This window comes from Ailuropoda melanoleuca, chromosome 2, assembly GCF_002007445.2.
Source record: "Ailuropoda melanoleuca isolate Jingjing chromosome 2, ASM200744v2, whole genome shotgun sequence".
Classification (NCBI taxonomy): Eukaryota; Metazoa; Chordata; class Mammalia; order Carnivora; family Ursidae; genus Ailuropoda; species Ailuropoda melanoleuca.
In genome coordinates, this window is record NC_048219.1 from 99,476,816 (window position 1) to 99,613,200 (window position 136,385).

At 42.4% G+C, this 136,385-nt stretch overlaps 2 protein-coding genes and 2 pseudogenes across 4 annotated transcripts; 2 read left to right on the top strand and 2 right to left on the bottom strand.

Annotated features, from left to right (window-relative positions):
• The first annotated feature begins 21,137 nt into the window (after positions 1 to 21,137).
• On the top strand, positions 21,138 to 23,988 carry TMEM185B (transmembrane protein 185B). Its single transcript, XM_002917571.4, has one exon. It carries the CDS (start codon positions 21,334 to 21,336, stop codon positions 22,384 to 22,386), a length of 1,053 nt encoding a protein of 350 aa, XP_002917617.1. The 5' UTR covers positions 21,138 to 21,333; the 3' UTR covers positions 22,387 to 23,988.
• A 14,048-nt stretch (positions 23,989 to 38,036) lies between these two features.
• Positions 38,037 to 41,763, bottom strand: LOC117795908 (annotated as a pseudogene).
• Positions 41,328 to 107,024, bottom strand: EPB41L5 (erythrocyte membrane protein band 4.1 like 5). Of its 3 annotated transcripts, XM_034654401.1 has the most exons (11): positions 106,283 to 107,024; positions 105,635 to 105,737; positions 78,614 to 78,777; positions 74,659 to 74,756; positions 67,627 to 67,755; positions 64,558 to 64,622; positions 62,176 to 62,266; positions 59,918 to 59,992; positions 54,980 to 55,021; positions 54,493 to 54,623; positions 41,328 to 49,416 (listed from the first exon to the last, which is right to left on the bottom strand). In XM_034654401.1, exons 4-11 carry the CDS (start codon positions 74,716 to 74,718, stop codon positions 49,350 to 49,352), a joined length of 660 nt encoding a protein of 219 aa, XP_034510292.1. In that variant the 5' UTR covers positions 74,719 to 74,756; positions 78,614 to 78,777; positions 105,635 to 105,737; positions 106,283 to 107,024; the 3' UTR covers positions 41,328 to 49,349. The 3 variants fall into 3 exon arrangements, with proteins under 3 accessions (XP_034510292.1, XP_034510294.1, XP_034510293.1); XM_034654403.1 differs by lacking the exon at positions 105,635 to 105,737; XM_034654402.1 differs by lacking the exon at positions 106,283 to 107,024 and having other exon boundaries at positions 105,635 to 106,254.
• LOC105236889 lies at positions 98,893 to 105,767 on the top strand (annotated as a pseudogene).
• Positions 107,025 to 136,385: the final 29,361 nt, after the last annotated feature.

Genomic DNA, 136,385 nt, shown 5'->3' on the forward strand with positions numbered 1-136,385 from the left:
TGTTATAGAAAGAATCTACTGTAAATAGCAAAATTGGGGGGGGGGTATCTGGGTGGCTCAGTTGGTTAAGTGTCCAACTCTTGATTTCAGCTCAGATCATAATCTCAAGGTCAAGGGATTGAGCCCCACGTAGGGCTCCATGCTCAGTGGGGAGGCTGCTTGAGATATTCCCTCTCTCTCTCTCTCTCATAAATAAATCAATAAATCTTTTTAAAAAGTAGCAAAACTTGATGGAGTTCCCCTTCAGCAGTTGGGTCATCTTTCTAGTCTGTCTCTCCACCCCTCCGTGCCCGTGTGTTCTCGCCCCACTTCCTGTGATCTCACCCTGTTCTCAGGAGTGGGTCTTGCAGCCGCATTCACACTCAGGACTAAATGACTAATGACAGCTCAGTAGTGCTTACTTCTTCCTAGATGTTTGGATCACCCAGTCGATCAAGACCTAAGGTCCTAGGCCAAGGGAAGTCTTTAGGGGAGGACTAGAGATCTTGAATTCACAACAACTAGAATGGAATAATTTACCCTTCCCCAGGAAAAGGGTCGGACTCCCAAGTCCACACCCAAGGCGCCAGATAAGGGTAACACATGATTCGAATCTTCTCCAAAGGCTGGGTACCATCCCAAGCCTTCTTTCCTTGCAGCTGTGTGCTGGGAGCTACCAAGGAAATCCCCTGGCATTTACTTATTCCCAAACACGTTCTAACTCTTGACTTTGATGCTTGATCTAGGCATTGCCATGATAAAAGACTTACTAGGGGGGTTTAAAAACCACTTTTTGCTATGTGTCTTACTGAGGGCCTCTTTTCCTCATTACCGTCCTTCTCTGTGGTCGCTGCAGCCCCAGCCAGCCAGCAGGAGCTAACCAGATGTTTCTGGAAATGGCTCTGCTGGAAAGGCAGAGGCCCACATAATTAGGTAGAGGATGAGCTTCCACCGTCCAAAAGAAATTCACCTACTTGGGAAACACGCTGGGAAAAAAAAAAAAATGACTCGTTTTATTCTAAATTATTGAATTAGCTAGATTTATCTTTCTGCCATCGTTGCTTACAAAGAACGATCTCCCAGAAAGGTAGTGAAATCTGTCTTGTCATTAAATACTCAGTCTTCGTCATTAGGACTAATCCTCACTCCCTGGCAGCTCATGTTCTCCCCTCCTCCCCGCCCCCCGTCCATCTTCAGGGAGACTCGCGCTCCCTGCTTCCGGAAGTCTGCGTGGCGATCAACCACCATAGATCTGGTACTGACCTCCAGGTAACCAGATGAAAGCCCCTGCAAGGGGAGGGGTACGCACTAAGCCCCCTTGCACAACCTGTGCAGGTGACAATCCCAGTCTTGGCACTCAGGGCCATAAATTGCAGAAAGCGATTTACTCTCCAGGTAATAGCGGAGACCCAGACACAGCAGCTGGATGGGAAGGGCCGGCTGGCCAGAGGTCAGAATTCTGTTCTCTGGCCCTCTGGTCCCACTCCTGCCTGCCCTCACCTCCCACAGGGAGGAGGAGAGGCCCAGAGCTCAGAAGGGACATGTTTGGGGCAGGTGAGGCTGTGGGGAGCCTCTCAACTAGAGACGAAGGTCCACCCTCCCCCAAGGAGTTCAGGCTCCTTTATGGCCACACAGTCAAAGGGGGAGCTGTGAACTCCTATCTACAGATAGGTCAGTGAGGTTGATAGGCAGATGAGGCCTCACACCAGCTGTGCCTGCAACAAAATCCATACTCTTTAGCACGGTCTCTACCGCCTTCCCACCGACAGTTGCAAGCTGTGTGACCTCAGACAAGATACCTCCCCTCCCTGCCCTCAGTCTTCTTGGACATCGGTCTCAAGTCTACACGGAGCACCTGCCACGGGCAGGAGCTGTGCCCAGCACCAGCTATCTGGGGCCTCTAGGTCTGTGCCCTAACACCTCCTAAGTGGGCACCTGGATAAGGTAGAGGCCACACCTTGGCAGAATCAGCTTAGCTCCTGACTGTTGAGGTCCCAGTGGACTCCTGGTCCCTCAGTGTTCCTACCCCCCTTTTCCTCACAGCCTGAAGCCATCTCCAGGAACTTCCCTGGAGGAGTGGCTGGTATGTAAAGGGCAAGGCTAAAAATCACCTGATGCTTAAACGTAGGAGATCAGGACCTACACTTAACCAAAATGATAGCTGACGGTTATTGTCAGCCACTCACATTTTAAACTTCTTTTAATCCCTCCTAGCAGCCGAGGAGTTCTACATCAAAGTGCCTGCTACAGTGGCCCATAGTAAGCCTCAACAAATACATGCTATGGATGGCTGCGTGGGTGAGTGGATGGATGGATGGATGGATGGATGGTTGGATGGATGGATGGATGGATGGTTGGATGGATGGATGGGTGGATGGGTGGATGGATGGATGGTTGGATGGATGGATGGGTGGATGGGTGGATGGGTGGATGGGTGGATGGGTGGGTGGATGGGTGGATGGGTGGATGGATGGATGGATGGATGAGAGAACAGCTGGAGAAAGTTTGATTGGGAGGCTCAAAGACAAGGGCATGCTTTTTATGACCTGGGGTGCCCTGGTAAGGTAGGTATGGAATGGTAGACATAGGAAAGGGCACTTGGCAGCTGGAGGGCTGTCTGAGGATCTGGGCCATACAGGCAGGAGATGGGAAAGGCACATCCAGAGAACAGCATGCCCAATCTGGAACACAGACCCCAACGTGTTGACCGTGCTAGTCTCCCACTGCAGGCTCTGCCCGGCACACAGAGCAGTGTCAGGTGTCAGGAGCACCACAGGTGTTACTCACACCTGCCACTTAGGGCCCCTGCTGTCTGCCTGGTCAGCTCACACTGGGTAGAGGCCCGACTGAGGCTTCCTCGTACATCTCAACAGAGCTGTGACAGACCAGGGCTGGTACTCAATGCCCAACATCTGTGGCAGGCCCGGCTCTCCCTGAGGCCAAGAGGTCCCTGACCTGGGACACCCAGAGTGTCCATTCAGCTGCCACAAAGCTCCAACACTAGGCATTGTCACATCAAGTATAGATGCAAGAAGGGGGACAGACCTTACACTACAAATTATTCATTGTTGACCTGAAATTCAAATTTAACTGGGCATCCTGTATTTTCATTTACAAAATCTGACAACCCTACCCAAGCCCAGGGATCTCTGGGTAGGCAAATCTCAGTGGCTCCCATCCATCAACATTGTCAAAGCCCCCAGCTGCAGTGCTTGCTGGGAGGAGAGGCAGGAGAGAAGGACTTCCCCCACAGGGCATATAACATCTCCCCAGTGAGGACAGCTGGGGGACTCAAATGAAATGGTGTGTGGCAGTGCTAAGCCTCAGGGAGGAGGATGGGGTGAGGGGTGCCCCTCCAGGCCCAGCTCCTTCCCCATCATTTCCTGCAGGCTTCCTCCTAAGGAAGGCTGCCCTGCAACCTGCTCCCATTCATTCCCTCAGTGTATAATGACCGAGCACCTCTTAGGGGCCAGAGTGACAGTGGCAGATCAGCCATGACCTCCAGCCTTATCCATCTTACCGCATCCTCTACGGAGCCTCCTTGATGACTCGGGCATGTCTGATCTGTCTGTACGTTTTCACAGCAATTACTCCGCTCCTCTGTTCTGCTGTCTGATGGGTGTGAGGGCAGAAATCCTAAGACCCCAGCACCCAGAGCGCCCAGTGCTACAGCATGACACAGAGAGATGGTTTAAATGCTGGCCTGCTACCTCCCAGCTGGGGGGCTGGGGCAAGACGTCATGCCTGTAAGCCTCAGTTTCCTTGTCTGCGAGGAGAGAGCTGCGGCTCGGAGGTGGGTGGGGGGATTAGGAATACAACGGTAAGCGCTTGGTGCCAATCTGGCCCGGAGGAGCCCCTTGGGTTCCTGTATCTCATTTTGCTTTGAGTTAGCTTTTTATTATTATTTTTAATTGTGGCCAAATGCACAGAATTTACAAGTCACCATCCTGACCGTTTTTCCGCGTACAGGTCGGTGGCATGAAGCACACGCACATTGTCGCGCAGCCCCCGTGAGTCCCCGGAGCTCTTGTCATCCTACAAGACTGAAACCTGCCCTCATGAAACGCAGACTCCCCCCCTCCTCTCCCCCAGCTTCTGGCAACCACCGTTCTCCTTTCCGTCTCCGTGACTTCAACCACTCTAAGTACCTCCTGTCCGCGCAAGCAGACAGTATTTTCGTTGTTGGTGCAACTGGCTTATTTCATGTAGCATAATGTCCCCAAGGTTCACCCATGTTGTGGCATGTGTCAGAATTTCCTTCCTTTTTAAGGATGAATAATACACCATTGTGTGTATACACCACATTTTGCTTATCCACTCATCTGTCGGTGGACGCTGGGGCTGCTTCCAACTTTTGGCTCCTGTGAATAACACTGCTGTGAACATGGGGGCGCAAACGTCTCTTCGGGCCCCTGCTTCCCATGCTTTTGGATACACAGCAGAAGTGGGAGTGCTGGATCACGTGGTAGTTCTATTTTTAATTTTTTGAGGAGCCGCCATACCATTTTATGTTCCCACCGATGGGGCACAAGGGTTTCCATTTCTCCACATCCTCTCCAACACTTACTTTCTGTTCTCTGATAGGAGCCTCCCCCCACATCGGGGGTGAAGAGGCCATTTTCTCTATCTGGGGACCCTGCTCTCAGCAGGCACCCCATGGATGTTCGTCCTGTGAACTGGATCCTGTCCCCAGCTTTCTCCACTGGCCCTTTGGTTCCCGGGGAGGCCAGCAGGGGCTGTTTCTCTACCTGTGGGGGCCTCAGGCCCTGTGGCTCTTGGGGATTAAATAAACCAGAGCCACATCTGTCCTCTCTCTGGGGCAGGCTCGGGGAATGGAGAGGGAAGGCAGGGCGCGGTGCAGGGTCCTCGCCCCGGGGTAAGCAGGGCCCTGTGGCTCTGTCTGCTGGTGCAGCACGGCAACGACATGCTCGGTCAGCTCTGACGGGGCCCAGGACAAACACAGCCCTGTGACTGATGGAGCCTATGACCTGTGACTGCTGATTCCTTTCCAGCTTTCGGTACTGACTTTGCTCCTCTTCCCGGTTCCCAGTAGACAGGCCTTCCTTCCTCCCCTGGAGCCCCCGGCTCTCACCGCTCTACCCAAAGGCAGAGTGGGTAGCCTGAAATCCCACCAGGAGGGTCCACCAACACTCACATGGGGGAAGCTCACTGACTCAGCAGTACTCACAGGAGAAGGCACCCCAAGGAGGCTGGGATGTAAAGACGGTAAGCTCCGATCTCTGGAATGATCTAGAACAAGACTGGGGATGGCAGACCTGTGGATAGTCTGCTGTTCCTCCCTTCGAGGGGGATGCTTTAACATGGCTTTGGAGCCAGAGACCTGGCTCCGTTCAAATCACAGCTCTGTCAATATATGCTGTGTGACCTCACACAAGCTCTTAACCTCTCTGAGTACTTCTAGGCACATGAGGACACAACACCTGAATCCCAGGGTTGTCCTGTGGCTCTTCAGAGCAATCCGGGTCCTCCTCACTGCACCCGGGGGGAATCACACCCACCTGACTGCCGCTAATTAATGCAGAAACTCCGCTCTGTCCATCCCCGCCCCCAGCTGCTACAATCCCACACCGACTGAGACCATCAGTCAGAACAACACGTGAAATCCAAGGATAACAGCCTTCCTTTTTCTGACATGATCTGGCTTGTTTTTAAAGGAAAAAACAGCCCCTCTGTGGCACCAGCTCCACACCACCCTTTGTGTTTGGGCTTCTAGGGAAACGGCAGTCCGCTGGTGGTTTCCTTCCAGGACCCCCCCCCCTCCAGAAATTCCCCAACGGCGGCCAAGCCCACTGATAAGAAAAGTGAGCAATTTCCAGAAAGAGGCCAGCACATTTCAGAGATGTGGAACAGAGGCAACACCTCTCCGGGACCCCCCACTCCCACCCCACCCCACTCCCCGAATACACAGTCATGGGTCACCTGGCCACACTCCCAACAGCACAGGACCTCCTGGAATGCACCAAAGACATGGGACAGGTCAACCCTGATGAGGGCTGAGGTGATCTTCTCCTTCACTGCTTGTTGCTCCTGCCCCTGCCCCCAAATCCTGGACATTCAGACTTGGGGGGCGATGTATTGGACACCCACAACACACCCGGAACTTGGAGGGACAGAGATTCCAGCATTCGACACACATCCATTTAGCCATTATTCACTGACCGCTGGCCAGCTGCCAGGCACTGTCCTGGGTATTAGAGCACACAAGTGAGCAAAACAGACCCTCTGGGCCCAGGGACAGGGGTCTCCCCGCCCTCACCCCCATGTCGCTGGTGTTCAAAGTCTCTGCACACTCCGCTTGCTGGAAACCTCGTCCACTGAGAGAGCAGAGAAGACAGTGGGAACCGCCACAGAAGAGCAAAGTCCGGGAAGGAGAAACCGCCCAGCCAAAGACAAACGAGGAGTTCAGTGCACAATGTGATTACAGCCATGAATGCAAGGAAGTGGGGACGCACAGAGAAATGAAAGCTGGGGATCCTCAGGAAGGACCCATCCATCTTCCTCACCCAGGTCAAGTTCAAGACAACTCTGAAAAGCAAATCTAAATTTTCCGCTTTTTATTTGAGAAAGGGCGATGTGAGGCTGCCCGGCCGGGCCCAGGGTCTCTGACTCAGCCTGAGTCAGGGCCGCCCGTATGCAGCCTCCCCTGGGGTCGGCAGCCTCCCTCCACCTCCTGCCCTCCCTCTCCCACACCTGCTCCCCCCCCCCCAGCACAGCCAGGATGGGCGCGGCCCCTCAACACCTTCAGTGACGTCCCTGCCTCCACCTCCTATAAGTCCAGGCTCTCAGCGGCAAAGCCAGGCTGCCACAGGCTCCTTCCTTCCTGCTGCTCCCCAGATGGTGCCCCGCAATCGTTCACACCCTCTCCAGCGGCTCTGCTTCTTCTCCCAACTCAACCACCCCACCCCTCTCTGGAGAAGTAAGGTGCCCCTCCGCGGGCCTTCCGTCCCCCTCCCCAGGAGGCTGGGGACTTCGTCTTCTGTCTGTCTCCTGGTGCCTGGCACAGAGCAGGAAAAGACAGAAGCATTTATTGAGTACCTACAGTATGTTGGCCCCTTCCACGAAGGCCGGCCCAAATACCGTTCGCAACAAATCTCCATGGTATCGTCCCAGTTGACGGAGAAGGAAACTGGGACCTCAGAAGAAGAGAGGGCTTCAGAGCAGAGCCATCACAGGAGAGCGAAGTAGGCAGCCAGCTGTGTCCAGAGGGAGGCAGAGCTGGAATTGGGCTTAGCAAATGAAGAGGATTCTGGCAAACCCAAAGGAGGGAGGGAGAGAAGACGCACTCAGGGCAGGCGGCCACTGAGAGAAACAAAGGCCCAGAGGTGGGGAAGCCTGAGAAGTGATTGGCAAGGCTCCATAGGACTGTTTCACAGAGGAATCAGGGATGTAGTCAGAGGAATCAATCAGGCACCAAAAGCCTGGAATGACAAGAAGAGCCACCGCCTGCCCCGGAACCGGCGAAGCTTCTGAGTAAGGGCCGATGGGCCAGCAGTGTTTTGGAGAAGAGGATCCCTGGTTGGCAACCTCCGGGTACAAAGCCCTTCCCAGGAGGTTCAGAGACCCTCAAATTTCCGTCTGCAGAAATGGCTCTGGGAGGCAAACCCACCATCCCAGTCCCCGCCTTCCATGACTCACCTCTCCTCCTCCCAGGGGCCCTCCCATGCTGGGCACTCTTCAGCTCAACTTCCCTCAGCCCTTGCTCTGGTTGCCTGGTTGCCGTGTGACTGCGGTCAGCGTTCCTTAGGGAAGTGAGTGAGTGTGTGTGTGTGTGTGTGTGTTGTATGGGTGTGGGTATACTTACGTACACATGCTCATGTCCCAGCAAACCAAAGGTGGGGCCTGTCTGCCTCTTTCTCTGAGACCCACCCAACATCTGCACACAGCTCTGGCTCCCAGCTAGCTCGGCTCCCTGACTGGCTGCAGCCAAAGCACCTGGAGCTCCACCAGCCGGCGTGGGGGAGTGCACGCCCCTGCTGGGTCTGGGGAACCACACAGAAGTCATTGGGGAAACCAGGACCCTTAGCCCAGGGACTGAGGAGGGTACCTGTCTCACACAGGCTGCCAACCCCACTCAAAGGAAAAAGTCCTAACAGAATGGAAGGTCCCAGATGGTTACAGTTTGGGGGGAACCCCCAACTCATGCTCCCTGCATTTGTTCCAGAATGATCAGAGTAGAAATGTGGTTGGTGCTCTAGCCTTCCTGGTCCCAAATCAGCCCTAGGGATCCTGTGTGCACCAGACCCTTCGTCTGTAGGGCGGCCAGGCAGAAAGCCCACTACTGACTGCCCCTGTCCCCCCCCCCCATGCCGAGGCTCTTCCAGGTGCTTGGCTCTGACCCTGACCGACACCTCCGCCCTCGAACAGACCATGAGATAAAGCATCCTCGGAACTGCCTGTGGGCTGAATGGGGGCTGTTGCTTGGCGTGCAAGGAAAGTGGGTCTGGAGGAACTCATGGAGACACAGCAGGCTGAAGAGCCCCTCACCCTGGATACTCCCCCACTGCACTCAGGAGGGACGACATGGCTAAGTGGGACAAGAAGCATCACAGGGGGTCCTGTCCTACTTGGCGGCAGCCAGCCCTGAACCATAGTCACGGCGCACCACCTGACTGGCTCTTCTGTCTTCAGCAATCAAAGATTTGGCCAAACCACCGGTCAGACAGATTTCCTCCCAAGCTCCGCATTCATTGGTTTTTGGATTCTAGCAGCCATGCTGCTGAGCAAGAGCTCCAGGGTGTCCCACGGGGGCTTCGATGTGGAGGCCATGACCCCGCAGCCAAAGCTGGCAGACACCTGGGCTCTGCCTGCCTGTACAGCGAGCCCAGGGAAAGCAGCTCTGGGGGGTGGGCCCAAGAGGGACCCCCAGGCTCGTGGGCTTCCAAGTTCAGGGAGGCCCCATGGGACAGGCGCTGGGCCGACCACCCTGGTGGCCTCTAATGCGTGGGTGTGTTCTGGGCTGTCTGTGCTGGGCTGTCTCCCTGGGGGTGGCTGCACCTGGGCGGGGAGAGCCCAAAGCTGCCTGCCTTGCCCCGTCTGCCCTTCTCCTGGGATGAGCCAGCTCAGCCTGGCCTCATCAGCAACCTGGCCTTTGGGCTCCAGCCCAGCAGAAACCAGCCGAGGCAGGCAAAGCTGCTGCTGCCCCTTCTCCCTCTCTCCCTCTCTAACATTCCCCAGGGGGGAGGAGGTGATCAGAGATCTTAGTTATTCCTACATCCTGCTTGGAACATAGTAGGTGCTCAATAAATACTACTTTCTCCTCCATGGGTGGTGAGGGGCCACGCACAGATGGTTCAGAGCTGGGCTCTGGAGTCAGACCACCTGCGCACTCTGGTTCTGCCACTTTTAGCTACCTGAGCTCGAACAAGTCACGACCCACTGCGAGCATCGGGGGGCTTCATGCGCTAACATGCGCACGGGAACAGTATGTACCGCGTGGACTTCAATGGTATGTGTACCACACGGTATGTGCCATATAAGCATTTGCTATTATTTATCTTTTTTTTTTAAGATTTTATTTACTTATCTGAGAGAGAGAGAGCACAAGAAGGGAGAGGGGGGAGGAGCAGAGGAGCCCAGTGCAGGGCTCTGTCCCAGGACCCCAGGATCACGACCTGAGCTTAACCGACTGAGACACCCAGGTGCCCCTGATATTATTTATCGTTAGAGAAGAATCCAGCTGTGTCCAAATGAGGGACTGAAACAAAAGAAATGCTCGAATCCAGTCTTAGGGGGTAACCCCTGGGACCCTACCTTGACCAGTGCCTCTGTTCTCTCATAAGCCATCTAGAGATGGGATCCAGGCTCTGAGAAGGCATAGACAATCATGTGTTAGCCCCACCACCACCTCCCTTGAGGACCATGCAGGAAATGCCTCTGTTGCGCAGTGGGGGCTGGCTTCAAGCACAGACCAAGTAGAAAGTAAATTTCCCACCAAAGAAACAATACAACCACACTCCCTTCTCCAAAGCCACACAGAGAACACTGATCTTGACGGAGGTCAGAACACAGCTTCTGGGGGCGCCTGGGTGGCTCAGTCATTAAGTGTCTGCCTTCGGCTCAGGGCGTGATCCCGGGGTTCTGGGATCGAGCCCCACATCAGGCTCCTCCGCTGGGAGCCTGCTTCTTCCTCCCACTCCCCCTGCTTGTGTTCCCTCTCTCGCTGGCTGTCTCTCTGTCAAATAAATAAATAAAATCTTAAAAAAAAAAAAAAGAATGCGGCTTCTGGAAGAGCTCCTTCTCATCCGAGAGAGAGAGGGATCAAGTTAGTGAGGAAGAATGGCAGCTGGACGGCAGCATTCCCCAGAATCTGTAGAAGGGACTCAGTGGCTAAAGATTGAAGATGACAAGACTCCTATAAAAATAACCACCTTTCTCAATAGGACAGCGGCTGACAGGCACGGGGCTGGGGCTTGCCAAGCCTGCACTCGGCCAATCCCGCGGCAGCCCCCAGGGTGGGCTCGAGCCACAGCCCCCTTTACAGGAGGGGAAGGATGGGTGCAACGACGAAGCTGTTTGCCCCAGATCTTGCAGCAGGCAAGCAGCACGGGTGGCACCCAGGCCAGGGCTGCCCTCCCTAAAGCCCAGGAGCTAAATCACAGCTCTGTGCGGCAACCAGACGTGAGAATCTACACACAAGGGCACGAAGCCAGTGGACGGAAGGCAGGACAGGAAAACCGGGGCCACACAACGGTGTACCAGGGCGCTGGAAGAATGGCCTAGCCAGCTCTGCGGGGCTGTTTGCTTCTAGGGAGGAGGAAGTGAAGCCAGAGGCCACCACTTGCCATGTGTGCTTAGAGGCCAGACCTGAGAGGTGCCCACAGGGAGGCAGAACCACCCTGGTCTAATGCCCCGTCCTCTCCCCGACATCCCCTTCGGTCCCCATGTTCCCGTGGGGGGATGAAGGAAAGAAACAAACTGATGGTTCCATCCAGATTTCCATGCTGACAGACTGGGACGAGTCAGCAGTGATCATGGCCCTTTGCTCATGAGAAGAACCCAGAATCTGCTGGTTGGATTTGAGCTCTCCGTGACAGAAATGTGGATTTCAATGCTCTGACCAAGGTCACAAAAAGGGAGAAAAACCAGCTGCTCAGGAGTGTGTCACCTCCTCACCTCCCTGTTACCAGGCACTGGCCTTACCCATCTTGCTGCCCCGGGGTGGCTGTGACCTATGATGGGCCAGCAAGGCCTCCCCGAGACCCCCAGGCTCTGGGCGTGAGACTAAGTCCTTGCCCGGCACCTGTGCAAAATCCTGGGCACTACCTAAATTATGACCTCAGAAAACGGGTTCTTACCCACCCACCCTTCTGTTCACCCAACATCAACACACACACACACTTCTGAATGGTTAGAAACCGGGTATTTACAAAATAATTCTTTAAAAACAACTTCGAACCAGCTGTTTGACAGACATCTTTCCAGTGTTTTCCTAGGTGAATGGCCAACCTGAGCAGTAGCGTGGACGTCATTCCACTCATTCCTGGCCCCGCCGTGGAGACGAGGTGGTAGAGAACAGGGCCCTGGGTTCAAATCTTGGCTGTGTGCTCGGTCTCCATTGGCTTGTGCCTCCTCCCGGCAGTGTGGGCAGCCTGCCCTCCCCGTACAAATTTGCCACACGAACCATAGCTCTTCTCTCTTATCACGCCCTTGTCATCATTATTCTATGCAACAGTGAAAATAGTTCTCTTGCCTCCTCCTTTCGAAGCCCCTTTTTGCCAGAAAGGGGAAATTGGACCCTCTATTTATTTTGAAATGTGTTCTTGGTTTTTTGGCAATTAAAAATAAAAAATCCTAGATGTTCTTTGTACCTCTGCCCCCCACATGACCCAACCGCCCCCCATATAATTTATGACATTCCCTTTTGCTGATAGACCTGCCACTGTGGTACTAATGGTCATAAACCATTTTTACCGAGTTTTTTTAATCACTCGCTTAGAAACTGTAAAGTAAAACTTCTTTCTTCAACCCCCCTGCTCCGTGGAAGCTCTTGGAGTTCAGCAAATTACCTGTCTTCGTGAGGGGAGTTCTGGTAAGGCTGGATTTGCGATAGGAGTTCATTACGTGAACAGTGATTCACCACCGCAAAGGCTCCCTGGGTAAAGGTGGGAAGTTTACAGCCGCTTCGGGCAACTTGGAAAGATCCTCAGTGATGGTAAATAATGTTTATGTTCTTAAAGGAGAAAAATCTAAGGCCAGCAGGAACCGTGCAGAATTTCATTTTCCTTCTTGGGAGCTGCTGCTCCGCGAGAAGGGTTGCTTGGTCTAGGGTTTTGTTTTTTTTTTTTAGGATTTTATGTATTTATTTGACAGAGAGTGAGAAAACAAGCAGTGGGAGTGGCAGGCAGACGGAGAGGGAGAAGCAGACTCCCCGCCGAGCAGGGAGCCGGATGTGGGACTCGATCCCAGGATCCTCAGGTCTCATGACCTGAGACGAAGGGAGTCACTTAACCAACTGAGCCACCCAGGCGCCCACTTGGTCTGGGTTTTAACCAGCCTCTCGAAGATGTATTTCCAGTTTATATTCAGCTGATCAGTGGTGAGAAAGCGTCCCAGGTCTCCTTCCCTCGCTGACGACGTCCAGAGCAGGGTACCGGACAGGGCTCAAGATTTATTTCTACACTTAGTGGCCTCAACTGTGGTTCCGTGGCAGGAGCGGCACCAGGGGAACCTCCCCGTCTCTGATGAAAGCAGATGAGCTGATGGCTCTGAGACCTGGCTGCACACTGGGATCATCTGGGGAAGCTTGAAAGAAATTAGGATTCTGGGCCCGCCCTCCAGGCATCTGATTTGGTGCGTCTGGGTGGAGGCCTGGGGATCTGCACTTGGACCTGCACTTGGAGACCCGAGATCCACCCAGTCCCCTTAATCTATAAAGCCAAACTGGGCTCAGGGAGAAGTGAATCAGGTGACGGTCACCTGGGTTATTTACTTAAGTTATACAAGTTCACCTTTATTTTTTATTTATTTTTAAATTTTTTTCTAAGTAATCTCTACACTCAACTTGGAGCTCGAACTCATGACCTCAAGATCAAGAACACGCTCCTCTAAGCCAGCCAGGCGCCCCAGTTCACCTTTAGTTACAGGCCCCCCGACTCTGACAGGGATCTGAGAGTGGCCCCATGCCCCTGCCAGGCATTCTGCTCTCCAGCGGCAGCGTGGGGGTGGGGGTGGGGGGGGAACAGAGGGCAGGGGATTGTGCTTGGACACTGATCATCTCCTAAACGTGCCAGGCCCTGTGTCTCTACTACCTCCCCTCTGTCCCGTGAAGCAGGTGTTAAATCCCCACTTTACAGATGAGAAAACCTAGCCTCAGAGAGGCTGAGTCACTGGGTTGAAGACACACAGCTGGGGTTTGAATCCTGGTGGTCCTTCTCCTTGGCTCATGCTGAAACACAGCATGGGCCCCCCTCCGCAGTGGTCTCGTGTAGAATTCTGTTACAGCCAATAGTACAGCCTTCTCCCCCTTATCACCCAGCTGTCCCCCACCTTTCACCATCCAGCTTATATCCGATGCTTCTTTCTTCTAGTTTCTAGTCGACTTTCCATTGCTTTCAGCCCAGGGACCTCAGGTTCACTCTCTGGCTCTTTCAGGATGGCTCAGTGTTTCGTGTTTGTACCCTCTGACTGCAGAGAAGAGTAATGAGTCCTTGGCGACAGGGGTGACAGGGCCTCGCCCATGCCAGGGCCTCGCAGACGGCCTGCCCACAGCCACCGAGTGACGAGCGGGTGGCTTGAAGCACGTGTGTAGGCCCAGGCTAAGTCACGTCTTGCCATGAAGGCGCCTGCCCAGCACACAAATCCATGACTGCCCCCAAAGGTAGCAATGGTCTGCGGGCTTGAGAAATAGAAAGAAGCTGGTGCAGCCGCAGGATCCCAGCAAGTGGTGAGATGAGATCAGAGGGGTAAGTCGAGGCCGGTCAACCAGAGCCTTGAAGGGCATGGTAAGGCATGTGGATTCTTCCTGAGAAACGAAAAGCCACTGAAGGTTTCGGGCAGGGAGTGCATACTGTTGTGCTGTCTGTCTGTCCCCTGCACGGCGGGACTGACAGCCCCCTCAAAGTGAGAGCCCCAAACTGTGCACAGGGCAACTCCGGGGCCTGGCTCTGAATGACCCGCAGAGGCGTGTGTTTGTCGGTGACCGTGAGGTACTTAGCACCAGTCACTGAAAGAGTGAAAGACAACGCATAGTGAAATTGGGATTACGATGTTACAGTGTCTGTTCCTGCCCCAGAAAACACATCGTCCATCCAGAACACACTGCCTATGAATTCACAGCAATTCCAGGTGAGAGCAGGACTGAGGATCACCTTTGGAAAACAAAGAGATCTTTTGCTGAGTAAATTAATCGTGCAAACCACAGAGAAGAAAGCTGACATCACACAGGCAAACTGCTTATAATAGTTAAGTGGCCCCGATGTAAATGCAAACAATTGCTAACTGAACTTCCTACAGTATTCCATAATTCAGAAGTTTCCCATCCATACCCACACGTACACAAAATCAGTTGGAATTAGTGGTACTTAACTCTATTTGAATGTCTCAAATTATCCCAGTGCTCAGCTTATCGATCGGTAACATTTGGTGGTTACCATGATTGAACCCAAAGAGACCACTGACCCCGCATGAGCGCACTCCCATGATAAAAACCAGTTTTTAGTTGGCTTTTAATTTTATGCAGCCGTACACCCGAGTAAGCTTCTAATTTCAGCCTCTTGACCTCGTTTAACGTTAATTCTTCACCCTTACAGAGTTTTCCAGACCAAAAGCATGGGGCCAGCCACTGTCGGCAGAAGCAGCCTTACACACCCAACTTGTGAAGGCACCGACCCCGTGCCTGCAAAGGCAACACAGAAAAAAGAAAAAAATCCGCCTCTAAAAACACTAGGCTCTATGTATCAGCATATTCATTCCTTCAGCCCGGCCATTTGATTTCTGGGAATTACCCTAAAGAAATCCTCTGGATGAGAAAGCAGCTGTGTGTAGTGGGAAAGACCACGCAGCTCCTTATCTCTGAGAACGGAAATAACCCCAATACGCAGCAAAGGAATGGCGAGGGGAATACTGAACAACACTGCGATGTAATATTGCAGAACCGTTCAAAAGAGGCTCACAGGGGCGCCTGGGGGGCTCAGTCGGTTAAGCATCTGCCTTCGGCTCAGGTCATGATCCCAGGGTCCTGGGATCGAGCCCCATGTCGGGCTCTCTGCTTGGTGGGGAGCCTGCTTCTCCCTCTCCCCCCTGCTCATGCTCGCTCTCGCTCTCAAATAAATAAAATCTTTTTTAAAAAAAAGAGATGCTCAAAATGCATTAATGGATGTTTCTAGTGATGGTATATCATCCCATTTAAGATACTATTGATGATAAGACACGATTTCATGCATCAGGAAAGAAGAAAAAATACCCAGGATGGGTTATCTAACAAGAAGCATCTAAGTATCTAGGACCCCAAAGAGCTATTCCCTAAATGCAAGGAGGATGAAAAACTGCCTTTTCGAGCAGAAAGTATGTCTCATCCTTGCCCCGAGTGCAGGGAGGGAACAAAATCGCCCTGGAGAATGTGAAGGAGCCTGTACTCACACAGGTTGGAGTCTGAATTTGCACTACAGACATGGTCTCAAAACACCTCCAGCAAACGCTGAAACTGAATGTAAACGTAACGTAAAGTCTTCTCAAGCTGGCAGTGTCCCCAGGTGACTGTCAGAAGCAATACGAGCCCACTTTGGAAGAGGTAAATTTCAAGGGGCTAATTTCAGTTGTGCGTTACAAGATCCAGAGATGTGGGAATGTGAAAATAAGCCAGCCTCAGAATTAATGTTAAACAAAAAAGCAGAATAAAATGGCAATGGCATATGGGCAATGATATCTCTTTGCAGAGATGACCGACCAACTGGAAGGAAATACACTAAAATGTTAACAGTGATTTTCTATAGTTGTAAGACTAGAACTTTTTTTTCTTTAAATGACTACATTTTCCTGATTTTCCAAAAGAAACCATGTGTTTAATGACATATAGGAAACAGAGGAGAAATAAATCAGGGTGATAGAAGTAGGGAGGGAGTGACTTTAGGTGGGGTGGTCAGGGAAGGCACCTTGGAGGAGGTGACACCTGAACTGAGAAGGGCTCAGCATGGGAGAAGCTCTAGGAACTTCTCACCACTGCCTCCCATGTCAGGATGGGGCTTGGATCACAGGGCAGATGCCCGAAACATATCTGTCAAATGAATACAGGAATTAAGGAATAGTTGCTAAGTCTCAAGGGGTCCCAACCAGTTTGCGGTCTCTTCAGCGGGGCCATTCTCACCAGGCTGAGCCAGTGAACAGGGGTAGGATACCAGCTGGACCAAGGGCAGGGCTCAGCAGAGAACTGTAGTCAGAGTACTGGGCCTCAGTTTCCCCTCCTGCGAAATGAGGTGAGTGCCTTTGCCAACACAGCCCCTCAAAGTCAGCTTCAGATGACACCGTGCTTTGAAAGACTGAGCCCAGTGCAAGCACGAGGGGCTGGCGTGCTCCAGGAGGGTCCTCGTGAGAGCCCAGCAACACCTCCCTGCAAACCCGAGACCCAGTGACTTTAGACAAGCTGCTTTGCCGCGCAGAGCTGACCTTGCTCCGAGCTCAGCCGGGGGGAAAGATGCCACATCAGCTCCAACCTTCCTGCCTGCCTGTGCTTTCCCCGATACATGTACTCTGTACAGGCCTGCACTGGATGCGGCAGATCCAGAGATGAGAGATGGGGCCCTGCCCTTGGGAGAGGCACGGTGCACCTGGGGCAGCCGGACGAGCGGCAGATCATAATGCCCCGGTGTGTGGCCGACCACGCAGCCGGGAAACAGGCCAACGGAGGCTCACTGTATCTGCTACCCAGGCCGAAACAAGAGCCGCCAGGCGGGTGTGGGAATTGAGCATATTCTGGGTTTTCGTACATTGTCCTGACCAAGTTGTGAGGTTATTACCATTTCACAGACAGAGACCAGAGGCTCCATGAGTGATCAAGGTCACAGCTTGGAGACAGTCATGCGAGAACACCTGCGTTGACCCTAGGGATTCTGGAGTCTGTGCCCCTAGCCCACTAGCACACTGCCGAGTGTGTGTGCATGCATGCGTGTGTGTGTGTTGGCAGTGGGGGAGGCAGAAGGAGGGGCAGGAGGCTACCGCAGGCAGAGGTGAGGGCCTGCTGCATGCGGGGACTGAGGGCCAAGGGGTGATGGCGGGCGCTGAGGCAGACGCAAAGAGCCAGGTGCGCCGTGGCTTTCTCGTGAAAGAGCTGATGTGAGCAAACTCACAAATAGGGCTGAAAGTGAAATGTCCCCGGGCTTTCTGTACAGGTCATCCCCTATGCTGCCCACTCAGAGGACATTCAGCAAGGGGCCAGGGGACCACGGCTGAATCCTGAATCCTACCTGGGTTCCAGCTGCTCAGGGGAACGGGCCCAGTGGGACAGGAGGCGCACCCAGGTGTCGCCAAGGGCACCCCAGGAACCCAGCGTTGTCACCCTGGTCTGTGTGTGGAGGGCACTCGGGCAAAGGCTCCCTGTGGCTCTCCCAGAGCAGCGGCCCCTCATGGAGCTTGGAGGAGGAAGAGCCACACTGGGCCCGAATGGAATTCCAAAGATGCCCCTGGCTGGCGCTCTCGGTAGAGCATGCGACTCTTCATCTCAGGGTTGTGAGTTCAAGCCCCACATGGGGCTCGGAGCTTTTTAAAAACTAAAGATGCCCCAGCGTTCCCATGGGTCCTCTGCTCATGCAAACACTAAGAGAGGTGCTGCTGTGAAGGGGCTTGGCCCGGGGAATCAAGTTTACTAATAGGTTGACCTTAAAATAGAGAGATTATCCCAGATTATCTGGCGGCGCCCAATGTAATCCCATGAGCCCTTAAAAACAGAAAAGGACAGCAGAAGAGAGACGCAGCCGAAGGGGCAGTCGGAGAGACGGAAAAGCATGAGAACTCCATTCACCATCAGTGGCTTTGAAGGAGGCCACACGCTGGGAAATGCGGGTGGCCGACAATGTCCCCGCTGACAGCTAGCGAAGACAGGGGAGCCTCAGTCCCACAACTCCACGGGAACAAATTCTGCCAACAAGCCTAATGAGCTCGGAAGCAGATTCACCACTGGAGCTTCCAGAAGGGAATGCCGCCCTGGCGACGCCGATTTGGGCCTCGTGAGACTCCAGCAGAGAACCAGCTGAGCCGTGCTACGCCCCGACTTCTGACTTACAGAAACTGAGAGATGATAAATAGGCATTTTTCAAGCTGCTAAGTTTGCGGCAATTTCTTACAACAGCATTGGAAACGAATGACTAATAAATACATGAGCTATCTGAGGACAGACCACACCCAGGCCCAGGAGTGGACGGCACAGGGCCCGGGGTGCTGACAGTGACAGGGCAGGCCCCGGGTGTCGGCTCCACACTGCTCCGAGGAGAGGGGGGAAGGGAACCCCCGGATCTGGGGCAGGAGTGTCACGGTCACCAGCAGGGCCAAATGATTCAGTCACTCAACCAGCATTTCTCGAGCCCGTGCTATGACCTAAGCATTGGCCAGGTGTCTGGACCTCAAATCTCAAGAGGGAAAGGATGGCCAACAAACCCAAGCCAGTGAAATGAGTCCTGTGACAGAACAAAGTCCCTGATACTGCGCGAGGTCAGAGGAGGGTCACCAGCCCCCCAGGGGTCGACAAATTTTCCCAAGGCCTGAAGCTGTCTTGGCTCTTGGTGATCAGGAAGGAAAGAGGTTGGGTAGGGGTGGGCCACCCTGAGAAGAGAACAGCAAGGCTACGGAATGCAGGGATCATGTGCGGCACATTCCAGAAGGACAGGGGGTGTGGTAGACCACAGGAAAGGGACTTGGCCAGGTGGGCCAGGGCAAGCTCAGGAGGGCCCTGAGGTCAAAAAGGGAAGTTGGACTGAGGATGCTAAGCAGGGGGGAGCCCGTGGGGGGGGGGGAGACACATCTCAGGACTCCATTCACCCTGACTCAGGGGATAGGCAGGACTGAGCTGGACTAGAGCACCCGGGCACTCTCTGTAAATGAAAGAACGTACCCTTCACTTTGTGCACCGGCCTCACAGGTGCCTAGGTCAGCAGTACCTGGCACAGAACAAACAATCCAGGTTAGCTTTCAAGGTTAACATAAAGACAAGGGCAAGCCCCTGAGAGACTGACCACATCAGGGAAAATAGCAGGGGTGTCCTGAGCGCCCAGGAAAGCCAGCTGAGGGGACAGCAGGCGGCAGCCCTCCACCTGCGGCTTTGGCACAGAGCTGGAAGCAGGCCCCGAGGACCAGCAGGAATGGGGTGGCAGCAGCGACACATCGCCCCGTGACTGGCCTCCTCAGAACTCCCTTCCTGGACGTGAACCAGGCACTTGTCCTAAAGGAGGAGCTCTAGAGATGGAAAAACTCACTCCAAACTCCTGTCTTCGCCACAGAGCTGGCTGCAGATGCCCTGAGGTCATCTAGCTACAGGGAGGAGGACGGGGAGGCTTTCTGACTGCTCTAACAGGGTCCAGGGGACGTGGCTCGGCAAGCCCTCCTCTTCTCAGGCTTTATACTCCCCGGTGTGGTCATATTAATAGCTCACATTTCTTTAAATGCAACGTGCTTTCCATGTATTGATTCATCTGATCATGTTTTTCTTAGCCCATTTCAGAGGTGGACGGGTGGGTACAAAGGTTTTGAATTTTAAATTGTTTTAACCAGCAAATCCCTTCTTGAAAGGAAATAGTAAAAGAAGCACCAACATGAAAAACAGAGTAGAGCAACTCTGGATGGGACAGAGGCTAGAGCCCCATTAGCTAACATCCCCCCACATGACTCTGGAGGGGTTCTTTAGAAACCAGGGGCCTTGAAGACACATCGAGGTGGCCTGGCACGGCTCACCTGGTTGGGAGTCCCGTCCCCAGGACCACCGAATTGCCCCTAGCTGAGGTGGGGGCTGGTGAAGTCGTAGGGAGATCTCTGAGGGCTACGACTGTCCACATCACACCATGTTTCATGAGCATCCCGTTAATGCTGACCTGGAAAGGCCAGCTCCTGCATCTGGACCGTGGCCCCTACGTCTCTCTGGAAGCCCTTCCTTGTTACCCCGCAGAGACCCTGACTGACGCTAAGCACGTTCCTCTGATGGCCTTCCCCTCAGAGCCCAGTACTTGAGCGTTCGCATGTGGTGGGACTGCATGGGACAGGTGGGGATCTGAAAGACAGGAAGGACGAGCAACCCAGGCTCTGCTGGGCAGGGGATGAGTGGAGAAGAGAGGGAGGAGTACTCCAGGGTCTGTCAAGTGGGCAAGAGAGAGGGGAGTGCTCCAAATCACAGACCTGCTAGAACATGGCTGGCCCTTGGAAAACACTGAACAGCCCAGGAAACTGAGGCCGAGACAGACCAGGGTGAATCTGCTGAGGTCTCTCAGCTGGTGGGTGGCAGAGCCTAGCCTAGAACCCAAATTTCTTGACCTCCCTGGTCCAGGGCCCTTTTTCCAACATCGCTCTGTGAGAATCAGATTTAGGCTGCGCCAAACGAGTAAAACTGAGGATTCGGGACTACAAATCGAGAGCCCTGAATCTGAGTTTCATTCTGCTCCAAACCTACCAGGTGACCTGGGGCAGAAGCACCTGCTCCAGGGGACTTTGCCTGGGGACCCCAAAGGGGTCGAACACCCTCCCCAGCACCAGCCCTCCACCTCTGGGGTGAATGGGGCGGTATGAGGTCACCGCCGCCTAGGCACTGCGCCTCGACCATTCCACGGGCAGCCTGAGAACTGCCATTGCCCGTCCAGGCGGAGTCCAGCCCTGGAAGTCGTCCGTTCAGGGAAAGCCCCTCACCCCATCCCGCGCGGGCCTCCGCCGTCGTCCGTCGTCGGCGTCGGCTCAGGGTAAACCCACCGCCTCGGTACAGACACAGCAGGAGCACTCACGTCTCCACACAGGCACGCCCCGCCCTGCGCGCTCGCGGTTACCCGCACCCAGCCCCTCGCTCCCAAACTCCCACACCCGCCCGGCCACCCGCCTTCGCTCGTGCCCACGCCGTTGCCTCTTGGCGCTGCCGGCGCCGGACCTCACGACGGTGCCCCAGCCCCGGGGTCGGTTGCCGGCGAGGGGGAGGCCCCCCGGCGGACCCCGCCCCCGCCCCGCCCAGTCCCCCGGGCTACGTGACCGCGCGCGCACGTGTTCCGGCCCTTCGGCGCCGCGGGTCGGATCCTCCTCCCGGTCCGTCCCGGCCCCCGCCCTCTTAGACCTGCGGCAGGCCGGGCGGGGAGGCGGCGGGCCCGGGAAGCGGCGGAGACGCGGCGCCCGCCGAGTCGGGCGGAGCAGCGGCCCCGGTGGGCTGGCGGCGGCTTCGCCATGAACCCCAGGGGCCTGTTCCAGGACTTCAACCCGAGTAAGTTCCTCATCTACGCCTGCCTGCTGCTCTTCTCGGTGCTGCTGCCCCTCCGCCTGGACGGCATCATCCAGTGGAGCTACTGGGCCGTCTTCGCCCCCATATGGCTGTGGAAGCTGCTGGTCATCGCCGGCGCCTCCGTGGGCGCGGGCGTTTGGGCCCGCAACCCCCGATACCGCACCGAGGGGGAGGCCTGCGTGGAGTTCAAAGCCATGTTGATCGCCGTGGCCATCCACTTGCTGCTGCTCATGTTCGAAGTCCTGGTCTGCGACAGGGTGGAGAGGGGGACCCACTTCTGGCTGCTGGTCTTCATGCCACTTTTCTTCGTATCCCCAGTGTCCGTGGCCGCCTGCGTCTGGGGCTTCCGACACGATAGGTCGCTAGAGCTGGAGATCCTGTGCTCTGTCAACATCCTGCAGTTCATCTTCATCGCCCTGAGGCTGGACAGGATTATCCACTGGCCGTGGCTAGTGGTGTTCGTGCCCCTGTGGATTCTCATGTCGTTCCTCTGCCTAGTCGTCCTCTATAACATCGTCTGGTCCCTCCTGTTCCTGCGCTCCTTGGATGTGGTTGCGGAACAGCGGAGGACACACGTGACCATGGCCATCAGCTGGATAACGATTGTCGTGCCCTTGCTCACTTTTGAGGTTCTGCTAGTTCACAGATTAGATGGCCACAACACGTTCTCTTACATCGCCATATTTGTCCCCCTTTGGCTTTCGTTGATAACTTTAATGGCCACGACATTTAGGCGAAAAGGAGGCAATCATTGGTGGTTTGGTATTCGCAGAGATTTCTGTCAGTTTCTGCTTGAAATTTTCCCATTTTTAAGAGAATATGGGAACATTTCCTATGATCTACAGCACGAAGACAGTGAAGATGCTGAAGAAACATCAGTTCCGGATGCTCCGAAAATTGCTCCGATGTTTGGAAAGAAGGCCAGGGTAGTCATAACCCAGAGTCCTGGGAAATATGTTCCCCCGCCTCCCAAGTTAAATATTGATATGCCGGATTAAACCCCTGGAGAGCGCCTCTCTGTGGATCGGGAACCATATACACACGCAAAATCCACCTTACTTTTGCCTCTTTGCTCATCCATCCCAAACTTGGAACTGAAAATAGGCTCCAAACACCGTCATCTCATGCCTTGTTTGAGATTGATGCCTGTCGGTCGCTCATCAGTACGCACCATAGACGTAGGGGGTTATTTTAATCTATGGCTCTGCGTGTGCACGCATGCGTGTGGTGTGTGTGTGTGTGTGTGTGTGTGTGTGTGGTGTATACGTGGGACAACTTGCATTCCAGGCTGGTGCTTTAGAAGCTCGCTTGGGAGCAGTCAGTTGAATAGTAGGTCCTCAAATGAAATAAACAGCTGGGTCTTTTTTTTTTTTTTTTTAGTGGTACTATGCCTGTTGAAAGTATTGTTTAAAAGTATTTTTATACACTGCTAGTCTAAAGTTGTATTTCAGATTGTACCTGTTGTGACATAATAGCAAATGTAAAGAATTCTCTTTCCCACCACTTGTTTATAAGCCTTAGAGTTCTTATTTTTAGTGTTCCTACTGTTAAAATAGTTTTTCTTTGGGCTTTGCTGATACTGGTCTTTAATATCATAAAAGGTGAATTTTTCTAATGAAATGAATCCATGCATATATGATATTTATATGAATATTTTAGCAACGTATTATGTTGAATTCTAGTTCTGTGCATTACAATGTATTACGTTACAGTATTTTTTTAAGTTTATATATATGTGAAGATACACGTCTATTGCAGCTGTCCTTAAAGATTGCTTAAAACATTAGTATGTACCCAGTATAAGATTTTGTCAAAGTATCAGGCGTGAATATAGGGATCGTAAATCCCATGGCTCTTAATATTCAGGTGTTAGATGACTCAGTCTACACAGCTTTAAGGTCTCAGTAGAGGGAGGAACGACCATCCTCTGGGAATAGGTGACATGCTCCAGTGTGATACCAGGCCACAAAGTGACACTGTTAATTGAGCACCTGGAATTTTCCAACACAGGTAGTAACGGCTCTTCAGGAACAACCAATATGAGCAATAGGTGATTTGTTCATTGCGAAGAGCCTTAGAATATTTCTCGGCTATAATAAAAAATGTTACTTGTCATCAGAATGCTGGGAAGAGTAGCGTGAACCAAAACACGGCCAGTAAGAGCAGGCATTATTTCAAGGTCCAAACTTTTTGATCTGTCAGCAACAGGGAAAGAAGAGTTATTTGTAAAGTCAGTACAGGGTACTTCTTCAGGCACTGGTGGTACACCAGGGAATCAGGCAAAAATCAGATTCTGAGAGAATAATGTTCTTCTGACTGAGAACAAATAAATACTTTCAAAAGGAGGTTGAAATAGAAAAGTGTAGTGATATTATTGCTGGAGAAAAGGAAGGAGGGAATCCATGTTTATCATTAGCAACTTAGTAAAACTGATCTAACTTGCTAGTCAACTATTCCAAGTCAATAACTTGGTTTACCCAGCGAGGGTCATGCCCCCAACAAAAGCTAGTCCTGGGAGCCTGGCTTCCTGAAAGCCTGAGGACGTCCCAGCTCAGTTCAGTCGCCTAGGACTGTGCCAAGCTCGCGCACACGCACACACACACACACACACACACACTCACACTCTTAGTTCACACCAGCCCTCGGAATGTGGGAAGCAGCCCTGAGCAGCAGTAACATTTCGGCACCAAGAATTCATCCGTTTCTCAAATATTCATTGAGGACCAACTCTGAGGTCCCTCCCCGCACTCACGAAGTACACGATCAGAAGTGACCACGAGAAGATAGGGCGCGTCACAGCAGTCTGCCTGTGGGAAGGAACAAGCCAAGAGCCGGATGTGCAAAATGCCACCCAGAACTTCAGGCCCCTCTGTTTTCAGGAGCGTAGAGCCCCTGATCACCCCTCCACACCCAGATAATCTCTCAAACATGGACTTGCACTTAAGATCTGGGAGGGGAGGAGCGGGTTGCTGGAGGGATCCCGGGAAGGGCTTGGGGGATCCCAGCACCTCCTGGCTACGGTTTCAGGCTAGGGGCTTGTGGACACCTGGTACAGCCCCTCCTGACGGTGATGGGTCCTCCCCACACTCACCCAGACCCCCAGCGTTACAGAGCCGGGGTCTGCAAGTGATCAGCGTTCTCCCCCATGTGGGCCATCCCCTGTCCTGCTGGCCTCAAAAGCATTAGATATAGAGTGGGGGTGACGGTTTGTGGAGAGTCAGTCCATAAAAAACAATCTCTCAGCTGTGCCTGGGGACTTCTTAATTGCCGTGTAATGCGGACTATCACAGAATGTCGCATGTGTCAAATTCTGTGACTGCAGTTTCCCCCATAGGATGGTGTATTCGCAGGTGCTCAGAAGTCTCGGTGGCTTCCGAGTACACACTCCGGCTCCCGGGTCTGCAAGTCCGCTGCCGTGGGGACAGTGCAGGCGTGGGTCTGAGGCAGGTCAGCTCCACAGCGTGTCCCGGATTCCGCCCTGGGTCCCAGGCAAAGGAGTAGTGTCCCCTGGGGCGCGTTCTTCTTTCTCCTGGCAGAAGCACAAGAGGCCAGGCCAAGCCCCGCAAGCCCACGCGGCCACTGCCCACCTGTGGTGTCCGTCGGGGGTCCTCGTTCCGTGGCCGAAGCACCAAGCCAAGCCCGACCCGCGTGGGGTGGGCCAGCACACGCCCAGGGAACTGTGACAGGCCGCACTGCTGTCTCGAGACAGCCCTAAAACTGGAAAGGAGTCCCAGCATCTGTAGCAGCTCATGGATGACTCCCCCCCGCTGTTCTACAAGCACCCTGTAATTCTCCAAAGTTCATTGTTTCTAATAAAGATGAGGGAATCTGTTCGGAAGGGGGGCGACAAGGGATTTGAGGGGAGACGAGAAGACCCTGCGCTTAGACCCCCTCTGGAAACTGGGGCGGAGCCCTGGCCGCTCCACGCAGGACGGTTTTGCAAGCGCACCGGCCTTGGAGGGTGGCCCGGGGACTTCTGCCAGGTGCTTTGGACGGGCCAGAACCCGGGGACGGGGCACACAGAGTCTAGACAGGCCTCGGCCGCACACGAGATAGAAGAGGCAGGCCCTTCCGTCTGCCCCGCGCCTGGGTCCTGGGTGGCCAGCAGGGACAGGACGGCCTCCAGAAGGGGTTGCTGTCAGAGCACACAGTAGTTCCACACCGACCGGAGGCCCGGGTCCAGTCCGAGAGTGCATGAGGCCCAGGTTGTGCTGCCCCCCACCAGGGCCAGGGTGCACCGCGGGGCCCATTTGGTGGGGATGGCCCCGTGTGGGCCACCTGACACTGCCACCAACATAGTACGTGCCACAGGCCCTCCGCCGCCCTCCCCACTGCCACAAGTAATCTCGGGGGTCTGCCAGGAGCTCAAGATTAACATGCCAGGAGGGAGGTGATCGCTAGCGCTCAGGCCGGCTGGCTTTCCTCCCCTGCAGAGACTCTCTGGCCCTTTCAGCCTCAGGAGGACGGAGGCCTCTGCCCGAACTCACTTGGTAGGCTATTCGCCCAGAAAGGAAGGGTGCTCAGACGCTGGGTCACCAACGATGAGGACCAAAGTGCAGCAGCCCCTCGGCTGTCTGACATACACCCTCCCCTGTGCTTACACTTCAAAACTACCGGCCCCATCCAGCCTGCGCCGCCTGGGCCTGGGCAAGGCAGCGGCTCCCCCCTTCCCCGAAGGAGAAGAGAGCCTGTCCCCCGATCCCCAGCTTTGCGCATCACTCCATCCAACTCGCAATCTAGGATACTTGGAGGTGTCTCACCCTCCTCTGGTTGGTCATGTTTCCATCTATTCTAGAAGGTGTGGGTTGAAGTGAACGACCACGACATGGCCCCCTCTTTCCCAACTGCACCTCTGGGAGAAGCTGAGTCTGTTCCTGTCTTCCACCGAGCCGAGCGCAGGAGCAGACGCGGGAGAGCGGCCCCCTTCCTTCCGTGCAGCCAGGCAGGAAAGGTTTGCAAAATCAATATCACTCCCCTAACTCATCCACATTTTCTCTGTCTTGGAAAATATGGTTGTTTTTCACTAAAGGAAGTTAACATAATGGATTTATTGTTTTTACATAAATTAATAGTTTTAAAAGCTGTTGGCTATAATTTCTTCCATGGTAAACGTTGATATAATTCACTTAAACCAAAGTTCCTTGGGTTCCTCAACCATTTTTAAGAGTGTGGACGGGGTTCTGTGACCACAAATTTTGAGAACAGCTGCCCTATATTACAGTGAGGGGAAGAGGAAAGAAAATTGAAACTGGGTGAAATACATTAAAATTGGTATGACATAGCAGACATTGCAAAATAACAGACACTGTCCTTTTTTTATTTAAAATTTATTTATTTGAGAGAGAGAGCGAGCCCCGGGAGGTGCAGAGGGAGAGAGAGAGAGAATCTCAAGCAGACCCCGTGCTGAGCGCAGAGGCCGACTCAGGGCTTGATCCCACAACCCTGAGATCATGACCTGTGCCGAAACGGAGAGTCAGACACTCAACACACAGCCCCACCAGGGCCCCTAGATGCTGTCCTTTCTGCAACGGGTCACGGGATGGCTTCTCCCCTCTGCCACTCTCCACACTGCCTTTGCCCTCCGCAGGCCCCTGGTTTAGTTGGGTCACTGAACCCAGTGGGGTAACTCACGTTCGCCCCTGCAGGGCCTGAGCCCTTTGCTGGTCCTGCTGGTGCCTTTCATTTCACTAGAACTTAGAGGAGCCTAGGGGACCGCCAGGATTCTGGCCACAAGCCTCTCTCCATTTTGTGGCGGCACCCTATTTGCCCTCGATAAGTCCTTCCAAAGGGCGGTTGTGTTGTGGGGGGGGTTGATCCCGACCTCCAGGAGGAAATGGGGATGGACGGCCACCCCCCGGGGTTCACAGGCCACCTTCTGTCTGCGTTTGCAGGATGTCCTGTTTGTTAAACAGCTAGCGGAAGGGCAGGGCAGGGGAAGTGGGTTTTGAAGGCTTTCTCCACCGCAGCTCAGCTCCCCACTCCCCACAGCCCCTGCCTCCCCCTCCCTGTGTGTGTCCCACCTCTCACCCTGCACCAGGCCTCAGCCACAGCGACCCAGGGCCTGGAGCTCTCTCCTGGGACATGAGCGAGTCTGTGCAGAATCTTGGGCCCTGTGTCCATCCCGTCTCTTGCACCGCCCAAACCCCTACTCCTGCGCTCCTGGACAGGTGCCTCCCCCGTCCCACCCGCAAGTGACACCAGCCCTCCTACGTCTTTCCCACACCATGACCTTCCTACCCCTGGCCTCCCCTTGGCTGGAGCCACTCTCTGGAGCTGGAACACGACCAGCCACATGCGGCCAAAGTTCTACCCCTTGTGGCTGCCCTGTCATTTTGACCTTGACCTTCAGGCTTTAACCAGGGGCAGTGAGTAGGGTGGAAAGTACAAAGACTTGCCCACCAGCCTGAGATCTTTCCAGGAAGCCAGCCTCCATATTCCACCCCCCAACCCCATGCACACTGGGTAACCAGCCGCCAATGAGAGCAATGTCTGGGTCCCCCTACTCTTGGTGGCAGTTGGCCCAGGCCAGTGCCGATGTCCAGCCGGGGCTGCCCCTGACCTGCCCCTCAGGATGCCCTGCCACTCGCCCTCCACTCCCACTTCCACTGTGCCACATGTTTAATGACATGGCTGGGAGGGGGCCTTGCTGTCCTGATCATTTGAACATTGCTTAAGGCTCCTTTCTCCACTCAAGGCCTGGCTTGTCTTTCTCTCAGTCCACCTCCGTCTAGCCTCCCACTCTGTCCTTAGTCCCTGACAGATTCTTGTCCCTTTGCACAGGACACCTGAGCCTGGGCTCCTGGCTGACCTTGAGGACCAGGCCAGGCTCTGCCGCAGTCCGGGGGTGCTCGCTGTGACTCACAGGGACTCTAACAACATCAGGGACACTCCCAAAAGCTGGGAGATTAGGGTTGTGGCCACCTGGACCCAGGCCCAGTCCTCAGGAGTCCAAACAGGGCCAGAATGTCCCATCTGGGATTGTCGCTGATGGTCACTGTCCTCTCAAGAGGCTTCAGGCTGAAGTCATGAGATGAGTGGGGAGAAGGGGCCTTGCGTGGGATGTCCCTGGGGCCCTGTCTACCATATACCCCAGTGGAGGACCCTTAGTAGGGGGGAGAGGGCCATTGCAGAGCAGGCCACGGGGGCCATCCGGTGCTCCACTGGTGGCCTGGGCCAGCCCCACAGGTCCATGGGAGGGAGAGGCCCAGGAAAGAAGGTGGCGCAGTCTCCGCCCTGAGGAGGACAGCATGCTCCCACACCAGGAGGACAGCGTGCTCCCACACCAGAAGGTCAAGCAACAGTTGGCCATGGCCCAAAACACAGTCTTAGCTCAGGCCGCCATAACAAGACACCACAAACTGGGTGGCCTAACACAGATGTGTCTCTCGTAGTTCTGGAGGCTGCGAGTCCAAGCCCAGGGAGCCAGCATGATCGGATTCCGTGAGGACTCCCGTCACAGCTCGCAGATGGCTACCTTCTTGTCGTGTCCTCCAGTGGCGGAGAGAGATGAAGCAAGTCTCTCCTGTCTCTTCCTATACGGACACCACCCTCCCGTCCTCATCAGAGCCTGATGACCTAGGGAAGACCCCATCCCCAAATACTGTCACATTGGGAGGTAGGGCTTCAGTGTATGAATTTGGGGGCGGGGGGGGACACAATTCAGTCCATAGCTCATACTAGGCCTGAAAGGCCCAAAGGCAGGGGACCAAGCCTAGCATTCGCGCAGCTCACATCTCCTGAGTATGTACCAGGTGTGATGGGCTCACCTCACGAGACATGGCCACTGTCCTTGAGAAATTCCCAGTCACCCGAGGCCCAGAGTGTCCAGGTGAGTGACCCTGGTGCCCAGTGGGGCCTCGGGATGGCAGCCCCTGGAGAGGAGAGAGGGGGGTCTCATAGCACAGGCTGGCCCAGGACCGTGCAGGAAGGGGAAAGCTCAGTCAGGATGCCCTCACGATGATTACTAGTGACTTAAACAGTAAGGAACATCAAAGAAATCCAGAGGCAGAATGAGCAGGGACCCAGGGGACCTGCTCCGTGTTTCAGCACGGAAGGCTGGCCTTCCATCTTGCTGCTGTGCCATTCACACCCTCAAGTCCGGCGGATGTCTGCCCCCACGGTCACCAGGCACAGCTGCAGGTGTCACATCATGTGAAGTGATGGCCATCCGAGAGGAGCGCTAGCTCCCCTGGATGTCTCTTTTTATCATTGTGGAAGCTTCCCCCAGAGTCCCAAGACCCTTCCTTTGTTCCACTGGGTGGGGATCTGGACACAGACGGAAGCACTGGCAAGGACGACGTACCCTCCCGCAAGGGTGTAGACCCATCCTGGTCCCCATCCTGACAGGGGGTGGAGGCTCACCTCCTGAGCCATGGAGGTGAACCCCGGGACAGCCGAGTCCCCTATGGTGATGGTAGGCAGAGGGGCACTCAGGGGACCAGATGTCCGTGGTCCTCAGGGAGGGATCCAGGAGGTGAGGGAGGGAAGCAGGTGTGAGGTCACGACTAGTCTCAAGAGCCGAATGGTGAAGCTTAATACCCAGAAGATTATGGAAACTGCCAAAGGATTTAAGCAGATTTATGTTTTAAAAAATCATTCAGGGGCACCTGGGTGGCACAGCGGTTTAAGCGTCTGCCTTCGGCTCAGGGCGTGATCCCGGCGTTGTGGGATCGGGCCCCGCATCAGGCTCCTCCGCTGGGAGCCTGCTTCTTCCTCTCCCTCCCACTGCTTGTGTTCCCTCTCTTGCTGGCTTGTCTCTATCTCTGTCAAATAAATAAATAAAATATTTTTTAAAAAAATAAATAAATAAAAGATCATTCATTAGAGAAAAAAAAAAAACCTGGAGCGAACCTAAATGCCTAAGAATTAGGGATTAGTTAAATACTTCATGGATACAAAGGCTGGAATCTTTTTTTTCTTTTAAGATTTTATTTATTTATTTGTCAGAGAGAGAGAGAGAGAACAAGCAGGGAGAGCAGCAGGCAGAGGGAGAAGCAGGCTCCCTGCTGAGCAAGGAGCCCCATGTGGGACTTGATCCCAGGATCCCTTGGGATCATGACCTGAGCCAAAGACAGACGCTTAACCAACTGAGCCACCCAGGCATTCCCGAAGACTGCAATCTTAAGCAGTCTTTTAAATATATATTTTACATAGAAATTTCATAACATAAGTATTTTATAAAGAATTTTCAGAGACCAAGAAAATACAATTTTTTAAAAAGATTTTATTTATTTATTTGACAGAGATAGAGACAGCCAGCGAGAGAGGGAACACAAGCAGGGGCAGTGGGAGAGGGAGAAACAGGTTTCCCGCTGAGCAGGGAGCCCAATGTGGGGCTCCATCCCAGGCCCCTGGGATCATGACCTGAGCCGAAGGCAGACGCTTAACGGCTGAGCCACCCAGGCGCCCCAAGAAAATACAATATTATACTAAGGGGAGGGCAGGGAGGGAAACACAAGATAAAAACAACGTTAAAATACTCATAGAAAAAAAAAGGAATGGAAATAAACCCAAGTGACACAGGTGCTTTTTCCTTCTTTCTACTTTTCCCTATTTAATCATTTTCCTACAGCTGAACATGTTTAACTTTGATGTTCAGAAAGGGGAGTCATTTTGCATTTGAGGAAGTACAGTTGTTCTAGGGACCGTGAGTAAAGGGGAAGTGAAAGGTATGAGAGGCATTAGGAGAAAAATCTGCTACGGTGGGACGGACGGACGCAGGGCATGCCGAGTTTGGGATGTGACCCCAGTGGCGAGGCGAGAGGACGGTTCAGAAGCCCTTCCAAACTGGATGACCTGAAACATCTATTCCGTCACGGATCTGGAGGCTAGCAATCCAAAGTCAAGGTGTCCCTATGACCGTGCTTCCTCTGAGGTTCTAGGGCAGAGTCTTCCCTCGGTGCTCTCCTTACTCTTGGTGGCTTCAGCAGTCGTTGGCCTTCTTTGGCTTGTGGGCCCATCACCGCAATTTCTGCCTCCGTCATCATGTGACCTTCGTCCTGTGTGTCTGCCTTTCTGTGTCTCAATCTCCCTCTGCTTTCCTTTATAAGGACCCCTGTCCCTGGATTAGGGCCAACCCTACATCCAGTAGGACCTCACCTTAACATGATTACATCTGCAAAGACCCCATTTCCGAATAAGGTCCCGATCCCAGGTAGAGGGGGTTCAGACTTGAACAGATCTTTTGGGGGGACACAAGACAACCCTAACAAGAAAGGTCACGGTAGTAGGTGGCCTCACCTCTTTGGTAAGCAGCAAGATTTCTGCCATTCAGCTACAAGAGCCCCCCCATCCCTGTCTGGGGAGCCTCCTGCTGCCCTTTCAGGATTTCTCTTCTGGCATTGGGGTGGGGGCGAGGTGAGAGACGGGACTGCCCTGCCTGCCCTACGTGACCAGGGCCCTTCCACCAGCCAGGATCCCTGGGCAGCATCTGCTCCCAGCGCAGTGAGAGGGGCCGAGCGCCTGCCTGACCGAGCGGCCCACCGCTGCCCCTTCTCTTCGAGTTCACATCTCACCTGGGGGCCCCTGGGGGTGGGACACCTTCACCCGAGGAACACTTCTGTGAGGGGAACCTTCAGGCCCCCGGGTGCCCTCTGGCAGAACTAGTTTGAGTCAGGAGGTCTGTCTTCAAATCCTACCCTAATTACTGAGCTAGTGACTGGGCGAGGCAGCGCTCTGTGTGGCCAAGGTGGCCGGGGGGGTGGGGTCCAGCTCGTCTGCAGCTGGCGGTACAGCACCCGCACCCCGCTCAGTTGGCCAGGTTCTTCCTCCACCACGCGGTCATTCATGGTGATGCTAATTTTGCTAATTCTGGCCACTCCCAGAATCTGGCACCCTCTGCCTGGGGCCACGGAAGGGCTGCAGCTGACAGTAAAATTCCCTCTCTTCCTTTCTGTCTTAACTGGGCACCACCTCCTCCAGGAAGTTTTCCCGGACACCCTTGCCCACTGACTCTGCAGCATGAACATGGTCCCCATCAGTTCCTCCATCTGACTCCTTCCAGGGCAGGGATCTCCTCAGGGGCTGAACCATCGCTAGTCATCCCTCGATCTCTGAGGGGCCCCGCACAGTCAGTTTGAGAATAAACTGGACCTAGAAGGCGTTATGCTAAGTGAAATAAGTCAGACAGAGAAAGACAAACAGTGCATGATCTCGCTTGTTTGTGGAATGTAAAAACAAAAACAAAAACAAAAAACTGAAACCGAACTCATAGATACCAGAGAGCCTGGTAGTTGCCAGATGTTGGGGGGTGGGGTGTCGTTGAAATGGGTGAAGGGGATCAAAATGGACAAACTTCCAGTTCTAAAATAAATAAGGTACGGCCATGGGGATGTAACGCAAAACACAAAACCAAAGCACAAAACAATAAACAGATGAGTGAATGAGAGCATTTGTTCAGGGTTCCTGGATTGTCTGAAGGCGAAGAAGTGAGAAGGCGGACCAGAGAGAAGGGAGGTGGAGGGAGGGGAGGGGAAGTGGTAAGAAGCACCCCCAGACCGCAGCAGCCAGGGCAGGGCCACCTCTGGGAGTGACCACAGGAGGGCGAAGTGCCTGTCGGAGGCCACGGGGGAAGCAGGGCGAAGGCCAGCCCCCAGCCTGCAACAGGTGCTGGGCCAGGACCCCGGCCCCCACCCCCACCCCACCAGGTGCTCAGCCCTGAGGCCAGAGGGGGGTCTGGAGCCGCAGCAGGCATGGTCCTGGGCCCCCAGCGCCCACTGCCGCCACTGTGGAGAGGCCAGCCAGAGACTGCAAGCTCTGCTCCAGGGCCTGGCAGCCCAACAAACCCCCAGGCCCTCTCTGTGCATGCTGAACCTTCCAGGACCCTGGATTGAGCCGCTTTGGCCCCAGGGCCACAGAGCCTTTCAGCCAGAGGGAGCCGCAGTTGGGGCCCCTGACCACAGTGTGAGTCTGCTGGAGCCCGTAAGCCGATCTGGACCGCGGCAGCCCACTCCTCCCGAAGACCTGTCCACCCGTGGGCCATGGCTGAGACCCCATGGACAAGCCAGGTCCAGGGCTCCGCAGCGGCCTGCAGCGGGGGGTCCTGGCTGCCCTCCACCCCACAGCTAGGCCCCCACCCTCCTCCCTCCCCAGAGTGGACAGCGGCCGTCACCGAGGGTCACCCAGGCAGGCCCAGTGCCTTCACTGCTCAGCGGCCCCCTCCTCCAGCAGCACAGAGAGGCTGAGATTAACGGAGGGCTGCCCTTTGCCCAGCCTCCGTGCAGGGGTGCGGGAAGCCGGGCCAGCCCGGCAGTCCTCCCCACGCCCCCACGCTACCCTGAGGAGACCCACTGCACCTCTCGGGGCTCAGGCTCCCTCCTGCTGTGTCTCTGTGCGCCGGCTGGACTCAGGTCAGAGGCCCCGGAAGAGCGTGGGAAAGTGCTGGCCAGCACCTTGCAGGGGAAGGAGAGGCAGCCGCCGGACAAACAGGCCCAGGCAGGAAGTGCGGCAGGTCCACGCACAGCTCCCACGGCCCCTGTCACTTCCCGTCACTGCAAGTTCTGCGTGGGGACGCAGCCTGGCGCCCACCCTCCCAGCCCCAGCCGGGGGCCCAAGTCCCGTACCCGCCCATGACCCGGCCGTGCCAGGCAGAAGGTCCATAGCGCATCAATCCCCACAGTCGCCATCAGGGCCCAGAGGGAAGGCCCTTCCCCCTCCCCACCCCATGTGCCCCTGAGCTTCCCTGTGAAAGACTCCCCACGATGACCAGAAGCCCCTGTGGTTTCCCACTTCCCCACAGTCGCACGGGGGTGGGGAGGCGGGCAGGCGCTGCTGCGGGAAGACGGGCTCCGTGTGAAAATCCGTTTCCTTTTTCTCAGTGCATTCGCGAAGGACTTAAGTTTCTGCAAGAGCTGTTTCTGCCTCTCCCTTTCGAATGGTGATTTTCCCGACGGCAGAGCAGATTTCTCAGTTTGGAGATTTTTACTACGATCTTGAAGGGAATCCACTATTTTACCTTCTTCCTTTAATTTGGCGTGCGTTCCTTTTTTTTTTTCTTTTTTCAACAGTTTTCAAATAAAAATTGAAGCCAACCGCATCGACTCGTTTCTGGAAAACTGCTTTTGCTTCAGCTTCCTGGAGGTCTCCATAGTAACCGCCAGGGTCCCGCCCCCTCACCCTCCTGGGGCCCGAGTTTGCTCGTGTGCTCTCCATCCTGCGGCTCCTTCTGCTTCCCCAAGGGGAGGCTGCCGTCCAAAACATCTTGCGCTGTTCTCTACCGCTGTTCTTCGCGTCCGTGGACGGGGAGGGCCTGGTTGCAGCTCCTTGAAAGGTGATGTGCTGTCATCCGCCTTCTCAATCTTTCAGGTAGGGCTAAGCCATCGCTCCAGCTGTCTGAGTATCTCCGTCTCTCATCTTTCAGGACTTTGGGGAAATTCCCTATTTTTTTTTAAAGATTTTTTATTGGGGCGCCTGGGTGGCTCCGTCGGCGAAGTGTCTGCCTTCGGCTCAGGTCATGATCCCATGTTGTCGAGCCCCGTGTCCAGCTCTCTGCTCAGCGGGGAGTCTGCTTCTCCCTCTTCTTCTGCCTCGCCCACCTGCTCTTGCTCTCTTTCTGTCAAATAAATAAAATCTTTAAATAAAGATTTTATTTATTTATTTTGGGGGGGCAGGAAGAGCTGGAGGGAGAGAGAATCTCAAGCAGACTCTTCGCTAAGCACGGACCCTGACACAGGGCTTAATCCCACAACCCTGCGATCACACCGGAGCGGAAACCGAGAGTCGACGCTTAAGTGACTGCGCCGCACAGGCGCCCCAGGAAATTCCTTATTTTAAGGTCAAGTAACGGGTTGGCATTTTTTAGCTCTTTATTGTCTTGGATGTTGGTGTTTCCTTTTTCTAACAAGAAGAAAGTTATCCTACGTAACGAAGACTCCCAAGAGAGGACTGACCCCATAGCCCATTGGTTCAGTCGCTTAATGACATCATCCAGGACCTATGTCTTTCCATCGGTCACTGCTTTCCTGGTGGCTTCATCCTTCAGCCGAGTGAGCAGGACGGCCACCGCAGGTCTGGAGAAAGAAAGACAGCATCTTATCCGTTGGCTGTCCGCCAAACCTTCCCCAGAACGCCTCCAGCTGGTTTCTCCTTCCACGGCATTGGCCTCCATTGGGCGACATACCCATTCTTTTTGTTTTGTTTTGTTTTGTTTTAGATTTTATTTTTGGGAGAGAGAGAGAGAGAGAGAGAGCACGAGCGCGCAAGCGCACACGCGAGCATGAGCGGGGTGGGGGAGGGGCAGAGGGAGACACAGGCTCCCTGCTGAGCAGGGAGCCCTCTGTGGAACTTGATCCCAGGACCCTGGGATCCTGACCTGAGCCAAAGGCAGACGCTTAACCGACTGAGCCACCCAGGTGCCTTCTTTGTTTTTTAATTGTGGTAAAACACATAGAACAAAATTTGCCAGTTTTACCATTTTTAAGTATTCAATTCAGTGGCATTCATTATATTCACAGAGTTGTGCAACCATCCATTCTATCCATTTCCAAAACCTTTTCATTATCCCAAACACAAACTCTGCAGGCATCAAGCAACAACTCCCCATTCTCTTCTCTCCACTACTCTCCAGGAACCTTGATTCTACCTCCTGTCTCTATGAATTTACTAATTCTAAGTATTTCAGATAAGTGGAATCACAGAATATGTATCCTTTTGTGTCTGGCTTATTTCATGTAGCATGATTTCAAGGTTCATCCATGTTGTGGCTTCTATCAGAATTTCACTCCTTTTTTTGTGACTGAATAATAGTCCATCGTATGGATAAACCACATTTGTCTCTCCCTGTATGCTGATGGACATTTGGGCTGTGTCCACCTTTTAGCCATTGGGAATAATGCTGCAAGAAACAGCGACACGCAGGATCTTTTCAAGTCCTTGTTTTCAATTTTTTTTTTAGTATATACCCAGAAGGGAAATTGGTGGATCATATGATAATTCTCTTTAGCTTTTTGAGGCATTGCCAAGCTATTTCCCACAATATCTATGCCATTTTACATTCCCACAAGCAATGTATAGGCTTCCAATTTCTCCACATCCTTATCAACGTGTTTATTTTTTTAATGATAGCCATCCCAGTAGATGGTATCTTATTGTGGTTTTGATTGCTTCCCTAATGACAAGTATATTGAGCAACTCTTCCTATGCTTATTGGACATTTGTATATTTTCTTTGGAGAACTGTCTTTGCCCATTTTCTAATTGGGTTGCTCATCCTGCTATTGCTGAATTTTAGTTCTTCATCCATTCTGGATATTAATTCCTTATTAGATATGTAATTTGCAAACATTTTCTTCCGTTTTCTGGGCTGTCTTTCCACTCTGTTGATCTTTTGATCCAATATCCTTTGATGCACAGAAGTTCTTAATTTGGTGAGGTTTAATTTATCCATTTTGTTTGTTGCTTATGCTTTTGGAATCATATCTAAAACCCCATTGCAAAATCCAAGGTCATGAAAATATATACCTAAGTTTTCTTTTAGGAGTTGTATAGTTTAGTTTTTATATTTTATTTTTTTATATCCACTTGAGTTATATTTTTGTTATATTATATTTTATACTTTTATAAATATATAATATATATTATAAAATAATATATATAGCTTTTATAAAAGTTATATTATATTTTATATTTTTATATCCCCTTGAGTTAATTTTTGTGTACACTGTGAGGTAGCAATCCAACATCACTCTTTTGCAAGTGGAAATTCAGTTGTCCCAGCATCATTTAAGAGACTGCCCCTTCCCTACTGAATGGTCTTGGCATCCTTATCAAATATCAATTAGTCGGGGCACCTGGGTGGCTCAGTAGGTTAAGCATCTTCCTTCGGCTCAGGTCATGATCCCGGGGTCCTGGGATTGAGCCCCAAGTCAGGCTCCCTGCTCAGGGGGAAGTCTGCTTCTCCCTCTCCCTCTGTTGCTCCCCCTGCTTGTACTCTTTCTGTCAAAGAATAAATAAAATCTAAGAAAATAGATCAGTTGGTCATAGATACATGGGTTTGTTTCTGGACTTTCAGCTCTATTTGAATTTGGTCTACATGTCTAGCCCTAGGCCAGTAACACACTATTCTATTACTGCAGCTTTGTAGTAAGCTTGAAAATCAGGTAAGTGTGAATCCTATGACTTTGTCCTTCTTTTTCAAGACTGTTTTGGCTACCTAAGGTCCCTTGAAATGCCTTATGAATTTCAGGATAGGCTTTTCCATTTCCGAAGGACAGACTGCTGGGATTTTGTTAGGGATTGCATTGAATTTGTAGATTTTTGGGGGATGGTTTTGATTTGCTAACAATATTGTCTCCCTACCTGTGAACGTATCTTTCTGCTTATTTAGGTCTTCTTTATCATTCAAGAATTTTTGGTTGTTTTCAGTGTATAAATTTTTATTCTTCTTTGTTAAATTTATTCCTAGTTATTTTATTCTTTTAGGTGCTATTGTAAATAGAATTGTCTTGTTAAGGGGGCGCCTGGGTGGCACAGCGGTTAAGCGTCTGCCTTCGGCTCAGGGTGTGATCCCAGGGTTATGGGATCAAGCCCCACATCAGGCTCCTCCGCTATGAGCCTGCTTCTTCCTCTCCCACTCCCCCTGCTTGTGTTCCCTCTCTCGCTGGCTGTCTGTCGAAAAAATAAATAAAGTCTTTAAAAAAAAATTGTCTTGTTAATATCTTTTGGGGCGGTTGCTTTTGGAAATGTATAGAACCACAATACTTCTTTTCTGTTGAGCCTGTACCCTGCAACTTTGCTGAATTCACTTATGAGCTCTAATAGCTTTCTTGTGGACAGTTTTGGATTTTCTATAAATGGGATTACATCATCTGCAAATGGAGATTGCTTTACGTCTTCCAATTCAATTTGGATGCCTTTCATTTCTTTTTCTTATCTAATTTCCCTGGTAGGATTTTCAGTATGTGTTGGGTAGCAGTAGTGAAACGGGCATCCTTCTCTTGTTCCTGATCTCAGAAGGAAATCTTTCAATGTCTTACCATTCAGTACAGTGTTAGCTGTGGTTATTTCTAATAGGGCCTTTAACACGCTGGGGCAATTCCCTTGAACTTCTAGTTCTCTGAGTGTTTTTATTGTGAAAGGATGTTAGATTTTGTCAAATGCTTTTCTGTGTTGATGGAGATGATCGTGTTTTTTTCTCTCATTCTATTAATGTGTTGCATTACATTGATTTTTGGGGGGCTGAACCCTCTTGCACTCCTGGGATAAAACCTGGTCATGGTGTATAATCCTTTAATATGCTGTTGGATTCAGCTGATTAGTATTTTGATGAGGAGTTTTGCATCTATGTTCATAAAGGATATTGGTCTGTATTTGTCTTTTCTTGTGATATCTTTATCTGGGGAAGGGAGCTCCAAAACTCTGAGCAGGACCAAGAAGGGGGTTTCAGAATATCTGGGGGAGGGACTGTCAGCCTCATGGGGTCAGCATGGCCTCGGGAACCACGCATCGGTGGCGTGGAATCTCTGTGCAGACAGGACTGTTGGGGAGGATGCTCACTGCTGTGTCCTGAACACCTAATGGAGAGCCTGGCACATAGTAGATGCTCCCTTGATATCTGTGGAATGAACCGATGAACACGAAGTTGGAGAAGTTCAGAATATATCCAGTATGATTCTACTTAGGTGGGGTTCAAAAGCCAGCAAATCTAAACTCTGCCGTTCGGGGATGCATAGACTGTGTGTTACCTCTGGGCACGTGGAAGGGGCTGGGAAGGGACCTGGGGTACCAGCTCCGGCTGCCAAAGTTCTAGTTCTTGACTGCGGTGCTGCAGCGCCGCTCTGTGGTCACTGAGGACATCATGGCCCAGTGGTTGCGGCGATTTCCCTGGTTGGGGCAGCCAGCCCACAGGGGCCAGCCTGTCCTGACAGCCCTCTAAGCATCTGTGGGCTTCTGCTCTGCTCCGGGCAACAGCTGCTGTGACTGCTGAGAGGGGCTCTGTGCCGGTCAGTATACTCACCCCAACTTCCAGGCTCTGCAGTCAGATTCAGAGACTGGCGCGGCAGTGCTGAAAGGGGCTGACTTTGGAGCTCATGACCCAAGCCCATCCTCAGATACTTCTTAAGATCTGAAGCCCAGCATCCAGCCTTCAGGAGCAGGGCCGAGCTGGGCGGAAATGAGTGAGGTGCCTAAGATGTAAAACGTACGGAGGCACCTCCCTGTCAGTTTGTGCAAGGGCTGGGTGGGCACTTCCGTGATCCTAAGAGTAAGCACCTCTTCAAAGGTTGCTGTAGGCACCCCACGCACCTCACTCTAAACCCAGCCCTGCTCAGAAGAAGTCAGAGAATACTGCGAAACCACGTACTCTCACTTCTATGCTGAGCAGCAAATGGGTTAGCTTTGAGGGAGTTTCACAGAGGCAGGGCTTTCCACCCTGCCCCAGGGATGGAACCGGCGGGGAGGGCCAGTCAGACTGAGGCAGCTCTCGGACGACGGGAAGTGTCAAGGCAGGGGTGAGAGGGCTCAAGACATAAGCCCTCAGCACTGATTGACGAAGGAACAAGCAGATGGTTCCAAGGCTAGCTCAAATGAACCAGGTCTTCCTAAGGACCTGGGCCTGTGTTCTGGTTCTGCCTGAGAGAGGCCACGGCAGACCCGGGTTCATATCCTGTGACAAGTGTACCATCTATGGCCCAGACGCACTGCTTACCAACACCCCCAACACACACACACACACACACACACACACACACACACACACACACACACCCCTCCAAGGTTCATTAATAGGATACTCACTCACTGGGGAGGCTGTGAACCGAAGGAGGGAACCTATACATGGGTGAGAGCAGACGCTTCCAGACCAAGTTACTGGAGGGCAAGCACAGTGCTTCCCAGGGAGAGCTCAGAGGCAGGAAGACTAGATCACGTGTCTGGGGAAGCGCAGGTGGGACAGGGTATCACAAAGCAGGCCAAGCTCACCCTTGAGGCTCTGTGAGACAGCTTTATGTGATTTACAACAGATAGGCCACTTTTTCTTTTAATTGTGTGTATTTTACAACACGTTAGCGAAACTATAACCAGCCCGTCACAACTATGATTTACGTTTTAGGACAAGGCTGTGTAAAAGCGAGTTGATAACGATAATGTTAAAGTGAGTTCTAATTAACACACGGATGTGGCACCACTGCAGCCTGTGAATACAGTGGGTGACAAGTTGTCCTGAAGTTCCTGGGACTTTCCTGCTGTTAGCACTGAAGTCCCATGGCCCAGGAACCCTCTCAGTCCCAGACACACCAGGACAACTGGTGACCTGTGTGTGAATGCCTGAGGTCTGCGATATGCTGATTTCGGGCATTTGAGTCACACAGACCTGCTTCAGCTCCTGGTCCAACCCTCACTGGCAGCCAGACTTCCTGGTTCTCGTTAAGATCACAGAAGTTGTAGTGAGAAGTAAACGGGAAACCTAAATTAAGGACCTGGTGGGGTCCGTGGAACACAGTGGGTGATTAATCAGTTCAGCATTCATTCAACAAGTATTTTCTTACACTAAAAAATTTGACACTTTTATGCAGGAACCACCAAAGTGTTAGTGTTTAATAGTTAACAGCACAACTGACCAACGTCCAAGATGTGAAGTGACCATGTTCAAGACACTGGGCAGGGTGGGGGGGAGTCATTCTATAAACTAACTATATAATATGCGATACGAAGAATGCACGCTTTGTAATAGAAAACCTGTCTACATGTAGTAGTTGCTTCAAAAAGCCGGTCAGTCTTCTCTAGGCTTATAAAAACGGTGCTCCAGATTTCAGCGTAGATTAGCAAACTTCAACTCACTGGTGTGGCAGGTATCTTGTTTTTACCTTCCGGTTCTTCCACCCCAGCCTGTGGCGTGAGGTCTGCAATGCTTTTTCGCCGGGTGGTCAGTGGGACTACTCATGTCCCCGGTTCTTCCAATGATCTGGTCAGACATGGTCTGAACTTTATCTTGCATCTGTTGCAGGGTGTCTGCACCGCTGAGGTGAGATCCTGCATGGTTTTGGGGTCAGTCTCGGCCGTCTCCCCCGTTCCCTTCGTTCAACAAATATTTGAGCACCAACTGTACACCAGGAAGCATGCCAGGTGCCCCCAGTGCAGCAGGCGATGAGCTTATGTTATCAGGACAGCAGTTAACAAGTAACTCACAAAGGCGGTGACACAGAGAGGGGCCAATATTGGAGTGCACAGAGGGGCATCAGTAGGAAGTAGGATGCAACCTCAACCCTCAACAAGAAGCCTCAAGACACAGAGCCTGGGGCCACCAAGTTCCCAGCAGAAGGAGGGCAGGCCCAGTTGGGAGACCAAGTGTGGGTCACCCAAAGGAGTGGAAGCAGCGTGGCCGAAGACCATGCCACAGAGGCCACTGAAGGAGTTTGGATTGTGTTCCGGGCGATGGGGAGCCATTGCGGTTTCAATGCAGAGGAGCAGGACTTCACTTCTGGCTACAGTTGGAAGACAGATTCACCCGACAATGGCGACTGCCCGAGCTCAAGCCAGATGCTGACTTGATCAAGGGGTGTAGCCACAAAAATGAGGAGTCAGTTCCCAGAGAGACGCAGCAGGACTTAAGGACTGATCAGACATGGGAGGGGAGAGAGAGGAATCAAGGGCAAGGAAGCAAGTCACTGCGACCAGGATCCCTGAGCAGCAGCCGTTGGGGCCTGTGTGCGGGTGGGGGATTTGGCAGAACACTTCAAGTCCGCCTTGCGATATGCTGCCCCCAAGGTGCTTGTGTAATATCCATATGGAGCCAGGAGGGGTGCAGCAGAGATCTGGGTCGGAGATAGGGGCACAGGGGGCGTCCACACGCAGACGATTCTGGTATTAACTCATTGAACCTTCCCCACCTTCACCACACCACGAGGCAGGCAGGCACTAGTCTCACCCCCACGCACAAGCACGAGGCAGAAAGGCTGACGGACAGGGCTCCAGTAGGATATATTTTTGTACTTGTATTTATAATTCAACAGCTGGTAAGTCTTATGCTCTTGACTACTCCAGGTTGAGAACTTTGTACGCGTTCAGGCCTTGGCTGAGCAAGCATCTGTCGAGCTTGTACTGCGGGCCAGTGCTGCAGACAGCGGTGAGAGGAGCCAGCAGCTGCCCAGGAGAACTCCTCCTTCTCTCCACCCGCTCCACCTCCTCTGGCCAGATATTCCCATCATCAACCCAGGCTCCCAACCTGAGGATCCCTAAGGGATCAATGAGCATGTGGAATTGTATGCAAAACTACCCATGTGTCCAGATGTGTCAGAGAGTCCCTAACCTAAACTGATTAAGAACCAGTAGTATCGTTCATGAGAGCCAAGATATGGAAACCACCTACATGTTCACCAGTGGATGTGTGGCTAAAGAAAATCAGTCATATATACAGTGGAATATTAGTCAGCCATGAGAGAGAAGGAAATCCATTTGTGACAACATGGATGGAACTTGAGGGCATTATGCTAAGTGACGTAAGTCAGAGAAGGAAAGACACATCTTGAATCATATCACTTACATGTAGAATCTAAAAAAGGCAAACTCAGGAACAGAGGTAGAACGGTGGTTGCTAAGGGCTGACCAGAGCTCCATGCTGTGGTTTCTTTCCAAGGAGGCTCTGCTTAGAGCCACGGAGGCTGGAAATGGGTCAGCTTCTCCCATGGGAATTCTGGACCCAGGTAGGAAGGGCCTCAGAGGTGCCTCAGAAAAAGTGAGACTACGCTCTGTGGCAACCGTGACCTAGGGAGCCAAGACTAGCAGTGCTGAGGGAAGTAGACGAGAGGGGTGAATTCCTACCCCTGGCCCTATGATCTAGGGCCAGTTCCTTTCCCTTTCTGGACCTCTTTTCTAATCTAGGCACTGAGGAGCTGGGACCAGGTCATCTTGAAATTCTAGTTCCCACCCCCACAACCCAATTTCCTAGCTTGAGAGTGTGACCTAGCTCTATCTCTGCATGATGCACTTGGAGGTGTGAAGGGTGCACTGCGGAGGGCTACAAAGTGGCCACCAGGGCCCACGTGGGTATGGGCAACCCTGCTGCGGACAGAGGCTGCTCTGCGCCCCTCCTGGGTCTCTCCTTCAGGAATGAACCTTGTAGCCTAAGCACAGTGGGGCTCAATGTCTACTGGGACAAATCACCCTAAGCCTACCACACTGACCCCAAACCAACACTGAGCTAATTTTCTTGGACCCTACTGACCTGAGCTCCCTTTTTGACCCTGCTGCCTTTTCTTGGTGCTGACCACAAAAGCCATTTCTGGGTGGCATACTGGGTTCATTTTTTTTTTTAATATTTTAAGAACAGAAATAACATTAAAATAGATGTTTGTGGAGTATCAACATACCTTTTTTTAAGCGCAAGCCCTGTCTCTAACGCTTAGAGAGCTATTACCCAGCTGCAATCGACTTTCCTGAATTTTCTTAGTTCTTTTTCTTCAGATTTCAACTGTGATAAATAGTGTCTTCTCCCAAATCTGTGATTGTCTTGGTAGCCGATTCACCATTCCCCTCCTTTTGGGGATCCACAGCCTTTTCAGGTGTCCTGCCCTCTCCAACTCCAAATGCCAGTCGGTGTGAGCCGCAGGGAACAGCCAGACCATTCCTGCTGGTACCAGAGGAGGAGTCCACACTTCCGCCCATCCCCTTGGTTTAGAGAGCTCCTCATATCTTTCCCATGAGTCACTGTGCTCAAGTGAGAGTGCTTTGGTTGCTTCATGCTGGATCTCTTTGAGGAGAACTTCCAGCACTGGTGACAGAGCCCAGGTTCCTGCCTCGCCCTGCACATGCATTAGAGCCTAAGAAAAGCTTCTTGGTTGTCCAGGCCCATCGCTCTCTGTTCTTTGGGTGGAAGGGGAGGGAGGGGGGCAGGAAAGAGACTGTTCTCAGGGACCTTGCTGGCCTGTGGTGTGTACGACTCTGTCCAGCAGCAGCATCCGTCGCTGGGACGGCGTGACGGAGGACAGCTACTGCTCTCTACCGGATGCGGTACCGCGTACAATGCTCCACGCCGGCCCAGACAGAGGAACTGAGGCACGGGTTTGTGATGCAATGGTACTGAGTAGCAGAGCTGTGTTTCTACTGTACCACAACTGCTGTGCCTTCCAGGATACGCTGAGAGTGACCAGTGAGGTTTCTAACTTTGAAAATGCCTCTACTCCCAAACTTGTACCACACATACTAAAATGGACACTGACAACTGGTGCTGCTTCTGTTCACGGCTTCCATTTGGTCCCTCACGTTCCTATGAACAGCAGCTCGGATCTAACAATTGTGTGGAGGACAGAAAACAGGCAGCATGTAGGTATTACACTTCCCAGAAACTGAAAACAGCTCATAAGAACATAAATGTCTCACAAAAGCTTTATTTGTGGTCACATCTACGGCTCTCATGTCAGTATACAAACAACTCAGTTCAGTGCAGTGCTTCTAATACAAGTCATATAAAACTGTGGAACACAATGAAAAATAGTGCACTCGATACAAAAATAAATTACACTTTAAAAGCTACTGCAAAGCTTTACACATATAAAAAGTAAACAAAAAATAGTTAGTGAGGTCCTTTTAACTATCATATCCAGAAAAGAAAATTTACTTATGAAAACAAAAAGAGCAAGAGATCTGTGCTGAAATACCTCCTTGATAAAGAGAAATCCTGGGAAGTGACTGAATTATTGTCTCAAGCAAAGTGATGAAGAGACTCACGTACCCTATCTGAGAACTGGAAATCGTTACAGTTCTACCAATAGGCTAGCACAGCAGAGTTCGCTCGGGACAAATTTCTATAACCCAAACAAACTTCCTCATCCTGAAGGCTGATAGACAGGAAAAGCTTCCAACTTTCTTCTGATCATTGAAAAACCAGAGTGTTTACCTTTTTGAGAGGAAAAAAGGACAAATAACATAGAAATGTACATTCTTCAGTCTGCAGAAGATTCCAGGCCTCTCAGCAACTGAAAGGCTGAAGGCAAGATCGATTAGAAACTGGTGAGGCCTCACAAAGACTCTCAGAGCTAGGAGACGCATGACTGCACCCTGTCCGTGTGCAAATGAGGGTGCCAACGTCTAGAAATGTCAGGTGCCTCTGCGTGACAGCTGCTGCTGCAGAACCTGTGAGACTATCCGCCTGACTCCCAGGCAGCCACGCTGCCACGCCACCGAGCATGGAATCGGAGTCGGCGCCTGCTTTTGTAAGTGGAACTCGAGTGGAGCATAGCCAGCCCAGGCGCGTACTACTGTCTGTGCTGCTCCTGTGCTCTGGCGGCACGGCTACCTCTGCTCTTCACAGAAAAACTTCGCTCATCCCTGCTCTAAGTGAGAAGACAAGAACTTGGCTTCTCAAGACCCTTACTTATAGAAAAAGATGGAAGATCTTTCTCTATGTAAGTGACTGCCAAATAATTCTAACAAAGTCTCTGAAGTGACACCTGAGCTTTCATTCTGGGGCTTATGCAAGAGAAGATGGGGGTGCTAGTTTTAGCCAGAATTGGGAGGCATAGGAGAACAAGAAGTCAAGATGCGAGAACTACCCAGGGCTTTCATCCTCAACTGTCCACAGAGCATCTGTGATTGTGCAAAAGCAGATAAGGCGAAGATAAACAGTAGGCTGTAAGAAATATTTTTAAACAGAATTTTTCTTAAAACAATATAAACATTTTAGGAAAGCTGTTAAGGGTATGTCTAAATTTATCAAGACCAAAGGAACCCAGTCATTCCTTTGTTCACCAGTGTCTCTTGAAGGGCAGGCATGAAGAACAATGAGCCCTCCGGTGTATACATAGGTGCTACTACCAACAATCTTAAGAAATAGGAGCTCGTTTATCATTTTACAAGTTCAGAAGAAGAGTCGAGGGCAGAAAGCTGAAACCTACCATTCTTATTTTAAACCACCATGCCAACTCTCCCTTCCCCCACATGGGCTGTCCCACGGCCTGACTTGAGGTTCCTCACCTTTCCGCTCCCCCGAGGCCTGCAGTAGACGCCTCCTGCATGCACGGCACTATTCTAAAGTATTCTTGGGGTGGAGCGCACACTAAGCCATGAGACGGGGGCAGCAGCAACAACCCAGTCCTTGCAAGCCCCACAGACCCACGAGGCCTGGCAAGACAATAAAAGAAGCCCTGCCACTCTCTCAGCACCAGCCTCAAATCTGCTCCCAGGTACAAGTTCCACCATCACTAATCCTAATGAGTTACTACAGTCAAATCTGGTACTGGAAAATCTGGGAAGAAAGTAACCACAGAGGAGCTGAGCCTGTGGCTAAAAGCCTTCTGTTATCTGCTGCCGATCTGGGTCTGTTATCTCAGCTATAAATCACCTCCAAACTACCTTCAAACGGAAGAATGCTAACAGCTTTCTAGCTGGAGCCCTCAAATAAACTATTGTTCTTGCTCTCTTTTCAAACATGCTCTCATTACTTCTGACTTAATTAAATGTTGCCAATATTTCTTTTTAGCTACATTTACTAAAGTGCATGGGAACCTCATTCTAGAGAAAAACTTCCTGCCCAACCAGCTGTCATTTTGAACAGCCAGTAGGGCTATTCCATCTCATCTGAGGATCAGCCCTTTAGTTCATCGGATGATTCTTGGATGGGCAGGTGGGTTGTGATCTTTGCAGGAGAGGACCATGCCCTGAAGGTCAACAGCGGGTCATGCCACCGGCGCCGCCCCTCCTCCCACTTCAGTGTAACCGACCTGCCTTCTTATCCAGTATTATCTCGAATCTCGCTCGGCTCACATTCTTTACTGACTCACATATATCAGGTTTTCTCTCATCACAGAGACAGACTTCTCCCTTCCCTCTCGGACACGTTCACAGATATCCTGAGCCCTGCCATTCTCTGCCCTCCGCCCTCAGATGAGCAAGGACAAAAGCAGTGTTACAGCAACTCTGGGGAAGGCACCAGCACCAGTCATGACAGGGAAGTTATACTCGACAGGTATCTAAACTGCCAGTGCTAATTCATCCTTAAAATAGTAATTTCCATGTTCACCACTTCGTGTCAGGACAAAAGACAAAATCTCCTCCTTTTAGCCTGAGGTTTAAGTACATTTTAAGAAAGTCCTTTTCAATATGCTAACCAGTAAGAATATAGGAACCAAAAGACACACAGGTTATAGAATATTTTCAACAACTTATTCCTAAATTGTAAAAAGTTTAAAATAAGGATGGTGCTACCTCCTAAACTGGAAAGGAAGCTTAGGCCCTCCAACCTAGTAAGACCTTAGCTGCTCTGTGGTTAGATGCAGAACCTTGACCTTTCAGTACATCTGTCATTGTCAGCACATTGGAAATTTATGTCCACTCCAGCATGCTTCGGGTCAGGCCCCTAGTCAAGCCCTTGGTTCTAGGTGTCACTTACAGCTGCGAGAAAATTTGTTTTACAATTAAGAATTGGCAAGAGCTCCACCAATGAAATTCACAAGCTCAGCATAATGGCTAAGGGGACGCGGCCAGCAAGAAGTGCCAACTTTCTTTCCTTCAGCAAAGTTGTTCTGTGCAAAAGTGGTTTCCAAACTCTACAGCTCCCTGGGAAACAGCACAAGATTAAAATTCCTGAGCTTTCCAATCAGACACTAGTGTGTGTTTGCTTAGCACATGACTATGCTACAGGGAACCCGGGACAGTCCAAGTCATGGAGTTTTAAAAATCACAAAACCAGATGTTCTCTTGTGCTGAGCAACATAAATTAACACTCAATTATATACATAACACAGGGCAGAAAACTAAACATCAAATTCCAGGAGGTACAGTTTGACATCAATCCTTGATCACAGGGATTAACAACAATAATGCCAACATAGTTTCCACCTCATCCTCGTTTCCAGCAGCAACTGCGGTTTACCTCCTGCATTCTGAATTTTTAAAGCTAAAATAAGAGTGCTTTTCTGGAAGTCAGGATTGCAAGAGGCTATTTTTTACACTCTTCTCATTTTCTATATGCACATGTGCTACTTTAACATCCAGACATTTTTTTTTTTATATCAGAAGTGATTAGGAACTTCTAGAGACTTTCTAAAATTAACACAAAATTCCAAAGATACGAGTTCTTACAGTATGCTAGGTACAATTTCAGACATAGGTGTTTAAGGAACAAAACCCCCTCGACCCCCGATTCCCTATTTCTGTCCTGGTATTTTCGTTTTGTTTTGTTTTCTTTTAGTTTACAAGTTCTAAATTTATTCAGCTCATATTAAAAGGAAATGGAGCCTGTATCCAAATTGGTGCCAGTGTGGAGAAGTGACTGCTGTCCCTGTCCAGGCTGAAAAGTTAGAGAGTATGTGTGTGGTGCACGTGAGGGCTTCCTGTGGGGAAGCAGGGCTGAAAAAAAAAAGACGCAAAATATACACAACTGATTTCTCTGCATTCTTCTCAAGGTTTAGCTTACCTGGACGTATTAAGATAGCCAGTCCGATAAGAAGTCAAAAGTATGGGAGACACTTGAAAACCTTCTGTATTCTAAACTTTTCTTTAGTACTGTAATAATTGTAAACAATTAGGCCTCAAACTACCTACATGATATGCTCATTAATTTCCTAAATTCCTGACTTCCAGGTACTGCATGGATAAGGGCAACTTCTCTAACAGGTGTTGGGATAAGGACACTCACCCTAATACTAGAGAAAGAAATAACATTCAAAAGGCCATTACTGACTACCAGCGACGGCCTGGTTATGGAGGGGTTATGAACAATTATAACCACTAGATGGGGCCAAGAGTTTGAAGGAAACAACAGGGAAAAGAATTCCCTTGTCTGAGGAATATACAATTTCAATACAATTATAGAAAGTAAAAGACCAGATATCCTCATTTGGGCAAATATGTAGTGTAAACCCTTCCAGTTGGACGGAAAATGTTTTTTATTGAGTTGAAGTCAAATCTAGGTGAGCTTTTTTACTCACAAGAAAGAACAAGCTCCTGAATCTGAACATTCCAGCGGAAATGGATTCCAGGACGGACAGCTGCAGAGTGCTGGGCATTCCAGTTACAGGTGAGAAGGAGCCAATCCCTCAGAGCTCAGTTGTCAGTAAACACTTCTGCTTCAAGACAGTTTCTTCTGCCAACGTTGGAACAGAGCTGAAGGGAAGAAAGAAGGGGTTATTATTCAGTGAAACTACTGGGGTGGGAGCAACCTGCATTTCTTCACCAGTGCTACATGGAGCAGGTTGAGAGTAAATTACAGACCTAAATGACTATGCTGCAACACCTAATTTAGCAATGAGACATTTACAGAAGGGAATTTTCTAAATAAATGACGCTTATTTCATCTTGAAATGAAATCTGAAGTATACCAATTTTCCCTACTGTCTTGAATAAAACATACCAAACAATCATTTCCTAATGAGTCAGGGTTGTTATTATGAATGGCAAGAATAGTACTGTGCTGAGCATGACAGCAAACCTGTTCCAGAAGACCAAGGTAAGTGCGCACACTGTTCTGTGCTTTACATAGACACAGTCCCAGATGGCTGTGGCTGAGTTCCCACACCAGTTAATCTGCTTTGTCAGAGTTATGGGAAAAATAAAAGGATGTGGGCTTTGCATGAGTGCCGAAGAGTCTCTGCCATAACTGAAGAGCATGAACTCAGAAGCAAGGATGTAACGTCATCTCTCTTGGTTTCATTAAAACTTAACATCAAAATACACAGTGCAAAGGACAGAGTTTAACATGTCGAAACTACTAACAAGCTTGATAGTTGAAACAGCAGTCACATGTACCAGCCTTCTCCATTTCTACTACATAGAGACAAACACTTTCAACAGTTTTTTTTTTTCTGGCACTTTCCTTCACTTTTCTGTATCTGTTTCTCCAAGTATTCTAACAAATCCCGGGATTTGTTATAAATGCAAATTCTTAGGCACCACCCCAGACATACTGAATAGGAGGCTCTGAGGATGGGGCCCTGTAAGCTGTGTTTGTTTGTTTTAAAGATTGATTTATTTTAGAAAGAGAGCGAGCACGTGAGTGGGAGGGGCAGAGGGAGAGAGAATCTCAAACAGACTCTGCCCTGAGTGATGAGTATGGGGCCTGACGCTGGGCTCAGTCTCATAACCTTGAGATCACGACCTGAGCTGAAACCAAGAGTCAGATGCTCAACCAACTGCACCCCCCAGGCGCCCCCCTAAGCCATGTTTTAATGAGCCCTCCAGGCGACTGTGATACACAACTAGCAAAAGTCCAAGTGGCCTTTGGACTGTTTTCTACAATGACTTCCTGCCACGGATTACGAAGGCTTACCATTCTTAGAGCCCACTCACCAGCTACCCAATCCTTCCTTCTTACCTTTTCAACACAGTTAAATGAACAATTTTCAGCGTGTTAATATTCAGTGTTTGTCGTAATTATGTAAATATTTTCACAACTGATATAAGCATAGTGCATTTTTCTCTTATATAATTTGCTCTTCCTGGACTGAAGAACTGCTTCTTTGTTTCACTGTTTGCTCCATTTTCTGTACTTATTTCTAATTTGTCTTTAAGCTTGCAGCTAAAACCATGGATCTCTCCACAGTACATTCAGACATGCCATGTAATTTTTCAAAAACTGGGGGAAGCCATGTTTGTGTTTTTTTCTTGGCAATATCTTTCCTGGAACTCTATATCCCCCTCTTCAAATCTGTACAGAATTTTCCTAGACCAGTGGGGCAGCTGCTGCCTCAGAACTTTCCTCCACCTTTATCCTGGTCAGTTCCTGCACCTGTTTTCTGTGTCCCGTGTCTTCCTCCTTCTTGTATAATCACGTGGTTTTGATGGATTACATCCTCCAGTGAGTAAATGCCTGAATAAGACTGCATGGGAAAGTATACATTTTAGAGAAACTGCATATCTACTCATCTCATTCTAATCTCACACTTCATTGATATAGTCTGGATATAAACATCTAGGTGAAAAATAATTTTCCTCCAGAATTCTGAAGACATTGCTCCATTATCTTCTTGCTTTCAGTGAAGTGTGCTATCATTCTGATTACTAATCCTCTCATGTACTCTTTTTTACTTCCCTCTCTGCAGACTTATATCCTCTCTTAAGTCCGATATTCTGAAGTTTCATGATGGTCCCTGGTGTTGTCTATTTTCATTCTCTGTGCTGGGTACTCAGGCCTGTTTAATCTAAAAACTCAAGTACTTCTGGTTGCCTGGTTGGCTCAGTCTATTAAGTGTCTGCCTTGGCTCAGGTCATCATCTCAGGGTCCTGGGATCAGGCCCACATTGGACTCCCTGCTCAGTGAAAAGTCTGCTTCTCCCTCTCCTCCTCCCCCAGCTGATGCTCTGTCTCTCAAATAAATAAAATCTTAAAAACAAAACAAAACAAAAAAAACAACAGAAACACCTGAAGTACTTCTGAGAAATCTCAATTCCTTTGACAATTTTCTCTTATTTACTCTGTTCTTTCCGGATCTTCAATGATTTATATATTGGACTGCCTGGACCAATCCTCCAATTTTCTCTTCTGTCCCAGTTTTCATCTTTTTGCTCTCCTTTTTTGGATTTCCTCAATCTTATCTTCCACACATTTTTGGATTTTATTTTTAACGTGGTTAATAATTTCTAAGAATACTGCATTTTCTGCTTCCTTTCTTTTTCATTTCCTGTTAGTGTGGCATGGATGCAGCACCTCGTCTCTCATGAAACTATCTATCATTTGTGAAGTTTCTGATGCTCATGTTCCCTTCTTTTCTCCCTGTTTCTTTTCAGTTTACTGGTTCCAGTTTTTCCTTAAACATCTGGAAATCTTTGGCTCTCTTCACACTTACAAGGGAAGCACCTACTCATATTTAAAAGTGAAGCACTGGAATGCCATTTGGAAACTGTACATACGGGCAAAACTCACTAACTAATGGGCTTCTGGTAGTTGCAGAGGACCCAGCAAAGCTGTGTCCAGACTTCAGACCCACAGAAAATGAGATTACGATTACAGTGTTGTTTTAAGATGCTAAATATGTGGCAATTTGTTACACAACAAACTAATATACATAATTATGTTTACACGATTCATCTGTATTGCTCTTTATGTAGCTATTAATGGGCTTTTGGAAAGTTTTAGCTTGGGCTATTATGAATAGAGCTGCTGTAAACATTCTTGTGCATGTCCTCTCATAGACATTTATTTGTACTTCTACTGGGTATGTATGATAGAATCGCTGAGTCACTGGGTATGTTCAGCTTTAGTTGATACTGCCAAACCTATTTCCAACATGGTTATTCCAATTTAAAAAGCTCCAGTTGTCCCATATCTTCACCAACGATTGATACTATGTGTCTTTTTCACTTCAGCGATTCTGGTAGTGTACAGTGGTCTCTCCATGGTGGTTTGAGTTTGTTTTCCTCAATGACTAGTCAAGTTGCACACTGTCTTGTGTAATACTTATTGACCACCTGGATATCCTCTTGTGAACTGCCTTTTCAAGTCTTGCCAATTTTTCCATTTAGCTTTTTCTTATTGATTTACAAGAGCTCTTTATATATTCTAAAGATTCTTTCTTTTGTCAAAGACAGAGAGACAGAGATCAATGGGGAGAGGAGGGAGAAAGTGCAAGTATTTTCTCTCACTCTCTGGCTTCCCTTTTTGAGATCTTGAAATTATTTCTTTTGATGAACAGAAGTTCTTGATATAATCCAAGTTACCGATTTTTTCCTGTTATTAAAGCTTTTTGTGACCTGTTTAAAAAATCTTTCCTGATCTCTGGGATGTTTGCTTATATTTTCTTCTAAAAGCTTTATTATTTGATGTTTCACATTTAGATCTGCAATCCATCTAGGATGGATTTTTGTGTATGGTCTGAGGTTGGGTCAAGATTAATCTTTTCCCACATGGATATTTAATTTGTCCAGCTGATTTACTAAAAAACCATCCTTTCCCCACAGCACCGCACCCTCCCTTTTTCACAAATCAGGTAACTGTATATGTGTGGGTTTGTTTCTAGACCGTATTCTATTCCACTGGCTCTTTTTTTTTTTTTTTTTTTTTTTTGAGGTATGACTGACATATAACATTATATTAGTTTCAGGTGTACTACCTGTTCTTTTTGATCTCTTTAATTCCTCTATGACTATTTTGTTTTGGGAAGGAATGCAGATAATCTCTTCTTTCATCTGTAATTTTTAATTTAGACGTCCTAAGAACTCATATTTTATTGTGTAAACTCAATTACAAAGCATTATCACCTGGTTCTCTGCACATAATCTCTATTTATACAGTGGCAATTTACTAGGCATATAAATGGTTAGAAAAATAACCTCTTAAAATTGTATATGGTGCTATTTGACAAGTACATGTCAGTTCCCTACGGCGAGTCCCATGCTTGTTTTGTTCACTGCTATCTTCAGTGCTGCCAAACCAGATAAAATCAATGCCTGGTACATAACAGACATTCAGTAAGTGTTTGCTGAGTGAGTGATTATATTACTTTGAAGACTGTGGAGATAAGAGAACAATTTTAAAATGAAACTATTAATTTCCCAAGTTAATCGGTTCTAATAATTTTTCCAATTAATGAGGAAATTTCTTCTCTAATTAGGAAAGCATCTATTTCAACTGACTTAACACTCTCAAGACCAGGAGGATGTGAGAAACAGACATCACCAGGAAGAAGGCTGAAGTGAGAATGAAGGCAATTGTACATCTTTTGCAAAATAGGTACAGTTTTGGTTCTAACAATGAAGAGTTGAAGAACTACATGCCAAACAAAAGTTCTTTCGAGTCCAGCTTCTGTTTGTAGCAAGCAATATGTTGAAATGAACCTGTAACAAGTATTGGTAAAAGGTGTCTCACTCACAGCCCTCGTCTTGGGAATCTCCTACCTCACTCTTATCTATGACTCTTCACCTTATGGATGAACAACATAATAGTAAAGCATTAAAGGAAAAGACATAAGCGAATTCTAAAATAAATATAAATTTTTAAAGATAAGCCTGTTAACATTTATGAGGACTTCATATAAAAAATATAAGGGCTTCATAATTTTGTAGAAAATTATTACTGACAAGAAAACAGAAAAAAACACTATTCCAAATAATAGAGAAAAAAATTTATCCAGGTTCAGTTAAGTTCAGTTAAAGGAGAACTAACATTACTGCTATAAATATATTAATTTTATTATTTTTTCCTCCTAACAGATGCCTAAGAACTGCAATGGAGAAATAATTTCCTCACCTGGTGACAGCATCCACCAAGAATGGTGCTGGGGGAGAAATCAACGAGATTACTTCTCTGCTACCATGTCCCTCCTTCCCTGCCAAGGACGGTCCACTTCCTGCCAGTCCATTAGAAAGGACACTGCTTTGCTGAGGGAGACAGACACAACACCTGAGCAGAGGTGACAACACTGGCCTGGGCATCAGCAGTTCAGCTCCAAGCCATCTTCCCTAATGATTGTGGTAGTAAGTTAGAGGATTTTGATGGTCATGGGCTGCTTTGGTTTGTTTCTTACCATCCTTCACCTCAGATTTTTATTTTTGTTTTTGTCAGCATCCTTAAGCCTTTACAAACAGAAAAGCTAAATCACTAGTTTGAAGCCATTAAGTTAACAGAACTTTGGGAATGACCCCACATCTTTAAGGGAAAACAAGAGTCAGGTAATCCTTTCGGCCTCACTCTAAAAGGGTAACCAAAATAAAAATTGCAAATATCATTAACTTACTGGTACAATCCACCGTGGTGTGATCATGGATGTTGAAGATACCTAAAATAAATTGTATATATGCGTTTACTTTTAGGGAAGACTTATTTTCATCATCATTCTCATAACGTTTTCTACTACGGAATGTACTGCAGAGGGAGAAAGTTCTTAATGGCTCCCCCTGAGCTGATGGGCACTTTGAATCCAAGATCCTTTTCTACAACACAGATGCTGTACTCACCACTTAAGAAACTGTCATAATTTTGAGAATCTCTTTAAAAATGTTCTACTACAAGAATGCTACTACTACTTTCAGTTCCTTATTAACAGGACTTCCCCCACCCCCAACCCAGCATCCAGTTTAACATTTTATTTTCTGACATTTCAGTTCATTACAAATAATCATAGCCTTCTTGGTAGCATCCTGAACAGTGGATTATGACTAATCCAAATGAAGAAGCACAAAGAAAAAAAATCTGTTCATATATAGGTCATTCTCTAATTTATCATTCATGTATATAGAAACGCTCGTATTGCTCCTGACTCATAGGGGCTTTGTTACATTAGCTTTTTAATGTTTGATTTTCTAGACTTTACTTCTATGTGTAGAATTATAAGCTAACAGACTCTCCTACTTTATAGAAACTTAGATTAGTCCTTAGACTCGTGGTCTGAGATTCTGATAAGAAAAAAATTTATGTAAGTCCCTGTCTTATTAATAAGTTAAGTGAGCACCAGAGGAAAAAAGTACAAAGTATGACTTTCCCACCAAAATTAAGAAAATGCACTTTTACCATGGGAAATACAAGGAAGAGCGAGAGAGAGAGAGAGAATATATGGTAAAGGTAAATAAAAAATGGTTTGGCAGAAACAAGTCCTATAATAACCATAATTACAGGAAATATAAATGGATTAAACTCAATCAGAGGATAGAAATCCTCAAATAAGATTTAAAAAACAAGATCCAGCAAACTGTTGTTCACAAAAGGTCCACTTAAGATCAACAGATACAAAAAGGCTGAAAATAAAAGGATAGGAAATTATATACTAGGCTATATAAACTTAAAGGAAAGCTAGGGGGTCAATTTTATATTAGTCATAAGGGAAATTAAGAGAGAAAAAAGGGGCAAGGAAGGACACTTCAAAGTGCTCAAAGGAGGTGGAGAAAGTATAATTACCATTAATATATATGCACCTCACAGCATATCTGCAAAATACACAAGATGACAGATTTAGCAATAGATGAGAAGTGATTAATCAATAACTGTTGACAGGTATGAAACATACCCTAGAAACTGAAAGAATATTAAAGAGACTCAGCAGATTGATTAATGAAAGAATTCAGCAAGTATGCTAGACACAAAATCAACTCTGAGTTCCACAGTAAAAAGTAAAAAACCGTTCATTATTATCAAAAAAACTGTAACAAAACTATGAAGTATTTAGCCTAACAATCTAAAGAAGACTTACAGAGAACATTTAGAGACTCTAAGATGAGAGAAAACAGAAATATCTATCATGTTCATGAAAATGAAAAGACATTACAAAAGTGTCCGTTTTCTCTAAAATAATCTCTAAATTTAATATAAACTCCATTAAAATGCCAGCAGAATTTTGGGGGAAATCTGACAAACTGATGCTGAAATTTACAAGTAAGAATATACTAGGTATCAGTACAAAGCCAGAGTAATAAACACAATAGTAGTAGAGCAGAAAAAGAGCCCACTGGAACACAACAGAAAGATTAGTTAACACATCAACTGGGAAAGGATGAGTTATTTAGTAGATAATATTGAGAAAATCGTCTCTTTTTATGGATAAATACAAATTTGTGTCATATCAAAACCATAATCCTCCCCCAAAGCCTCATATATTTCAAATTGGTTAAAATCTAAATGTGAAAGGTAAAATAAAATTAAAGCTAATAGAAACAAACAGAAAAGAATATCTCTGTGACCTCAGGGGTTGGGGTGGCAGATGAGGAAGGATCTTTTCAAACCCCAAACCCCACACTATAAGGAGAAAAAAAATGAAGAATGCGTGACATCAGAATAGAAGGTTTCTGTTCGGTGAAGGACATACACTTATTTTACTCATCCATCTCCATGGTGATAGACATACGCTGTCTCCATGTCCTTGCTACCTGTCACAAATGACACGGTGATAAAGATGCCTCAGATGTGTTAGTACACAGATTAGAAGAAAGTATTTCTAATATCTAAGACTGACATGGAATTAATATCTAGACTATACAAGGAATTCCTGAAATCAAGAAAAAGACAGGAAACCTGACAGAAAAGTGGGAAAAAGATACAAATAGGTGATTCAGTCAAAGAGGAAACCTAAAGCGGCATTAAAATAATGGAGGAAATATACCATCTAACCCATGCGAATTGAAACAAGGAGACAAACCCATAAAGACAGAATATATTAGGAAGTCAGATAAAGTTCAGCTTAAACTGTTGGTAGGACTTGTAAACTATGGGAGCCATTCTGGAGGCAGTGAGCGATACCTACTATTCATATAACCATGCAACCCAGCAATCCTATTTGTGGGTATCTATCCCCAATTCTCCCACAGTACGTTCAAAGAAATATGAAAAATTTTTTCAAAGTTATATTAGTTTCAGGTGTACAAGACAATGATTCAACAATTCTACACATTTCTCAGTGCTCATCATGATAAGTGTACTCTTTACCCTCTTCACCTATTTCATCCATCCAACCACACAACTCCCCTCTGGTGACCACCAATTTGTTCTCTGTATTTAAGTCTGTCTTATTGTTAGTCTCTTTTTTTCCTTGTACGTTTGTTTTGTTTCTTCAATTCCACGTATGAGTGAAATCATATGGTATTTGTCTTTCTCTGTTTGCCTTATTTCACTTAACATTATACCCTCCAGCTCCATCCATATTATTGCAAGTGGGAAGATTTCATTCTTTTTTATGGCTAAGTAATATTCCATCTCACACACACGCACATGCACACGCACACACAGAGCCCACATCTTCTTTATCCATTCATCTATCAATGGATATTTGGGTTCCTTCCATATTCTGGCTATTACAAATAATGCTGCAATAAACAGGGATGCATATGTCTTTTCGAATTAGTGTTTTCATTTTCTTTGGGTAAATACCCAGTAATGGAATTGCTGGATCAGATGGTAATTCTATTTTTAATTTTTTGAGGAAACTTAATACTGTTTTTCACAAATGTTTATCTAAATGAATGTATGAAAGATGCCTGGAAGTACATATAGCAAATAGAGTAGAATGGGTGCCTTAGGGAAAATGGGGAATGGAGGACAAAGGGAAATAAAATAAGACAAACAAAAGAGAAGCCTTGCATGGACCTAAGAAGATAGTCTGCCATGGACTGAGAGGTATAATTAATTTGGGTGTCTGACTTTTTAAAAAAAAGATCTCATTAATAATAGCACAAAAAAGCAGGAAAGATCTGAAAATAGTAAAGTATAGAACTTATATTGGGGGGCTATAATGACAAAGTTTAAGAAGAGATACAGGAAGTCTTGAATGAGAAAAACATTGTATTCTTAGCTAAGACATAGATTATCATAAATATTTCAATTCTTTCCCCAAATTAATTTATGAATTTAATGCATTTACAAATAAAAATCCAAAGGACTCTGGAGGGGTGGGACTAGAAAAAGTTATTCTAAAAATCTTCTGTAAGAATTAACAAGCAAGAATAACAGAACAGTTACATAATGATGCTTGTCTGGCCTTACTCTGTATCAAAATCAATTAAAAAGCTAAAGTTGTTAGAAGAGTGTTACAGTTCTAATAACAGAAATCTGTAAGTGTAACAGAACAGAGAGCCCATATGCAGAATCTAAAACGCATGATATTCTAAATCTTGATTTAAAACAAAACAAAAAAAAGCATTCTAAATTTGGAGGAAAGGGAAAACATATCAGTGATGTAAAAAAGTTGTTTAATCAGTGACTTTCATCACTGTATCCACTTATGATAGAGCGCACAAGGAATATGGTTCTGAGTTAGGCCCCAGGGAGTCCTTCTCTGGGCTTGAGGCCATCTTGCATTAATCTTTGAAGTTACTTCTTTTATCTTTATAAAGGATTATCATGGCTCAACACTGACCCTATACCTTTTGTCTTCTGCCTGCTCACTTTTCTACACTTGTGATTAATTCTTATCCTTTGGTAAAGTCTCTGTTCACTGATCTAAGCTAGTGGTTACCAAAGGGTGGTTCTCAGACCACATCTACATCACTGGAACATGCTAGAAATGCAACTTCTCAGGCCCTAACCCCCACACACCAAATCAGAAACTCTGAGGGTGGAGCCCAGCATTCTGTGTTTTAATACACCCTTCAGGTGACTGATACACACCCAAGTTTAAGAATTAACGATCTAAGCAAACATCCAGGTCCAGAGAAAGTACCATCTGTACTTCCAAGCCTTTAGAATGAGATCTAGTTCCCACAGCAATTCTTGTCATATTACTCATAACACACTGACTGAGTTATTTGTATACTTTTCATCTCAACCATACAGAAGTCTCTAGAGGGAAAGAAATGTTTCTTATTTGTATTATAATTTGGTCACAGTACCCACCACAGTATCTCCTATACTGCAATAACAATCCATCTGTTCAATGCCAACCATTCTTTTGCTCTATGTCCTTATTGTTTCAACTCTTTATGTTTATCCCCATATACTTCCTCTCATGTTACTTAATACGGTGTTGAATTACAAATAGGCTTATAGTAACATGTGGTTACTATACAATGACACATAAATTTAAAGTGGTGAAATTTTAGTAGAAAGGCAAGGCTAAGTGGTTACTGAAATATGACCTCTTTTTAAATGAAAGGTTTTACTATATGATTAAAAAGGCAAAAATTGGAATGTAGCAGGAATATGTTTCAAAACAGAAATTCCTTTCCACCTTGCTGTTTTAAAGCATATTTACCTGAGGTGTGACTGTGTGGTCCATTAGATTCTCAGTTAGAGATAAAAGCAAGGCATCCAATTCATCAGTAGCATCCTATGAGAGATAAAATATATATAGCTGTTGAATGACTCATTAATCATCAAACTAAATTTTTTCCATATTCTCTCAACTTACAACTCTGACCCAGCCTTTGTTGGATTTAACCTTTAAACAAACAGGGATACTCAAGAATCATGGTTATTATAGTGATTCCCCTTTGCTTGGAGGGGAACCTAAACCAAAATCAGAAGTTGAAAAAGCTGAAGTGTTATGTGTGGGCGCCTGGGTGGCTCAGTCAGTTAAGCGTTTGCCTTCAGCTCCGGTCATGATCTCAGGGTACTGGGATGGAGCCCCACATTGGGCTCTCTGCTCAGTGGGGAGTCAGCTTCTTCCTCTCCTGCCCCTCACCCTGCTCGTACCCTCTCTCTCTCAAATAAATACATAAAATCTTTAAAAAAAAAATAAAGTGGTTACGTGAATTTTCAGAGAGCTACTCTTTTTGGTGAGATACAACTTGGGTAGGGTTAAGACTGTTCTGGCTCTTAGCTCTTAGACTGGAAGAGAGATAAAAGGTTCAGCACAGGAGACAGTGAATAAAGAAGACGCCTAAATTCCAAAGACTTCTTTATCCAGATGTACTGGTACGTCACTGTTTGAAAAAGAGTACAATATGAACTTCCCCCATAAATGTTAATCAATACTTTTTAATTAGTATTTGAAGCACCTAATATAAGATGGATCTCTGTACTACAGAGAAAGAGAGAGAGAGAGAGAGAGACAGTGAAGGTAAGTAGGTAGGTAGGAAGAATTTAATAAGAATAAAAGATAAAATTCCAAACTGGAAATAAGAGAAATAAGTATCGAGGGTGTAGTCACATAACAAAAAAAGGCCCTTTATTTATACAATCCTATTTCTATCTATCTGCCTTCAGGCTGTGGTCAATCTATTTATGTCTCAACATTCAACCTAATTTTAATCACACACAGGGGGGCACCTGGGTGGCTCAGTTGTTAAGCGGCTGCCTTCGGCTCAGGGAGTGATCCCAGGGTCCTGGGATGGAGCCCCACATCGGGCTCCATGCTCCGCTGGGAGCCTGCTTCTTCCTCTCCCACTCCCCCTGCTTGTGTTCCCTCTCTCACTGGCTGTCTCTCTCTCTCTGTCAAATAAATAAATAAAATCTTTAAAGAAAAAAAATCACACATAGGAAAAAAATTGTTCTAAAAAATTTTCTCTCACTTCTCACATCCCCCTCCTCTTAGGCCACCCCTTCCCACCTGTGGCCTGATAGCCCCCAAACAGTGTGTATGTATCTCTACCACAATGTATTAAAATTCTCTCTCCCAGTGGAATGTAAGCAGTTTGAAAAAAGATGCCATGTTTAACTTTTCAATTTTTGAAACTAGCATGCTGTCTGGTACACATTATAAAATGCAATAAATCTTTGGATTAAATGACCTCTGTTCCAAAAAATCACAAGTTTCACTCCATTTTCAATGATCAAAGATGGCACTATATCTTTTTAGAATTTTAATTAGCAGAAAGGAAGCTCCTTATTGAAGATATTTTAGGTTGGATTTTTTAAACCCAAAAGTCTGAAAAATTATACACCTAAATTCTTAATTATACACTGTCTTTGGATAGTGGGAATACAAGTGATTCCTAACTTTTTTTTTAATGAAATATTTGGCAAATTTCTACAATGAATGCATCTATGTAGTTAAAGAACAAAATGGTAAACATTCATTTGCAAGGATAATTTTTCATTTAACTTGCAAATTAAAACATTCAATGGGCAATGAACTGGGTTTCTATGATTTCTGGACTGGTAAGGGTGTGACAAGGGGCAGAAAAGCAGGGGCTGTAACGAGCTGGTTATACTGCAACACAATGATAGGGTGCTGTTGTTTCAAGCAATCAGTATTTCTTTAGGGCCTACTATGGGCCGTCTACTGTTTGAGACACTAGGGAGGTATAGCCATAGCCAGCATCAAAAAACCAAAAATCCAAAGACCACCTAAAACAAAAGACCAACAAATTAACAGAAAAACTGAAGAAGCCCTGAGATACTCTTGTGAGAGATTTGACGATAGGATTCTCTCTAGAGAACTGAGGCTCAATGCTTTTCTCATAGCTTAAGTTCTGGTGTCAATCAGAAATCACCTGATGTCTGTGATCATACCACAGGACTCAAATCAATATAGTCTTTGGAGAAACTTTCAAAAGCAAGTGTTGTTACCTTAAGAACAGAACCATTTGCTGCAGGTGTGGTATGCATCAGAGCAAGAGAATCTTCAGGGAAGGGCACATTATTCTCATTTAATACAGCACTGGAAGAAAAAGATAAATTCACATCGTGGAGCACCTATACAGGCATAGGGAACTTGTTCGAAGAAAGGACTTCAGAAAGAACAGTAATAATTCATGTAGAGGAAGAAGAAATGGTAATTTGTGAGGAGCGTGACAGCAGTCAGTGTTGCATTCATATGACTTTGTGAGACCCTTCTCCACCCACCAAGTAACAGTTTTCACATCCACACCAGACTCATTCACAGATGGATCAAAATGGTAGATTATTTCGCTTCCCTTTTAAATTTCACTGAAAGTTCAGAAAACATTTATCTTAAAGAGAAAGATACAGAAATAAGATAGATCAACTGAATGATTTTTAAAAGCTGTTATCAAATACACGAATGGGAAAGCTCAGTGGACTAGAAACTAACCAGAATACCTGAGATATAGGAGAACAGTCAGAAAACCATAGGGACAAGCCACCATCTAAGGACACAGGTTGGTGAGCTGTGCTGCAGAAGTCAGAGCATTGCAAAGGATGTGGAGAAACTGGTACCCACATACATTGCTGGTGGGAACTAAAAATGTTGTAGCTGTATTGGAAGAGAGTTTGGCAATTCCTCAAAAAGTTAAACATAGAGTTACTACATGACTAACTCCGCAATAACCCTTCTGAGTATATAGAGAATTGAAAGTATGTCTACAAAAATTCTTGTATGTGAATATTCATAGCATAGCATAACAGTCAAAAAGTGGGAACAACACAAGTGTCCATCAATTCATTTATGGATAAACAAAATGTGGAATAGCTAATATAATGGAGTATTATTCAGCCCTAAAGAGGAGTGAAGTACCAATACATGATATAATATGGATCAACCACAAAAACATCATGTTAAATGAAAGAAGCCAGATACAAAAGGACACATATTATGTGATTTCATTTATATGAAATGTCCAAAGTAGGCAAATCCAGTATGTGGACAGACTGCAATGGGTGTGGTGTTTCTTTTAGAGGTGATGTAAATGTTATGGAATTAGACAGCGGTAATGGTGCAAAACTTTGTCAATGTACTAAAAAGCACAGAATTGTATACTTATAAAGGAAAAACATTATGCTACGGGAATTACAACTCAATAAAAAAAAAATAAAAGAAAAATGGTCTAAATCAACTACAGTAAAATGTGAAGATGTTACAAAGCTTGATATGTGGTATACAGATAATATATAATCTCCACAGTTTTCTCTATGCTTGAAATAAAGAATTTCCTTTTTTGAAAAGGGGGTACAGTAGGGGCAATTGGGTGGCTCAGTCAGTTAAGCAGCTGCCTTCAGCTCGGGGTCATGATCCTGGGGTCCTGGGGCTGAGCCCTGCAATGGTCTCCCTGCCCAGCAGGGAGTCTACTTCTCCCTCTCCCTCTGCCCTTCCCCCTACTCATGCTCTCTCTAGTTCTCTCTCAAATAAATAAATAAAATCTTTTTTGAAAACGGGGGGGGGGGGACAGCAATTTCTTTACAGTGTTGTATGGCATGGGAACAAAACAGATTATAGAAAAGGAAAAGGTCCAGAAATAGACCCAAGTTTAAACAAGAACTTAAGGATATCTTAAAGAATACACTTCAAATCCTAGAGGGAAAAACAGATCATTCAAAATATCAACAGCCATTGAGAAAAGCAAATCTAGAAGTTGGAGTACATTCTTGGTTCCTTCCAGCTTTAAGAGTTCAATGCACTGAAGCAGTCCCATCCCCATTATCCTCCTATTGGCAAAAATAATTTTTTTTTGATGAAGTTCTAAAAGGCTCTAATAAAAATGTTGTGGGCCAACTGATTTACTGCAATTAATTAAAAGATTAAATTGTAATTCCAGTTTTACCCTGATTAAAGAAAAGAGAGGCACAGAAGGGACTTGGACAGAACAGCAAATAAATTTATTTGAATAGTGCGAGAGCCCATAATAAGAAAGTTTGTAAGAATGATGCCACTGTGATAACAGAATGGCACTAGAATTAAGAGAAAAATATACATTCTTCACCATGTATAAGATTAAAAATACCTTTAAAGGTTGCTTTTGCTCTGCAGTTTGATTCAGTAAAAGAATGAGAATGTAGAGAGACAAATAAGAAATACCTCCAGATAATCTGAAACAAGGTAGTAAGCAGCTATGTAATGGACAGAAGAGTGAATTCAAGTTATCTTTCAAATAGATAGCCTGCAATTATGTGGTGATACACTGAAGAAGAGGAAAAGAGACCAAAAAAGAGTTAAGACCAAAAAAAAGTTAAGAGAAGAACATCAATTTAATTCCGTCTAACCCAGTACTGTACCTGTTTGTGGCAGCAACCTGAACACTGGCATTTTTATGACTTAATAAGCTATCTTCTCTTGTAACCTAAGAAAATAAAATCATAAAAAATTAAATATTTGTTGAGGATATTAAAGTAACAAGAAATTTATACTTCTTTCCAGTAAAAACAGAAATATCACTTTGCTTCAATTCCAGAGGCAATCATACCTTGTCTATGGAAGTATCAGTACTACACCTAGTACGGTCCTATCCCACACCCAAATTAACAATCCACACTTCCACTTCAATAGTACACAAATTCACACCCTTTACTAGACAGCTCTCACTTATTTAAGACACCATGGTGTGTTAGTCAATATATACAGAATCCCAAAAGATTCAATGCCAGAATTTTTGGAATTTACATGATGAAAAGAAGAACAAGATGTTAAGCAGTGTATCTGGCTTTTTATTTTTCCCTGAACACAGGAATATGTTAGGAGGAAATTCTAAAATATTTTTCTGAAGGGGTTAGTTTTTTCCTTTAACTTTATTGCGGTGTCATTTACATACAGTAAAATGCACACATTTTTAATGTAGGGTTTGATGAATTCTGAAAAATTTATACAGGTGCATAACCAACACTGAAGTCACCATGTGCAACATTTTCACTACCCCCACAGCATGCCTTGAGGCCAATGCAACCCCACCAAAACCCTTACACACGACAAACAGTGAGCATTATGTTCTATAGTTTCACATAAATGGAATCACAATACCTATCTTTAGTGTCTATCTCTAGAATGGCATGATGTTTTTGAGATTCACCCACGGTGCTGCATGTATCACCAATTCATTCCTCTTTATGTGCTGGGTAGCATTCCACTGAATGGATAGTTCACAGTTTGTTTATGTTTACCTGCTGATGGACATCTGGGTAGTTTCTAGTTTTTAGTTATTTCAAATAATGCTGCTAGGAACATCCGTGTACTAATATCTGTGTGAATCTACGTTTTCATTTCTCTTGGGTAAATACCTCGGAGTGAACCTGTGTGGTCATGTGGGAAGTATATGTTTAATACATTGCCAAATTCTTCTTAAAGTGCTTATAAACATTTTATATTCCTACCAGCAATGTGCACTGCAGGAGCTCCATCACTGCCAACACAGGGATGGTCAGTTTTTAATACTGGCCATTTCAGTGAATGTGTTTTTCAGCATGAAGTGTAATGCTAGTTGTAGATTTTTTCATTGATGCTCTTTATTAGGCTGAAGAAGCTCCATTTTCTAGTTTGCTGTGAGCATTTATCACAAATGGGTATTGATTCCTGTGAAGTGCCTTTTCCGTATGAATTGAGATAATTTACTTTTTAATATGGTGAACTATAGTGGTTTTTGAAGGATAAACCAACTTTTTTCCTGAGGTGAATGCTACTTGGTCTATTTTGTTAAGGATTTTTGAGTCTATGTACAAGAGGGATACTGGTCTATAGCTTCTTTTCATATGAAATCTTTTTCTGGCTTTTGTACTGGGGTAATACTAGTATTAGCAAATGAGGTGGGAAGTGCTCCCTCCTCTTCTATTTTCTGAAAGAGAGTGTGGAATCTTATTTCTTCCTTAAAAGCTTAGTAGATTTCTTTTTTTTTTTTTTTTTTTAAAGATTTTTATTTATTTATTCGACAGAGATAGAGACAGCCAGCGAGAGAGGGAACACAGCAGGGGGAGTGGGAGAGGAAGAAGCAAGCTCACAGCAGAGGAGCCTGACGTGGTGCTCGATCCCATAACGCCGGGATCACGCCCTGAGCCGAAGGCAGACGCTTAACCGCTGTGCCACCCAGGCGCCCCAAAGCTTAGTAGATTTCAACAATGAAGGCATTTGGTCCTGGATTTTTCTTCATGGGAAGGTTTCTAACCATAAAATAAAATCTCTTTATTTTAGGGCTATTCAAGTTATTTTTTTCTTCCTCAAGTCAAGAAAAATCCAAAAGTGTAAATGAAATGTAAGGTAGTGACAACAATTACTATTGCTAATATAATAAGCTTCAACACTGGGGATTCCAACACTTAATTAAATGTTCTTTATGTGCCAGACACTCACTGTTCCGTGTCCTTTACATTTATTATTTTATCCTTGTAACCCACCTTAAGGTGGGTACTACCGATATTTTTTCTTAAACATAGTTCAACTGAGGCTCAGAGAAACTAACTTGCCAAGTCACAACACTAGTATGTGGTAGACTAGAAATGGGATTCAAACTCACGCTGTCTGATTCCAGAGCCTGTACTGTCATATTTTACATTTACTTTTATAGGCAAATATTATATGTTTATACTGAGGGGAGAGGATAGATAACTAAAGCAAAACCAATATTCCGCAAGTCATCTCAGGTTCTCTTCAAGGCTTGTGCTTGGGAACAGAAGGGGAAAATGCATCTCCTCAACAATAGGGTATTTTGAAATTCTAGTTGATAACATGATTTGGTGAGATGGGCTTCTGTCCTGATTTTAGTATGGAGGATAAGTCTGAAAGTTAGGGAGCACCAAGGAAAAACTGACTTTGAGAACATGGATGCCATAAACTTCATGGGGGCTGCTCCCTCCCCACTGCATCTTTCACAATGTCACAGCCAACTCTTTCACCTTGTTACTGTCACTCTTGTGACATACAACTCTGCCAAACTGAGGGCAGATGGGTGGTGGGAAATAGCAGACAGCTAAAGAAAGACCTAAAACCACAGACTTAGTGTTAATAGGAACTTCAAAGTCATTAGATTTTCTGGTTATTAAAGGGGCAAAGATTAGGGACTCGCTTCTATAGGAATTTGACTTAAAAAAAAAAAAACCACAACAAAACTTCTTATGCCCTAGAGGGTCTTTATTTTCAACTTTTTATCCCATGACTGTCCCCTCTTAATCTAGCTTGTACTCAGACTCAGGAAGGCATTCTGCCATCTTGAGCATGTGTCTGGGTACTACTCTCTATCTCCAATCACTAGCTAGGTCACTCTTCTTTAACACTCATGCACTTTATGTGTCTTTGGATCTCTCAGCCTTAAGTCCCATGTTCTTTTCCCTTCATCAGGACTATCCTCATTAAAGGCAGCTTACCTTATGCACTGCTTCTACTTGAGCCTTCAAAATGTTACTCTTCAAGTCAGGAGGAACTCTCCTGGCATTCAATCCTGGGCTCTCGATGGCATTATTAAGACATTTCTCAGTCAACTTCACCACCTCCTCCTGGATATTAAAAATATACCGTAAGCAACTCTGATGGGCTATAGTAGTTATATGGAAATAGGAAAGGGGCTGACGAAAGTTCATATTCAGACAACCAGGAAATCACATGTCTTAAATAGTCATATACTGTTCCAAGAATAGTCACCTCCCACATGCAGTTTCAAACTAAGGCACAATAATCACAACAACGAAATATGAATTGGTAAGGATCTCTAGAAATCATCTAGCTTAATGTCCTGTTTTTAAAGCAACTGAATAACTGACTACATCATTCAGGACAAATGCCTGAATGAAATCCCACATGGAAAACATGTGCTGTTTGTTGTAATTCAACTGGATTTTAGGTTAGGCCCTACACAGGCTAATAATCCTTGCAATTCTGGAGCTGTCACCAGGTAGATGATTTTGTTTGGAATTATAGTATATAGCCACAGTCACTCTCAGGTACAGACTATGAAAATACAGAACAAAGCACAAGTTCAGTCAGTAAAGGTCACAATGAAAACAATATAAATAAACCATTATGAAAAGAAATAAATGGAACGAAGCAAATTAAGAAGTTTAGGGGCGCATGGATAGCTCAGTTGGTTAAGCATCTGGCTCTTGACCTCAGTTCTGGTCTTGATTTTCAGGGTCGTGAGTTTAAGCCCCACATAAAAAAAAAGTAAATTATCTGCACTACAACTGACACTTAAAATGAATTAAAACAACAAGAACAACAATTATCAATACTATTCTGTGCTTGTATTTAAGGCTGGTCTAAACAACAAACTCACTCTAAACATTTTCTTAGTCTTAGACACAGCTTCTGTTCTATAAAACAGGCTAGCTGCCATGTATGGGATGACACACCACACCACTCTTTCAGATTTGAAAGACTGAATTAATGTGCTTATTCTAATTTGGTGTTTCTCACTGTGGTTTCCACACATCAGCCTCAATGTTGGAGGAGCTTCCTTATGTGATTCTAATACACATCCAAGTCTAAGAACCACTGTTTTGGACTAAACTCTAATGCCTGTGACTGCCTCATCTTCAGAATGATTCCTATTAATTGAAGGAAGTCCCTAGGTCCTTTTTTCTTTTTTTTAAAGATTTTATTTATTTGACAGAGAGAAAGACAGCCAGCGAGAGAGGGAACACAGGGGGAGTGGGAGAGGAAGAAGCAGGCTTCCACCAGAGGAGCCTGATGTGGGGCTCGATCCCAGGACTCTGGGATCATGCCCTGAGCGAAAGGCAGACGCCCAACGACTGAGCCACCCAGGCACCCCCCTAGGTCCTTTTTTCAATCATAGCTAGTTCATATGGTGTGACCCAGCAATCCCACTTCTGGGTATATATTCAAAGGAAACAAAATCACTATTTTGAATAGATTTCTGCTCTCCCATGTTCACTGCAGTATTATGCACAGTAGCCAAGATACAGAAACAACTTAAACATCCATCGAAAGATGATGGGTTAAAAATGTGGTGAGTTTATATGTATATAGGGAATATTATTTACCTTTAAAGACAAGGAAATCTTAGCATAGGGAGCATAGTCAAATACTGTAATAATTTTGTATTGTGACAGATAGTAACTACACTTATGGTGAGCATTTCATAATGCATGTAATTGTAGAATCACTGCTATACATTTGAAAATAATATAAAATTGCATGTCAACTATACTTCAATTTAAAAAAAGAAGGAAACTCTGCCATTCACAACAACATGGATGAAGCTGGAGGGCATTATGCTAAGTGAAACAAGTCAGAGAATGACAAATACTGCATGGTATTACTTACATGTGGAAATTAGCAAACAAAAATCCAACTCAGAAACAGAAAGTAGAATGGTGGTTGCCAGGGGCTTGGGGGTGGGAAAATGGGTAAGCCTAGTAAAAAGGTACAAACTTTCAGTTATAACACGAATTAAATTCTAAGGATCTAATACACAGCATGGTGGCTATAGCTAATCATCTGCTCCGTATACTTGAAATTTGCTTAAAGAGTAGATTCTAAGCATTCTCACCAAAAACCAAAAAAAAAAAAAAAAAAAAAGGCAACTATATGAGGTGATGGATATACTGATTAATTCAATTGTAGAAATCATTTCACAATGTATATGTGTATCAAATCATCATGTTGTATTCCTTAAATATATTACAATTTTACTTGTCAATTATATCTCAATAAAGCTGGGGAAAGATCATGGCTAATTCAAATACTTTGACATTTTCTTTTCAGAGTCAATTATGTTGCAGAGTTGAAATTACTTGTTAATTATTTATATGTGCACATTATAGAATTCTCAGAGCAACCTGCCTCTGGACATAAGCAGAGATTTCTTTTTCTGTCTATATTACAAACATAAACAAGAATTCAATACACATATCATAGGTAAAAGTATATATTGCTACCATCTTTCAATTTCTGCAAAAGTATAAAGGCTTTAAAACTGTCTGTACTTTAACATACTACTTCCTTTCCAGGAAAATAATCAGATGATGGCAGATATTTATTTAGAAGGTTGTTTTTCACAGCATTGATGATGACAGTGAAAATTAGCAATAATATAAATGTCCAACAGGTAACTAAGTAAACATAATGATTTACATAATGATTGTAAACACAATTTAACTACTGTCCGTAATATGTCCTCATAAAATAAAGAAAGATGTTTATAATTGATTAGTTTTAAAAAGCAGTGTCACTGTACTTTTATTTTTAAAAAATACACATTAAAATATTTGGAAATACTTACACATATCACATTTAAAGGTTTAGAATATTTATCTTAAAAATGTTTACTGTAGTTATCTCTTAGTAAAGAATAATGGAAGATTTAAAATTTCCTGCTTCTTTAAATCTACTCTCTACAATTATGATGTATGAGTACATAAAAAAATTACTGAAATACAAGTTGAGTGTAACAGCTTTAAAATATTTTCACTTCATTTTATTACAGCACATAATTCCAGTGGCAGCCAGTTACTATGCTGCTGATATGACTGCCTCGGATGGCCAAAATGTGGCAAACAGATGACCAAAAGAATTAAAAGGACACCCTGATTCCTAAATACCCCAAATGAGACCTGATCTGAAATGACTGTGGCTACCCCAACTTTACTGTAGAGTACTCCTGGCTGTCAGTCAGCTGATAGGAGAGTTTATGTGAGAGACTAAAGTTGGTCCAGAATCTGTCTAAATTCCAGGCAGAATGACACCAGATGCAGACTTGAAACCACTCTTAAAACAATCTTGGCTGGGAAATGTGAACATCTTTCAGCAGGGTACTTATACGGTCAAACAACCAAGGTGAAGAAATAGTGTAAACAGTAAAATCTAAAAGAAACATAGTACATTTTTTTAACAAGAGGTCCTAATTCTGAGAGATCCAACACTGAAACGGTTGGATTAAAAAATATATCCACAAAACTTTTAACCAAAGTAAAGTTCTTTTTAGTACCTTGGAGGGATGGCAAGGAGTTGTTTCAAGGTTGGTGATGGTTCATTCTTTTTGTAGTCATGGACCATTTTAAGAATTTAACAAAATAAGGATACACTTTCTAGAAAAAATACATGAGTCAGGGGCGCCTGGGTGGCACAGCGGTTAAGCGTCTGCCTTCGGCTCAGGGCGTGATCCCGGCGTTGTGGGATCGAGCCCCACATCAGGCTCCTCCGCTATGAGCCTGCTTCTTCCTCTCCCACTCCCCCTGCTTGTGTTCCCTCTCTCGCTGGCTGTCTCTCTCTCTGTCACATAAATAAATAAAATCTTTAAAAAAAAATACATGAATGAATCAATGACAAGAATATGTATTCAAGGGGCACCTGGGTGGCTCAGTAGGTTAAATATCTGCCTTAGGCTCAGGTCATCTCAGGGTCCTGGGATCGAGCCCTGCATCAGGCTCCCTGCTCAGCAGGGAGTCTGCTTCTCTCCCTCTGCCTGCTGCTCTGCCTGCTTGTGCTCTCTCTCCGTCAAATAAACAAATTCTTAAAAAAAAAAATATATGGGGCTCCTGGGTGGCACAGCGGTTAAGCGTCTGCCTTCGGCTCAGGGCGTGATCCCGGCGTTATGGGATCGAGCCCCACATCAGGCTCCTCTGCTATGAGCCTGCTTCTTCCTCTCCCACTCCCCCTGCTTGTGTTCCCTCTCTCACTGGCTGTCTCTATCTCTGTCAAATAAATAAAANAAAAAAAAAATATATATATATATATATTCAATTTTATAGAGTTTAAGGTCCTCCTCATAATTATTCATAAATAGATTCATTATCTGCAGGTTAGGAATTCTGCTTTAGAAGATTAGGCACAGTTTGCCTTATATTTTTACTAAATATACACAAAGGTTTTTTGTGTTTTTTTTTAAGATTTTATTTATTTATTAGAGAGAGAGCACGAGCAGGACGAGGGGCAGAGGGAGAAGCAGACTCCCTGATGAGCAGGGAGCCCAATGCAGGGCTTGATCCCAGGACTCCAGGATCATGATCCGAGCCAAAGGCAGATGCCTAACCGACTGAGGCACCCAGGTGCCCCTCAAAGTAAACAATAAACACGTTTGTAGACCTGAATCAACAGTGTATTAGAACATCAAGTGACTGCATCAATCCGGATAATGCAGGACTCACATGGCATGAGATCCCTCTAAAACAGGTTCTCAAGACATGAGTGTGAAGTCAACTCTGCTGCCAGTAGTGCTAGTCTAAACCTAACGCTTAGAGCTTCTCGGTTATACAATCCTTAAGAGCTAATCATCCAAAACTGATACTTTGCTTTAGAACAATGTATTTTATTTTCAGGTTTTTCATCCTAAGATTACTGTTGTTAGTAAAGCTGATTATTACAATTAATTTGCATTCCCTAAGCAAACATGATCTACTGATGGTAGAGGTAGAGAAATCAAACTGGATTAAAAATGTGTGTCATATAAATAAAACATGAATCAACATTTATACAACACTCGGGTTGTAAAGACATAAGGTAAGGTAGTCAGATGTCTCTTAGTTTTTAGTACAACACCAAGTTCTTTCTTGTTATTCCTGCCTGCCACTGAATAAGCTCTCACTAAATATTAGCTATTATTTTTCCTAGCTATGTGAATCCCAGAATGTTCCTTGATGGCACACTGTCCTTTACCTAACCCACTCTTACACTCCCTTTCCTATCCTGAACCCACACTCCTCTTTTTTCAAGACTACGAGAGTAATTGAACAGATTCTCTGCTTTGGAGGCTCAGTTATATTATAACGAGACATGCAGGGAATTTTAGAAAAGAAACACGCAGCTGCTCAGTGGATTTCCATGAACTCCCTTCCAGTGTCACAGAAAATCACTTCTCTTCCCCCACCTTATGCCCACCAAGATTCACCAGTCATCATTCTCCTTCAAGATCATTCCAGTCCTCCATTAAATTTTTCTCTTATTGTTAACCATCTAAAGCTTTCATCTAAAGTTTTCAATTAACTCTTCTGTCTCTGACCCTGTATTCCTCCACCTACACAGATAGTAAAACAATTGACAATATGAAAGCAAACACACAAATATAATTGAAAAATATTGAATACACATGAAAATGAAAGTCTTAGGATGCCTGGGTGGCTCAGTTGGCTAAGCATCTGCCTTCGGTTCAGGTCATGATCAGAGGGTCCTAGAATTGAGTCCCACATCAGATTCCCTGCTCTGCGGGAAGTCTGCTTCTCCCTCTGCCTGCCATTCCCCCTGCTTGTACTATCTCACTCTCTCTCTATGACAAAAAAATAATCTTTAAAAAAAAAAAAAGGAAAATGAAAGTCTTTCTGGAATTTAATCAGCTTCTAAAAGACATTTCTAAGCAAAAACATATTAGAAAAAGAAAAAAAACAACAACTTGGATTCAAAAGGACAGCTTGAACAATGACAAGAAAGAAGAAAATCACTTTTTACATCATCCTGGTCTCTGAAGAAATCCAGTTAGTTATCCAAGGATGAAACAACACTGCAAATCAGCTGGTTCCTTTTCCTCTTTAAAATCAAAACAAAATTCATTCAATAGATCCTTGTTATCTGTTGTCTATATATAGGGAAAAAAGGGTGTCTCTAGATCATTATCTAAAATTTACTCTTCCATTTAGTAGGGACATCTAGTAGTAGATACAATGAATTATTTTTATCTCATTCTACTTTAATTATCCCTCTAAGTTATTTAAGAAAAATTTTGAATTAGACTCAAACAATTAACTTAAGTTTAATTGGTTAACTTTGTATGCACCCCCCCACCCCACACCTAAAACTCCAAGGGCACAGGGTGGTGAAAGTTATGAAGGACAAAGCTGAAGCATCTCAAGTTCCATTCTCTTCCCTGTTTATATGACACAGCAGCTCCTTTTCAAACAAATCCTTCTGTAATTTTATTTTTGTCTTTATTTATTTGAGAGAGACAGAGTGCACTCAGGGCGTGGGGGGAAGGAACCGAGGGAGGAGAGAATCTCAAGCAAACTCCCCACTTACTGCCAGGCTTGATCCCAGGACACTGAGATCACGACCTGGGCTGAAGCCGAGAGTCAGATGCTCAACCAACGGAGCCACCCAAGTGCCTCAAATCCTTCTATAATTTTGAAATTACAGAATCTACAACTACATCAAGACCTATTGAACAGAATTAGGAAAAGGATGGGCTAAATCAAAATAACAAGTTTAAAGCAGCCACAACACTTTGCATGAATGTTGAAAAACACTCAGGACATGACCTTACAGTTCCTATCACTGCCCGAGTTTCCTCCTTTCCTCCTGAACATCCATGAATTGTGCCTTTGAAATAGGTCTGAAAGAAGTTGGCACACACACATTCCCCAGAAAAAGGAAAGAGAAAGTACCAGCTTTGGAAAGCAGGGATTTCTAGGAGGTCTGGAGATGTGTGCAGGCATACAAAGGAGAAATCTGAATACCTGACTGTTGATGTTGACATCAATGTTGGGACGAGAAGACGGCAACGGACCGCTTTCCATCTGGAGGTGTTTGAGCTTCTGTGAGGCATCTTTTAATGCTGGAAAAAAATGGCAACATGGCCTCTTAGTCTGCCAGGCTGTCACAGCTGTGTGAAGGAATACACTTAAGTTTTTTTCCCAATACCAGTTACCAAAAATTAAATGGAATAATCCATAAGACCACAGGATAAATATATTTTCTTTCCACAACCAGGTAACTATTAATTTAGGAGTTAACCTAAATTACAGGAATACTGCCTTGTATTTACATCACTAGTAGAAAGCCACTAGATATGGAATCTCAATAGCATGTGTGGTTAAGAAGTCTTACAAGCCAAGGGGCGCCTGGGTGGCACAGCGGTTAAGCATCTGCCTTCGGCTCAGGGCGATCCTGGCGTTATGGGATCGAGCCCCACATCAGGCTCTTCCTCTATGAGCCTGCTTCTTCCTTTCCCACTCCCCCTGCTTGTGTCCCCNAAAAAAAAAATTTAAAAAAAAAAAATCTTTAAAAAAAAAAAAAAAAGAAGTCTTACAAGCCAAAATATACCAAGAAAAGGCAGAGAACACCTGTGACAAGATCCTTCCATAACCCCAATGCAAGCTCCTCCTGTCAAACCTCAGTACTTCGCCACTTCCTTTCCTTGGCCCTGACTATACACTGCCTAAAACTACACTTCTGTGGAGCAAACAGGTGAAGGACATACATTTATTCATTCACTGATTCAACAGAGTATGTATTGATAACACAAGATGTAATGCCGGACAAGCCTTTTGTCTTTATAATGTTCTGCCTAGCTGCAAAATAAATTTATTTACAAATAAATTTCTCTAACCATTGAAAAGATAATATATTAAATACAATTCAGCTTTAAATGAACTCTATTTAAATTAACCACTCTAGAGGCGCCTCGGTGGCTCAGTAGGTTAAGTGTATGCCTTTGGCTCAGGTCATGATCCCGGGGTTCTGGGATGGAGCCCTGCATTGGGCTCACTGCTCACTGGGACGCCTGCTTCTCCCTCTCCTTCTGCCCTTCTCCTCACTTATTCTCTTTCTCAAATAAATATTTTTTTAAAAGATTTTTATTTATTACTTTGAGAGAGAAAGAGAGAGAACGAGTGGAGGGAGGGGCAGAGGGAGGGGCAGAGGGAGAAGCAGACTCCCCGCAGAGCAGGGAACCTGATGTGGGACTCAATTCCAGGACCCTATGATCCTGACCTAAGCCGAAGGCAGATGCTTTAGCTGACTGAGCCATCCAGGCACCCAACAAAAAAAATCTTCAAAAAAAAAAAAATTAACCACTCTAATAATCTTATCGTGCACGGATGAATTTGGTATGAGTTTAAATTTTTACACTGTCACTTGACAAAAAAAAAAAAGCTGTTGAATGCCTAGTAATTTCTATTTAATCCAGTAAAAGGGAGGGAAAAACTATGAAATCATTTTCTCCTCGTCAAAGAGATCTTATAAAAGTGTTCATTAATTAATTCCGTGGATCCCTCTCTTGGCTACACATTAGAATCAGATGTGGAGCTTTTAAGGAATGAATACTGATTCCCAGAGCTGATCCTAAAACCATGATAACAGAATTTCCAGAGGTAGTTTTCTGATACTGGTAGTTCTTAAAATTTTCCAGGTAATTTTAATGTACAAAACTGAAAATCACGAATTCAACACTGATATTCACAAAATCTTCCATACTCGTTTACATACTTCTTTTTAAGAGGGGGAAAGGGGAAGGGCAGGGAGAGAATGTTACGCAGGCTCCACACCCAGCGTGGAGCTCGATCTCAGGTGAGATCATGACCTGAGCCGAAATCAAGAGTCAGAAACTTGAGGTACCTGGGTGGCTCAGTCGTTAAGTGTCTGCCTTTGGCTCAGGTCATGATCCCAGAGTCCTGGGATCGAGCCCTGCATCAGGTTCCCAGTTCAGCGGGAAGCCTGATTCTCCCTCTCCCACTCCCCCTGCTGGTGTTCCCTCTCTTGCTGTGTCTCTCTCTGTCCGATAAATAAATAAAGTCTTAAAAAAAAAAAAAGTCAGAAATTTAACCAACTGAGCCACCCAGGTACCCCCATTTACATACTTAATTGCCATCTCCTGGTTTTGTGTTTTTTTTTCCCCTTCTGGTTTTTTTAATGCTTCAAATTATGCAATACTAAATTTTAACATAATGATGTTGAGACTACAAATAGCTTATGCCAATAAATACCCCCAAAAATTGAAACCCCAAAAGGGGTTTTGGGGGGTTTTCTGGTGGAAATAAAGCTTCTGGCATTACTTCCGTTTGGCTAAGGAAAATCCTAAAATAATAGGATAAGCTATTTTTTTTTTAAGTTACTAATTATAAATAAACTACTTACCCATGTGAATCAAGATTTTGACATTATAGCCAAAAGAAAATACAGAATAAATTGGATACCAGGATTATAAGACCTTAATTCTTAATATCAAAACACTCTAATTATTTTCACTGAATGACTTCAAACAAATGTTATAAATCTGAACTAAGACTTATTAATGAAACCTCCACACTACACAATAATTTCTTCTACCACAACTTTAATGTCATTTAAGCTCTGCTTGAGTAACTTCTGTAATGAGGGGGCTCACTTACTATTAGGTATCTATTTCTGATATATGGCATAAAGATTCTTAAGTCTCCTCTATACCGATTTTAAATCTGCTTCCCTATCCTTTGAAGTTGCTGATCCAAGATTCACCAATACAGCACCACAAAATAATTTCCTTGATAGATCAGGCTTTCAAATATTTGGAGAGTTACTATATTTTACTTGCTCCTTTCTTTCCTAGGCATTTTCCTAGTTCATCCTACTATGTTCTCTAAAACCAAAACAATTTCCTGGAAAGTATATGCTAAATAAATGCGGTTTGCTAACATTATGCTATGGCAGCACTGAAAGAGAGGAAACATTTTTTTTGCATTCGTATATGGATACAAAATGGAACATATATATAAAATCAATATTACCACCTCTGTAAGGAAGACTGTTTTTATTTTAACCCTGGAAATACTCTGTATTAAGCTGGTCCTGCTTCTGGCTAAGAACATTTGCTTCACTGCCTTATTTGTAGTGATTACTTAAGGAACAAAGGAATAAATTTTTAAAGCCAGTTACCAGTAGTACTTAAGCATGTTCTGTTAACCAGAAGCCCTGAGTAACTTTTCATTAACACTTTGGATTCTAAATCACTACATACTATTGCTGTATTCTATGCTCTTCAGAGACAACAGCATACTCACTGGCAGTTCCATATGAGTTGTTTAAAGATGGTGTCTGACTTTAGTGATAGAAATCAAAATTGGCAATAGCCACATAAATACAAGGTGCTTTTAAATGAACACATACTACACTGAGATTCAACAGAAAGCTCCTATTTAAAGGCAAGTTATGCTTTATTATCAAATCAAATTCACAAATACATAGAGATTTTCAATATGCAATTCATTGTTGCCTTTTAACCTTTCAAAAAACTAAGAAAAGCAGCACTCTTCCTGGATTATGCATTTTTACAGGTCCAGGCAACAACACCCCTCATTAATAACAAAATACTTTCGAGGAGCCAATGGAATATCCCAACATTTATTAAATCCTGTGCTATAGAAAATCTTTCAGAAACCTTTTTTCTCTTAATTTTCACCCAAGAAACAAAGTAAAAAGCAAGTCTGAAAATTCATGAATGTTTAATGACTTATAAATGTTACAAATGTTTAATCGTCCTAATTATGTGATCTTAACTATTTCAATGGACCCTCAAGCCAAAAAGAAGGCATAACTATTCTTCATTAAATTTTAAAATTCAACTATTGCATAAAATATTCTTGAAGGAACAGATTTAAATAGCTAAGAGTTGTGAAATAAGAAGTTGTCCCTGATGTCACATAGAACATTACTTACTCCCGCATTCCTCTTTAGTTCCTTCCAATCCAGTTTGCCTGGTGACTATGTTAACTTCATCTGGCGGTTGGGGTACTTCCAGAGTGTCAGGTGTCCCAATTACATCATCAATGGTTGTTTCCAATAAGTCTGGACTATCTAGCAAATCAATATTCAGAGGCAAGCTGTAAGGGTGAAAGAAAACTAACTTAGACCAAGAAATTTATCATGAATTTAAATACTAACAAAAATATCTGTTGTAAAAAAAAAAGTCCATGTAAGAGGTCGTGTCCCAACTGGTTTAATCATCTCTCAAAACCTTTTGGGCAAACTTCTTTTCCACCAAAAACAGTGCAAGAGGGACTAGATTTAGCATCTCCTCCACCCTGAAATAACCTAAGGGGAAAAAAAGAAACTATTTTCAAGATATTTAGACACCAGATAACAGAGATTCAGGAAACAAAAAAGGGAGGCCCTATGACAGCCTTGAGGGAATTTCCATGCAGTGGTGCAGAAAAGATGAAATGAGGCAGAACATGGAGGAGTCCCTTAGATGAGAAGATGAGGCTGAGAGTCTAGAAAGACTAAGGAAGCCAGAGTTCATGGGACAGAGTACCAGAAAGGAGAGAGCAGGACTTCAAGGAGAGAATCCTGAGGATCTGAGGAGGTCCCCCTCAAGTATTCCAGCAGAGCAATGATCAGAGAATAAGTGTGAGGAAACTCCCTGAGGCTGGGGAAAGAGCCATCCAACAGAATTTCCTCTCTCCGTTTAGCTGGGGAAAGAACTAGTGGCACTCACAGTGGGCCACAATGCCTTTTTCCACACTGTAAAAACACATAATTCACAAGGCACTGAATATTCAGAAAGGTCTTGCCTCAATAGTGGAGAATAATAACAACAGACCCACCTAACACTTCATAAAAGTAAGACCTGAAAGGACCAAACTGTTTCCAAGTAACAACTGCATCTTAATATAAAGCTCAAGATGATTTAGAGGAATATAAAATTATCTAGCATCCAACAAAGCAAATTTCACAATGTCGGGCATCAACTGAAAAATTACCAAGAATGCAAAGAGACAAAGATATCCTATACCGAAGAGAATAATCAATCAATAGAAACTAACATTAGAATTAGCAGAGAAAGACATTAAAACAGTTGTAACTGTATTCCATATGTTCACGAAGTTAAGCAGACACATATAAAAGACCCAAATCAAACTTCTTGAGATAATGGAGATGAAAAATATATTGAATGGGATTGACAGATTTGACATTAGAAAAGGTACTGAATTTGAAAGCACAGCAATAGAAATTATACAAAATAAAACAGAGAAAAGAATCCCTCCAAAATGAAAAGAATATCAGTTAGCTGTGAGACAACTTCAAGCAGTGCACTGTATAAATAACTGGAGTCCCAAAGTGGGAATGGGACCAAACAAATTTTTAAAGAAATAATGGCTGAGGTTTTTCTAAATTTGATGAAACCTGTAAACCCATAGATACTAGAATCTCAACAAACCCTAAACACAAGCAACATGAAGGAAACTCACCAAAGCACATCATAATCAAACTGCTTAAAACAAATGATAAAATCTTAAAAGCACCCTAAGACATTATATGTTCAAAGGAATAAAGATAAAGATAACAGCAGATTTCTCAACAGAAATAATGCACGCTGGAGGGCAGAAGGGGAACATCTTGAAATCACTGAAAAAAAAAATTATCAACAAGGAAAAGTTAGGCATATACCAAAGAAAAACAAAAACATACATCCACAAAAAAATGTGTACACAAATGTTCACAGCAGCGTTATTCACAACAGCCAAAAAGTGGAAGCAACTCAAATGCCCATCAACTGAGGAAGGGAGGAATAAAGTGTGGTATAACCACAGAATGAAATACTGACCAGCAATAAAAATGTGTGAAGTACTGACACATGCTACAACATGGATGATCCTTGAAAACATGATGTTAAGGGAGGAAAGCCAGACACAAAATACCACCTATGAGTCCATTTATGTGAAATATCCAGAATAGGCAAATCCATAAAGACAGAAAGTAGATTTGTGGCTGCCAGGGGCTGGAGGAAGAGTAGGAGCAGAATGCAGACTGACTGCTGTGGTGTAAGCCATGAAACTAAGATTCAATATTAAGTGCATCCTTGACACCTTGGGCCTCACAGGGCCCCAAACACCTAATCAAACATTCCCCTACTCTTACCAGATATCCACCCCCCACACTCCCATCCAGTGCAAAAGATCCCAGGTGCCTGGCTGGCTCAGTCAGTAGAGCATGCGACTCCTAATCTTGGGGTTTGAGTTTGAGCCCCATATTGGGTGTAGAGATTGCTTAAAAACAAAATCTTTAAAAAAAAGAAAAGAAAAGAAAAGTTGCCCATCTAGTTGTATCAGCTGCATTCTACCTGGTTCTTAACTTAATGAGTTTTACTTCCCTGCCTGCCTGTGAAATTACTCAAACAAGCAGTCACATCTTCTGCTGGGAACCAGGGGTCACCTCATCCTCACGTTACTATGAAGCCTGCCTCCCACAGCTCATGCTTATTCACTTTGCTCCCAAGTAGAACAACCACATGGCCCTGTATGTTGTGAGGCTTTCCTCTCCCTTGAGCTATGAGTATATGTGTCTAACAAATTGCTGTCTATCTCATCTGGCCAGTGTTGGGTGTTGTATGTTCAGCCATTTTGTAATATTTAGGGTAGGAGATCCTTCCCCTGTAAGAGTGAACAGGAACTGATCAAAACAGTTGCTAAAGGGTATGGGGTTTTTTCTAGGAGGACAAAATGTCCTAAAATAAAACTGTGATAAAGGCTGCACAATCCTATGAATGTACTAAAAACAGTGAATGTTCACTTTAAATGGTGAATGCTATAGCATGTGAATTATATTGTAATAAAGCAACATTTAGATACTGCCTATCTAAACAATTTAAATACGAACAAAGAGATTAAAAATATAGAAAAGAAATTAAAAAGTGAAAATAAAAAAATGATAGAGAAAGCTAAATCAAGTTAACACTAGTTGAAAGAAAACCTGACTGAATATATTGATATCAGAGTAGAGTTCAGAGCAGAGAACAGCCCTTAACATGAAAAGCATAACATGAATCATGGAACTTGACATCAAAAACTAGGGATGTACTGTATGGTGACTAACATAATATAATAAAAAATATTATTAAAAAAAGAAAAGCATAACATATTCAAATTTGTAGGATCCCACTAAAGTAATACTTAAAGGAATTATTTATAGTACAAATTATCTATATTAGAAAAGAAGAAAGTTCTCAAATCAGTGACCTAAGGCTATACTTTGATAAACTACAAAGAGATGAACAAATTAAATGCAAAGGAAGAGGAGGGTAGAAAATAATAAAGATCAAAAGAAGAAAAACAATAGAGAAAACAAATTAAACCAAGAGCTAGTTCTTTGAGAAGCTCAACATAATTGAAAACCTCTAGCTAAACTGATAAGGAAAAAAAGAACACATATTTACCAATATCAGGAATGAAAAAGGGGACATCATTACAGACCCTACATATATTAAAATGGTATAAGAGGGACACCTGGTTGGCTTAGTCAATGGAGCATGTAGCTCTTGATCTTGGGTTGTGAGTTCAAGTCCCATGTTGGCAGTAGAGCTTACTTTAAAATAAATAAGTAAAATGGTATAAGGGAACATTAGAAACTTTATGCCAATAAATTCAACAACTTAGATGATATGGAAAAACTTGAAAGATACAAATGACCAAAGCTTACTACAGAAGACAAAAAATCTGAATAGACACATATAAAAAATTGAATCAGTAATTAAAAAACTCACAAAGAAAAACTCAGGCCCAAATGACTTCCCTGGTAAATTCTATCAAATATTTAAAAGAATAAACAATGTCAATCTCCAAAAAACTATTTCAGAAACAGAGGAAGATGCAACATTCCCTAACTCATTCTAGGAGACCAGTACTACATAACACTGTATCATACCAAAGATATAACAAGAAATTAAGTAAGAAATAAAAAGGATTGGCTACCATGACCAAGTGCGATTTACCCAAGGAATGCAAAGTTGGTTTAACATTCCAAAATCAATTATGGTAATATATCATATTATCAGAAGAAAACCACATGATCATCTCAATAGAGGCAGAAATTGCATTTGACAAATTCAACACCATTCATGGTAAAAACTCTTAACAAATGAGGAATAGATAAGAACATCCTTAATCTGACAAGGGAATTTACAAAATACCAACAGCTGAGATCACATTTAATGATGAATTACTGAATGCTTTCTTCCATAAGACAGAAACAAGACAAGGATGTTCACTGTTCCCACTTCTGCTCAACACTGTAATAAAGGTTCTAACTTATGCAGTAAGAATAAAAGAAAAAAAAAAAAAAGACAAGAAAAGTAAATCAACGGTACCCAGCGGGAAGGGAAGAGGTAAAAAGAAAGAGGTTTTTACATGCAGTTGATAGAATCCTAGATTTCCTAGAATCCTAGAAAGTGATAAATAAGTTCAGCAAAGTTGAAGGATACAAGATCAACATACAAAAATCAAGTATATCTATATACTATGCAATGAACAACAGGAAGCTGAAATTAAAACAATTCCATTTATAATATCACAAAGAATAAAAACTTAAGAATAAATTTAATTAAGGACAGGCAGGACTTGTACACTTAAATCTATAATAAATAAATGATGATCTAAATAAATGAAAAGACATTTCATGTGCATGGATTGGAACACTAATATTGTCAAGATGGCAATTCTTTCCAAACTCATCTACAAACTTAAGGCATTCACAATCTAATTTCCAGCAGGCTTTTTTGTAGAAACTGATAAGCCAATCCTAAAATTGTGTACAGAGAAATTCAAAAAAGCTAGAATAGCCTTTTGAAAAAAAATAATAAGAGTTGGAGGATATATACCCTCTGATTTAAAAACTTACTGTAGTTGCAGTAACCAAGACAGAGTAGTACCAACACAAAGATAAACATGTAAATCAACAGAAAAGAATTGAAAGCTCAGAATTTCTTACATTTATGGTTGATTTTTGCCAACACAAATCAATGGAGAAAAGAATAATCTTTTCAAAAAATGGTACCAAGACAACTAAATATATATGCAAATGAAGTTAGACCTTTACCTCACACCATACATAAAAGTTAAATCAAAATGGATAACAGACCTAAGCATTAAGAGCTAAAACTGCAAATATCTGATAAAAACATAGGGGAAAAATATCTCTGAGTTTGGGTTGGCAAAATATTCTTAGGATATGACACCAAAGGTACAATACATAAAAGAAAAAAACCTGAGAAGCTGAACTTTATCACAATAAAATGTTTGAGTTTCCAAAGACACTATATGGGGGTAAGGGTGCATGGATGGCTCAGTTTGTTAAGCATCCAACTCTTGGTTTCAGCTCAGGTCATGATCTCAGGGTCATGAGATCCAGCCCCACATAGGGCTCTGCACTCAGCAGAGAGTCTGCTTGAGATTCTCTCTCTCTCCCTCTCCTTCTGCCCCTCCCCTGCTTTCATGCACATTCTCTCGCTCTCAAATGAAATAAAGAAATTAAATCTTAAAAAAAAGGATAGGCCGGTGATGCGTATTAAGGAGGGCACATATTGCATGGAGGACTGGGTGTTATACTCAAACAATGAATCATGGAACACTACATCAAAAACTAAAGATGTACTGTGTGGTAACTAACATAACATAATAAAAAATTAAAAAAAAAAAGATACGATACGGGGCGCCTGGGTGGCACAGTGGTTAAGCGTCTGCCTTCGGCTCAGGGCGTGATCCCAGCGTTATGGGATCGAGCCCCACATCCAGCTCCTCTGCTATGAGCCTGCCCCTTCCTCTCCCACTCCCCGTTTGTGTTCCCTCTCTCGCTGGCTATCTCTATCACTGTCGAATAAATAAATAAAATCTTAAAAAAAAAAGATACGATATGGAAGTGAAAAGAGAAGGCATAGATTAGGAGAAAATTGTTGTAAATCATAAATCTGATAAAGGACAAGAATCCAAAATATACAAAGAACTCTTAAAAGAGTAATAAAAAGACAAGTAACCCATATAAAAATGGGCAAAAGTTTGAATAGACATTTCTCCACAATCTAGAAATAGCTGATAAGCACATGAAAAGATTCTCAATATCACCAGTCCTCAGGAAAATGCAAATCAAAACCAAAATGAGACACCACTATTCACTCACTACAGTGGCTATAATCAAAAAGACAAAATAACGAGTGTTAGAGAAGATGTGGAGACAATGGGGTCCTCATGCATTTCCACTCCGGAAAACAGTTTGCCAATTTCTCGAAAAGTTAAAATGTAAATTTATCATACAATCCAGCAATTTTCCTCCTAGGAGTCTATCCAAGAGAAATGATACCTCACGTTCACACAAAGACGTGTACAAAAATGTTCATAACAGTATTCATAGTAGCCCGAACATGAAAACAATCCAAATTTCCACCAATTTGTGAACAGATAGACAAGCTGTGTATATCTGTACAATGGACTACTTCTTGGCAATTAAAAGAACAGACCAGGATCCATGGATGAACCTCAAAAACACTGTTAGGCACAGCTCAGTGGCTCAGTCGTTTAAGCATCCAACTCTTGATTTCAGCTTCATCTCAGGGTTGTGGTCATGACCTCAGGGTTGTGAGATTGAGCCCCATGTCGGGCTCTGCGCTGGGTATGGAGCCTGCCTAAGATGCTCTCTCTTCCTTTACCTCTGTCCCTCCCCTCTCTCCCCCTTTTCCTAAAAATAAATAAATAATAAAAACAGTATTCTTTAAAAAAAAGACAACACATTATGTTAAAGAAGCCAGACATAAATCTCTGCATATTGTGTAATTCCATTTACATGAAATGTCTAGAAAAGGCAATTATAGAAATTGAAAGCAGATCAGTGCTTGCCTGAGGGAGTGGGAGGGTAGGAGCATTACTTAAGTGTAGACCAGCACAAGGGAAATTTTTGGGATAATGAAAACATTCTAAAACTGGATCGTGGTGATGATTGTACCATTCCATACATTTCTAAAAATCATGGAATTGTACACTTAACAAATGAATTTTATAATATATAAAAATGCTTCAATAAAGTTTAAAAAAAAAAACCTTAGCTAAACTCAGAATTTAGAAACTAGAGATTAGCTAGTTCAGCACAGTTGCAAGATAAAAGATCAATATATAAAAATCACCTGTATATCTGCACACTAGCAATGAACAAGAAACTAAAATGAAGAAAACAATTCTATTTACAAACCCAACGTATTCTAAATGTATTGTTTTTTTAAAGAACTCTCAACCCAATTCCTCTGCTGTGGGAAAGCTCAAAGCTTAGACCATTTTGTTGATCTAATACTGAGTTAGAGCAAAGCAAAGGAACGGCCATCTTTCAGAACATGCTTTTCCTAGAAGAATGAAGTCCATGTTTCACTTACGTATCTTGTGTCAGGGATCCAAGTAAGCAAAAATTCTTTTGAAAAATGTGTAATAAAAACAAAGAGACTTTCTGTACAAGAGATCTGTATAGCAATTCCTATCTCTGCAACCACCCAGCTGTACAACTTTGGACAAATCACTTACCCTGACCTTCAAAATGTGTTCTACAGAGCTCAAAGGATTCCAGACACATGGGACTTACCTACGGGTATGGAAATGGTGGTGTTGTTTTGGTCTCCTCACAATGATCTTCTTATGGACGTTTATTTAGAATTCCAGGTAAATTTAATTCAAAGGATTTCTTGGCTAAAACTAATTTGAAACCACTGGAGCAAAGACATTTCAGGCATTTTTCATCTTTAACACTAAAACTATAAAAATCTCTTAGTGTAAAACCATCTCATTAGCTTGTTTTCAAGCCTTTTTCCATTGTTCCAATTGTTATCTTCCCTAAGAGTGAATCGGTATCATTTGGGTTGTTGTTTTTTTATTTTTTTATTTTTAAAGATTTTATTTATTTATTCGAGAGAGAGAGAGACAGCCAGCGAGAGAGGGAACACAAGCAGGGAGAGTGGGAGAGGAAGAGACAGGCTCTTAGCGGAGGAGCCTGACGTGGTGCTCGATCCCTAACGCTGGGATCACGCCCTGAGCCGAAGGCAGACGCCTAACCGCTGTGCCACCCAGGCGCCCCTGTTGTTTTTTTTAAAAAACATCATCGAAAGAAGAGGTGATAGTGGTGACAGGAAGAACAGACGAAGCAAAAATATTGGAATATTATAATTTGTTGAAGCTGGTTGTTGAGCATATTGCAATTCATTATATATTCTCTATACTTCATGTAATTTTGAAATTCTCAAGATGTGGGTACACCTGGGTACTTCAGTCGGTTAAGTGTCCAACTCTTGGTTTCGGCTCAGGTCATGATCTCAGAGTTGTGAGACCGAGCCCCATGTCAGGCTCTGCACTCAGCGCAGAGTCTACTTGAGATTCTCTCCCTCTCCCTCTGCCCCTCCCCCACTCATGTGCACACATTCTCTCAAATAAAAATCTTTATAAATAAAAAAAAAATTTAAAGATGTGGATAGTAATGTTTTTAGACAAAAGATGGTGATAACTGGTGGTAGTTCATCTCCTGTGGTTCCAACACGAACACATGACAGAAGTTTTTTTAACTACACACTACGTGCCTTAGTCCATTCAGGCTTCTGTAACATAAATAACATAGACCATATGGCTTATCAACAACAGAAATTTGTTTCTCACAGTTCTAGAAGCTGGGAAATCCAAGAACAGGCACTGGCAGATTTGGTGTCTGGTGAAGTTTGGCTTTCTAGTTCAGAGACCATTTTTTTCAGTGTATCTTCATACAACTAGAGGAGTACATGAGGGATCTCTTTGGAGTCTTTTTTTATAAGAGCACTAATCCCATTTATGAGGGCTTCACCTTCATGACCTTATCACCTCCCAAAACCTCACCTCCAAACACCATCACACTGGGGATTAGTTCTCAACATATGGACTTTGGGAGGCACAAATAGTCCGTAACATACAAAACTAAGAAAAAAAACATTCATGTGAAATTAAATAAAGCCCATATATACAAGAATGTTGGACTGTCTCAGAATTTCTGAAGAACAGAGATTAAAGTGTACCCACATTATGTGTGTCCCACCCCAAATTCTTACATTAAAGTCCTAACACCCAGTACCTCAGAATGTGACCTTATTTGGAAACAGGATGACTGCAGATGTAATTAGTTAATTTGGGATGAGATCATACCAGAGAGTAGGGTAAATACTTAACTGAATATGACTAACATCCTTACAAAAGGGGGAAAAGTGGACACAGACACCGACACAAGAAGAGCACCACATGAAGATGAACGCAGAGACCGGGTGAATGCTTCTGCAATCCAAAGACTGTCAGCAAACCACCAGAAACTAGTGAGAGGATGGAACAAGTTCTTTCTCATAGCTCTCAGAAGCAAGGAATCTTGTCTACACCTTGATCTCTTGGACTTCTAGCCTCTAGAACTGTGAGACAAAATTTCTGGTTGTTACCCAGTTGTAATGGTTGTCCTAGAGAATTAATACATCTCACATTCAAAGACCTGAGCACAACTTACTAAAAAAGAATCTCAGAATGCCACATTATCAAAACCATAAAAGACAAATCCACAAAAACATTCTGCCAGAAAACTCAAAGGACGCAAGTGGACTCTAACATCTCTCTTCTCTGCAGGAGAGTAGGGTCTTGCAAAATCATATCAAGTAAATGGAGGTTTCTGAAAGAACCTGTGAAAGGGAAGAATGGCAACTTACTTTGTGTTGGGGGGTTGCTGAATATCAGAAACTACTAGGCTTATGTCAGCGAGCACAGGGAGTTATCTGATACATGAACATGTAAGTTTAGGAGCATATATAAATATATTTCCCATGCAGGGCAGTGCCTCCTTTAGCATTGAGACGTCTAAATTCAGTGAGTTGACTGGAGCCAACCTTAATAACATGGAGAAAAAAGACCAGCAGCTGGACAAGGTACAACTGGGTGGCTCAGTCAGTTAAGCATCCAACTCTTGGTTTCATCTTGGGTCATGATCTCAGGGTCATAGGACTGAGCCCTGCTTTGGGCTCCACACTCATCGTGGAGTCTGTTTGTCCCTCTCCTTCTGCTCCCCCGTCTCTAAAATAAATAAATAAATAAAATATTTAAAAAAAACGAATCTTGATTGGATCTTGGATCAGGAAGAAAAACAGCTATAAACAGCTTTTATTGAAACATCTGGGAAAATCTGAGTATCACCTATGTATTAGATAACAGTATCATATCATTGTTTAACTTTGAGTGTGATAAATATGTACAAGAATGTCTGATTTTTGGAGATACACGGTGAAGTATTTAGGGATGTACTAATATAACGTCTGCATTATGATCCTTAATTACTTCAGCCAAGAAAATAAATGTTATTAGCAAATAAGTAAAATAGTAACAGGTAGAAAATCTAGGGGTAGGGCATATGGCTATTCATCCACCATTCTTTCAATTTTTCTGTGGGTTTGAAGTTTTCCAAAAATAAAAAGTTGAGAAAAAAAAAATACATGTGCTCCCCTGGGCCAAGTAGAAGTCCTGCTTAAAGCCCATTCAATGGAACTCCACCCATGAGAAAAAGGTAACGAGGTAAGATTACCCACACAATACAGGTGTACTCTTGAGCAAGAGCTGAGCCAGGAATAAAGGAAAGAAGAGTGGTGCCAAAGGTGAAATATGAAGTATGCTGCCTATGTGGGGAAGTGATTGATTCTACGGGGGCCTTTGGGGAAAAAAAATGTATGAGTGTTGTACAAAAGAGCGGACTTATACACAGGCCATGACACCATGCTAGATTACAACAGCATTATTCAAGTAAAACTGCCCCCTTTCAACTTTCTTGTTCCTCAACCCTGAAAGTAAGCACCACAAGGGTTAGGAGGAGAAAGTAAAGATTAAAAGAACAAACCGGAGTGCCTGAGTGTCTCAGTTGGTTAAGCATCTGCCTTCGGCTCAGGTCATGATCTCAGGGTCATGGGATCGAGCCCCACATCAGGCTCCCTGCCGTATGCGCAGTCTGCGACTCCCTCTCCCTCTGCCGCTCCTCCCTGCTTGTGCTGCCTCTCTCTCTCTCAAATAAATAAACAAAATCTTAAAAAAAAAAAAAAAACCACCACTATCCCTATCAAAATGAGAATGAGGGAAGGGAAACCATTAAATTGGATAGAAGATTAGAACTGGACTTTTTGTAACTTAAAGTATGTTTCAATTACTAAAAATAAGACGATTCGAGGGGCCCCTGAGTGGCTCGGTCGGTTCAGTGTGCGCCTTCAGCTCAGGTCACGATCCCAGGACCGAGCCCGCATTGGGCCCCCTGCTCAGTGGGGAGCCATCTCTCTCTCCCTCTGTCTCCTCGCTCAGCTCATGCTCTCGCTCTCACTATCTCAAATAAATAAACAAAATCTTTTTAAAAAAATGATTCTTAAATGTACAAATGAAGGGCTAGAAAGGGAAAAGAAGAGTTGACCTTGTACAGATGAATACAATGAATACAGTAATTAAAAGAAAGATAAAGCAGAGAATTCAGGCTTTTCCAAAAACAACTCCCCTTAATGAACGGGGGCTCAAGGCAGGAGGAACTCAGAAATCTCTGAAGGCGGAAAGAGGCACTGAGGTAAAAAACCCAACTCTCCCTGAGAGGAATGAAACCGAAGACACCTCAAGTGAGAGAGTAAACAAGAGTCAGACTCACTACTTAAAACAGGGTACTGTGTCAGATAGGAACAGAGGCTGAAAAAGCTCAATTCACAAGTCCAGTTTCAAATGAAAAGAGATTGCCTGCAATGACGGGAAGAATTAGAAATATCAGGGGCGCCTGAGTGGCCCAGTTGGTTGATTGTCTGCCTTCAGCTCAGGTCATGATCCAGTGTCAGGTCAGGCTCCCTGCTCAGCAGGGAGTCTGCCTTTCTGTCCCCCTGCCCTTGCACTCTCTCGCTCTCCCTTTCAAATAAACAAAATCTTAAAAAAAAAAAAATTAGAAATATCTGTGCAACCAACAATAAGACCACCACATCCTGGCTTAAGGACTGGAGGAATTTCTCCAAAAGACCCTACTTTAAGACTTTCCTCAGAGCTGAGGATTTCAGAAGTTCAGGCTGGGGCAATTTCAAAACTGCCTTACTAGAAAGAATAAGGAAAGAAGGAAAGAAAACAAACCTGTTTATTTATTTTTTTTAAGATTTGTATTTATTTATTTGACAGAGAGAGACAGCCAGTGAGAGAGGGAATACAAGCAGGGGGAGTGTGAGAGGAAGAAGCAGGCTCCTAGTGGAGGAGCCTGATGTGGGGCTTGATCCCAGAATGCTGGGATCACCCCCTGAGCCAAAGGCAGATGCTTAACAACTACGCCACCCAGGCGCCCCAACAAACCTGTTTAAAACAAGTTGAACTCACAAAAAATTACAAAGCATGAAAAAAAAACAAAAACAAAAGAGAGGAAATCATTAAATTTCTCATAAAATCATTTTCATAAAATCACTCTAAAATGACTATAACATAAGGACACAAAATCACATTCACTTACAAGAAACAATAAAGGGGGAAGAGAGAAATCTGAAGGGAGTGGAACAGATGAACAAGTTGTCATTGATTAGAAAGACTACAGAAAGCTAAAACCTAATTTTGGAGTAGGGAAAAAACTAAGCCATTCCAGAGAACTCAAGAAAACTTGTAAATATTTTCTTCCTTTTCATGGGTAGTCTTTTCACTTTCTTGACGGCATCCTTGGAAACACAAAAGTTTTAATGTTTGATGAATTCCAATTTATTTTTTCTTTTATCACAAGTGCTTTCGGTGTCATATCTAAAAAACTATTGCTGGGTCCACAAAGATTTACTCCTGTGTTTTCCTCTAAGACTTCTATAGCTCTAGCTATTAATTTTAGGTCTATGATCAATTTGGAGTTCATTTTTTTACATGGTGTGAGGTAGGGGTCCAGTTTCATTCTTTTCTATATGAACATCCAGTTGTTCCAGCATAATTTTTTAAAAAGTAGTGTTGACGTAACAGGATAACCATTTGGAAACAAACTAGATTCATTATTCATACCTTATACCAAAGTAGTTCTAGTGGATCTGAGATTACTGATACTACATAGATGCACTACTGACATTACATTATTATGTAAGTTACTGATATTATATAGTTAATATCCCTAGTATACATTAAAAACTTCTTAAAAATAAAGAAAAAAGTGAATAGCCCTGCTTGAAAAGGCAGAAGATGCTACAAATAAGACTCAATTCACAGAAAAAAATGGCTGTTACACATACAAAAATACACTCATAATAAGAGGAATTAAAAAAAACTACACTGAACATATCCATCATTAACCTTGCATACATGCCAAAACGTATCAAACACTTTGCATAAATGTACTTCACTGTGCATCAAATGTACCTCAAAAAAGCTGTAAGGGGAAAAAAAAAACCACTTCATCTCCAATGAAGAGGAAACTGGCAACATCTAGAAAAATTAAAATGTATTTATTATCAAACGAATACCATTATTACATACAAAAAAAAGGAACTAATCCAAATAAATTTTAAGCTCAGTATTTTATTTACTCTCAGTCTAAAGAGAACTGTGTAGAAATACTGAACTTTACTTAGATTTGTTGTTGATAGTGGTATGGGTACAGCAATTCTGAAGCTATTTAAGCATGTCTCAACAAATATGGAATATACTGCTGGTAGTTAGGTTTCCTACTAGGAGAGAAGGGAGACAGAAATAAGGAACTGGGGAGGCAAAGAAGAACCCTAGGTATTAGACTGGGATTAGAGTGTCAGTATGAATTTATCATTTAAACATACCTATTTTTTAACTCTAAGTCTAGAAGCAATGACATTTACAGGAGCAATGAACATATCTAATGCCCAGATCTTGAATGCTAAATACCATTTTAACTAAAAGGAATCAGGCTCTTAAAGACAAAGGCTGATTTCAGGGCTAAGGCAAGGGAAGTACAAGATGAGTGTGGAAGCTCTTATACCAAAAACTAAAAAAGTTCTCAGACAGTGAGTGGGACATAGGGACCGGCATAGGATGTAGCTTGACAGGATTCTCATTGGCCAGATTTGGGACACTCTGACTATCAAAGGAATAAAAATAGTCGTGAACTACATAACACACTGAATGAGAGAATCCATGAATCCACGTATAAATAGATAAGAAAAAGTTCTTTGGGCAGAATACCAACTAACCAACTACTTAGTGTAGAATGATAGCAAATCACCATTTTGTAACTATCATAGTAACTAATTTTCACCACTGGTGAAAATTTGCTGGGAGAAAGAATATTTACACAAAACGTTCGATAATTTTTTAATTTTAAAAAAGAGAACTAATATAGTGGAAAAATCTGATAAACCCCACCTAAACCAAGTACTCTAAAATCAACACTACCAGTAATGACAAAACAGCATCAAGTACCCTCTGATGCGATGTGCCACAGATTTATCACATTTGTATAGATACATTATTTTTCTTGACAGAAGTGCATAAACTGAATTGAATTATAAAGAAACAATCAATTAGGGACAGTCTATAAAACAAGGAACATGTACTATTTACGAATGCAAACGCTGTGAAAGAGAGGCTGAGGAATTGTTGCAGATTAAGACACTCAATAAATAACAAAATGTCGAGGTGTAATTCTGAACTGGATCAAAGCAGTTGCTATAAAACACAGTTTTAGGACAGTCAGGAAACTTGAATACAGACAGCATAGAGTAGGTAAGAGTATACTATATTTGACTCCCTGAATGTGGTAACAGCCTTGGGACATGTAAGAGAATGTTATTGCTTATTAGCCCTCTCTCACTTAAAATCTACCACAGACTCCCTATTGCATTTGGAATAAAATCCATTCTCTTCCCTGGCATACAGGGCCCTCCACGACGAGGTACCTGCCTAGCACCGTCAGAACTCTTATCATCCCATCCTCTTCTTAATCAAGCTCCATCCACACTGGTGTTCTTTTCTACTCCTCAAAAATCAACTCAAAGGCCTCTATATTAGCTGTTACGTCTGCCTGAGATACTGCTCCTTCTTTGTATGGCTGACTCCTTATACCACTCATATCTCAACTTAGGTATCTCTTCAAAGGCCTATCCCTCACCCTGCAGTCACTTACCATGACATGACCTTCTTTTCTTCATAGCATCTGCTCCTATTTGAAATCACGGCATCTGTATCCGTATATTTATTATCAGCCTCCTTTACCAGAATATATGTCATAAGAGTAGGAACTTCGTCTTCGTCACTACTGCATTTCCAGAATGTAGGACAGTGACTGTACACAGCAGATACTTAACAACTAGTCACTCAATTACTGAGTTACTAATTTTGACATGTACCCAGTAGGGAGTCTACCATTTAAGCATGATGAAAATCCTAAGGAAATCTCAACAACTTTATTTTTTCCAAAGATTTTATTTATTTATTTGACAGAGAGAGAGAGACAGCCAGCAAGAGAGGGAACACAAGCAGGGGGAGTGGGAGAGGAAGAAGCAGGCTCTCAGCAGAGGAGCCAGATGTGGGGCTTGATCCCAGAATGCCGGGATCACGCCCTGAGCCAAAGGCAGAAGCTTAACGACTGAGCCACCCAGGCGCCCCTCTCAACAACTTTAAATGCTTAGTATTGGGGAGAAAAAAGGAGGGCAATAATTTTTAGTATAAAAATACTATCATCAGGTCAGGAGACACACAAAAACAACTTATTCCATTCATTCTGACTCTTAATGTATTTCTTTTCAAACTAAACAAAGCAGGAAGACAGGGGAAAAGAGTTAGTAAAAGGTACTGAGGGGGAAGGAGTGAGGGGCAAGGAGGAAGGGCGAGGAGGACTGGGGGAGAGAGCACACACAAGAGAGGGTGAGCACAGAATGTGTGGGGGAGGAGAGGTATTAAAAGAACAACTACTGTGGATGATAACCAGCAAAGGTTTCTCTTTCAACCTCTTTCTATCTCAAAACAAAGCCCAAAAAAAAAAAAATAGGATTCATTAAAACTCATCTTCCAATAACGCCGTGGCTGATACATTCAAGTAATAAAGACTTGAAGGGTAAACAATCATTTCCTTGCTCACTATCATACCTTTGCATTTTAGAACAAGCTGTAATGTATCTGAAGGTTATTTATGCCTCATTCTTGTGTGCTGCTGTTACTGAAATTTTCATAGGTAACATCAGATAAAATACCTCTCCTGACTGAGAGGTTTCCCAAAGCCACTTCAGGATTTATCTCTGTATTTTCTAGTATTTGTTACACAGGAAGAGAAATGAAACCCCAATGAACCTGGCACACAGTGTTCTCAATAAGTGCTTAAATAAACTTACTACACCCACTCTTTTCTTCCTTAGGGAAATATATGTCATTTAAATGGAACATTCTTATTGTGCCTTCATCCAGAAAGATTTAACTGCCCATTGAAAGTTGCAAACAGATATAGGATTACTATAAGTAACCAAAAATCAAGAGAGAATTATAATTTAAAAAGTATAATTTCCAAAAGCAAATAATTCAACCCTGAGCACCCCATCTCATAAAGATAAGAACTACAAAACATAAACGCTTTTAAGTTAATCTTTTTACTTTATCTCTCTAAAACAGAGAAATAATTCATCATCCTGGTGTTAAGAGCTGTCACTTGTAGGTGTGCCTGGGTGGCTCAGTCATTAAGCGTCTGCCTTCGGCTCAGCCTGCATCAGGCTCCCTGCTCGGTGGGAAGCCTGCTTCTCCCTCTTCCACTCCCCCTGCTGGTGTTCCCTCTCTCAGCTGTGTCTCTCTCTGTCCAATAAATAAATAAAATCTTAAAAAAAAAAAAAAAAGAGCTATCACTGTAACTTGTTTTCATTCTATACAATTTGCTTCACATAGGTAGGGACAAATAAATAATGTGCCACAAAAGTAAAGTAAAATGTTGTTCTATGAAAAGACTAAATAAAGACACGTCTCCAGAGAAAAAGGAGCACAAATAAAAAGAAGACAGAATTTCAGATGTTACTGATAAAGAAATAAAAGATTACCAAATGGGCAAAGGATGTGAACAGACATTTCTCCAAAAAAGATACGCAAATTGCCAATATACATATAAAAAAATACCTAACATCATTAGCCCCCTGAAAATGCAACTCAAAGCCACAATGAGCTGCCTACCATTCTCAAAACAACCAGGATAACTGTAATGAAAAAGTAACCAAGTTGCTGGTGAAAATATAAAATGGTGCAGCTACTTTGGAAAACAATTTTAACATTCCTCTAGATGTTAAACAGTTACCATAAGACCCTGCAATTACATTCCTATCAATATATCCAAAAGAACTGAAAACACATGTTCATAAAAAACAAAAAAACCCTGTACCTGAATGCTGAGAGCAGTACTGACAATAGCCAAAAAGTAGAAACCCAAGTCCCATCAACTGATGGACAAATAAAAGATTATGTACCATATAAGGGAATATATTAAACCATTAAACCATTAAAAGGAATCACTCATAAATGCTACAACATATATATATATTTTAATTTAAGTAAGCTAACTCACGACCCTAGATCAGGGCACCTGGGTGGCTCAGTCAGCTAAGTCTCTTGATTTCAGCTCAGGTCATGATCTCAGGGTCCTGGGACTGAGCCCCATGCCAGGCTCCAAGCTCAGTGAGGAGTCTGCTGGTCCCTCTGTCCTTCACCCCGCTTCGTGCTCTTTCTCTCTCAAATAAAAATAAAACCTTAAAAAAAAAAAAAAAAGTCACATGCTCTACTGACTGAACTAGCCAGGCACTCCAACATGGATAAATCTTAAAAACACTATGCTAAGTGAAAGAAGGCAGAGGAAAAACATCACATATTATATGATTCTATTTACGGGACATTTCCAGAATGAGCAAATTTACGGAGGCATAAAGATTAGTGTTTGCTAGGACTTGGTGGGGAGGGGAGACTAGGCAGTAAGTGCTAATGGGTAAGGGGTTTCTTTGGGGGATAATGAAAATGTTCTGGAATTATACTGGTGATGGTTGTACACCTTTGTGAATATACTAAAAACCAATGGGTTGTATACACAAAAAGTTTTTAAAAAATATAGTTAGACACTACATTTTCAATCTGTGGCTTTTGGCAATGTCTTAGCACACATCCATTTGTCAAGACTTTATGAAGAAATATATAAGGACATTTCCTCTTCTTTTTTTTTTTTTTTTTTTNTTTATTTATTTATTTGACAGAGATAGAGACAGCCAGCGAGAGAGGGAACACAAGCAGGGGGAGTGGGAGAGGAAGAAGCAGGCTCATAGCGGAGGAGCCTGATGTGGGGCTCGATCCCTTAACGCCGGGATCATGCCCTGAGCCGAAGGCAGACGCTTAACCGCTGTGCCACCCAGGCGCCCCAAGGACATTTCCTCTTCTATACATCTTCTTTTTCATGGACACTTACCTGAAGCAGTCTGTCTTGTTTCCCACTACGTTTTGGGGCATTTTAATTTGTTTTTACATATTTATAGTAGATGCTAGCTAAACAAACAAACAAACAAGCAACAAACACTCTCTGAAAATTTATCTTTCCAGGTTCACTTCCTGTGCACTTAAGAAATATATACACGGTTTGGTGATTTTTATAAATATGAAAACATACCCCAGGTACTCTGCTTGAGTTTATAACTCAACAATGTATTACTTACATACTCAATAACCAAGCACATGGAGAATATTCCTCATTCTTTATCAATTATATAGTATGGATGCAGCATACTTTAATAATCTAGTCTTCCACCAACTGACATTCATTCTTCGCACCTCTTTAGAAAGTTCCTATTACACTCCTTTTTACTCTCCACAATCTAGGCCCCACCAAGCTTTACAATTTATGGAGTTGGTACAGTGGGTGTCATTCTAGGTTCTAGGACCAAGCTTTGAGGCCTAGCCTTACCACATACTAGCAATGCAACTTTGGAGAAGTTATATTCTTACTGTGCCTCAATTTCTTCACTAGCCTAAATACTTTACAGAGTCCCAAAAGGAATAAATGTTTTGCTGGAGTAATATTTACTGCTGTAACTCCAGAACAATGAATGCCAGGCACAGAAATACTCAAAATATCAGCTTATTGTTATTACCATGCCTCCCCATGAATTCTGTACTCATTACCCAAACTCATTATCCAGGAATGATTCCCTTTAACTCTGCTACTATTAAAATTTTCTTCTGCTGTAGATCTCTCAGCCCATAATGATTAATTCATAATGATTAAGTACTCCTCAAAATCTGATGCAAATGTCAGCAAGCCTTCTTAACTTCAACCTTTTACTCTTCCATGACCTTGCTTGCCTAATGACTTAGCATTTATATCAATTATTTATAAAACGGTCTATCTCCACAATCTGAATGTAAATTTCTTGAAGCCAGGAACAGCATTTTGACTACTTCTGCAACACCAAATATGCCAAGATGTGCTTGGCATTCATTCATTCATTTGATCAACTAATATTTGAGTGCCGAGCCAGGCAATGCTCTGGGGATAGAGGAGTAAAAATAAATGTTCTCCTTTGATGAAGCTTACATTCTATTGACAAACACAGAAATGACATAACAAGTAAACATAAAATGTAAGATGAAGTGATGTGAGAAAAAATGAAGCAGGGGCGCCTGGGTGGCACAGCGGTTAAGCGTCTGCCTTCGGCTCAGGGCGTGATCCCGGCGTTATGGGATCGAGCCCCACGTCAGGCTCCTCTGCTATGAGCCTGCTTCTTCCTCTCCCACTCCCCCTGCTTGTGTTCCCTCTCTCGCTAGCTGTCTCTATCTCTGTCGAATAAATAAACAAAATCTTTAAAAAAAAAAAAATGAAGCAGAGTAAGGATAGGGAATGACAAGGGGGGGGCATGATTATTTTACAAAAAGTTGAGGTTTCTACGATAAGAAACTTAAGGTGTAAGAATGAACCAGAAGAGATTCAAGGGAAGAATATTCATGTAGAGGTAAAAATACAACGATCCTGAGAGGGAACACACCTGGGTATATTTGAGCAAGTCTTTGGAGGCAGCAAACAAGGTCAAGGCTGACAGATGATAAAGTACAGGAAAAATCATGTTTTTGTCAATACGAGGATTTGGGGTTTTAGTCTATGTGAGATGAGGACCTCTGGAACACCTAAGTGGAGGAATGACATGATCTAAGTTACAAGCACCATGGCTGCCAAGGGGAATATGAGACAGAAGAGGACCAAAGGCAATGGCTGGAAGACCAGGTAAGAAATAAGGGATGATAATAAACTGACAGAGGGTAAGACTTCAAGTTATATCCAAAGCTATAGTAATCAAAATAGTATGGTACTGACACAAAAATGGACACACAGTTAATGGAACAGAATAAAAAACCCAGAAATAAACCCACACCTATATGGTCAATTAATCTTCAACAAAGCAGGGAAGGAACATGCAATGGGAAAAGGACAGTCCTTTCAACAAATGGTATTGGGAAAATTGGACAGCTACATGCAAAAGAATCTGGACTACTTTATTACACCATACACAAAAATAAATTCAAAATGGATTAAAGACCTAAATGTGAGACATGAAATCATAAAAAACCTAGAAAAGAACAAAGGCAGCACCTCTTTGACACTGGCTGTAGCAACTTTTTTCTAGCTATGTCTCCTGAGACAAGGGATACAAAAGCAAAAATAAACTATTGGCACTACAAAATAAAAAGCTTCTGTATAGCAAAGGAAACAATCAACAAAACTAAATAGCAACCTATGTAATGGGAGAAAATATTTGCAAAGGACATATCTGATAAAGGGTTAATATCCAAAATATATAAAGAACTTACAGTAAGCACCCCAAAAAACAAATAATCCAATTAAAAAATGGGCAAAAGACATGAACAGACATTTCTCCAAAGAAGACATCCAGATGGCCAACACACACATGAAAAGATGTTTATCATCACTTACCATCAGGGAAATTCAAATCAATACTACAATGACAAATCATTTCACACCTGTCAGAATGGCTAAAATCACAACAGGTGTTGGTAAGGATGTGGAGAAAAAGGAACACTCATATACTGTTGGCAGGAATACAAACTGGTGCAGCCACTGTGGAAAATTTTATGGAGGTTCCTCAGAAAGTTAAAAACAGAACTACCCTACAATCATCACACTACTGAGTATTTACCCAAAGAATACAAAAACAGTAATTCAAAGAGATACACACATATTTATGTTTATAGCAGCATTATTTACAATAGCTAAGATATGGAAGCAGCCCAAATGTCCAACAATTGAAGAATGGATAAAGAAGATGTGATATAGGGGCGCCTGGGTGGCTCAGTCCTTAAGCATCTGCCTTCGGCTCAGAGTGTGATCCCAGGGTCCTGGGATCGAGCCCCACATCGGGCTCCCTGCTCTGCTGGGAGCCTGCTTCTTCCTTTCCCACTCCCCCTGCTTGTGTTCCCTCTCTCGCTGTCTGTCAAATAAATAAATAAATCTTTAAAAAAAAAAAAAAAGATGTGATATATATGCATACACATACACACACACACACACACACACACACAGAGGAATATTATTCAGCCATAAAAAGAATCAAACCTTGCCATTTGCAACAACACAGATAGAGCTACAGAGAATAAGGCTAAGCAAAATAAGTCAGAGAAAGACAAATACTGTCTCATTATACTCATATGTCAAATTCAAAAAACAAAACAAAGAGGAAAAAAGAGACTAACCAAGAAACAGACAGCTCTTAATTACAGAGAACAAACTGATGGATACCCGAGGGGGATGTGGGTGAAATAGGTGACGGGGATTAAATAGTACACTTATCATGATGAGCACCAGGTAATACATGGAAACATGAATCACTATGTTGTACACCTGAAACTAATATTAACACTGCACAGCTAACTAAATGGAATTAAAAGAAAAACTTTTAAAAAAAAGAAAGAAATAGGGTGGGAGCAGTAGAGATGGCGACAAGTAGTGGATTCTGGATATATTTTTTAATATTTTATTTTTTGAGAGAGAGAGAGAGCACACACATGGTGGGGGAGGTAGAGGGATGAGAGGGAGAAGCAGACTCTCAGCTGAGCAGGGAGTGTGAAGTAGGGCTCGATCTCAGGACCCTAGGAACATGACCTGAGCCAAAGGCACTTAACCAAATGAGCCACCCAGGCACCCCGATTCAGGATACATTTGAAGAACGGACAGAACTTACTGACTGATGAGTAGAGACAAAGAGGAGTCAAGATAATTATTAGAGGGGTGCCTGGGTGACTCAGTTGTTAAGTGTATGCCTTCAGCTCAGGGCGTGATCCCAGGGTCCTGGGATCGAGCCTTGCATCGGGCTCCCTGCTCTGCTGGGAGCCTGCTTTTTCCTCTCCCACTCCCCCTGCTAATGTTCCCTCTCTCGCTGGCTGTCTCTCTCTCTCTGTCAAATAAGTAAAATAAAATCTTAAAAAAAAAAAAAAGATAGGGGCGCCTGGGTGGCACAGCGGTTGGGCGTCTGCCTTCAGCTCAGGGCGTGATCCTGGCGTTGTGGGATCGAGCCCCACATCAGGCTCTTCCTCTATGAGCCTGCTTCTTTCCTCTCCCACTCCCCCTGCTTGTGTTCCCTGTCTCGCTGGCTGTCTCTATCTCTGTTGAATAAAGAAATTTAAAAAAAAAAAAAAAGATAATTATTAGAGGCTATGATCTAAGCCAGTGCTTCTCAAACTTCACTATGCATCAGAATCTCTAAGAGAGCATATTAAAACAGATTGTCAGGCCTCATCTCCAGAGTCTCTGATTCAGTAGTTCTGGAGTGCAGCCTGAGACACACTGGCCTACCAATAGGAAAACAAATTACTGAGCTAGGAAAAACAGCAGAGATGAGAAAAACTGAACAAGGAGTTCAACTCCGAACATACTAAATTTGAGATGTCCCAATATCACCTCTATGGTATTTTCCCCCAAAACCCATGGCCTCAATCTAATCATGGAAAAATATCACATATATATAACTCAAATTGGAAGACCATCCTACAAAGTATCTGACCAGTGCTCTTCAAAAAGTCATCAAAGTCTGAAGATCACAGATGGACGGGAAGTAGATCAGATCTTGGAACATTTGTGAAAAGACTGGTGAAATCTAAATAAAGTCCATAGTTTAGTTAGTGGCACTGTATCAATGTTAATTTCTTTCTTTTGGTAACAGTCCCACTGTACCATGGCTACTACGATGTTAACATTAGGGAAAGCTAGAGGGAGGGTGTGAGAGCTCTCTGCATGATCTTTGAGCTTATAAGCCTAAAATTATTTCAAAATAAAACGATTTTAAAAATTAAGATGCCTATATTAGATATCTAAGTAGTGATGTCATATAGGCAGTTGGATATTAACTCTGAAAATGAAGCAGTCCAGGCTGAGGATATAAAATGAAAAATTACCAGTGTATAAATGGCACCTAAAACTATAACACTAGTTGAGAGTACCAAGGAAATGAGTTATTACAGAAAAGGTCCTAAGACAATCTTTAGGGGGCTAGGGAGATAAGGAGAAACTTAAAAAGGGTCTAAAAATGATGGCTAGCGAGATAGAAGACAAGAGAGAGTGGTGTCCCTATACTAAGTGAAGGAAGCATTTCATGAAGAAGGAAATGACCAAGTTTTCAATGCTAACTTGACTGAAGATTGATGTGAGATTAGAAATGTGGTCACGTGGGAACTAACAAAAGCTATTTTGGTGGTGGGGTAGCATAACACTACTAGAGCATGCAGAACCTTTACAAAGATTTAAGCAATGCCCCTCCTGAAGACACTTCCATCTCTTACAAAACCGTCATACATTATGCTTTCATGAGAACAAGAAATTTAGTGCCACCTGCTGGAAAACCAGTCACAAATACGTGATCACTGTCCTCTTGAATGTGGCACTCTTATGCATACACAACCTTCACAGTCATACACAGCAGCTTAGTTGGCAAAGTCTCATTAGAATGCGTTCAAAATAGAATGAGAAGAAAGAGGAGACAGTATTGACAATTCTTTCATGGCAAGGGGTTTGGTATAAGTGGAACAAGGAAACCGAATAGCCAAAAAGGGAGGTAGATTCAAGAGAGGGTTTCTTTTTTAATGATGTTAGATATCATAGACTGTTTCTGTGCTGATGAGACTATTCCAGTGGAGAGGGGAAAATGACGCCATAGCACAAGAAGGGAGTATTGCTGAAATGATGTTACTGAGTACTCAGCTAGGAGTCAAGATCTAGTAGAAGAGTGAAGAGGTAGGCTTTATTTTTATTTTTTTAAGACTTTATTTGAGAGAGAGAGCAAGCAGGAGGGAGGGACAAACAGACTCCCCACTGAGCAGACAGCCCAACGTGGGACTTGATCCCTGGACCCTGGGATCATGACCCAAGCCGAAGGCAGACACTTAACTGACTAAGCCACCCAGGTGTCCCAAGAGGCAGGCTTTAAATAAGAGAATGGATAGTTCACCTAGAGGACAACAGGAAAAGCAGAGTATATATGACCAAATGGAGATAAGTTAATTGAGACGATGATGGGAATATACTGAAGATCTCTTCTGGTTGCTTATTTTCTCAATAAAATAGGAAGCAAGGTCATTAATGGACAGTGAGGAGTGAGGAAGTGGTGGAAGTTTGAAAGAGAAATTACCACCAGCATCACGTGAGAATGTATAGATTAAGGAAATGTGATAGGATTTGAGGCAGCACTGAAGACCTACTTGAGCTCAGGGGCCAAAATTTAAAGTGAGACCATTCAACAATGTTGCATTTTACATTGTCCATCTACACGTAGAGTAAACAGAGTTGGATTTAACCAGGATTGAATCCAGGATTTAACTAGATGTGTGCAACAGGAGAAAGGTCAAGAAATGTGAGAGTACGTACAAAAGGAGTAATTATAAATGACTGTGTATAAGGAAGTGAGGAATGGGGCGCCTGGGTGGCACAGCGGTTAAGCGTCTGCCTTCAGCTCAGGGCGTGATCCCAGCGTTATGGGATCGAGCCACATCAGGCTCCTCTGCTATGAGCCTGCTTCTTCCTCTCCCACTCCCCCTGCTTGTGTTCCCCCTCTCGCTGGCTGTCTCTATCTCTGTCAAATAAATAAATAAAATCTTTAAAAAAAAAAAAAAAGGAGGTATCATGGGGCGCCTAGGTGGCTCAGTCGTTATAAGCATCCGCCTTTGGCTTAGGGCGTGATCCTGGAGTCCTGGGATTGAGCCCCACATCAGGCTCCTCTGTTGGGAGCCTGCTTCTTCCTCTCCCACTCCCCCTTCTTGTGTTCCCTCTCTCACTGGCTGTCTCTCTGTCAAATAAATGAATAAAATCTTAAAAAGAAAAAAAAAAAAGGAGGTATCAACGCAAGCTTCCCCAATCTTTAACTTAAATATCTGCAATGATTGCATCAGGCCTCCTTACAAAACTGAAACTCCTCAGCACTGATCTTCAATACCTTTCCATGCCATACAAATACTTTTAACTGCTATTGCTCCAACATACCTGTTAAGCTCCACTTAACGTGATAACTTGGATATTCTAAAGTTCCCAAATCTCCCCAAGTCTTTTTAAAGACTTCCAAAGGTTTTGATATTGGCATTCCCAGAAAGAATTAATGTAAGTTGTTGAATGTAGCTCTTATCTCTGAACTCCTAGAGAGTTTATAATTAAATAATCCCTGAAGCTAACAGCTGGGCTACAAACATAGCTCTGTTATAGAAAATTCTTCTATGTAATGGCACATATTCTAGTAGTATTTTACATCCTGGGATGTTTTCCATAATTTCTCTAACCAGTTTCACAAGACAAATCAGGCCATCAACTGTCTTCCTATTATCATCTCTACCTTTCTTCTTCTTTTTTACCCCACCCACCTTTAAATATTAATATTAATATTAACAATAATCAGTCATTAGTCAACAGACCAGACCCTTATTACGGAATCTCCAACTTCTCACAAACCCTAACCATACATTGGGTATAGTTCATTTCTTCTTTATTAAAATTACTTAAAAACAAAACAAATGAGAATTCCTTCAAGAATAAAAAATAAGATCTGCAGCTGTTAAACCTGTTTTTAAGAGGAGGAGGTATAGGTTTATTACACCACTAAGGGAGTCTTCAGTCACACTCCTGGAGAATGTTGTTCTCCAAGTCAGATATCTCTTCTCTGTGCCAATATAAACAAAATGTTGGCCAGTTGTCAGGAACAAAATGTAAAAGTTCACTTGAGCACCATCACCTAGAATTAAGGCCACAGCTTGTTGTTAGGCACACAAAAGCTTAGGTAATTATCTAATAATAAAAAACTGTGAGAACAATTCCTTCAGGAAAACCAGGAACATTCGTTTTTCTGCTTCAGGATAAAAATAAAAATGTATCATTTAAAAAGCCACAGAAAATTTTTCCCTTGCACCAATTTCTTTTGAAAAAATTTTCTCTTCTCTTCACTAATTCTACAAGAAGGCTAATATTATATTCCCCACCAACCCCACATGCTTAAAGCAGCTAAAATGTACACAACAGCAAGAATTGAAGAAATGAAGTTATATAACATATATTCTAGTGAAAGTGACATGCTTCATTGCCCTACTGTCGCCAAAGTTAATGTCAAGTGGGTGAAACAAAATTCTCACAACGATTTCACATGACTAAAGTAAAAAGCTAATTTATATGAACAGAAGATGAGAAATTTCTATGTTCTTCAAAAAAGGGAGCTGAGCTTTCCAACCAGGGCCTGCAAAGAAGGATGATAAGAAGAAATGCCGTTCTGCCATCAAAAAGGCAGTGATGAGAGAACACACCAACATTCACAAGTGGATCCATGGAGTGGGTTTCAAGAACTGTGGCCCTCAGGCACTCAAACAGGTCTGTAAATATGCCATGAAGGAGATGGGAACTCCAGAAGTGTACATTGACACCAGGCTCAACAAAGCTGTCTGGGCCAAAGGAATAAGCAATGTTCCATACCGTATCTGTGTGCAGTTGTCCAAAAAACGTAATGAGGATGAAGACTTCACCAAACAAGCTCTACACGTTGGTCACCTCTGTACCTGTCACCATTTTCAAAAACCTACAGACAGTTAATATGGATGAGAACTAATCGCTGTCACAAATAAGTGTCACAAATAAGGTATAAAACTGAAAAAAATGGGGGGTGGGGAGTTGAGAAAAAATACTATATGATTCATAATAAGCAGAAAGGATCTGACAAATCACATTTTATACTAAGACAAAAGCACAGAGAGGCACACAGAGAGAGAGACACACACACACACAGAGGTTTCCCTCCCCCAGAAGGATCTTCAAATTCTATTCCTTATGTATAAGCATCTCACATGGAAGCACTGACAATTCTGGAATCTGATGATGTGGTATAGTTTATGTTAAAATACAGGAAGGAAGTATGTGGTGGTAAAGAGATTAAGTGCTATTGGATTTTATTTTTGCAAATCCATATGATTAGCCCTATATACCAAGGATATAAATTACCGCAACCTAATATTACTATTTTCAGACCCAATATTCAAAGCCTAACACACACAAAATAATGGTCTTTCAAGCAATGAACTAAGGTTTAGAAATGAAGCATATGCCCCACCAAAACAGTTAAAGTACCATGGTTCAAATGATTGCTGCTCCCACCATCAGTACATAGTACATGCTGCACTAATATGGACAACCATCTCCCCACTTCTTCAGTTTACATCTGTGAATACACAATCAAGGGATCAAAGCTGAGGATTATTCTTCTCATTCCTGTGAGCCAGTCATCACAATACTCTTCTTTCTCCTGAAACCCAAGACACTGAAATCCTCCACTCCTTTCCACCACCCCCTTCAGCTATTTTCCTGTTTTGGCAAGATGGAAAGACGAAATGAATGACATCAGGATACATAAAAGTGATAAAGCAAGACTAGTAATCAAAATAATTATTAGCATATCAACCAAGTAAACATGCAAAAATCTAGTAAATAAAAAAAAACTACCATAATTAAGGCCCAGTTCATTGTTTTATCTCATGAAACAAGCTGTCTGCCTGCCCCTCACTCAGAATACACTTCAGTTTTATATTCTGACATGTTTACATGGCATCTTTTACATCCTGGACAATTTTAACAATAAACATTCACCCAAGGGTTATAAATTATATTTCCTGGATCAGCACTTGAAATAAATTTTAAAAGTCCCCCTAAAAAAAGATTTGAATTATAGTGGTGATATTACAATATTAGAATGTTTGTGTAAAGGGCGCCTAGGTGGCTCAATTGGTTAAGCGTCTGCCTTTAGCTCAGGTCATAATCCCAGGGCCCTGGGATAGAGCCCAGCAGTGCATGGCATCAGGCTCCCTGCTCAGCAGGGAGTCTGCTTCTCCCTCTCCCTTGACTGTCTGCCCCCGCTGTGCACTCTCTCTCTCTGAACTAAATAAAATCTTAAAAAACAAAACAAGACACACGAATGTTTGTATACTAGTTATTTTTTAAAATACAGACGTATACACAACAGGACAAATAAAGTTTCTGTTTTTCTCTGTAAATCCATTTAAAAGTATATATATGATTACCCTATCTAGGTCAAAAGGATTAGACTAAACGCAGAGACAGGTAAAAACCTTTGAAGTGGTTTTACCATCAAAAGAAATAATTATTACAAGAGCTTATTTATTTTCATGTGTGAAAGTGTAAAGATCACTACCTTGGTTGTGTTTCTGCAAGTTTCTCTGTCTATAAAAGTACAGGTGAAACATAACCAACCTAATTCGAGATGTAATTACGTTAAATAAAATTAACCAAAGTACTGAAGTTGAATCACACGGTCCTGGAGTTCTGTGCTGTTGGCTCCTTCTGATCAAAACAACAGTTACCAAGTAAGGTACTCCTGGAGGATACTAATTCCCTAATCTACAACGTATGACCACTCACCCTTTAGGCATACTAAAATGCGTAATATAAATAAGCTGGTGACGATTTATTTAATTTAGGATGAACTGCCTGTAAATTCTTCATAGCTCTGGAAACATGTATATCTTGAAAATATCAGTAGCAAGAATATTCACAATATCTGATATGAAATCCTAGATCATATAGAAACTTGTATAAAATAAACAAATTTGATTCTACTACCATTCAGTCTTAGCCCTTTACGTCCCCCACTCCCTGCACTGCCTTTTCTCCCTACCATCCCTCCAATCCAGTGTCTATCATCAGGACTTTACAAATGAACTATAATATAACAAGGTTTTCAAAGAAATAATAATTGTGATGTGATTCTTCCGTCACTTAAATGTAACAGTACTGATTAACTCAAATTCTAGTACAGAAATGGCCACTTCCAATATAAACTGAAGATCTTACTCTTCTATTACAATCCTTTCCTATTTCCCAAAGTTAATATTCTGCTAAGATATACATAAGGCATTGTTCAGCAGTCTAACCTTCAGATTTCAAGATTAATTTTAGAGTATAAAAAGTCAAACCCTGGGACTTTCTAAAAGACCTAAAAAGCTTTATTATTACACTTCTTTGGTTTCTATTATAGAAACAGTTCTTAATCATATTCACACCCATGAAATCTTTTCCTGAATGACACAAACCAGAGTTTCTGTGCTAATATGTTATGATTCAAATACCCTGCTTTAAAGAAAAAAATCACCATCAACAATACCTGACAATTATAATCTGAGCTATGTAAAGTCTAAAACAACTATGAAGGATATATATTAGTAGCCATTTTTAAGCATGCTTTATGATGATAAGATTTAGGGAAGGAGCTGGGTTATTTAAGACACAGACCTATTCATATTTACAGGCTGTGCTAAAGAATACTTTGAGCTTCTGTCTCCTTAAAATGATTGTGATAGGGGTGCCTGGGGGGCTCAGTCGGTTAACTGTCTGCCTTTGGCTTACACGATCCCAGCGTCCTGGGATCGAGCCCAGATCCAGCTCTCGGTCAGCAGGGAGCCAGCTTCTCCCTCTCCCTCTGCCTGCCGCTTCCCCTGCTTGTGCATGGCTGCACGCACGTTCTCTCTCTGTCAAATAAATAAACCTTTAAAAAAAGATGTTTGTGATAAAATCACAGATTGACACCTGCCTATATATTTCATTCATAGATCTTACTTAATTTTGCTTACTTATATTTTCTTCTGACAAGTTGTATTCTATTTGCAATCAACAGTCCAGTAATAAAGCCGTCTGAAACCTGTATCTAGCAGAGAGTGATTGGACCAACCTCAGAAGTAAACAGGATGGTATATGGGTTAGGTCGTTTGTAATAAAGCTTCATTATCTTGAAGTATTATGAATTCTCAGACTATAAATATCTTCAAATTACCATACACATAGTTTTAAGGTTTGGAAATTGTTAAAATTTCTAAAAACTGTAGAAAGGCAAAAGAAATGCTTCCCTTATATCAGTTCCCATTACATTAAAAATGTACTTTTCCCAGATAATCTGCGTTTATGAAGTAAATCAGAGAGCCTGGATGATTACATTTGAAGTTCATAAAGGACCAAAATAGTAATATATCCAATCCATTTGAAAGTGATATGGTTTGGGCTTTAGAATTTTATTTTAAAGGTTGAACAAGGCTAGATTACGAGGCTGCTGCAAACCTGGGGAATCTATCAGATGCATAAGATGAAAAAGAAAAGAGAAAATGAAAAGTCAAAAGTAAATACATTTTCCATTTTGTACAACCATTCAGTAGTAATGTAATTAAATTTAGTTAACCACTAGTTAGCTAGTTAATGATGCAAAAGTAACCATTCAAGTTTATCTCTCTACATGAATCACATTATTAATGTGATTTCTTAGCCTTTCGGTAAATTAAAATACTTATTTGTTAAAAAGTAAAAGTGCTTTTAATTAAAAATTACATTAATTATGATTATAGAATCTTAGGCACTTAACTGAAATTAAGGCATGGGTCACTGTAGAAGTATTAAAAATGGTACAGAAAAGCAGCTTTATCAAAGTATCACCAAAGGCTGATACATAGTGCCTGGACATGCTTCCTTCTCAGTTGTGATTAGTGTCTGATTCTTTTGACTCAATCTATTTGGATGGCATGGGGTGAGAGGGTAACAGGCAGCTTTTACACAAACACAAACCTTCTCCTGAGACATCTTCTGAGTGATGTACTAACATGTGAAAATCATGAAAAACCTTTCCAAAATTACAATGATATATACATACCCTTTCAGTACAAAAGCATATGTCATTATCATTGATGGCATACAGCTTTCTCCACATTCTTTTCCCTTTCACAGAATTCAATTACAAACAACACTACACAAATAGTGACTCAATATAAAGTAATTTCTCCCAAATTCTAATGTGATCAATCCTCTATGTATAGAAAATGTATACCATCAATTTGCATGACAAAGAGTCCCAGTGTCTAACGGGCTTAACACTCATATCTCAGTCATGGCTGCATGGCCGGGAAAATGAACATCATGATGGACTCCTGCATTCTTCACATTATGCTCATGGACAAAGTCAGTGTAGTTTCTATGTGCAGGCTGGGATGGGGACAAGGCCCTTGTGTTCCACTGGTTTCCACCACGTTGACAGCAGTCACTGGCAGCAGAGAGCCTGGATGGTTGGGGAGTGGGAGGGGAGCACAGTTAGTCAACAGGAATAGAAGAAAATGGATGTGTAAGAGGTAATAAAGGAGAAAGGCAGTGTGACCAGCATGCACCACTGCTATGAGTAGTTATTGACATCTACTCCATGCAATGACATTCAAGAATAAGCGGGGGTGGGTAGAACCGACAAAGTTATATGTAGTGGAAAAGCTCAATATGGAAATATGAATAAGTAATCAGAGTCAGTTAAGTGAAATAAAGAGGAAATTTCACAGAGAACAAACACTCTATCTGTCCCTGATATTGGCCTTAAAATCAAAGTTAAAAATGCTGTTTGAAGTTCTAATGAGAAGGAAAAAATGTTTATTATCTACTTAATTCAAATATTTAAAAGGACACTTCTACATTACGGAAAAAGGCATATATAGAAAAGAGTAACTGTGAAAATTATTCCCCAAGTTAAGTGATTTCACAAAACTGAAATCCAGGAAACAAAATTCAGAAAGAACATTAAAAAAACAAAAAACTATCTTCAGAGGCCACGTAATTTTATGTCAATGTTTCCAGTTAACAATGGAGAATCATTGCTCCTTCTATAATCAAAGTTCACAGAACCTCAGAATGAAATTCAACAGGTACAGATAATGTGATGAGGTTGTAAGCCCCTCCAAGGAACAGTTTAGTAAGTATATTAAGATACCCTTTATCACACAGTGCTATAGAATAGCCCTACAGAACTATAAGAGTGAAGCATGCATACAAGCAATTCCTGGTTAGAAATAATTAGAGTCCTCCAGTAGAAAGAAACATTTGTCACAGTTCAGAAAATCAAGGTCTGCAACACAGCAAAAAGGGCAGCACATATTTAAGTTAATTATAAAGGAAAAAAAAAACCATCCCAATTATAAAAGATGTCTAAGGATAAATTTTTAAATACAGTCTTTTTCTAACTCAACTAAAACATGAATCCTCATCTTTTTTTCCTTAAGAAAACCGAAATTAGCTAAGAGGATTTTTCAGAACAAATTTGAGTGCTTTTTTACAATAAAATCATTATCTTTTCTTCAACAGATATACAATTTCTTCATCAGATCTATCCCATAAAATTCATGACCCTCAATATACGGTCTCTGAAAATTTAGGAAATTAAGTTAGGTTTATGTTCTCCCCGATATATGCAAGATTTTCCAAATATTATTGTTTTGTTTTTGTTGTTTATAAATGGTTTAATGGATTTAATACATGAATTGTTTCTCAATTTATGAGATACTCTAAATATCAGATACTCTAAATATCAGATAATTCTACCAAATCGTTCACTGAAATAATGGTGTCATTTAGAAGATATTAGCGAGAGAAAACTAAAGAACTGAACGTGAAGTAGATTCAGATTAAAATGGTTAGAAGTTATCTACCTGATAATAGTCTGTTGTTCTGCCCAATTGTTCAGTCCTTGGGAGCATTTCCAAATTTTATTAACTTATCACTTTCTAAAGGAGGACTGTTTTATATTCATTTAAGAGCATTAATAACAATAAAAGCATGCAGAAACAAAAACTGAAATACAGAATGCACTTTAAATTCAGGCTGGGGATCCATTAGCTCCAAGACAGATCAGTTCTATATTCAGTTCCATGCCACCGCTGACATACACTGAGGCTCATTAGGTTTCCAGGATCACCATTTTACCCCATTTCAGCAAAGGAGGTCTCAGCATAAGTACATAATGGAAGGACACATAGCTCCAAATTTTTCATTTTCTTTAAAATTCAATACTCTCAGATTCAGTATTGTCTCTTTTAAAGGGTGTGTCAAAGGAACTACATAGTGCCTAATAAATCAAATTAAATAGATTTAAATATGTGTCCATTAAAATTAGAAAACTCAATAAAGATTTAGTGTCACAATATAGTATGCAAACCATCCCCCAGGACTCTCATTCCGTATTAATATAAAAGGTAAGCATGTATTAAGGGAGTTCTTTTATTGCTGAAGTCTGGTTTCCTTGCCAATAGGACTTGGTGGTAACATCGAGGCCATAAAACATAGCTGCTTACTGGAGCTGTGTTTTCAGTAAGAAACTGAAGAAACTCTTTTTAATGGCTTAAAAAATAAAGACTAAAATTTGGTATTTAGAAGCCTCACTGTTCATACTTTAAGTGTGTGCCCGCATGCGCACACACACACAAAGTATCCCTCTACCACACTCCCAGGTAAAAGGAAAAGAAAAAATAGTTAAAGAAAAAAAATTTCCTCAATCTTAGAAACTAATCAAGTTATTTGGAACTGAAGTAAAAATATGCCCAACCATGAAGAGCAAAGCACCTTGCAAGTTAGTTAAGCCAAAATAACAGTGAAAAACAATTACATAGCAAAGACTGAAAATAATCACCAACCACTGTTGACCCACCACCATGAAGGGAAGAACTGGTTGCACAGAAAGCTGACCAAAACCTTGAGATCACCACAGAAACTCATTAGATTTCAGGTACTAAACAAACTAAGAGCAAGAGAAAAAGAGAAAAATCCTATGAATTATCAAACTTCATTTCAGACACACAACTTGAACAGATGCAACCAACATGACCACTCAACCAAATAATTCCCTAGGAGCCCTCCAAGCCACATACATTTATTCAGGAAATGATGAACCCTACTGATTACACTCCAATCAGCCACAAAGTATTCATATTTGTGTACTACTATGAATGTAAAAAAAAGACCCTGGAAATCTAAGCAAATAAAGTATCTTCTCTGTCATCAGATTCTCTCTCCATCCCCCAAAACGGAGTATTTTAATTTTTTGGTTTTTTTTTAAGATTATAATCATGTTCCCCTTTTGGCTTATCTTCAGTCTTTAATGAAAAAACACATCCAAAGCACCAGCATTATGTTGTATGGAATAACATATAATGAATATATTTTCCTTACTGATCTGAGAAAAGGTTCTACTGACTAACACTGAAGTCCTTTTCAACAGAGAATCACCCACCACTTCCAATCATGCTAACCAAAATAAGGAGGGATGTCTGATGTTCTTCAGTTATAATTGCATTCCTTTCTTCATACATACCCCTTATTTTCCCAATCCCAGTATGACTATTTCATAGTATGTTTCTGTTCATCTTACAAATATGAATAATTTGCTTTCAATCATATTTAAAGTATTCTAAAGATTATGGCTGGGAATTTAGAATACCATTAAGCAAGCAACATTTTATTCTGGTTTAAGGAGTTAACAAACCATTTCCTGTCATGCTGGTCTAACCCAGGACTCCTTGGAAGATTCTCTATCTCTGCCAGCACAGGACCAGAGGGAACAGAAGGAATCACAGGCACAGTAGATTTCACACCACAACCCTGTGAATTATAAAATTACAAAAATCATCTATTTTGCCTAGATAAAAGGTTTCATCACCAGTAAACAGAACATTAAAATGGGATACTATCTACAAACATAGTGCAAACAAATGCTTGAATGTTATGTACTACCTCAGATAGATAATAATCCAATTAAATATTAGTATCTTATTCATTATATAGGATTTACAGGAACAGAAATTGTTCTACAGAGCACCCGTTCTATTTACAACATCTCGGATAATAACAGAGGGTTTCATTATCCACTTTACAGATAAAAAAAGAAAATGCACACAACCTTCCCAAAGTTATACCACTATGAAAATTCAATTACTAATACCACTACTTGTCATAATTAACTAGTGTTCTAGTGTTTAGAAGATTAATATGATCTCACCTGTTGGGAGCCATTACTCTGAGTTGAAACATTATTGTGAACACTGTAATGGGGAAAAATATCTATTAAAAGCCACATATAAAATGAGAAGGCTTCATACCATAAGATTATACATACAGTAATGAAAGTAGCTTTATTTTTAAAGGCATTAATTGTTTTGTTGAAAATTAAGAAAAAATTACTGTTGGTACCTATAACTAAGAATGTAAAATGCCCAGAAAACATTTGCTTTTATAGACAAATACTTGTTTTCTATAATCTGCTCATTTGAGGTTTCCATATACCTACATTTTAATTGTGCTTTAAATGTGTAGTTAACTACTAATCTTGCTTATTCATGGACGGTATCTATCAAAGATGGCGAAAGGAAGAGCAGCACAAATGATACCTTAAATTCAAGGCATTAAGCACAATTTTCCACATAAACTTATCTGCGTCATTTCTTTTGTATATTTCTACCCTCTCAAGATTTTCCACTGTCAGCAATAGCTCAGTATTTTATAACTCAAAAGGCCTTAGTATAAACTTAAAGTTAGAAACCTCTCTGTATACTTTCCACTCCAAATGATTTATAAATATGTTTTTAAATTTTTAGTTTAGGCTGTATTCATTTCCCTCCTCCATCGCCTTCCCACAAAAAAGCACTTAAAAAACTCAATCTAAAACAAAATAAATAAAAACAAACCTCAGAAGAGCTAAAAGAAAGAGAACAAATATTCAATGAAATAACTCAAAGATGACATACTATCACAATAAAATGATGGGAAGAAAGAGTTTATGGACTTCAGACCTTCTAACAAAAGCATACAAGCATCCTGAGGTAAAGAATTCAACTAAGGTAACTGAAAATATGTTCAAAGTTTTACACACACACACACACACACACACACAATTCTTTGAAAGTGAGAAAATAATCTACACATTTCATGAGAGAGAGCACTATGTTCCATGAAAAGGAGATAGGGAATTAAATGCATTCAATCTCTTATTGTTAAGTTACTGTCTTTCAAGGATAAGAGAAGAATACTTAAGGTACCCCAAGGAGATTAAAATGAAATCACTGCCAATATCTGGCTGGGACAGATCTCTTCATAGCGATACTCAAGAATATTATCCCCAGGAAGTCCTGAGTGGCTTAGTCGGTTAAGCATCTGCCTTCGGCTCAGGTCATGATCCCAGGGTCCTGGAATCGAGTACCGCATCAGGTTCCTTGCTCAGCAGGGAGCCTGCTTCTTTCTCTGACTGCCTCTCCCCCTGCTTGTGCTCTGACAAATAAAATCTTTAAAAAAAAAAAAAAGAGTATTATACCCAGCCAAGATGTCATTCTAGTAAAAGGAAACGGGCAGGGATGTCTGGGTGGCTCAGTCAGTTAAGTATCTACCTTCGGCTCAGTTCATGATTTCAGGGTCCTGGGATCAAACCCGTGTCAGGCTCCCTGCTCAGCGGGGAGCCTGCTTCTCCCTCTCCCTATGCCTCTCCCCCTGCTTGTGCTTGCTCTCTCTCTCTCTCTCACATAATCTTAAAAAAAAGAAAAAAGGAAAGGACAAACTCCGAATACAGCATCTAGAAGCCTTTCTTAGAGGCGTGGGAGCAAAACAAAAACAATCTGATGAAAGACAACCAATTAAGAAAGAACTCAAGAATGAAGAGGCTGGGGCGCCTGGGTGGCTCAGTTGGTTAAGCATCTGCCTTCGGCTCAGGTCATGATCCCAAGGTCCTGGGACTGAGCCCCACCATCAGGCTCCCTGCTCACAGGGGAGCCTACTTCTCCCTCTGACCCTCCCTCCACTCATGCTCTCTTTCTCATTCTCTCTCTTTCTCAAATAAATGAGTAAAATCTTAAAAAAAAAAAAATGAAGAGGCTTTGCTAAAGGCTAGGTGTTGAGAAGTGTACCCATTTTATATCTTATTTTTTATTACCTACATCTCTATTACAAGTCGAGTCACCAGAACTTGCAGTAGTATTGCCTGGGTTCAAACCCAAGCTGTGCCACTACCACTAGTTCTACTCTCCAAACCTCAGGTTCTTCATTTGCATGAAACTGTTAGAAGGATTAAATGCATTAATATTAGCAAAACACAAAGAACAGTGATAAATAAAACTGGCCAAAAAAACTGAAAAAAAAAAAATACTGGTTAGTGTACAACTGTTGTCAAGACAATTGCAAAGGATATACCTGCCAGGCACGATTTCTTTTGATTAACGCTGGTGTTCCCAGAACGCATTATGCTGGTTTAAGTAACCCATAATCCCAGGTATTATGAAATCTCATCCAACCTGCTTGGCTGGATGATCCCCTTGGTTACTCTTTGAAGCTCTTCCTTTAACTGAGAATAACTCCAGCAAGTGATAAGTAAAAGATGAATAATAACATGAAAAAAAGTGCTTATAATAAGTGATCTTAATGGGATCACAGCCCCCTGTTTTCGAATAATTTGACATGTAGAAAGCACTATTTTCTCATAATTACACACATTCCTTCACTTCCACTAACACAAAAGTAGGAACGGATACTTCTCATTACTGACCTAATCCTAGGTTCCCCTTTCAAAGGACCACCTGTAAAAACTGACCCCTTCTGTTCTTATACTCTCTGTATTCATCACTTCCTCCTTCATTCCTTCTTTTCCATCTTTAAGATTCTGTCAGCTAAGCCTATACAAAAAGTACTAATCACTGAAATGTGATCTATCCTTTAAAATATCACCTCTTCTTAGGATACTTTATATTAGTCAAGACTCGTGAGGAATAGTTTGGAGATAAAATAGTATAAGGAAAACCACTGACATCAGCCAATTTAAAAACCTGTTACTCACAGGCATAATACAAGGTCAAGAAGCTTTTTAGGTCAAATAGCTGTGCTTTTTCAAACAGTACTGTTTTCCATGGTTCACTGAAGCAAAACTGTTCATGCAAGCAGAACTACAAGGGCAAGAATGAAAGGGCATTCATGCCAGTCCAAATTCAGGTTCTCTCAAGCAGCGTTATGAAGACTGGTAAATAAACTTCAGGAGAGCTTGGTCCCCCTCTACATTTTATATCTAAAAGTTTATTGTAAAAAAAAATAATAATAAAGTATCATTGCTTAAATATCCGACTTCTGTTATGCTTTCCAGAGCCAAAAGCATTTTTCAAGCAAAGATAATAAAAATTAGTTATTAAAATTAAATTAATCTTAATTCTAAGAAAGAGACTATATAGTCATACTTAAGTTTTTTGTCAGAAATGTGTATCTCAAAAAAAAATTTTTTTTTAAAGATGTTACTTGTTTGAGACAGAGACAGAGAGAGAGAGAGCACACACAAGCACATGAGTGGTGGGGAGAGCCAGAGGGAGAGGGAGAAGCAAACTCCCCGCTGAGCAAGGAGCCCAACATGAGGCTCAATCCCAGGACCCTGAGATCATGACCTGAGCCAAAGGCAGACACTTAACCAACTGAGCCACCCAGGTGCCCCTCAAAAAGTTATTTTAAAGGGCAAATTCTTGCAAATAAAAACCTTAATTTTTCAACTACAATATTATTGCTTGAATATTTTGGTTACATTTCTGGTAAATTCACCAGGTTATCTTCCTTATTTTAAGGTCTAATATTCTGTCCCAGCCTCCCTTTCAGGTAAGCAAGACATAATCCATTACACAAAAATCAAACAAAATACTTTAAAAACTACAGAATACTTTATCCATCATTTTTCTTAAAAGCATAGCTTATAAACAACTACATTGAAAGTAAAAGTGTACAACTCAGGAAAGGCAGAAAACTTTGTTTTTTACCTAATTAAAAATTCACAATAGAGAGAATACCTCACTTTCTCCCTACTCTATTCATTGACTTATTTTTAACAGCCTACTAACAGCTAAAGAAACTTCAGGAGAAGTGCTTTTGTGATGAATCACTAATCACAGCCCGACTTTAATGGTTTTCTAAGTGGGCAAAAAAAAAAGAAAAGAAAAGAAAAAAACCAGGGCATCTCAAGGAGAGGCTGCCCAAACTCAGTATCCCAAATTAAACGATTTCTACTTTTGAAGAAGCTCTAGTCACACATCTGCCATATAAGAGTAGACAAATTCAAGAGTTAAATAGATTTGCAAGTATGTCCTGAATCTGACACTTGGACAGACATTCCAAGAGCCCGACACATACCAACAGTTAAGAAGCATTATATGAAACTATACATTGTAAAGTATACTATTAAAATTAATTGAGTCATCAGAAGTAGAACTTCTGGAATGGTGGTTTGAGGACTCTCTCCCCAGTGAAACAAATATTTAGCTGGTGAAAACTATCTAAAAAAAAAAAATCATTAAAAAGCATACATCAGTGAATAAACATTTATTCAAGAAAACTACTAAATCTCAGAGCTAAGTCTGGCATTTGAGCCACAATTTGCTCTCATCCCTCATTCCCCCAAGTTCAATGTGGTGAAATCTTCACTCCATGTGAGTGTGGCCAAGAAGATGGAACTCTCTCCAGTCAATCCACTTAAATCAACTATTTTAAATATGTGCAGGAACTAAAAACCCAAATCTAAAGAAATAAGTATGGAAAAACTGTCTCCACAAAAGTAAATGTCATTAAACAGAGAATTTATAGATAAGAATCAAATAGAAATTCTTGACTTGAAATGTACAACAACTGAAATATAAAATTCACTGAAAGGCTACAAGAAGAGATTTGAGCAGGTGGAAGAATCAATGACTTGAAGATAAGTCACCTGAGATTAACCAGTCTGAGTTACAGAAAGAAAAAGAATGAAGAAAAATGAACAGAGACTCAGATACCTGTGGGACACCATCACATGTAACAACAGGCATGTAATGGGAGTCCCAGAAGGAGAGGTGAGAAAGGAAAAGAAAGATTATTTGAAGAAATAATGGCTGAGAACTTCTCAAATTTGATAAAAGTAATATACCATGGAAAAGCAATCAGAAGAAAAATGGACTGCCAATCAAACAAACAAAATAGACTTTAAAACAAAAAAAATTACTAGAGAAAAAGTGTGACATTTCATCATAATAAAAGAATCAAACAATTATAAACATATCTGCACTTAACAAAAAGCCCCAAAATACATGAAACAAAAACTGAAAGAATTAAAGGGAGAAACAGACAACTAAGTGACAATAATTGGAGACTTCAAAACCTTACTCTTAATAATGGATAACTCAACAAAAGGTCAATAATAAAATAGAAGTCCTGAGCAGTATAAAACCAACTAGGTCTAACAGACATTTATAGAACATTACGCTGAACAACAGAATATACATTCTTCTCAAGTGCACAGAGACCATTTTCTGAGATTAATCTTACGTTAAGCCATAAAAAAGTTTCAATAAATTTATAAGGATCAACATCATACGAAGTATGTTCTCTAACCATGTGGAATAAAAGTATTAAAAAAACCGAGGAAAATTTAAGATATTCACAAATATATGGAAATCAAGGACCATATTCCCAAGTAACCAAAGGTCAAGGAAAAAATCAAAAGAGAAATTGGAAAATAATTTGGGATAAATAAGAATGAAAACACAACATACCAAACTTTTGGAATTTGATTAAAGCAGTGCTTGGAGGAAAATCTATAGCAGTAAATGTTTTATTTTAAAAAAGAACAGGGGTTCCTGGGTGGCTCAGTCAGTTAAGTGCCTGCCTTTGGCTCAGGTCATGATCCCAGGGTCCTGGGATCAAACCCCGCATCAGGCTCTCTGCTCGATGGGGGAGTTTGCTTCTCCCTCTCCCTCTGCATCATCCTCCCTGCTCATGCTCGGTCTCTGTCTCTCTTCCTAATAAATAAATAAATAAATAAAATCTTAAAAAAAAAAAAAAAAAAAAGAATAGGGGCACCTGGGTGGCTCAATCAGCTAAGCGTCTCACTATTGATTTTGGCTCAGGTCACGATGTCGGGGTCATGAGATTGAGCCCTACATTGGGCTCCACGCTCAGTGCTAAGTCTACTTGTCCCTATCCCTAGTTCCCTGCTCCCACGCCCCAAATAACAAATAAATAATTTAGAAAAAAAAAAAAGGAATAAAGATCTCAAATAAATAACCTAATTTCCCACGTTAAGAGACTAGAAAAAGAAAAGCAAATTAAACCTAAAAGTATAAGAAATAAAATAAAATATCAGAGGCACCAGGCTGGCCCGGTAGGTAGAGCATGCAACTCTCAACTCTTGATCTTGGGATCATGAGTTCAAGCCCCACGTTGGCATGGAGCCTACTTAAAATTTAAAAATTTAAAAAAAAGAAAGAAAGAAAGAATATATCAGAGCGAAAATTAATAAACTTGAAAAGCTGACAAGAATCAATGAAACCAAAAGCTGGTTCTTTGAAAAGGCCCACAAAATGGGCAAACCTTTACCTCAACTGACCAAGGTGGGGGGGGAAGCCCTCAAATCACTAAAATTAGAAATGAATGAGGGGACATCACTACCAACCTTACAGAAATAAAAAGGAAAAGAAATAAACATGAACAACTGCATGCCACTAATTAGGTAACTTAGGTGAAATGGGCAAATTCCAGAAAGAAGAGAAATTCCCAAACTGAGTCAAAATGAAAAACAAAATCTGAATGGATCTGTAACAAGAGATTGAAGTAGGAATTTTAAAACTTCACACAAAGAGAAAGTCCAGGCAAGATGGCCTCTGTAATGGTAAATTCTACTATACATTTAAAGAAGAATGCCAATTTTTATAAATTCTTCCCCCCAAAATAGGAAGGAAACATTTTCAACTCATTCTGTGAAGCCAGAATTATCTTGATACTGAAATCAGATGAATTACAGGAAAACTATAGATCAGTATCTTTGATAAATACACACGTACAAATCCACAACAAAATGCTAGCGAACCAAATCCAGCAACATATGATATAAAGAATTACACACCATGACCAAGTGGGGGTTAGGGGGTTATCCCAGGAATAAAATTGTTTATCTGCAAACAAATCTTTGTTCTTTGAGCTCCTTGTGTGCAAGAACCCTAATTTATTCATCCTTATATCCTCAGTGACAGGCCAATAACAAATCTATGTCATTCTCATAAATAGCACATCCACCCCACCCCCATATTTATTTCTTTAAACTGCTTTATTTTTCTTTGTGTCAGTTTTATCTGGGATTATGTATATTTTTGTTTGCTGCTATATTACCAATGCTCAGGGAAACTGAACACATTGACAAGGCTTCAACAAATATTTGTTTAATTAATGACAGCAACTACATAAATTCTAAATTCTGTTCCTAAGTTGTAAGGCATTACTCACCTGAGTTCTTCAGGTTTTGCTGTACTTGCTGACAGAGAAAAAAAAAAAAAGAAAATGTCCCATTAGTTTCCACTTACATTGTAAACTGCTTCACTATTCATAAAAGTAAGTCTGGACAGTTTTTAAGCCATATTACCCAATTACAGATTTAAAAGTTGTCATTTCACAAAATGTTCTACGATTCACATCATTAAAATCAATAATGACAATTATTTCCATTTTTAAAATAAAGCAATAAAAAAAATATCATCTTCTTTTAAAACAGAACCACCTGCAAGCCTCCTAGAGTGAGGTAAGTGACAATAAAACACCATCAGTGGAAAATAAGAGGTAACTCAGGGTTTCAAATCATCAGGAACCAAAATGGTTTCATTAAAAGCTATGTATTATTTAATTCATAGTAATACCAAACAAAAATTATGAATATAAATCATTTTTTTACGTCAAACATCAGGTCATGGCAGATGTTTCTGGACAACTGGGATGACCCTAATCAGACATACTTAAAATTCAATCTGTATTTTAATACAAGCTCAGATTCAAACCAAACACGAGTTTTAGTTTCTCAAGTAAATCATGCTTTTTATTACATAATTAAAGTAACTTAAATATATATTGATGTTTAAATTTAAACACTGTTCAAAAGGATCCTAATATTATAATACTATATGAAATAATTTTTACTTAAAATTTATTCATTATATACCAATGTTGTTTTTTTTTTTTAAAGTTCCTAAGGGTATTTGAGGGATGATTATTAATGAAATCTGGAAGTCAAAAAAGAGAAGGGAAAGTGTTCCTCTACAGAACTAAAGTAGTTAATATGAACAAAAACTGAACACAAACTCAAAATAGTATCTGAATTGGGATTAACATGAAGTTTAATCTCAGTAACAATACAGGCAATTTTTCCTTCTATTTTCTTTTTTAAAGATTTTATTTATTTATTTATTTATTTGAGAGAGAGAGATCGATCATGACCTGGAGGGAGGGGTGGAGGGAGAAGCAGACTCCTGAAGCAGACTCCCCGCTGAGTAGGGAGCCTAATGCGGGACTCGATCCCAGGACCCTGAGATCATGACCCAACCTGAAGGCAGACAGACGCTTAACCGAATGAGCCACCCAGGCATCCCCTTCTATTTTCTTATACTGAGTCTGTCATAACCAAAATTAATAAACAAGGGTTCTTCAGTTGACTGGAATTAACTTAAGGTTCAGATAACTACCTTTCAAGTAAACATTACCAGCACATGATGGACTATCAAGGAAGAACAGTCTTTTGAAATAAGGTTGCATCTCACCTTTCATCTGTAGAGTTCTTCTAGAGTATCGTTTGCTGGGTCTTCTTTCAAAGGATGTTGATCTTCTTGCTTTATTGGTTTTTGTGGTCTGATACTCAGTTTTCCCACTAAAATAAATAAGCCATATTAAGAGGAATAAGAGAATTTAAGGCCTACAGTAATCAGATACCCATGAAAGAAAGTCTACATTAAGTTTGTCCTTAAAAGAACCATCCTGAGCTTTATCCTGAAGGAACTACTATTAACAGACTTGATGTCTCTCTTTACCACATCATTTTTCTACTCTTTAGGCTTGTGTGAAATACGCAACATGCAAATTATATTGTTTTCTCCTAAGCATGAATGTGCCTAGGAATGTGCATACAGAATAACTTTGGAATATCTGTACTTTTATGCAACTACTTTCCTCTCCCCATTCATTCCCCTCATGCAAAGTTTGCAATTAACTAAAGATTTTATTATTTTTTCTAATTGTGATACATTTTGCAGAGTAATTTTCCAGAAATATTTAAAACTATTTTCCCACTCTCTTTGATTTTCATTTAAATTTTGTTAAGAAAATGCCTCCTCGGGGCACCTGGATGGCGCAGCGGTTGAGCGTCTGCCTTCGGCTCAGGGCGTGATCCCGGCGTTATGGGATCAAGCCCCACGTCGGGCTCCTCCGCTGTGAGCCTGCTTCTTCCTCTCCCACTCCCCCTGCTTGTGTTCCCTCTCTAGCTGGCTGTGTCTGTCTCTGTCGAATAAATAAATAAAATCTTTAAAAAAAAAAAAAAGAAAAGAAAAGAAAATGCCTCCTCGCTTTTAATATCGGTAGAATAGAACTTACTTTCATGAATCCCACACAATCAACTTGTCACAATACTGATTATTATCCATTCATTTTTAAATCACAGTGACTCTCGAGGCAAAACTCATTATCAATAATCTACTCACAGGTACACCAAAACATTTTAAACTTATGACCAACACACAAGGAGTCTATAAAAATAACTTCAGGTTTATAAAGGACCAGAAATGTTACTCAGATTAATTTTCCCCTCAGTGCACAATAAATACCCTTTTTCTACACAGCATTCAGCTATTGCATGGAGCCTCCTTAAAACTCTTATTATATGATTTTAAATTGGGGGTTAATTAATATATAAAGTTAATGTCAAGAGAGAGATAAAATCCATGATAGCAGTACAACGCTTTCCTGTCTATTTAGGAAATTACAACCAATAACAATACCACTTTGTCTTTTATTCTGGCCAGTGGAAAACATTGGCAAACCACTTTGTTTCTCTATGCTTTGGTTTCTACATCTGTAAAAGGAGAGGTTAGCCTAAACTTTTTGGCTTTATGAAAGAACACAAGATATAGCAAGCAGTTATTGACATTCACCTATATCTAAATCGTGATCCTAGTCGAATAAATCCTGATCGATGAGAACTCTTTTGGACTGGGCCTCGGAGACGAAAGAATGCATGATGTTCCACAGCACATTTCCATAAATGTTTGCATGCTTTTGGATGATCCAGTCTAAAGACAAATGTATGCTCCTGCTCTTTGCCCTGGAAAAGAAAAGGATGTAAAGAGAGGTAATATTAGGTCAAACAGTTCTGCCCCTTGTTACTCAGCTACAAATACAACCACAGCAATACCAAGAATCCAATAATAAAGCATCTAGTTTGCTCCCTGAAACTCAATCTCTATAGCTACCTATGTAAAAAGGCAGAGTTGAAATCAAGCTGTCCACTTTCACAGCCAATATAAAATTATTCCTAAAAGGGTCCTCTCTACTTAATGTGATTTCATTTCTCAGAGAAACAAAAACTGAGGCTTTATTTGCCACACTTTGGGATAATATACAATTATAATGTAAGGATCATACAAGCCTGGCAATATAGATCAATAGACTTAGAAATGTACACATTCCTCGTCATAGTAACCATACTCGCAGGAATCTAATGATAATAATTAACATTCACAGGCACTTTTCTAAGGATTTTACATGGATTAATTCAATGAGCAGATACTATCATTAGCTCCATTTCACAGATAAGGAAACTGAAGCTCAAGAAATAAAGCCCAGGGGCGCCTGGGTGGCTCAGTCGTTAGATGTCTGCCTTTGGCTCAGGACATGGTCCCAGGGTCCTGGGATCCAGCCCCGCATCAGGCTCCCTGCTCCGCTGGGAGCCTGCTTCTTCCTCTCCCACTCCCCCTGCTTGTGTTCCCTCTCTCACAGGCTGTCTCTCTGTCAAAGAAATAAACAAAATCCTAAAAAAAAAAAAAAAAAAGAAAGAAAGAAAGCCCAGGGTCACAAAGAGGAAACCAGAATTTGAACCTAACTATTTATGCTCCAGAGCCTGTTTGTAACAAACAACTAAGCTTTACCATCTCTCTAAAGAAAAAGATTTTAACACCAAAATTTATACCCAAAGACTTTCTTCACGATCTCATTTGTAATAGTAAAAACTGGCATATAACCTGAAATGTCCAAAACAAGAGAAATTATCAAATAAATAACATCTTTTAAAGCTATACAGAAAGATAAATGAATAAAAGATGAATGTACTATTGTTTATTCATATTACAAAATACTATATATAGGTTAAAATGAATGACCTGATCTACATGGTTACACCTGTTTAGGTAAAATAAGGCAACTGCAAAAAATATAATATATATATATGTAAATTTTCTGTAAATTTTATGTGATTTTCATGTAAATTTTATATGTAAATTTTAAAAAGATTCCACCACGTATTATGATGTATAAGAAAGTATGAGGATACCCTCTAAGAATGATGGCCAGCTACAGGGAAGAAAGGGACAAACTAGACGGTTAGACCTCAGCTATACTGAATACAGTTATTAATTTACCTATTTCTAAGAGATAATTCTGAAACAGCAATGACAAAAATGTTAATCTAGATGAGTGACACGGATATTACATTTATGACTTTCTTTACTTTCCAGTATACTTTCAATATTTTATAAGTTAAACTATTTTGTCATTTTAAAATATTATATAAACTCTGTATTTGCTTCATGACTCTGATATAGGCAAAGATTCTTAAATTTTAAGACTCAAAGTACCAACCACAAAGGAAAAAAATTATGAATTCTATTACTTTAAAATTAAAACGCTTTATTAAGGGAGGCAAAAGGCAAGCCAAAGAGAAGATACTTACAACACATATATCTGCAAAGAACTGATGTTCAGAATACATAAAGAACCTCAGTGAGGAAAAAAGCACATGATCCAACAGAAAAATGAGCAAAAGACTTGAACAGACACTTCATAAAAGAGAATACCCCAATACTCAATAAATATATAAATAAGTGCTAAACAGTCATCAGGGGAATGCAGATGAAACCACAAAATCATTCTACCACCAGAACGGCTAAAATGAAAAAAGGGAATATCAAACATTAGCAAAAAAAAAAAAGAACAAATGGAACTCTTATACTGCAGGTGAGAATGCTTGCGGGCACCTGGGTGGCACAGTCGGTTAAGCGTCTGCCTTCACCTCAGGCCATAATCCCAGGGTCCTGGGATCAAGCCCTTCATTGGGCTCCCTGCTCAGTGGGGAGAGCCTGCTTCTCCCTCTCCGTCTGCCTCTCCTGCTAGCCCCCACCTCCCACCCACGTGGGCACGCGCACATGCTCTATTTCTATCTCAAATAAAATAAATAAAATCTTTTTTAAAAAAAAAAAAGAATGTGAACTTGTATAAACACTTTTGAAAACAGTTTGGTAGTATCCACAAAAGCCAAACAGGTGCATATCCTAGTCTTCAAAGCAGCACTCTTAAGCGCAGAACACTAACAACTCAAACGTCCATCAACAGCAGGATGGATAAATAAGTGTGGTCTATACATAAAATGGAATACTATGTAACAGTAAGAATGAGCCAATTATAGCAACCTGCTTGCTACAAGAGGGCTGCAGCTGGAAATACAATGTTTAAATACAGAAGTCAGACACAAAGGGAGCAGTCAGTCAGGTTTCACTTAGATAAAGTTCAAAATATAAACAAAAACCAATGTATGGTATTCAAGTCAGGAGAGCGGTTTTACCCTTTGAGGTCTATACCTGGTGGGAGGCACAAAAGAGAGCATACCATTCTGGCAGTGTTCTATTTATTTTGCCATCTGGGTGCTAGTCATACAGGTGCTTGTGAAAATCCAACAAGCTGCATACTTGTTTTTGCACTTATCTGAATGTATGTTACACTTCAATAAAACTTACCAACAAAAAATACGCACAGAAAAAAAATATGGGAAAGCATATACCCTCAAAGTAGGAAAAATCCTTGAAAGATTACCATGAAAGACTGAAAAATGTGCCTATTCAAAAAATTTTTAAGTACCTGGCAAAAATCACAATAAGTAATGTTAAAAGACAAACAACTATTACATAAAATATTTACAGTTTCTAGGACAAAGGGCAAAACCAGTAAGAAAAAGGCCAAATGACAAAATGGGCAAAGGATATGTACGAATAGAGAGTCTGGAGAAAAGGAAATACAAAGAACTCAAATGTATGAAAAGATGTTCAATATCACTCAGAGTAACAAATAAAAATCAAACCTACAGTGAAATTCCATTTTTCACCTTTCAGATAAAAATGTGACAACTCCGTCTGAGTAAAGAAGTTTGATCCTTTATAGGATCTCTGTATCCAGGACAAACACATATTGGAACCAGCATAACCACCTCCAGGAAATTATCCTACAGATACTTGCCAATGTACAAATTCATGCATATATAGTGAATAAATGCTAAGTGAGAATTTATTAAATAAATTAGGGCACATCCATACAGTAGAATACTATGCAGTTTGTTTTTTAAACAAGACCAAAGAAACAGTCTATATAGTCATATGGAAAAGATACCAAAAGTTATAACATAAAGTTTAAAAAGGATTAATACAGAAGAGTCTAAAAGCATGGTAACTTCTGTATAAAAAAGAATTGATATACACATTTGTGTGTGTGTGTGTGTGCATAAAATACCTTCAAAAAGATATCCAAGAAGCTAATACTATATAAGATCAAATCTAAAATGCCATGAATTGTAAGATGCACAATAATCTTGTGGCCCAAATAAGAACAAGTGTCACCAATTAAATTATGACCATATTTCCTTATCACATACAATTATATTTTATTCTTCTTGAAGAACTGCCTTTAGGTTTAGAGGGAAATATCACTGAATCATATATGTGCTTACATAAAAAGGAAAATATTCATAAAATAAGTTTTTAGATGCAAAATCTGCCTCTTCTGAATCACTGTCAATTCATTTGTTAATAATATGATGATCATCCTCTGTACCATCAATAGATTTTTTAAAATGCTCTATTGCATCTATGATTTCCTTCTAAGCTGTGTGATAGGGCAATCCTTTGCATATATCGCGGTAATAAAACTTGAAACTTGCAAAATTACTGTTTTGTTAAATTCTCAGAATCTTCTTTTAGGTTCTCTGCTACATAGTCCTTCTCACACATCATTGTGCATACAAGTCTTTTTGACATTTGCCTAACTTGTTTTTATCTATATCCATCTATATGTATATATGTTTTTCAATTTACTTCTTTGCATGCAAGAGTTACTTTTATTTATTCATGATTCTGTGAGTTTTGCCAAATGCATGCAGTCTAGCAACTACCACCAAAATCAGGTTACAGAATGGTTCTCTCACACCCCCAGATTCTCTATGCTGTTCCTTTGTAAACAAGCTTCCTCATTCTCCCTACTCCCAAACAATCAGTGATCTATTCTACTACTACGGGTCTGCCCTTCCCGGATCATCATATACATGAAGCCATACAAGTCATAATCTTCTGAGTCTGGCTTCCTTCACCTGGCATAATGCATCTGAGATACATTCATGTTGTGTGTATCAATAAGGAACTAGAGTTAACCAAAAAAAAGAGTAATCCTTATTTTAGAAGGCTTTATTAAAGAATATTAGACTTGAGTTACCACATAACATCATCACTGTTAAAAAAGTAATGCAAAGTTCCTACCTGATCATCATCTTCTACAACCACCAGGGTTAATTTATTCTTCTTAAAATCCAATCTGGTTATTTTGGGCCTATAACAATATCAGAATAAAAGCCAGATTTCAAATAAATGAGCTCTAAATTAAAAGAAAATATTTGTTGTTACTTCTAGCACATTAATCATGTAACTGCTAAAATGAAAACTGATAAGAGGGTAAACATAACCTGTACTGCCCACCAACAAAGCCTCCAATCTAAAAAATACTTAGGATAACAGAAAAAAACATTTCAAAAGCAGCATCTCTAATAAAACCAATGCTGTACGTATATCAGACATTAAAAATGTTAAGAAAAAAAGAAAATGAGGAAATCCAAATATATATTTTATAGGCTGCCAGCTATGGCGCAAGAGATTTCTCCAGGCCTAGTGTAAAGCACCAGCATAAGAACTAGATACAGGAAAGAGTATAAAGCTTTGTTAAGGGGCGCCTGGGTGGCTCAGTCGTTAAGCGTCTGCCTTCAGCTCAGGGCGTGATGCCAGGGTCCTGGGATCGAGCCCTGCATCGGGCTCCTGCTCTGCTGGGAACCTGCTTCTTCCTCTCCCACTCCCCCTGCTTGTATTCCCTCTCTCGCTGGCTGTGTCTCTCTCTGTCAAATAAATAAATAAAATTAAAAAAAAAAAAAAAAGCTTTGTTAAAAGGCATAAAGGAAAACAAATTCTTGATTAGGGCCTTCAACTCTATTTTCTTTATCAATTTTGGTTTGATAAGTACAACTATAATCTTAAAAAAAAATTTTTTTTTAAACCTCACTTTATGGCCCCTTTTCCAACTCTATCTCCCACCTGTACTAAAATCCTCAACAACCTACCTCATGTGAACTCTGTACTTTTATGAACTGTGAATGTCAAAACAACACAACTCTCAATCTAATTTTCACATATAACCTATTTAAAAAATACAATTGTAAGACATAACTTGTTTACAAGAGTTGTACTAAAACAATAAGTATAATAGGTAGAGGAGGAGGGAAGAGCTAGTACTTTTTTAGGTGTAACAAATACTTACATAATGCCTATGAAGTGTCAGGTACTCTTATTAAGTATTTTACATGTATTAATTCAAGTGATTCTCACAACCACCTTAAGAGATGGTACAAAAGATGCTTTCTTTATCTCACTGCCTACAGCATTCTCTGGCCATGAAGCATGTTCCATCTGCCCACAGGGCAAGCTGGAAGTGTCAGAGAATTAACACTCAAGAACTGGATAAATAAATACCCCAGAGCTCCTCCACCTATCAAGGGACAGTTATGAAGGTGCTCCACTGAAGTCTCTCAGAAAGTCCCTAACAGAGACACCTGCATTCAAAAATAAATGAAATATTATCTTCAACTTTTTGAGGGAAAATAATTTTCAACCTAAAATTCTATTCTCAGCCCAATTAACAAGAAAGCTTAAGAGAAGAATAAACCATTTTAAGGCATCCAAGGATTCAAACAATTTACCTCCTACACCCTGCTTTTCTTAGGCAGGTACTTGAGGATATAGATCAGAATACACAAAAAGAAAGAAAGGAAAATATGGGAAGAAGACACAAAGGATCCTAGCTGAGAAAACAGATAAAAGCTGCAGAGTAGCCTGAAGAGCAGACAGTTCCAACTGGAACAGAACAATCATTCGATGCAACCCTGAGGATTTGAAAGAACTTAAGGATAAGACAAAGGCAGATAATTCAAAGGGTTGTGTGGGGTGTGCGGTGTGTGAGAGTTGTGGGGGGGGGGTGTCAAGAACTTTGGGAAAAACAAAAACCTGTACAGGAAAAAATAAATGTAATCCCAGTTGTGAGTTCAAGGATTTCAGGACTGATCAAAAGAAAGACGAGATCATGAGACACCAGTCTTGTGCAAAAAACTTTACTAAGATGTTTGGACAGCATTGCATGAGAAGGGAAGGCCTTGACAACAGGAGACCTTCCAGAGATGGCTGCACAAAGTTACCACCAAAGAAGGAGAAGAGGGCAAGGGAACTTGTAGGAGAGAGGGGAATCAGGAAGGGGCTTAGGTGTCTACTCAAAGGCATTCAGCAGCAAGCGGGGAGTGTCTGGGTCAGATAGCTCCAAAGGGCAGCAGTCGTCTGGGGTCTTTTAGAGCTACAGGATTTGTCTTATCTAAGACTAGCAGACGTCAGGTACAGCTTACAGTAGGACATCCAAAGCAGGCAGGCTCTAAGTCATTAAAAATATATGTATTGGGCTACAAGCAAAGTAATTGGGTGTCTAGAAATGTGAGTTTCATGCGGTGGGCTTTGAGCTAACAATCCTGGCATGCTGTGAGGAAGTAAACAACACAGGGACCCATCTTCAGCTCCTGTATGTAATACCAGTACACTACGAAGACCTACACCAATTCTGACACAGGGATAACAATATGAACACTATTTCCTGATTTTCAATTCTTAGAACAAACCAGGCAAGACGTGAAGAACTTAACTATGGCTACGAAATCCAAGTAAAATCTGTCCTTGATATAAAACGCAAATATAATTAAAAAATATGAATGATAGAAATTGGGACCTAAAAAGAGAAGCACAGCTTGAAGGGAGGGGTAAATATCTTCCTTTTACACACCAGGGAGTAGGGAATAATCAGACTGTGGAACAAGAAGTACTAAAAAACAGTGATGTAACTACATGACAGCAGAGTGTCCACGTAAACAATACATGTAGAAATATAAAATATATCAAGAGATGTATGTATTCTGACATACCTTGAAACTAATGGAAAAATGGATGGAAGAGTTTAAAATTTACTTCTGGGGTGGGACTAAAGATGGGTAAGGAGTATGATGGGAAAAAACTGCTTTTCACTTACAATCTTTTCAGAATCATCTGATTTTCAAACTCAATTTTATGTGCTAATTTGACAGAGATGTTTTTTACTCATTAAAAAAATAAAACAGTAAGTATCTATAACATTAACTCTGCTTACCAAAAAAATAAGCCAATTTTGGTCTCTCCTTCAAAAACAAGGACTCCTGTTGGAGTTAGTCCCAAGCTATAGTCATTCCCATCTCTAGCCTAATTTAAGGAGAACAAAATGTGTTAGCTTTATTAGCATAAAACAGATTTCACATTTTCGTAAAGTTTATTTTCACATTGAATTATATTAACTATATACAGACTAATATTAATATACAAAGTGTTTTCAACAATCAGAATACCCAAAATAACATTCTCAGGAAAATTCATGCATACATTTACTTTACTGTAACACCATAGTCTTAAGGTATGTAGTCACTGAAAATACACTGTGGTACAATTCCACTACAAAGAAAGCTCTTCACAGATTCTGCCCATATTCTATTTACCACTTGAATTACAAATTTTTTAGAAGACTGCCTTTCTGGAAAAATTTAGGTATTTAACCCAGAAATAACTTAAATCACCATACGAGCTGTATTACATCTTATCAAAGTCCTCTCAAGCTATAACTTTTCAACTTTGCTTCCTAAATTATTTTAATTTTTAAACAGTCTACTCAGCTTAAGTGATACAAGATGATATGAACATGAGGCAGAAGAATAAAAAGTGGTTTAAAATCTAAAAAATATAATAATAACACCTTAAAAGCACAGGTATACCTTTTTGGAGATTTTTATTGTTTCTCTTCTTTCTTATAATGAGCCTTTATGTGAGATTCTCATATTTAATCTCAACCTTTACAACACATCCAAAGTACCCAGTGCTATACTATGCCATCTCCATGCATTCCGTCATACTGAAAAATGCCATAGTTACCTTGACTCTTGAAGGAACAAACTTTTTAAAAAGCATCACAACACAGTGCTTACCTTGACCACATGCATATCAACTCCATACATTTCTAACCATTTGGCTTTATTCAGGTAATTGGTTTCAGCTTGTGCTGGTGTTTGACCTCTGAAATTTAAAAAATAATAATGTTTAAAATAATAATATAAATTTTATACCAAGAACAAAAAATAGAAGAAAACAAATATAAACTTATTGCAGCCATGTAAAGAAAAGTGTGATCAAATGTCAAGTACCTGTATTCCTTCCATTTCTCAAAAATAGCCAGCTCCATCTCTTCAGTCTGAATGGGCACAAACCTGAACTCAGATACAAGTTCGGGACTATGCTCAGCAAGATCATAGTCACCAAGTTCAGCTATAAACATAAGTTCCACAAAGTTATATTTTGTTAGTAAATTTATTTCCTGTTGAATCTTTCTTCAAAACTCATTTTATTAATAAAAACTGCTAAGATTAGAAAGATTCTTTTCTTAAACTACCAGTAAGTTATAACACCCAGATCATTCCTAAAAATAAATCTAACTCAGACTAACAACCTGTCAATGTCTATACACACAATCACATACTTGTGGTTGGTGGTATATTTTCAAATAAATGTGTTTCTGTTCATTTATTTCATACCTTATAATGTTTAGCTTTTGAAAACTTTCTACTCCTTTGAGAAATACCTTTTGACCTTACAATAACCGACAAAAATATTTAGCAACCTTTAAAAAAAACAATTGGCAGGTATCTATTAATAATCTAATAGGCAGAGGGGCACCTGAGTGGCTCAGTTGGTTAAGCATCAGACTCTTGATTTTGGCTCAGGTCATGATCTCAAGGTCGTGAGATTGAGACCTATGTCAGGCTCCGCATTGGGCGTAAGCCTGCTTAAGATTCTCTCTCTCCCTCTCCCCTTTCCCACCGTCAGCTTGTGCACATGCTCTCTACGAAAAGAAAAAGAAAGAAAAGAAAAGAAAAAAGAAAAGAAAAGAAAAAAGAAAAGAAAAGAAAAAAGAAAAGAGAAAAGAAAAGAAAAGAAAAGAAAAGAAAAGAAAAGAAAAGAAAAGAAAAAGAAAGAAAGAATCAATCTAATGTGCAGAGAACATGATATCATATACCACTAACAGATACAGTCTCGGACTGGGGTGCCTGGGTGGCTCAACTGGTTAAGCGTCCAACTCTTGATTTCAGCTCAGATCATGAGCTCAGGGTCATGGGATCAAGCCCAGGTCGGGCTCCATGCTCAACACAGAGTCCGCCTGTCCCTCTCCCTCTGCTCCTCCCCCTACTTGCACTCTCTCTTTTCTCTCTCAAATAAATAAATAAATAAATTAATTAATTAATTAAAAAAAAGATACAGTCTCTGTCCTCCTGGAATTGTAAATTGTTAATTGTAAAGAAATAACTGAAAGAGGGGTGTCTGGGTGGCTCATTCAGTTAAGTGTCTGCCTTCAGTTCAGGTCCAGGTTCCTGGGATCAAGCCCTGCTCAGCAGGGAGTTTGCTCCCTGCTCAGCAGGGAGTTTGCTTCTCACTCTCCTTCCCCACCCCCACCCACCCCCACCCCATTCATGGGCTCACTCACAAATAAAATCTTTAAAAAAATTTTTTAAACATTAAAAAAAAACTGCAAGAAAAATTAGTAAAAAATATTTGGGGAAGGGAGGCAGTAGGAAAAAATCTGGAAAATGCACAAATATTTATGTACCCATCTGTGGTTATCTCTGAACTGTGGGTTTGGGGAAGCAGCGTAGGTGATTCTAATTTTCTATACTTTAGACATTTTTCATTTAAAAGAATATTTTACTCATTTAAAAATCAAACTATTTCCATTTTTATTAAAAAAAATTTAGCTGTGTAGGAAGAAATACATAGATCTTGAGATAATAAGATAATAACTCATTTACTGAACATTGATTCTACACATTAGACATATTACACATATACTGTCATCTATTTTCTCAACAACCTTGCAGAATATTTATCATCATGCCTACTTTATTACTAAGAAACTGTTTTTTTGTCTGGACTATAATGTTTTTTAAGCACCAAACCAAATCTGCTATCTAATGTTGTTCAGGATATACTAAAATGGCAAGGAGGGGTGCCTGGGTGGCTTAGTCATTAAGCGTCTGCCTTCGGCCCAGGGCATGATCCCAGGGTCCTGGGATTGAGCCCTGCATCCGGCTCCCTGCTCTGCTGGGAGCCTGCTTCTTCCTCTCCCACTCCCCTTGCTTGTGTTCCCTCTCTTGCTGTCTGTGTCTCTCTCTGTCAAATAAACAAATAAAATCTTAAAAAAATAAAAACTAAAAAAATAAAATGGCAAGGAAAAACTGAAAGTATGAGGTAAAGTTAATAACAAAAATTATTCTGATAAAATATAAAATCATAAATGAGAAACAAAGAACTCATTTTATGAAGACGGGAGTAGTACGTCAGCAAATTTATTCTTAAGGACCTTAAGACAGGATTTGACAAACTATTAGACACAGGACAAAGAGATCCACAAGATACGACATGAAGTGTAAAGGAATCATGTAAATAATGGTGCCACGGATGAAAGACAAAGTAGGAAAGAGCTTTAACTTAGGGAAAAAATGTGATAAGCAGAGTTAAGAGATAACAAAATAGAGCCACAATGCATGAATCAAACAAGTATTTAGTAAGCACTATTTTTTTGTTTTGTTTTTTTAAAGATTTTATTTATTTATTTGACAGAGAGAGAGAGAAAGAGAAAGCACAAGCAGGGGGAGTGGCAGACACAGGGAGAAGCAGGCTTCTGCTGAGCAAGGAGGCCGATGTGGGACTTGATCCCAAGACCCTGGGATCATGACCTGAGCCGAAGGCAGATGCTTAACTAACTAAGCCACCCAGGCGTCCCAGTAAGCACTACTTTGAACAGTGTTTTGTTAAATACACAAAAATGTAGAAAGCCACATTTTCAGGAAGCACATACCTTGGCTATCATGACACTTACACAGTGAGACACAGAACATATGAGGCCGTAAGTGGCAGAACACATACATTGACAAAGACAGCTTTTCAGTAGATAAAAGTTTTAGAACTATCAACCTCATATAGGAATTAATAAAATGCAAAAAGTGTGCTCTCAAGAAAAAAATGCCTGCAGTTATACACTTCTGAGTATTACAATCCTAGAGGCATAGCATTTCCAAGCTAGTATCAGACTTTTTGCATATGAGAGAACAAATCTTAATTTGTAGACAGACTAGGATAATAGATGGAGGCAGGTAGATAATTTACTCTAGTGTCAAATTTTTGAAGTACAGAAATTTCTTCTGGTCACCAATCCCTCTATCAACAGGAAAATATGCTTTCTTAAACAGTGGAAGCACGAAATAAGCAAAAATATTAGGTTTACCATAAAAACATAAAAATTTAGTCTTACTATTATCCCTACAATTGCAAATAAATACTACTGATCCTAGAGGGATCAGGGATAAATATGTAATCACCAAAAAAGTATAAATGCCTTCATAATCATTAAATTTTACTTGTATTCTAGTATATATAAATATTCAAATAGAATATTTATGAACAGAATATTTGTGAATGAGGACCAAAATTATAGTTTCCTTAAAATGTAAATTTTTCAGGAAAAAAAAATACATAAGCTTAATAGTATTTGGTCAGTATAACAAGGTACATAACAGGGACGCCTGGGTGGCGCAGTCATTAAGCGTCTGCCTTCGGCTCAGGGCGTGATCCCAGCGTTCTGGGATCGAGCCCTACATCAGGCTCNCCCTACATCAGGCTCCTCTGCTAAGAGCCTGCTTCTTCCTCTCCCACTCCCCCTGCTTGTGTTCCCTCTCTCGCTGGCTGGCTGTCTCTGTCAAATAAATAAATAAATAAATAAATAAATAAAATCTTTAAAAACAAAAACAAGGTACATAACAATGAGCTTTTCATTAATCTCATTTACCGGAAAATCCTTTTTGTAAATTGTTAAAATAACCATCAGGAAATTTTTTTTTTTT

Excerpts from the sequence above, each read along its gene's own strand:
- EPB41L5 (XM_034654403.1), bottom strand. The coding sequence starts at position 74,718 with ATGGAAAGCGGTCCGTTGCCGTCTTCTCGTCCCAACATTGATGTCAAC. Across the intron at positions 67,756-74,658 it reads ATGTCAACATCAACAGTCAG|GAGGAGGTGGTGAAGTTGAC; the intron begins GTATTCAGATTT and ends TTTAATATCCAG. Across the intron at positions 62,267-64,557 it reads CAGGTTGCTGCCACAAACAG|TGCTGTATTAAATGAGAATA; the intron begins GTACAGTACTGG and ends TTTTTCTTCCAG.
- TMEM185B (XM_002917571.4), top strand. The coding sequence starts at position 21,334 with ATGAACCCCAGGGGCCTGTTCCAGGACTTCAACCCGAGTAAGTTCCTC.